We start from the raw sequence: 144,179 nt of genomic DNA on the forward strand, positions 1-144,179 counted from the left end.
ACTTTTCACCCAATTGGATTTGTGGGTTTTCTTCACCTAATAAGGAGCTATCGGCGACCCCTTTTTGGCGAAAAAACAAACCACATATCCGAGAATATATAGCATGGAGAGAATAGGGACCAATAGGGTATGGGTTTTTTTTTGCGAAAAAACAAACCACAAATCCGAGAATATACAATATGGGGAGAATAGGGACCAATAGGGTATGGGTTTTTTTTTGCGAAAAAACAAACCACAAATTCGAGAATATACAACATGAGGAGAATAGGGATCAATAGGGTATGAGATTTCTTTTTTCACCCAAGAGTGGAAAAAAACCCATACCCTATTGGTTTCTATTCTCCCCATGTTGTATATTCTCAAATCTGTAGTTTATTTTTTCGCCAAAAAGGAGTCGCCAGCATCCCCTTCATGGGTGAAAAAACAACCATAAATCTAGTTTTGGCAAGGGAAGAGAAAGTAACAAAGTGATGGGAAAGGGATGAGAGTGAGAGAGAGAGAGAGAGAGAGAGAGAGAGAGAGAGAGAGAGAACATGAATAAAGCAATATTTGAAGGAGTGTGTTTTTTAAGCAATAAAGCAATATTTGAACTAGTTCTATTAAGCAATAAAGCAATATTTGAACTAGTTCTATTTCACTCCCCGATGGGGAACCCGCCGCGTTTTGTCCTCTAACTAGTGTGTATAAGCTTCTACTTTGTATGACTATCTCGTATTATGCTTCTAGGAGTATAAAGATCTACTATTTAGAAAAGTATATCTCTCTCTTTTGCTCGTAAAGTTAATTAAGTAAATATTTGTTAATTAGTTGAGAAAATGAGGGGAGAGAGAGAAAGGGTGATGAGAGAGAGGGCATGTGATGTGTGTAATTTCTTCTCACCAAAAAGGGGTTGTCGGTAGTCCCTTACTGGATGAATTTTTTTTTGGCAACCCATTCCTTGCAAGAGTAACTTTTTACCCAATTGGATTTGTGATGCCAGGAGGTATATTCCACGGTGGATTCTATGAGAAACTATTAATTTGTCGAGGCTCGTACACAAGGTGGATTCCCTGTGCGAGAAGTTGAGGAGGATGCCTTTCCTTTTCAAGCGTCAGATTAATTTAATGTACACGTGGGTGATTCCATAGCAGGCGATTTCATAAAATACATATTAAATTAATACACGTTTACGAGTTTAGAGTGCGCACTTGAATTAAATTAAGGTTAGGACAGAGTTTCAACATATTTAATTATTTTGTAGCTGAAGACTGCTAGGTATTCACTTTTGTTGGATTTTATTATTTTTTAACAATTATGAATGCTTCAGTTTAATGTGTGGAGCAGGGAGCGATGGCGTTGGGTAGCACTGGGCGATAGCGTGAATCCAAATGCCTAGAAATTTACTATTTTTGATGGGTGCATGCCTTATCACTGAAGACGTGGCATTAATATTTATTTAAATATGCTTGACAAAACATTTATTATATTGTATGCGTATACGCGCTCGATTACATATTTCATTATTTGATATTTGTATTTGGGCACAACTCGACTTTGGACGCCCAAACGACTTCCTTTATATTTGGGCAAACATAAACATAAAAGCAAAAGCATGCTATTTGTAAAGTTGGCTATTTTTTAGCTTGAAGATAAATAAATCTATAAATACATGCCTTGTGAAGCACTTACACAAGGCATGGAGGGAAGATTACACCCAATTTGTCTCTCTTGTCTTATGTCATGCAAATCTACTTTTGCTTTGTACTTGAAATTATGAAGATTTGTAGAGTTCTTTGTTCTTGGGAACCTTCATGCATTTACTACGCACACATATAGCATCCGATCTGTGCTCCAATGGTATCAGAACAGAGCTGAGATCAAGAGCTTCCAATCGCTTGCCATCTTGCACGAAGGCGAAGCTCCTAGAACGAATAGGCTCTACAAGCTAAACTAACAACAGAGGCATGTTCATGGCGGTGAAGAACCCCTTGTTGTACCCTCTAATCGCGAAGGACCATGCACAGGAGGCAGAGGACCACTCAGAAAGTTTCTTTCACAAGTCATTTTTTCTCATAGAGAAGCAAACAAGAGTTTATCAAGATTGATTTTATATAAGCTTGAGAATCTTAAAGGGAGCACAAGCTCTACAAAATTGACAAATCATGGCGGAAGTATATGCTTGTTGACGTCAATTCCCACAAACACATGACATCATCCTGTGCGGATCATTTTAATCAATTAAGCTTTTTAAAAGCTTAAGCTATTAAGCTTAATTCAAGCTTAAAGCTTAACCATTAACATTTTGTAAAGCGGGTGTTCACATCATGATACTCCCAAACTGGTTTTGAAGCTTCAATAAGCCCTTATTCCCACCTACAACTTGGATGAATGGATTTATGGCAAGTAGGCTATCACACGCACTCTATGAGAAGCCTATTTTGCTTGCAAGAAGACTGTTTTCAATTGCCATACTTGAGAAAAACAAGATCGTAAAAGCAAAAGCATATTAATAAACAGAGCAAGCAAGTTCGTGGTGGTCTTATTCACATGTGACTAGAGGACGAGCGACGGATCTTCAAACAAATCCAGGATGCCTGATCATAATATGGACGATTTTATGGGCGAATGTGATTTGCCAGAGCTGGCTATGGAACTGACATTGGATCTAATCATGATGCAACTTCAAGAAGAGCGAAGGGAATGTCAATACTTGCAAGCACAATGGACTGCACTTCAACAATCCATTGTCGAGCAAGACGGAGTGCAACTTGAAGATGTCATTCAATGTACTATTGATGCGACACTCGATGCACATGCTCTTAAGAAAGAGGCCAAGATAAGTAAAAGAAAATTTAAATTCCACACTTTTAATGGGCAACGTGATGGATAATATGTTCTTGCTTTTATTAATCTATTTTCATGAAGAGCAATATGCTGAAAAATATAAACTTAAATGTGTCACTAACTATCTAGTAGACATAACATCATTATGGTGGACTGTTGTCCACAAGAGTGTTGATTGTCCCTCTACTTGGAAAGCCTTTTAAAATATTTTTTTGCAGAATTTCCTTCTACCTCAATTCCATGAGAAAGCCATCAAACAATGGGATTTCTTGCAACAAAGAGATCATGAATCCATTGTGTAATACACTGACCATTTTTCGAGTGCCTTACTTCAACTTTGAATGCTTGAAGATATTCTTGAGGTGACCTTTCTTTAGCGCAGGATGCGGTGAATAAATTCGTGGACGAGAAAAGCGACTGCAACAATTTTCGGTTGATGGTAACTTTGGTACAAATCAATTTAATTCTAACTTCCAAAAAATCAATCAAAATCACTTTGCTTCTTCTTCTTTCCGTAAACCCTAGACTCATCGACATCTTACTTTACCATCAACTGCTAATTCAAACCCTAAGTCTTTCCTCCAACCAAATCCCAATATACCCAAACTTCTAGCCCTTACCAACAATGTCTCCAAAGCAAAGCCTATGGTTTGCTACAAGTGTCATTAGCCTAGATACTTAGCAGCTAACTGTTAGTTCAAGAAGTAAGCTATTCAAATCAATCGCTTGGGAGCAACTAATGACGAGGACTATGAAGATATACCAAACTTCACTGAAGATGATGATGATATTGGCAATGCTTCAGATACTTTGCCAAGTATGCCAAATCCTCATCTCTTATTAACGATGAAATGTTTTATACATGGTCAAGAAAAGATTATTTTGCATGATGATGGAAGCACACATGATTTTATTTCCGTAAAGTTGGTAAAAGAATTGATTTTATATACTGTTCCAACTCATTATCGCATAAAGGTTGCATTCTTAGGCACTAGATACAATGGTACATAAGAAGTGTATGATTTAGAGATTAAAATCGATGATTATGTTGAGCATAGAAATTTATTGTTATGCCTTTGCAAGCTAGCAATATTATTTTAAGAATGCCTTGGCGTCACAAATATAACCCTAGCATAGATTGTTTCACACATTCCATAAAAAATCATTTTAACGGAACCCAAATCACATTACATGGATTGCACACCTTTGATAAATTTCCCCTGCTTAGTCACACATAGGCTAAACGTGCATTAAGAAAAGGTTGTAAATCATATTTAGTATGGGTAAATGAAATTAAAGCTAAGAAAAATCAAATGTATCCTAGCCATGTACAATTTCTTTCACAATAATTTAAAGATTGCTTTACTCTGTTGATTTACCACTTGGTTTACCACATACACGTCTTGAAGACCATAAAATAGATTTAATTCTAGGTTCTAAACCACCATGTAAAGCACCTTATAGACATAATCAGATTAAACAAAAACAATTCCAAACACAAGTTGAGGAACTATTGAACCGAGGACTCATTAGGCTTAGTAATTTTCCTTTTGGTACCATGTTCTATTAGTTAAGAAGAAAATAATATCTATAGGATGTCCCTAGGATAGACGACCTCATGGATAAACTACAAGGGACCACTGTTTTTTAGCAAGATAGATCTCAAGTCTAGATATAATTAAGTACGCATGGATACATTTGACATTTTTAAGATTGCATTTAGAACTCGGTTTCGTCATTATGAATTTCTTGTTATACCTTTTGGTTTGACCAATGCACCACCTACATTCAGTCGTATGATGAATCGTATATTTTTAAACTATCAGAATTGTGTGATTGTTTTCTTTGATGATATATTGGTTTTCAACAAGAATAAGAATGAGCATTGTGAACATCTATTGTAGTTTTCAAATTGTTGAAAGAGAATCAATCATATGCTAGCCATGACAAGAGTGAATTTTTCCAAACCCATATTGAATAATTAGGTCACATTGTTTCTTCTGATGGTATTCGTGTTGATTCTAAAAAGATAGAGGCAATTTTGAATTGGCCAATCCCTAAAAATGTGCATGAGTTATGTTCTTTCTTAGGCCTTGCCAGCTTTTATAGAAAATTTGTGAGAAATTTTTCATTGCTTGCATTGCCTTTGACGAAATTATTAAAGAAATGTGTTGTATATCATTCGTATGACAACCAACAAAAGTCTTTTGATTTGTTGAAACATGCTTTAACATATGCACCGATTCTACAATTACTTGATTTTAGTCGACTATTATTTCTAGTAGTTCAGGAATAGGAGCTATCCTCATGCAAGATTTACATCCCATAGCCTATTCTAGTTGCAAACTTAAACCTTCTGAGTTGAAGTATTCCACTTATGATAAAGAATTGTTAGTTGTAGTTCAAGCCTTACGTCAATGGAAACACTATATGATGGGATCCGAATTTATGATTAAAAATGACCAGCAAAGTATCAAATATCTCCTTAGTCAGCCACAAATTTCTGACCGCTATATTAAATGGGTTGCTTTCATTCAAAGTTTTCATCTACTTATCCAATATCAGCCAGGAATAGAAAATGTTATTACCGATGCATTGAGTAGGAGACCAAGTATCCATAATATTTTAGTTCTATCCTTTGATTCATTTACTCCTATGAAGGATACCTATGACTATGGCCCCAATTTTCAAGCTTATTGGAACAAATTAGTTACTAATAACTGGATTCCAATTGATTCTTTGTCTTATTCTGATTAATTTATGTTTTATGAGAAAAGATTGTGTGTCACTGTTTAATTTAGATAATTTTTGTTGCATGAAATTCATTGTCCTCCATATCAAGGTCATAGAGGTATTATTTCCACTTTAAGAACATCGGTTAAAGTTTTTTACTGGCCACAAATGGAATCTGATGTTTTTAAATTTGTTTCTAAGTGTTTAATTTCCCAAAGAGTCAAGTGACATCATGGTAAGCAATATGGTTTGTTAATGCCTTTACCAATTCCCGACCATCCATGGAAACATATTTCAATGGATTTAAAAAAAAGATTGGCAAAATCATGCGCGTCACGACCGCAGTTGACAGGCTAAAAACTGCACTTTGAACTAGAAGAAAAAGAAGGAGTGAACTAGGAGATCTTGGAGCAGATGTCCTATAGTTTAACCCCCCCCTTCGAAGCCAACGGAGCCATCAGATGTGGATTCTGAGCAGGAGAGAGAAAGCTGTTGTCTGATACATGTTTTTGGTCTACGAGGGAGCTCTAGGAGGTCTAATGCTTAGAGATTGCTTCTGAGTAGTGCCAGACAAAGGATTTTAGGTTCTTTCATACATATTGATTCAATTCATTGTGCTTTGTCTTTGTCATGTTTACTTCTTGTCTATTCTTTTTCTTCTCTTCCATCTCCTATCTCTATTTCCTTGTATCTCCGATCCCTGGTGGATACGATCTTTCGATAGAAACCCCTCCGACAACGCGAGGCAACATGTGCGCATTGATTGTCGCCTTGTGAAAGTGACAAGTGTGGCAGAGGGGGAGATTTTGTTAGCTATTTCTCGTACAAACAGGTATGCAATGGACCATATTCATGAGATTCTAATATGCATGAGATCCTAATATAGAATGTACACAAGTTGGCACAAAAGGGGGTTTTCCATATCTCGTATCTAGACCTTGTTTGTGAAGCAATGATGCTAGGGAAGACTAACCACGCAACTATTTTTGACAAGCTAATTGATGAGGCAAAGGCATGGGTGCAAGTGCACAGAAAGCCGGCGCCCATTCGCGTGTGGTACAAGGCACCATTCATTGCACTGGCCCACATTATGTGGAAGGCAGGTAGTTCTTCAAGCTATCTTAACAATGTTTTTCTTGATGCATTTTTTCCTAATGCAATGATGTTGTCCCTAATTACCAAGTGTAGGAAGAGTATGATATGGCAGTGCAACTGATTGAACAGAAACGGACACAGCTCTACGACTTTGAGTTTAGAACCAAGTGGGGTGAGGCGTACTATAGTGTTAATGAAAATCTTGTCAAGAAAACTCGACGTTTGCTAAGAGTTGTAGACCCCAGCCTCAGAGAGAAGTGGTATCAATAAGTTGCTACCTCTTTGTACGTGCCATCTATATGTACCCATACTACATGGGTCCAAAGTAATAATGCTTTTGTTAATGCATAACTATCTCATGCTTGGAGTGGGGCTCCAGGAGGGGGAGTGTATTGAACAAGAAGACAATATACACATTGGCATCCTCAAAGCTAAACGAGGCAGATCATGTAAAGATATTGAAGGCCATGGAGAGTTCTAACAGGAAAATTCGAACGTTGATAGGCATGCCTGAACGTAGGTTATTCTTGTTCATCTAAACTATGTGAATCATAAGTTTGAAGAATTGGTATTAAATGACATATCTTTGATTCGAGCAGATGTAAATGCATCGTTTCGAAGGGTAAGACGAGACCTTTTGGACCATGTTGCAAGACGGCAGAAAGAGATTGCTTTTGAGTTGGAAGGACTATTATAACATTCAGATGGAACACAATTTGTTCTTTCAATACACCCAAGCGATAAAGAAAAAACATAGAGAGCAAATGTTTCACACTGTCTTTCATTATTTCAAGCCAGACGAAGATATAGAGTCATAGAAGTCAACGAAGTTGGTAGCATGGAGGCTTTTGTACAAGTAGTTCACAACATCCTTCTCTAGTAGCATATCCGTGGTGCTATCTTACCAATCCATTCAAGATTTGTAATGGTGACTTTGCAAGTTAGATTCATGTATGGGCAGATGGAGAGGAGGGCTATACAAACTTTGCCAGGACTGTGAGGACTGGGTAAACGTGTAGGAGGATCAGTGAATGCATGAGGATTACCAAATAGAGCAAGAGTGGGACAAGGAGGTATATCGAAGATGCCCTATTTTCCTCGACAATCCAAAAGGTGAATACCCCTTCAATGAGAAATGTCTGTAAAAAAAATACTCAAGGAAAAAACTAACACAAGAGACACAAGGATCTAGAGGTATGGTAAGTGAAATGAGTTGCATTCTTAGGAGTATAGTGCACTTTGTTGTCTCCTAATGAAGAGACTATGATGGGTTCACAGGAAACCGATACTAGTAGTGTGGTTAAAATAAAAAGAAAACGGAAGAGCAAGTGCACATCCAATATCACTGAAGAGAGGCAACCCTCGTGACCAATTAATTTGGTTTCTCCACACCTAAAAGGTTTTATGTTTTGAAGTACTATAACCAAGACATCTCTTGTGTCCCTCTAGTGAAAATATTTCCTTGAATATGAATCGTAACCACCAAACCATGTAGGCCCCTTCGTTGATACCATTGAAGAGCAGATTGCAATGGAAGGCATCATCGAAGAGGTCCGTGACATTGGCATGGATAGAAGGATGCAACAAGTTCTTCTAGATCTTGCGGTGGAGAGTGTTACTTACACACTGCTATAGAGAGATACACGACAATGATGAGAAACAATGAGGCATCACATGGAATTGACACACGTATTATAGAGCACCAAGATGGTAAGATTGCTTTTGTACAAAACTCATGATGTGAAGGCACGCAATTCTTGTTCATCACCAAAGTAACATCAACAATATTTTTTAACATGCAGAGGGTGGAAGAACTGAGTGTCTTGGATTTGAGGTCACATCGGATGTGGCATGTGCGCAGAGAGTTAAAGAAACAATGCTTGTGAATTCCACACATGCCATGATTGGATGATGTTAGAGCTTTAAATATTTTATCATTATATGATGTTAATAGTGATGTGTGTCCTTGTATAGGGAAGGAAAGAATGCAAGAACATGGACTAACCGTGCTAGGGGACATGGCAGCTATTGGTAAACAAGCGTGACTTGTGGTTTTTTTTCCCACAATACAATGACAATAAGAATGGTCTGTATTTTTGCAGAGGGGGATACAATTTTTGATTTTCAACCTATAATGCTAGAGGATGTGCTAGCCACAGACACTAGTGAACTAATATGTCTCAATAACTATCTACAATAACATTTTGAACGAAAAATATGTTGCTAATTATGAATTTATCATGGAGAGGGCCATATTGAAAGTCACGTGGAAGTCCATTTTCAAGACATCATTTCCCATAAATTTACAATGGTGCAATATGTTCCAATCGCACACGTAGGTAAACAAACGTGTAAGAAGAATATTATCTATTGTTAACATTCAGTAAGAAGAATATGTTATTAATTGAGGAGTCAATGTGTAGAGGTCCACAACATCGAAAGCCCCATGGAAGACCCCTTGCAAATTGATGCCTTCCATGGTGCTATGATGGCGAAGGTGGAGTGGCGTATTGTTCTTTGCGACCCATTCGAGATTGGACATGCATTGCAAAATGATAAGCCAAGTGAGGCATTCTCTCGATTGGTAGAGGCACTAGAGGAGGTCAACCAAAACAAGATGGTCGAGGTTGACGAATAAACCACAATTACAGCATGTGATATCATGGTGGTTTGTCTCCCTAAAGATAGTGCCATGCATGGATTGGGGGATGGAATTCTGTCATGGAACTCCCATATTGAGGTAGAGTCAGTTGATGCCATATATCTGGTTGATCATGTTCTCAAGGATGCAGGGATGTTACTTTTCCTTGCCACAATGGGCTATTTGGAGCTCATTATTGCAAACGTATACAAAAGAAGGGGACACCATTTTAAATTGCAATGTGGGATGTGGTGACTTTGCATTGGTAGCGCTAAATTCCAATAGACTGATCGCATGTCTGTATTGCTTCATCGAAGATGGAAGATATCTAAGAGTAAAGGTAACATGTTTACATAAACTTCTACGATATCTGATTGTAATGTGGTGTTCTTTTTCATCATATCAATATATGGGTGCTCACCCCTCAATGTGTGTGTATACAACTACCTCCCACAACCCGAAAATTAATCTTGTTTGATATGAATGGGGTGCTTCTACATAGGTGGCCAAAGCAAAAGGGATCATTACCAGTGAAGCCCCTAGAAGTGGACAGGTATTGGGTGATTTTGTAGCCAGGGCTCGCTATATTTTTGAAGGAAATATCTACATTGTTTGACATTGCCATTTGGAGCTCTATGAAGGAAGATAACTTAAGTGAGCTACTCCAATTGGTTAGAAGTGAATGCGTGAAGTCGTCAAAGAAAGCACCAACCTTTGTATTCTAATATGGACAAGGAAAGTGCAGAGCAACTCCCACAACAACTTTTGCCGGAAGGAGTTACACAAAGCCCCTTTTCATGAAATGTTTTGATGACATTGATTGGCTGCACTTCAGCCCACATACTTCATTCCAACAACAACACTATTTGTGGATGATAGCATGGAGAAGATGCATATGAACCCACCCAACACTTTTATATGCCCACCCCCGTTTGAGGGAAACCCCATGGACACTATCCTTCTAGAGCACATGCTTCCAAATAAGCTTGGGTTTTTTTATCAAATTTATTTTATTTGTAAAAATTAGATGTGTAAAACCTCCCATAGAGGTTCCTTTGGAATTTAAAAACTCAAAACTACCTTAAAACTGTTCCCACAAGAAAACCCTCACGAGAACAGCTTCGTATTTTTACACATGCAACGTAAGATGGATTTGCATTTATCTTTATTCTCATATCTTTTCAGATTGGGGATATTACCTAATTTTGTTTTACCTTTCAACTTTCATAGCATTTTAGTTTTTTCCATAGCATGTAAAAACCTTCTCTTGTCCTTCTCCTTCATGTGTTAGAAGCCTTCAACTTTTGTGAATAAAGCCCTTCAAGCCTTCCTTATGCTCCTCCTCCTCGTGCTGCACCATCGGTTCCATTATTTAGGCCCATTGTGTGCATTTTCTTGCATCATAATTCATTATTTCAATTCAATTAGAAATCGATTAGTTGTGATTAAAACTAAGAACTAATCAATATAGTTATTTTAAGTCGAGTAGAAATCAGACTAGTGATTTAAACTTAAAATTAATCGATTTAGTTCTAATTGATATATCATAATTCATTATTTCAATGCGATTAGAAATTGATTAGGAAATCATTGTTTGTAATTAATTGAATTGATTTTTAATCAAAACTAATCGATCAAATTAAAAATTAAAACTAACAACTAATCGATATAGTATAGTTAATCGATTCCTAATCTTATTGATATAGTAATCTAATTGATAATCCATATAGTTAGTTGTCATAGCATAAAGCTATCATAGTGTAGATTCAATAATTAATATGTAGTATGGGTATACTTAAATAATGAATATTAGTTAGTTAATGCTAGTATTAGTTAAGTAACATAGTGGTTGATTGTGTGTGTTATTTCTATTCATTATTATTTCCAATAACTTCTATTACTTATTATATTGATTAGTGTGTATACTCGATATTGTTTGTATTAATTATTAGTATTAAATATGTAAGTTAGTAATATTAGCTTGTAATTTGTAATTGCTTAGTTAGTTAGTAAGGATTTAGTTAGTAGGTGGTAAGCAGCTTAATTAGTGATTATTAGTTAATATATAGTTAGTATTAATTATTTAGTTATGTATGCATGTTGTGATGATTAGTTTTTAATTAATAATTAGTAAAATTAGTAATTAGTAAGTATTAGTTCAAAGTAACTAATTAGTTACAACTAATTAGTTATTAATTAATTAGTTACTAATTAGTTACAACTAACTAATTATTAATTATATATTTTAATTAATTAATTATTAGTAAGGTAGGCATTAATTAATAACTAGTAATTAGTTAGATACGTATAGTTAAATAGGTAGTTATGACTAGTGTTCTAGTTAATTAAGTGATTAGTTAGAGAGAGAGAGTGTGTGTAGTCAGTGTATATAGGTGTAAGTTATAGTTAATAATAAGTTGATTATAGTATTGTTATATATATATATATATATATATATATATATAGGGTAAATATAAAACTAATAATTATTATACTTAGAATTATACTAATTTGCTTATTAGGTTCTATCTCATTATTATAGGCTTTAGTTTAGCAAAGGTGACTACAATCTTCATACATACAATCTTTCACAAGGTTAGAATCTACATTTTCTCGTTTTACTCATTCTGAATAGTAAATGAAAAAAATAAAAAGCAAAGGAAAGTGTACATCTTCTCTAAAGGTAAGGAAATGGTACCTTCTCCCATAATTATAAGATAATGAAGAGACCTATGCTGCTCTTTGACATGCTATTTGTGTAACATACTCATGTGTTTTTTGTGTTATTGCTATGTTTTCACAAAGTTATAAGCTAATTCATAATTAAAAATATAGTGAAATGCGAAAACCACTCCATCTCTTACTTTAACCAAGCAAAATTTCGACTATTGATTTTATGGTTTGCAAGGTACACTTAATTAATATGGCATTCCAAGCTCATTTAACATTCGTCAATTGAATTTGTTACCTTCAATTGATTGTGAGAGCTTCTTAAACTACTCATACTTTTGAAAGAATGAAATTTATACAAAACTATTGTTTTCAAGTATAGAAAAGTAAAAGAAACTCTATGAAAATATATTTAAAACAATGTGGACACAAAATTCCATTACCTAAAAACTCTGCTGAACGTGTCAACCTAGTTAATGTTCTGAGTTGCTAAGGACGTGCCACATTAGCGATGTGAGGTTCGGTAGTAGGCTCGGGACGTGTAGAAGGAGAAGGAGAAGGAGAAGGGGGGGTGCTCTTTCCCTGCCTAAAAGGACGTCGTTTGTTCATTCTTAGGCGTTTCAGGGGTGCGTGGATGAGGAGGCCCATTAAGTGTCTCCGTCTTTACTATCACTGCTATCAAGGCGCAGTGGCACAAATAGTCAGAAGGAACCTGCGCTTGGCCGCACCTGCGTTGGTGGTGGATTCCATGGACAGGGAACCGCTTTTGAACCAGATATCGAGGAAGAGGCTTAAGCGAGAAGAAGAAGATGGACTCCCACAGAGCAACCCCACCAACACCTTGCACAGTATGGAGGAAGAGGCTCAGACGAGAAGGAGACGGACTCCCACAGAGCAAACCCAGCAGGACGAGCAGAAGAGTTCCCCTGGGATGCAGAGGTACCTGGTAACTGTTGAATACATCGGAACCCGCTACTCTGGATTTCAGAAACAGAAGGCCCCAAACTTTAAGACTGTCCAGGGTGTGTTGGAGGTGCTCCCTCTCTCTTGCCCCAGATTACTAGGTTTTCATTGTGCTCTCCTATATGGTAGTACAAGTTTAATGAAAAACTATTTTCCCATCCAATGGAAAAAGGAAGAGGTTGAAATGTGACCGGTTTAGGGAAAAAGTAGCTGGTTTTATAACTAAAATGTCAAAGAATTAGCCAGTTTTTTTCAAGAAAAACTTGAATTTCAATCGTTCTCTTGAAAATCTAGCCAGGAAAATTACACTACAGGACAGTTTTCCAATGAACACGTGTTCTATGACAGCCTTTGATCTCAGGGAACTGATCATCATGGCTAGCTCACCATATCACACTTGGCATTACTCTATTTAACATGACAGCCGAACTTTGGGGGACTGATCATCATAGCTTACAGCTTGTATCATACTTGGCATTAGCAATATTTTAAATGTCACAACTTTGTGAGCTTATTGGGAACTGATCATCATTACTTGCATTCCATATTATACTTGAGGGATCATAGATTGTACGACAGCTTCTTGAAAATTTTTGGAAACTGATTGTTAGAACTTGCATTCCATGTCACGTTGGCAACATTGTGAGAGTTTGTAATGAAAGAACACGAACATGGAGAGAGAAGGAAAGAGAGAGACTGAAATAAACACAACGAATGGAAGAAGAAGTCTGCATTGAATTGAATGGAATGTTGAATACACAAAGGGGATTGATCAATCCTTGCACGCAGCTCGAAGTATCAGTGAGGGCACTAGATCAGTCTAATGACATGAATGCACCGGATAATGGGAGTGCCATTGGATGATGGAGAGTGTGAAATCTGCAAGAAGAATAGCTATGAAGTGAGTTGGGATTGCTATGGTCTTGAAAAATTGACTAAATCATAGTCTCTAAAAAGAACAAGAAGCTGTGAATATGTGTTGACTACAGAGAAAGCTCAATGCAACCACAATCCTGGATCCATTCCCCATTCCTTATTTGCAGTTTCCCATTCCTTATTTGGATATTATCTTGGATAAAGTGGATGGCTACGAGATGCACTCTTACAACCAAGTTTTGTTAGAGTGCAGTGGTGCGGAAGCGTAGGACTGAGAGAGAGAGAACGCAGAGAGAGAAGGGAGAGAAAGAGACAGTGGACGATGAAGATCTGCTGTATAAAGAATGCTGAATACAAAGATATGCAGATATATACACGGGCGCAGTGCGCTGGACTGCGTGTCTCCACCTCGACGATGCAACCTACTGTCCACCTCGAAGTCCGCTGCAGTCTGCACTGTCTGCTGTCTGAAATCTGTGAACAGAGACAGAATCTGCGCGTCACCGGTCTGTAATCTGCGAGTAGAGAAGTGTATATCAGACTGCTGAAAGTGTCGGGTATAAATAGCCGAGATCTGTCAGAAAATAGGGCGCCAGAAATACCCTGTCGGGTGCATTAAATGCAGCTGACTGACTGCACAGGTCGGACTGCCACGTGGCAGTCCGACTGCACACCTGTCCGACTGCACTCTGCCTCCTGCCTGGCTGTGATCTCTAACACCCCCTCTCAGAGCCTGGGCAGGGTAGAAGCCTGAGGGATCTGGAATGTCGCCGAAGGAGAGCCTGAGGAAGCGTCTTCGTAAACAAATCTGCAAGATTGTCCTCTGTCTTGCAATACTCCACAGTGATGGTCTCATCCAGAAGCTTTTCTCGGATGAAGTGGTACTGGATCTCAATGTGCTTCGTCCGGGCATGAAAAACAGGGTTCCTTGCCAAGGCAATGCAACTCTCATTGTCACATCGCAGCAATGTAGGATGAGTCTGGGGGCACCCAAGCTCCTCCAATAATCGCCGAAGCCACACAACCTCGCATGTGGTGGAAGACGCGGCCCGATACTCCGCCTTAGTAGATGAAAGGGCTACCGTGGGTTGCTTCTTGCTACTCCATGAAATAACACCTGCACCCAAAGTAAAACAGTAACCTGTAGTAGACCGCCTGTGGTCCACGTCACCGGCCCAATCCGAGTCGCTCCGACCTGCAAGTATAAGATCTGACCCATCTGTCCCTGCGGGGTAATGAATCCCGAAATCAAACGTTCCCCTCAGATACCGAAGTATCCTCTGAGCAGCCTGTCAATGCACCGTCTTAGGTTCACTCATGAACCTTGCCAAGAGCCCAACAGCAAAACATAGATCAACCCTCGTGTTGAGAAGCCAAATCAAGGATCCAACCAACTGTCGATAGCGGGACGCATCCGCCAAAGGAGGAGCTGAATGAGAAGTGGCCTTCCAGTTCGGATCCATAGGAGTAAAGAGGGCCCGACAATCTTCCATCTCAAAAGACACCAAGAGCTCCTGTACATATCTCTGTTGAGAGATAAAGATCCCCCTCTGAGACTGATAAATCTCATGGCCCAAAAAGAAATGGAGTTGACCCAAATCCGTCATCTCGAACGTCCGATGTAAAGCTGACTTCGTCTCCTGGACCTGCTGTGCAGCATCATCTGTGACAATCAAATCATCAACATATAATACAAACAGCACACAACCATCCTCGGAAGTGTGAACATACAGCTGCGGATCGGCCTTGGACCGCCGATATCCCAACAGAGATTGGAGGAACGAATCAATCTTCTCGTTCCACGCACGCGGGGCCTGCTTGAGGCCATACAAGGCCTTCTTCAACCTGTAGACTTTCCCATCCGAAGAACCAAAGCCAGGAGGCTGCTCAACATAGATCTCCTCCTTCAAATCACCATTGAGAAAGGCCGACTTCACATCCAACTGATAAACAGGCCATCTCCTATGGCGAGCCAAAGCAAGAACAGCTCTAATGGTCGCCATACGAGCTGTGGGGACAAAAGTGTCATGACAGTCAATCCCTGGGTGCTGTGCAAAACCTTTAGCAACAAGGCGAGCCTTGTGCTTATCCAAAGTACCATCGGTTAGGTATTTGGTCTTGAAGACCCACTTGACTCCAATCACCTTCTTCTTCGGGGGGCGAGGCACGAGTGACCAAGTGCCATTCCTCTCAATAGCCTCCAGCTCGGCTTCCATAGCCTTCTTCCATGGTGCGGATTGTAAAGCCTCCTTCACGGAGGTGGGCTCTCGATCCTGCATAACACGGGTCATCAAACAATAGTTGGAGCAAACAAGCTTCGTAGAATGTGCCTGGTACCTCTGTGACCGCCGCGGACCATCCTGCGGTCCCCACTCCTCAGGACCCCCCTCGATCCCTGAATCACGGAATGTGTCACGGGGCCAGCGAGGACGAGGCCGAACCCCCCCGCGTCTTTCATCAGCAGAAGACTCTGGAATATCCACCGGCGGTAATTCCTCAGAGGTGTCCGGTGGAACAGTAGACTCTGTGTTAGAAACAGAATCATAATCAAAAGGCACGGGCTCCAGTGGAACTGTCGATGGAGCCCAACTCTCCCTTGGATCTCCAAGAACGGGATACTCCTCACCCGTTGAAGTAGCCGGAACCTCCACAAACCGCACATCACGGCTAGTGTACACATCCCGCTTGACAGGATCATACAATCGGTAGCCTTGGGACTGGGAGCTGTAGCCAACAAATACCTGTTTTCGGGAAGCTGCTTCAAATTTATCACGGTGAGCCTTGGGAATGTGAACATAGGCATCACACCCAAAGACCCGAAAGTAAGAAACATCTGGCTTCGTCCCAAAATAAGCCTCAAATGGGGTCATCCCTTCCACGGCCGAAGTAGGAGATCGATTTAGGATGTGGACTGTAGTAGCCACAGCCTCGGCCCACAGAACCTGAGGGGTCTGTCGGTGCTCCATCATGGTGCGCGCCATCTCGATCACACTGCGGTTCTTCCGTTCAAGAATACCATTCTCTTGAGGAGTATTGGTATTGGCAAACTCTTGGTGAATTCCTCTATCTGCACAAAATCGAGCAAACTCATTAGACACAAATTCACCTCCCTTGTCAGATCGCAAGGTCTTCAACTTCCGGCCTGATCGGTTCTCCTCAAAGAGAAGCCAATCCTTGAAGTGCGAGAAAGCTTCTGACTTTAATGCCAAAAAATAGGCCCATGTCATCCTGCTGTAGTCATCCACGATCAGCATGAAGTACAAGCTCCCACGCAGGGACTCATTCCTCATAGGGCCACATAGATCCGTAGATACTAGCTCCATTAGTGAAGTAGACCGCCGCGAAGCTGTGTGGGGAATGGCATCCCTATGCTGCTTCCCCCGTATGCAGGAGACACATGGCTGCTGGCTCACTACTATATCCGGCAACCCTCGAACAAGCTGTCCACGTGACGCCCTCCGAAGATAGTCATAGTTCAGGTGACCAAACCGAGCATGCCATAACTCTGACTGTGACTGAGAGGTAAGAAGAGGAGTAGAGAGGGCGGTGGAAGACTTCAGTTTGTAAATGCCGTTCTCCTCATATCCGGATGAGAGAACCTTCCTCGATCCACGATCAAGGACTCGCACTGTAGTACTGTCAAACTCCACCAAGAGACCAAGGGAGCAAATCTTATGAACTGAAAGGAGATGGTACCCTAATCCTGGTACATGCAAAACCTCTGAGGTATGGGTACCACCTCGTCCATCCGGAATGAGCTGCATCTTACCCCGACCTGCAACAGAAACTGAAGAGCTGTCTCCAATGAGAATCTGCCCACGCGAGGGTCGCAACTGGGCAACACCATCTGATGAAGGAGTCATGTGCCGTGAGGCACTACTATCAACAATCCACTCTCGAGCCTGGGGAGCCGTCATCGCAGCATCAGAAGCATTCGGTGAAGCGTCCTCAATGACAGCTAGATGAAGAAATGCAGTTGATGAGGGTGCAGCCACCGCTCCAGAATCCTTGGTGTCCTTCTTCTTGGTGTCCTTCGTGTCTTTGTCAGAGCAATCCTTCTTCCAATGGCCAGTCTTTCCACAAATATGGCATGTGGAGTCTTTGTCCTTGTCCTTCTTGGACTTGTTATCCCCCTTCTTCTTCTTTTGGTCCTTCCCCTTCTTCTGAGAGGCTTGACCTGTCAGCGCCTCCGACTTGGAAGCATTCTGTCCCTTTAACTGTTCCTCTTGGTCCAAGACCATAGGAACCAACTCTTCCCACCGAAGAGTAGACTCTCGCCTAGAAGCAATGAGGGCAGAGTAAAATGTACCGAATCGTGGCGGCAACTGGGACAATAGTGTGATCGCCATGTCTTTGGAGGAAATCGGCTTCCCCGCATTCTGAACCTGCATCTGTAGCTGCCTTAGCTTGTTAATGTGCTCCCGTAGTGAAGAAGACTTATTTACGGACAAGGTCCGCATCTGTACCTCCAAAGAAACCCGCTTCATTAGGGTCATCCGATTGTACATCTGATCAAGCTCCAGCCATATCTCCCGAGCCACCGTCAAGTGCTCGATGTGAGTGATCACGGCTGCAGTGCATGATAGAAAGAGAAAGGATCGAATCCTGGCATTCAGTTTGTCCCAATGAGACTGGGCCTTGGCCAACTCCGCACGAGCATTGGAAGAGAGTTTGGACTCATCTCTTACCGAGGGCCGGTCAATCTCCTCCTGTACCAACTCCGCCAAATCATAGGACTCAAGAATGGCCAACATCATGACGCGCCAAATGCGGTAGTTGTCGCCATCAAGCTTCTGATCTGTAGGAAGAGCCAGTAAGACAGGCACCTTCTGGTCCATAATCGCCTGGAACTCCAAGTCAATCTCTGTAGACATCTTCACCTGCAATGCCTTCACAAACACAAAAGCAGCCCCCTCTGACTGGGAAAACTCAGCCTGCTAAGGCTCTTCCGCGTCCTGATCCTTCTTCACCTGCCGGAGGCGATGAAAAAGCAAAACCTGCACTTGTAGGCTGAAAACTCAAACTTCCTCCGCGTCAAACAGCAATAAACAGCAGCAAATCCACCACCTGTACTCCTTTCTTGTGCGCCCACACTCGTTTCAGCCTTGTTCCAAGGCGCAGCCCTCCTGTCTGCCCTTAAACGCAAAAAATGCAAATTTGTGTCGCGATGGAAACTCCTCTTCAGGTTGATTCTGCACTCAGTCAGCCCTCAAACACTGCTCTGATACCATGTCAGAGTGCAGCGGTGCGGAAGCGTAGGACTGAGAGAGAGAGAACGCAGAGAGAGAAGGGAGAGAAAGAGACACTGGACGATGAAGATCTGCTGTATAAAGAATGCTGAATACAAAGATATGCAGATATATACACGGGTGCAGTGCGCTGGACTGCGTGTCTCCACCTTGACGATGCAACCTGCTGTCCACCTCGAAGTCCGCTGCAGTCTGCACTGTCTGCTGTCTGAAATCTGTGAACAGAGACAGAATCTGCGCGCCACCGGTCTGTAATCTGCGAGCAGAGAAGTGTATATCAGACTGCTGAAAGTGTCGGGTATAAATAGCCGAGATCTGTCAGAAAATAGGGCGCTAGAAATACCCTGTCAGCTGCATTAAATGCAGCCGACTGACTGTACAGGTCGGACTGCCTCGTGGCAGTCCGACTGTGCAGTCTGACTGCACACCTGTCCGACTGCACTCTGCCTCCTGCCTGGCTGTGATCTCTAACAAGTTTGACTTGCCCCAGAAGATTAGTCTAAAACAACTTGCATCATAGCATGGGGTGTGCATATCTGTACAATGATGTGGTTTGGTGTCTCAAGGACGCTTCAGTCTCTTTTCAAAGAGACATGTAGGAGATCTTTAGGCCTTATTTGATTGATTGTTTGAAAGTCTTTTTGGATGATTTTAGTGTCTTTGGAAAAGCAATGCTCCATTTGATGCATCTCTGGCTTTACTTCACATGTTGTTGTGAGCTAAGCTAAAGTTTAAATCCTCTAAAATGTGTGTTTGCTGTTAGAATGCACCATCCGCGCCACTGGGATTCTTGTGCCAAATTCGGTGGCATAGTCCTCATTTGCAATTTTTGGTACACTTGGTCGTCCCCTTTGATAAATTGGCACATGTGACTAAACCTATCTTTCAGTGGAATGAAGAGGAGGACTTAGCATTTTGTTGCCTTAGGTTGATCAAAGCACATTAGCAATTGCATGGAACCCAGTGTTCCATGCACGTACTAATCACATTGAGGTGCACTATTATTACATCTAGGAGAGACTACAAGAGAGAGCAGCTTGGCCTATATGCCAATACGACACCCTTGCAAATATTTTCACAAAGGCTTTGCCTCATGAGAAACTCAAAGCTTTTTGCACAACTTTGACTTACTTCCCTTTGTAGATTGATCTAGTCCATTGACCACAACACTTTTCTATACACAAGTGCCAACTCTTGTTTATGCATCACTCCTAAGAGAGATTTGTTACCCTATTTTGGTAGTGATATATGAACACACTTAGAGCTTGTAGGCAGTGTGCTTACGTAGGAAGATACCAATGGATGATTTTGTTTAGTATTTTATGCTAGTAGAAGATTAACATCCAATGTCGAAAGGAACTATTCACTCACGAAAAGAGAATGCCTTGGCATGATCTATTCAATCAAGATTATTTGCTCGAGCGTACTTTTGTTTTTTATCTAGATCATTCAGCTTTAGTCTATTTGGTTAAGCAACAAAATGTCATTGGGCAACTCGTTAGATGGATTCTTATGTTGCAAGAGTTTGAATACACAATAATACATCACCTTGGAACCCAACGTGTCATTGTTGACTTTCTATCTTGTCTTGATTCGGAAGAATCTCCAAGTGGTGTCGAAGATGGATTTCCGGATACACATTTGATTGCAACAACAACCGATGTATCAAAGCTTGAGCCACCAAACCCTCTGTGGTTATGGTGTGAATAAATGATGGCCTTCTAGGAGACCGGAGTGCCTCCACCCCATTTGGAGAAGGATCAATGAAAATGACTTGCTCTCCGGAGTGTGCGTTTTGAGGCCATCATGGGACAATTAACAATTGTATTATTGCACCCTCTATGGAGTGCTACAAAGAGTAGTACTTTCAATGGAGCAGTCCATCGTTCTAGAAGAAGCTCATAAAGGGATTTCTGGTGGCCACCTCGTTGTTGAAGCAACAATCTGCAAAATCTAGCAAGCTGGCTTGTGGTGGCCGACCATGCATTGTGATGTGTATAAGTGGATCTAACATTGTGATTCTTGCCAAAGGATTGGTCAGCTTGGCGCCAAAGACTGCTTACCACTCCAACCAATCATACCTTTGGAGTCCCTTCTAGAAATGGGACCTGGACTTTATTGGTTTGATCTCTCCAGCGGCTGCTTACACAAAAAACAAGTATATCTTGATCGCAATCGATTATGAAACCAGCTTTCCTTCTCGGATAGGGTGATAAATAACTTGATTTAACACTAATTACAGCTATTTGTAATTGATTATAAACTGAAATATTACCTTAACAATCTTGGACAATAGATACCCGGTTGGCCCCAAAACTGGTGCCCCTTTCGTTATTTCTTTAACTTTGATTGCTGATGGATAGTATACAAGTTGAGATTTCACAATCTCCTTTGTTGATTCAAAAACCCCTTGCTATACATACAATCAGCAAGCAATTTGGGCAATTGCCCCTTGATTTTCACCCAGGACTTGCATAAATGGAACCACCCACTAGCCAAATGCTACCCCAATTTTCAATGGATGGATTGGCATCTGAAATCCTTGTCGATTCCATGAATTTTTTGTGCTGATTTGAGTTTACGATGTCTTCTACTATTGACACGGTCCCAAGGTGATTGTTAGGCCCTAATTTTTGTAGAAATTTAGGGTTTATAGTTGAAACCCTCATATTGTCCACCAAATCTAGCTGAGATCTATTGAGAATGGTTGAGAAATGATGAGATCTTTCGAGAAATTATTGAAGAAGGTGAGAGAAAGCCAAGAGGAGAGAGATCTGATTTTCTTAATGAGGAAACCCTAAAATCTGGTTGCTACCTACTCCAGCTTACATTTAATGTAGTCACCTATTGCAAGACACCTTTAAAATGCTATCATCTGATCAGCAATGCTGTTGCTAGCCCCTTGAAGTTGTCCCCTACCTGCTGAGGCCCTCGGATGGCTGTCTTCTCTGGCAAATTGTTGTTCTGTGATCAGAAAATGGACAAGCAACTCCCTCCCTCTTTCTCTCAAGATGTAAACTAATTGAATGGCTAAGACCCAACCCCCAAAAACGTTTTCTTAGTTTGCATGGGCATTTTTGCCAAGTGGTCACATTCTAAATCCATTTTTTTTCATTATCCTTCCATTTAATTAAATTTCAGAATTAAATAATCTTGAAAAAAAATTTCAACTCTTTTGACCGCACCCAAAATTAAATGTGCCCATCTATAATTAAATCAGCTAGGCCATTTCAACGTGGAGTGGTCCCCAATCTTCGTTGATCCTTACACTAGTATTATTTAATTAATTAATGCTAGGCCCTAGTGTCACCATTGACACTTATGGACCAAACAATTGTCCTAAGGTCAAAATTGACACCAACTAACCCCCCAAGCCTAGCTCACATTTTGCCACAACTTTTACCTTTGACACCCATCGCATCCTCGGGGTCCTTGGTTTATTATTATGAAATAATTGCCATGTGCATCACATGTGCTAAATAATCTTGGACATTTGATTAATAACTCAATTAAATGTTATTGGCAAGATTAAAGCATCTCAAAATTTCACGTTCTCGTGATAGACCTTCCTCTTGAAAACCTTGCAATCGTCCTCGATTGTAGTGCATTGTGCCAAAGGAAGAGCATACTGTAGTGGAAGTTCCATAAGGCATCATAATCACAATATTAGCTACTGTTGTTCAACCATGCCAGATGCCCCAAGCCTTGCTGAAAAATTCCGGCCAGCATAAACATCAAATAATCATAGTAGCTAAGAAACACGTTTCTTTGAGTTTGAAACTTATGAAAGGTTTCTTAAAATACGAAACGTTTCTGAGAGTAAAAAACGTGGGTGTTTTTATTTTTTGGTAAAATTTTTTGGTGAGTTGGAACCCAAAACATGGTTTTTTTGACAAAAAACTATTGGGCAATGTTAAACATGATGATGATGATGTGTAATGACTCATGAGGGCTCAAGATTTTGGATGAGAGTGATTTTATTTAGTTATTGAACTTTATCAATCTAGTATCAATTCTTGTCTTGTGATTTGAATATTATACGACTTTAGTCTCATTTATGAGTTATTTATGATATATTACGATTCATTCTCTATTTTGACATTTTGTTAGTTTGTTTTGAAATGAGAATCATGATGTTGCAACTTGACTCAGTCCATATTATAGGTAGGCTATTTACATGATAATTTCAATTTTCTTTGTATGATTTTTATGAATCATAATGTTTGAGTTCTAAACCATAGTATAGATTGTCCAAAGACTAACTTTGACATAAGTGACGAGTGATCATGGATATGTAACGTATAATGTATTATTCTCAATTGACTCTATTATCACTCAAGCTCAATTAGCCATTCTTTGTTTAAGAGAGTTCCATAGAGGTTTAGAACCTCTTTCCCTAGTCAAAACTATTAAAAATCCCTATATAAAAAAACCCGCGTTTCTTATTTTACCCCCTCTTGAAAGAAACTTATGAAACACGTTTCTGACGTTTCGTTTCTAAACGTTTCTAACGTTTTTGGCTGCTATGCAAATAATATTGAGAAACAGTCGAGAACTGTTGCTAGAAACCAATTAGATGCCTCCATAACTCATGTTTCCCAATTGTTTTGACTCCACAACCATAGTAAAGTATATTTTCAGTATAAACCATGGCTGAAATTGCCAATGGAATTTACTAACATGTTGCTGTCCATAGAACCAGTCGTAAACCATTGAAAACTGAGCATAATTTGAGCACTTGCTGATCTGAGAATTGATCTCACAGACTATTGGAAATGTGACCTCAAACTGATCACGAACTAATGCAAAAACTGATCCAAAAGTGACCATAAATGGTTCTCAAATTGACCAAAAACTGAGCTGAAATTGATCAGAATTTGATCTCAAAACTGTGGCAAAAACTCATGCCCAATTGGTCATGAATTGATCCCAAATTGATGCAAAAATATAGTCTCGGAGCCGTGGTAGCAACTATACTCATTTGCATATATCTTACAGTGACTAATACATTGAGTAGTGACCTGATGGTAGACATACTTTCGGCACAGTACTTTGGATGCATGCTAAATACAAGCGAGATCCACTACATACGAGAGCTCTCCACAGCTGGAGGAGTGGAAGTTCTACGTGTCCCTTGAGCATCAAGTAATACTCCGGATCCTTGCTTTGCTAAATCTGACTGAGTCCGAATTGAAGTTGGCTCTAACTAAAAGGCATCTACGTAAAGTTATAACAACTGAGGATGGTTTACGAAGTTATTCTCTTCCATCCACTTTGCATTTATTGGTGAAACAATGTTGAAGCTTCGCCAAGTAGCATATGGAAAATTTACCTCTAACTTTACTTGCCTCAAATCTCCACTAGGCTGTAGGCCTTTATTCCGCTTAAGCATTGTGATGCTTTATATTTTCACATTGTGATGCTTTATATTCTCACATTGTTGCAATTCCAACTGAACTAATATGCAACACTGCATCTAGTTGACTAGCCCCTTGCGTGTAACTGACATGCTTGGAGCACCAAATGCATTAGGAAACATTCTTTCTTGCATACTTTGGAGCATTGCAACGTGACTTTGCATGGGAATTTGCATGCTAGCAACCATATGAATATACATTTTCCCATACATTGCATGTATTATTAGCTGTATTTTTCCTCATAACCAACACTATATGGAGCATTTGTATGACCAGCATTATTACCGTGAGCCCCATAAGCATTTGGGGGTGCTGATGTATCACCAAACATGCTTCTTTGTGCCCAAGCATCAAGCCAATGTTGCCATACATAGGGTTTTGCACATTTCGATCAATACCCGAATACATTGGGCCTTGCACATCATGCATTTTTTGTTGCATACCATAGGAATTGGTGCCATACATTCCTGTATGCGGTCCTTATCCAACCATAGCATAAAAAATTGTTCTACCACCAAAGTATGTTGGCTGCCCCATCATAACATGCATGCCCGGTTGTCCAAAATCCATTGGATTGGCACTTCCATGATGACCTTGCATTTGTATTCCTTGCCCTGTAGGTACCAAATATTTTACTTCATTAGCATCTTTGGGAGCTTAAAGTGAAGGCTTTGGCATTACCGTTGGTGCACCTTGTTGTCCCGAAGATGTGAAGATGACTTCTCATTCTTGCCCTTGCTGTCCTTCTTTGGAGTATTCAAAATCGGATAAATTGAGGATCCTTTGCCAATTTAGCAAAGAGATTTGCTGCTTTCCTCATCCGATTCTTGAATTGATAATCAAATTTCTCTTCACTTTGTTGGTCATTAGCATTATTATGCCTTGAAGGCCTTGCCTCTTGTCGAACAATAACATTTTCAGCTTGTTCATGCTGCATGCCTTGTCCAAGATTAGGCATTGCATTTTTACCAACACTTTGTGAATTTTCAGCATAGCGATAAAGAACATGTTTCTTTGCTTTCGAAACTTACGAAATGTTTCTTTGCATAAAAAACATGGGAAGGGGGGGACTCTGAAAAAAAATGTGAGTTAGTTTGTAAAAAAACAAAGGTTAGTGTTAGTCTATGGTCGATGGAAAAAAAAGTAAAAAGAATCAAAAGAAGCGTATCTTTCATCACTCATGACTTGTCGCGTGCACAGCTTGTCACGACTCACACCTCTCATCTCACTCGTCTGTCCCGATTCTACCTCGTCAACCGTCTACAGTCCCATGCCACGTCCGCATGTCCGCTTGTGTGCATGTTCACCTTGTCAATTGTCCGCTCCTGCCCCGCTGACCATCAACAGTCCCAACTCCCATGCCAACTTTGTAAGAGAGGGGGATTTAATAATGGGAAAATACTAGCTACATTGGCTGGTATATAAGGTGTTAGGGACTTTATTTTTGGGCATCAGATTATAATACAAGTCTCCTTTCATATTCTCTTCTCTCTCCAAGCTTTCATGGCTTCTTCCTCTCTTTCTGTCTTTCTCTTTGCTTTTCTAGTCTTTCTCTCTCCTCATCACTCTCTCTCTCTTTTTGCAGCCTGTCTCTTTCCTCTCTCTCTCTCTCCTGTCCTCTTCTTGACAAGTGGTATCAGAGCATCTGAGGTTCTTGATCCAGATAGCCACATTTCATTTAAGTTCTTCCTTTTCAATCACACAAATCCAATAACTTTAACTACATAAGTACAAACATGGCAGGGAGCATTGGAGTGACCAGTGGACATTCCTAAGAAGAAGACAGGTAGCATTGAAGACTTTTCAAAAGAAACTGAAGGCAAAAATGGAGGAAGGTACACCATAGAAAATGAAAGAGTTTACATTATGACTGCCATGTCGAAACACAGTTGTTTCATTGGACGATCCAGAATACGAATATGCTAAGCTTAGCAATTTCCAAGCACTCCTCTCCTGAGATGGTTGCATGCATTGGCCATAACCTCTACTCGCTCTTCATAAGAAAGAAGAAAACAAGAAGATAACGAAAAGGCACATCAAATTTTTTTTCCTCTTCCGTCAGATCCATCTCTGTTACAGGGCAACTTCTCAGAAGCTCGAATCTGACACATTGCTTTTGGTTACAGGTTTGTGTTCATCTACATTACCAAGCTTAGGCTGAGAACAAACTTTTCTACCTTTCTGCAAACATTAGATTTAATACTGCCTCTTTGGTTCTCTGTCAAGAAAAATTACTAAGGAAGCCATGGCGGCAAATGACACGAACGAAGCAAGGATCCAGCTTTGCAAGCAAGTTACACTCACAAAGGGTTCTAACATCTCCAGAACATTCAAAGACTGAACCTGTGAATGCTAACCAAGGAAAAAGGCAAGAAGAGGGAAAGGACAGATCAAAGCCAGAATTCCAGCAAGAGGGGGAAAACCATCATCGCTACCAACAACCCCACAATACACCCCCCTTTGGATTCTCCTACCTCCTGGCACTAGCTCCCTGAGCATTGGCAAGAAGAGCATGCTGTTGAGCAGATGACAGCTTCCTGACCGCAGTATCGGTTTCTATTGATACCTCTTTGAAGAATTGTTCATAAGTCAACTACAGGGTTGTCTACGTTCGACAGACGGGTCAACCCATCCGACCCGTCTTGTCCCGTCCACTGCGTTTGATCCTGTCCGTACCCGTTTGGTCCGTTTCTTGTGAGCTGTCCGACTGCGCTCCATCCCCCGTCCAACTGCACCTCGCTGTCACCCGTCCGGTCCGTTCCTTGCGGCCTGTCCAACTGCGCCCCGTCACTAGTGACCGTAACGCTTGGGCCTCACGGCCGATAAAGTTGTAAACGGTCACTTTTTTGACCATTTTAGAAATAGGCGGCCAGGGGCCAGACCCAATTTTCTTTTCTTTCTTACCTTTCTTTTCTTTTTTCTTTCTTGTGTTTCTTTTGTTTATTTTCTTTCTTACCTTTCTTTTTCTTTTCTTTCTTTTTTTCTTACGTTTCTTTTCTTTCTTTCTTTCTCACAAAGACTCAAGAGAAAAGATTAAAGATTAAAGATTCTCTCTCTCTCTCTCTCTCTCTCTCTCTCTCTCTCTCCCCCAAGCGCTAACCCTAAACTCCAAAGCACTCTCCCTTTCTATAAAATCTCCCCTCCCCCACCATCTCATTCATCCTTTCAAGTTCTCCGCCCCTCCTACTCCTTTCAAGCTCTCCATCCTTCCTACTCTCTCAAGCTCTCTCCTTGAGTCCTCCCTTAATCTCTCAACCCTTCCAAGTTTCAACCTCCTCCTCCTTTAAGCTATAGCCTCTCTCTACTCCTTCAAGCTCTCTTTCCGCTCCTTTCTTCAATCATCTCACCCTCCACCCGTGACCCTCTAGGCTCTCTCTATACATCATCAATGGCACCCCCTCTCCATGAGGCTTTTCGCTTGCATTGTGCCTACTTCGAACGAGTGAAGAAGAAATCCAACACTTGCAAGTGGCAATGCAAGTATTGCCCAAAGCTCCAAATCTCATCCGTCACTCGCCTTCTCATCCATCTTTGCGAATTAGGAGGGGAAGCCACACTATGCCTTGGTATTCCTGACGATGTCTATGAAGATTGTCTTCAGAAATACTTGCCATTGAAGCGACGCAAAGGCCTTTCAAGGGCAAGTGAGGAGGTGATCTCTCCTGATCATGAGGTCTCGGATGCGGAAGACGATCCCTCTCCAACTATCTCGGTTTCCTCCGTTGGAGGGGCCTCTTCTATCCCATCTAGAAAAAGCCATTCGAGTGGTGCACCTATGCCCAAGAGACAAGCCACTCTTGCCCAAGCAACGGGGCAAGTTTCTGGTTCTCTCTCTTTTCTCAAGGAGAGGCAAAGGCAAGCGGAAATAGAGATTGCATGCACCATAATTGAATGCAATCTCTCTTTCCATATTCTCAAAGTGGATCGATGGAAGCAGATGGTGAAAGCCATTGCTGCCATTGGTCCATGCGAGGGATGGTACGGTGTCACGTACAATGACATGCGTACCAAGAAACTCGATGAGGAGAGAGAGAGGATTGATAAGTCCCTTGAGCCCGTGCGTGCCTTTGGGCGAAGTATGGATGCTCTATCCTATCCGATGGATGGAGTGACCGCAAAAAAAGGGGGATCATCAACATCCTCGTCTCTTTGCCTACTTGGCACATACTTCCTATGAGCGGTGGATGCAGGCGCAAGGGGAAGGAGAACCACGAGCTCATTCATATATCGACACATACGACAAGCCACCATTGAGGTAATACTTCTAAATCCATTATTTTGTAATCTCTTCTTTTAACCTCCCAAATTTATTTTAATTCATTGTGTATAATCTTGTAGGTTGGGCCACAAAATGTGGCGCAAGTTGTCACGGACAACGCCTCGAATTGTGCGTCTATGGGGCGGAAACTTGAGGCCGAGTTTCCATCCATAGTATGGACACCATGCGCTACACATTGTCTAGATTTTCTTATGGAAGATATAGGTAAGTTGGAGTGGGTGGCGAGGATTGTCAACGATGCCTAACTCCAAGGTTCGAGTTCTTGCGATATATCGCTTATACTCGGACTTGGAGTTGAATAAGCCCTCAAAGACTTGGTTTGCAGCCATGTGGCTTCTCCTCGAGCATCTTTATGACGTTCCCAACAAGCTACAAAAAACAGTTGTGTCAGATGAGTTTAAGGAATGGCTTGAAGGGGAGTCCACGTTAAGCCAAGTGGAAGCAAGGGCCATTCAAAGGCTTTGCTTAAATGAGGAATTTTGGATGGATGTGAGGGGTATTATCATTGCCGTCACTCCGTACCAATGTTCTTGCCGATCGTGATGCCTTTCTTCCAAAGGCTTTGGCGGAAGAGCACCATGGTGCCTTCCTCCAGGAGCTCATTAATTATAGCGATCAAAGGGGCACCGCTTTCGCATCTACCATTTATTGGAAGCGGGAATCGTTGGTGAAGCCCTTTTTTTGGTGGGAGTCATTTGGCTAACAATTGTCTCATCTCCAAAGAGTGGCCTTATGCATTCTTGTACAGATTTGAAAATCTCTTTTCTTTTTTCATTTAATTCTAGTTACAACTTACAACTTGCAAACTAGTTTAAACTTACTTTTTCTTCATATGGTTTAGGATTGTTCGTCGGGTGCATGTGGGAGGAATTGGTCCGCCTATTTCCTCGTACACACCAAAATTCGTAGCAAGCTTAGCACACGACAATTGGAGCGACTAATTTATTGTCGCTCCAATTTACTTATGCTACGCAATATGCATGAGATGTCTATGGCACGACAGGTATCGTATATCTAATTTTTATACTTTTTAGTTCATAACTTTATTCATAGATTATGAAATATATTTAAAGAATTTTCACTTGTTGAATCTAAGTTTTTTATTCTTTAAATGTATAGATAAATGTGGATTCACTCAAGCTCTCCGCTAGTATACTTAAAAGTGTGACTCGCAAGAGAGACTTAGAGGAGGAGCAAATCTTTAAGGAGCTTTACTTGGAGCTTGAGGAGATAGACTGGCAGTCTCTCGCACTCGTGCATGGCGTGCCCGTGTTGTTATTCACCCTCGCGCCGGTAGCAATGGAACTTCTACTTCGGCATCCACATCGGCTGCTCATGATGCTTGTGGGACCCTTAGATGCTACACGAGGCATGGGAGTGGCTCGAGAAGTACTGCTAGTTCGGCCCAGGAGGACATACCTATCACTGCCTCTCACCTAGAGCTTAGAGAGCCCAAGTATGATGACGAGGGCAATGTCATTAATGAGGGTGATTTTGTTGAGGAGGGTGATGGCTCCTCAAGCGGTGACGAGGATGCTTCCACCTTCGATGCCGAGAGTGATATGAGCACCTAGAGTAATCATGTATCTTAATTCCGATTGAGCCATGGATGATGGCTTTTATCTCGATCCATTTTTGTACACTTTTTGTATGAGATTGCATATCTGGCTCATAATAAAGTTGTTGGTTTCATTATTCATGCTACATAGTACACTCTCGAGTCTTGTTTCAACTCTCTCTAAGTTTATGTTTTAACTTGTAAGTCCAAACATTAAGCATAGACTTATATGTATTTTTTATTTCATCGGATGTAGGTCCAAGATTTATTAGTCCGATTAGTACCGTACTACCATCGGATTGTACTAATCGGACGCCGTCGGACGTGACAACCATGGTCAACTATGATATGAATTTGGGCTTTATTTGGCATTAGGCTTGTACCAAGCTCAAGTCGGCAGAAGAATACGATCAAGATAACCATGAGTGCCTAAATAGTGAGAGTCTACATCAAACTCTTGATGTCTGAACTGGAAGAAGTTGCAGCCATTTTATCACAAACACAAGAGTAAATGCACTAATCTGTGGAAGCACAAGCTGAACCAGCAAAATACCGTGCTGTTTTTCCTCAACCAGAAATAAATCTCTGTTGTATATACATTAATCAGCCACTGCACGGGCAAAAGATGCAGAAATTTACCAAATGCTACGCAAATCCCCAAAATTTCAAGTCCAAAATTGCATGAATGTCAATCAATTTGACCCAGTTGAGTAAAGCTTTTGCCAATACATGAAAATCCCCAAATTTCTAGGATCCAATGTCAAGAAATTTTACCCAAAAAGGCAAAATTTCGACAAAATTTGCAAAATCCCTAATTTAATTGAGGTCACCGCACGCGATGTTTGCAATTTCTAACTCAAAAGTCACTGACAGACATGAATGATGCCAAATCTGGGAAAAGCCCCAAATTTTGTGGCCCGATTTGCACAGATTTTGAAACTGTGCCTCTGGTGTATGAACACTTGCCAAGGCAAGTGGTAATGAGGGGATTAGAGAAAATATTTGTTTTGAAAAAAAAACGAAGGAACTAACCTGGGGGGAGGGGGGGGGGGGGGGGGTTTTCGTTGACCCCCGTCGCGTCACGTCGCCCGTTATACGAAACGCTCGGAGAAGGTCGCCTGCACGTCATGTCTTTCAGTCGTCGCCAACACGTCGCGTCACGTCTGACTAACGCCTGTCCGTCGGAGCTGCCTGCCTGTTGCCCGTTACGTGATGTCTGACACTTGCCTTTTCGTTGGTTCTGTTGCCCGCTGATCGCTGCTACACACCTGCTGCCGCAAGCCCAGCAGTTGCTACACGCCTCAATCTTGAAAGTGTGCAGAGCCTTGCTCTGATACCAGTTGTTAGACTGACGGGACACAGCTTAGAGAGTTTGAGATTCAGCAGGAGCGTATGAGTGTGACGGCTGGAGAGAGTGAGAGCAGAGTGAAAGTTCGAGACGATAAGAGTTTGATGGAGATTAAATGGTTTGATGGTCATGGATTTGACCTTTGGAAAGACCGTATGCAGGGCATTTTGTTCTTGAAGGATTGTGAGGATGCTTTGCAGGAAGATAAACCCGCACTAATGTCTGATGTAGATTGGGCTAGAGTGAATAAAAAGGCTGTGGCTTATATAAAGATGGGTGTCACTGATGACATTCTGACAGACATTAAGGGTTTAGACACAGGTTATGCAATATGGGAGAAGCTGAAAACTACTTATGAGATCACCACACCTGTTAATCAGGTGCATTTAATGCGCAAGTTGGTGAATATGCGACTGGATGAGTCAAAGCCTGCAGCTGAGCACTTGAGTGCATTTACAGGGATTCTAAATCAGCTCAAAGATGCAAACTTGGACTTTGATGATATGTTGAGGGCGATCTTTTTGATCATGACACTGCCGGACTTGTGGGAAACCTTGGTGGTTTCACTCAGCAATAACCCCAATCTCTCATATGATGGGATGAGGGGTTCTATCTTGAATGAAGAAATTAGATGTATGTCTAGTGGAGAAGGCAACAACTCAGCTTATAATGTAAGAGGCAGGGCTGAAAAGAAAATGCATATGCAGGGCAGAGAAACAGGAGCAAGAGCAAAGGAAAGGATAAGAGTGACATCACTTGCTATCATTGTGGTCGGAAGGGCCACAAGAAACTTGATTGCAGGTACTACAAGAAGGAACAAGAGAGAAAGAAGAATGCAGGAGATAAAAAGAATAAGGAATAAAAGACAAATGCATTGGAGACATCCAAAGGCAAAGAAAAGGCCAATGTGGCCTGCAGTGTGGTCATAGAGGAGCTTTCAGATACAGTGGCTGATGTATTATGTGCAGTTGATTATGATGCCCTTGTATGTCACATGCAGGATATGCAGATTACCAAGGCTGATGTGATTGATGCACTCTTGTCAGTTGATGATGGTATCACTCAGACTTGGATTGTAAACTCCGGTGCCTCTTTCCATGTAACTCCTTGCTTGGAGTGTTTTGCTATGTTTAATGCAGGCAGTTATGGAAAGGTGTACCTTGGAAATAACCATGCCTGCAGCATTGGTGGGATTGGCACCGTACACTTGTCTTTAGACAATGGTCAAGAATTTGTGTTGAAAGATGTCAGATATGTGCCTGGCATTAAAAAGAGTTTACTATCTGTTGGTCAGCTTGACTTGCATGGCTACACCACACTGTTTGGTGGTGGTTTGTGGAAAGTAAAAAAGGGTTCCATGCTGATTGCAAAAGGAAGCAAGAAGGGCACATTGTATTGTTTGCGTTGTAAAGCCTTGAATGGCAAGTTTCTGTCAGAAGTGGAGCAGCGGTGGAAGCATAAACATGTGCTGAAATAAACTGCTGAAACACAAGACAAAAAGAGAAAAGAAAAGAACACGATACGGGTGAGAACTCAGATGTATGCACGGGAAATGGAATCCATATATCTGAACACGAGACAGTCGCATACAACAGTGAGTCACTGGCTGCGTGGGCACTGGCACTGGCTCCTCTCTCCACAGAGTCTGCAGATGGTGAAGATGAAGTGACTGATTGAGGTGGAGCCACTGAGTATAAATAGGCTGAAAAAGTGGGGAGCAATAATGCTGGTCGGACAGCATTTAATGCTGGCCGACTGGTGCATAAAATGCTCCACTGGCATAAAATGCCACACCAGAAAAATACCTAAAATACCTAATAAAAATGCCCAGCCCAGATCAAGCTCAAACTCACACATGAGCTGACAAATACTCTGCTAACACCCTCTCTCAGATCATGAGTGATCCGATACAATTCTTGCCACAGTGGTAACACTGGGCCTTCGACTTCTTCTTCCCGTCACCCCTCTCTGAAGTTACATAAGCCTCACCTCCATAATGTGCTAGAAGCCGTCCCTGTAATCTCAAGGATGCCTCATGCTCAAGAAGCATCGAGGTCATATGTAACTTATCATCAGTGGAAGTGCACGGAGGAGCCATATGGAGAGGATAAGAAGAGAAGTAGAGAAGAGATGGAATTTAGAGAGGAAACACAGCCAAAACACAAGCACAGACTGCAGAAAATGAGAGTTCACATGCAATATAACCCAAAATCTGATCAATAGAAGACAAAATCTGCTGCAGAAAGTTAAAAAATCAGTCAAAAACTGCCAAAAACAGCAAAAACGGCCTGAATTAACAGTCACCCAGCCACGAGAGACGCTGAATCAGCAAAACGCAGGCTGTAAACGGGAGAAAACAGGTAGAAAACTGTCGCCAGCAGCTGCAGATGAAAAACGCAGGCAGCAGAGGGTGCGTAGGCAGCAGAGGGTGCGGAGGCAGCAGAGGGTGCGGAGGCAGCAGGCGATGGCAAAACTGCAAAAAACGCAGGCTGAAAACAGCCCCAAAACAGGTCGCCTGGCTGCGACAGCAGTCGTCTGATCAGCAGGGGTACAAAACAGTCCTGAAATCAGCAAGAAAACACAGCAAAAACACAAATCCTGAAAACTGATACCATGTCAGAAGTGGAGCAGCGGTGGAAGCATAAACATGTGCTGAAATAAACTGCTGAAACACAAGACAAAAAGAGAAAAGAAAAGAACACGATACAGGTGAGAACTCAGATGTATGCACGGGAAATGGAATCCATATATCTGAACACGAGACAGTCGCATACAACAGTGAGTCACTGGCTGCGTGGGCACTGGCACTGGCTCCTCTCTCCACAGAGTCTGCAGATGGTGAAGATGAAGTGACTGACTGAGGAGGAGCCACTGAGTATAAATAGGCTGAAAAAGTGGGGAGCAATAATGCTGGTCGGACAGCATTTAATGCTGGCCGACTGGTGCATAAAATGCTCCACTGGCATAAAATGCCACACCAGAAAAATACCTAAAATACCTAATAAAAATGCCCAGCCCAGATCAAGCTCAGACTCACACATGAGCTGACAAATACTCTGCTAACAGTTTCTTGTAGTTGCTGAAATTTGCAGCCACTTGGAGTTATGGCATAAGAGATTAGGCCATATGAGCCAAAAAGGACTTGATGTTCTTATCTCTCTGAAGAGGGTTGATGGAAAAGGCTCAACTTGATTTTTGTAATGAGTGTCAGTTTGGAAAGCAAATAAAAAATTCCTTTTACTCTGGTGTCTCTCGTAAGTCCAATGTCTTGGACTTAGTGCATTCTGATGTATATAATATGCCCGTAAAATCATTGGGTGGTGCCGCATATTTTGTCTCTATTGTTCCAAGAAGATTTGGGTGTACTTGCTGAAAAAGAAAAGTGAAGTGTTTGCTGTTTTTAAAACTTTTCATGTATTTGTGACCACTCAGATAGATAGAAAGCTGAAATGCTTGAGAATTGATAATGGGGGTGAGTTCACATCGACTGAATTCAAGTCATTTTGTGACTTACATGGTATTAAGAGGAAGCTTACAGCCCCTTACAGTCCTTCTTCAAATGGGGTGGCTGAAAGATATAACAGGACTTTATGTGAAAGAGTGCGGTGCATGCTGTCCACTGTCAATCTCCCTTATGCATGATACTCCTACAGGTATCTTACGCTTGGAGAAAGCAAATAACTCCACTTTTTGGGATGATGTAAAGCGGATAGATGCTATGGTATCACCCATTGTACATTTATTGAGGGTTATGGATACTATGCAACCTTGCATTGGCAAGGTATATGAGGCTATGGATAGGCTGAATGAAAAGTTGCAGGAGTTGGCACCAAATGACGAGGCATATGAGGAAATACACCATTTAGTTGTGACGAGGTGGAACTCCTATAGCTCACCCATGCATGCAGCTGCATTTGTTGTGGATCCTGAGTTCCAGGGCAAGGGTCAGGAGAATGACAGTGAGGTTATGGATGCATGGAGACTTATATTGTCTCGTCTAGTGCCTGATCATGGCACTAGACGAAAGATCAGAGATCAACTTTCATGTTATAGGACCTTTCGGGGTTCTTTTGGTTGTGGGGATGCACAGGAGGATCGCTGCAAGATTGGGGCAGCTTTGTGGTGGGAGGACTATGGTTCGGATGGTCCTGAGTTGCAGCAACTAGCCATCCGTATTTTGAGTCAGTCAGTTAGCTTCTCTTGTTTGGAGCAATTGTGGAATACCTACGCTCACATTACTTCAAAGAAGAGGAACCGTCTTGGTGTGGAGAGGGCAAACGATCTAGTATTCGTTAGTGCTAATTTGAGGATGTTATGTAACAGTATGACAACAAAGCCTGATCCATTCACAGAGTGGGAGATGCAGCAAGAAGAGGAGACACATGCTGATGTTGAGGGAGATGCAGCAATTCATGGTACACATGATGATGAGGCTGGCACTTCAGGAGTGGCTAGAGCAGCCTCAGATCATGATTATGATCTTTGATTTAGCTTACTTATCATGAGTCTCATGATACATGACACATTTACATTATATATGATATTATGATCATTGATGACACTGTGACACTTGGGTTGTTAACAGTTGTGCCATGCCGATATTATATTTGTACTTGAGTCTTGCAGTCTTGCAGTTGCCCTTTGGGCTATTTTGGCATGCCGCATTTTGCTTTAGTCTAGAGATTAGACTTTATATTTGCAGTCTTTTTTGGGGCAATGAGCATGTTCTTTCAAAGATTAGACTTCAATTTCATATTTGTAATCTTTTAAGTTTTTTGGCAATGGTACCATAGGCATGTTCTTTTAGCTTAGACTTTTAAGCTTAGTTCATTGTTCATTGTTTTATCATTTATGATTTTTGGCATATGTATTATGGATTTTATTATTTATAATTGAATAGCTTACCTCTTGAGCCTTGTAAGTTGCAACTCAATTTCTAATGAGTAGTTTTAGAATAATGCATGATATCTTAAAGTTAAAACTTAAAATGATTTGTCCTTGTGGATTATATACCTTGGTTTTAAGTTTTAACACTCCAGAGTCCACATGGATTATGAGTGAAATATTAATTTTTTTTCATGAATTTTGATTTTTTAAATGCTGTTCCCGTTCCCACGTCCCCGTTCCCTAGGTTTGGCGTTCCCGTCTCCGTCCCCGTCCCCGTTCTCCGTTCCCGTTCCCCGTTTCATGTTTCTATGGTTTGACCCCTCCTTGCATTATGTGATGCTTATAGATGAGGGTGAGCCTCTTACATACAAAGAGGCCAAGTCATGTGAGTTTAGGAGTAAGTGGGAGCTAGCTATGCAGGAAGAGATTAAATCTCTATATGCAAATGATACGTGGGATCTTGTGTCATTACCAAAGGGAAGGAAGCTACTTTCAAACAAATGGGTGTACAAAGTCAAGACAGTTGATGGGAAACCCAAGTACAAGGCAAGGCTAGTTGCCAAAGGTTATGCACAAAAGAAAGGGATTGACTTCCAAGAGGTCTTCTCACCTGTTGTGAAGATGACCACTTTACGTGTGCTTTTTGCTCTTACTGCTGTTATGGATTTAGAGCTGTATCAAATGGATGTAAAAACAACTTTCTTGCATGGTGATATGGATGAGGAAATCTATATGAAACAGCCCGAGGGCTTTGTAGTTCCTGAAAAGAACAGATGGTGTGTAAGCTAAAACGCAACCTGTATGGGCTGAAGCAAGCACCACGGCAGTGGTACAAAAAGTTTGATACTTTTATGCTATCTCATGAGTTTACACGCAGCCATGCAAATCATTGCTTGTACATGAAAAAGGATACAGATGGTAGACCCATAATACTTGTTTTGTATGTGGATGATATGTTACTAGCTGGGAAAAGAAAGACTAGCTTGGATGCTCTCAAAAATCAGCTGAAATCAACTTTCTTCATGAAAGATTTGGGGAATGCAGAGCATATTTTGGGCATGAGGATTCATAGAGATAGAATGCAGAAATTGCTGTTTTTATCTCAAGAAAAGTACATTGGAAAGGTACTAGACAGATTTAACATGGTTGAAGCTAAGTCTTTTGGGGTACCCTTACCTCCTCATCTCAAGCTTAGCAAAGCCAATAGCCCGAAAGATGACGTGGAAGCAAATGCTATGAAGGGAGTTCCTTATGCATCAGCTTGTGGCTCTCTTATGTATGCTATGGTTGCTACTCGTCCAAACATTGCTCATGCAATGGGAGTTGTTAGCAGGTTTATGTCAAATCCTGGCAAAGCACATTGGGAGGTTGTCAAGTGTATTCTTCGATACCTTAAGGGTATACAAATAAAAAGTATTTGCTATGGGCAGGGTGCACTTAGTTTACAGGGTTATTGTGATGCAGACATGGCAGGTGACTTGGACACTCGTAGGTCCACCAGCGGGTATGTCTTTACAGTTGTTGGTGGGGCTGTTTCTTGGTGTTCCAGATTGCAAAATATTGTTGCATTGAGTACCATTGAAACTGAGCGCATATCAGCTATTGAAGCTTCTAGGGAAGCTATATGGTTGAGCAGACTTGCAGATGATCTCGGCATGTCTATGGGTACTGCAGTTTTGGGATGTGATAGCCAGAGTGCAGTGTATTTGGCTAAGAATGCCATGTATCATTCACGCACAATTATAGGGCGTTTTGGCCATTAGCCACCCTTAGATAGAAAGATGAACATTTAATCACATTTTGAAATACTTAAATAATACAAATTGCCTTTCAAAGTACATGTGTATCAAATTAATTTGGAATCATTGAGCCAATATGTCTTGGTAACAATTGATACACAAAAGGTTTGTTACAACGGCTTTGAGACCATATTTTTGCATCAGCTTGGGATCGGTTGGCATGAGCTTTTGTCTCAGTTTTAAGATCAATTTTCGATCACTTTCAACTTAGTTTTTGATCAGTTTGAGAACCGTTTATGGTCATTTTTGGGATTAGTTTTGCATCAATTTTTGCATTACTTACTGATCAGTTTTTGCAATTAGTTTTTCATTAGTTTGGTGTCACATTTGCAGTACTCTGAGACTATGAGAAATTATGGTTTAGGGTCATAACTATAGTAAAGTTTGGAGTCACATTTCACATTTGAACCAAATTTGTAAAAAAATTTAGAGGCTTTGCTGGAATTTGTCCTAATTTATCAAAGTTGAGGCAAATTTCATCATCTTTGTTGACATTCAGGAACATTAAGTCTTTTCAGCTGCAAATTCTTTTTTGACATCGTCACATGTGCTCAAAATTGTAAATTTTTTGAGGTTTTCCTTGCTTTTTCATATTGTTGTATCTTTAGATGTAGATTCAATAACTGTTGTTGTAACAAATTGAGTTATACACATCAAGCAATGACAACCCAAAACGACTTGCTAAACATGTTTGGGGACTCAGACAAATTGCATGGCACAAATTATCCAATGTGGGTATACAGGATGAGGCATGTTTTGCTTGCCAAGTAACTTTGGGCTTATGTATGTGTTATTGAGGTTAGGCTTGAAGGCCTTATTATATAAAATGTTATAAGCTCATCCATTCATGCTTGCACTAAGCATATTTAGGTGCATTACCATTTGTCAAAGAGAGACTCCATGATCAACTTGGTTTACATCTCTATATAGGACAACTTGGCAGGTGTGTTTACAAAAGCTCTCTCTAGAGAGAAATTTGGGGCCTTTCGCAAGGCCTAAGGCTTACTACCATTTGATGATTGATTTGCCGATTCCTTGTATGTGTTCATCCCATTTACTTAAGAGGGGAAACTTATTGTGTTCCTTAAAGTTCTGATGTGAATGCTCTCGTATTTACATGCACTTTTTACCTTCTAGCCAAAGCAGGTTTTTTCCCTCGTGAGAACACTTGTCAATGGGTGTGATATTTTAGTACCTTAGGGACTGTATTTTCATTATCATTCTCACATTAGTGGATGTGACCTTTCAACAACTCTCTCCTCTCATGCTATTCACTTGTTCGCTATGAGTGTGCGTGTGCTACTGAATCCTAGCATGACAATTTCTTGAGGGCAATTTAATCTAAAGTTGTACAAGTTTGAATTGTTGAATTTCGAAGTTTTTATTTATGAATTTGGAGAGAGAGAGAGAGAGAGAGAGAGAGAGAGAGAGAGAGAGAGAGAGAAGGGGGTTCCCACTACAAGTACAAAATTTGTATTACAAAAAGAACAAAGGGGGAGGGTGGAAGGAGGTTGATTAATTTTCATGCTATGTAGGAAGCATTTTTCAAGTTCATTGGGAAACGTATCGAAAGTGTAGCAGAGAGAGAGAGAGAGAGAGAGAGAGAGAGAGAGAGAGAGAGAAGGGGGTTCCCACTACTCATACAAAATTGTATTACAAAAAGAACAAAGACGGAGGGTGGAGGGAGGTTGATTAATTTTCGTGTTGTGTAGGAAGCATTTTTCAAGTTCATTGGGAAACGTGTTGAAAGTGCAGCCTCAAGCCGAACGGTCAGTGTCAAGTCCTACTTTTTTCATTGTACTTGTTGAATAATAACAAAGTAAGTTGACAGCTTTTCAGTAAACAGAAGTTTGCAATGCTTCAGAAGTTCAACTAGTTTGTTTTGAACTTGAAGTTGGTTCTTCAAAAGGATCCAATGTGATACTCTATTTTTATAGTGATGATGGTTTCATTTTTGGTGAAGAATTGCCAAGTTCTTGACATGATCTTCTGTACATTGTGAAGGATGGTGGAGTGCATGGACTACGAAATGTATGCCATGTTGATGTGGAACGCATAAGCAAAAGGCGGCCTGGGGAGATAGTAAGTTATCCTACTTTCCTGCTATGTGTCTGTCTGACACTTGGAAAACACAGCTTTACATAAATTTAGTTCAAATAGGCAGTTCGAGGTGGATCTTGTGCTTGATTTGAAGCCAAACTACTTGTCGGAAGACAGACTAAGCTACTGATGCCTGTGACAAGGGTTTTCAGTGGTAGATCTCTAACATCTAATACAGTAAAAAATAACTGAAATTTTGACAAGAACTGACATATCGTTTTAAAGCTTACATGTTCCTATTGAATCTGACAATTATTATCAATCAAATCCTTTCCCCCAGACAGAGAGAATCCAGATACTAAGAACTGTAAACCACTTGCATGCCATTTCCATGTGTTTTTCCCTTTGTTGCTCCTGTAAGGTATGAGCTAGATACTTAGGGCTGCTCCTCTAATGTTTTGGCTTCCATCTACTGGGCTGTCATGTGTTTTTCCCCTTTTTTGCTCCTGTAAGGTATGAGCTAGATACTTAGGACTGCTCCTCCTAATGTTTTGTCTTGCATCTACTGGACTGTCATCAGTAACACCTGTCCATAGGGTATAGGTTCGGTCTACCCCTGATTGTGTCTATTATTTCATAGAACTAACACTAACCAGTAATTGCAGATGTAGATTTTGGAATTTTAAATAGTAATACTCAGTAAAAGCCAAATTGCAATGTGAATGTTGACTTAGTAACTGCAACTATTGCACATTTTCATGTCTTAATATATGCAGATTGACAAGCATACCTGCATGTATGGTTACTCATGTAAGATGTTGGCTCTAGTAGAAGATGGCTCAGCTCTTGGATATTTATTCCAGATCGTTTTCCTTCTCACATTCTTTGACTTTGCAGCTGCCGCCTCATGAACCCGAGGTTGTAAAGCGTGCTGTGAACCATTTCTTGCAGGTAATTTTGTCTATGTTGTCGTTACTACAGTTCTCTCAATATCTTTGGTGTGAACCATGCCTATGGTATGGCAATTTTAGGATTTTCAGATTTTTCAATTGGTAGCTTTTTCATCAATCAAATGTATTGGTGGAACTTTGCTCCATGCCACTGTACAGGTCACATGCCTTTATGAGTCTCTCTGATTGCAAAGTACATGATAAGGAACCAAATGTAAGGAATAAGTGAAAAGGTACTCAAGATAGATTAGGCGTTTATCTGCAATACAATATACTGCATGCAAGTATTGAGACATTTGTTTTGAAGCATTGTCATTTTTGTGACTTAAGACCATTTTGTGGTTGGTAAGCATGCTCATTTGCCAGTAAATTATATGCCAACTTTTTGTAGTTGGCAAGAATCTTCATTTTATTGAAACTCATTTGGAAGCTTCATTGGTCTCATAGCCTACATGACCCCTTGATGCTCTCAGCTGACCATCACTTTGACGTTTTTAATTGCTCATAGTTATTTTTGTTTCTTATAAACTGGCATGCTATTAATGGTATGTACTACTTTGTTTCTTTTCAAAGGCTGTCGAGTCAGATGCATACCCCAAGCCACTTGACATGTGCCTTCCCAGGTATCATGCAATGTGTGCCATCATGACCAGAGAGAAACTTCCTGAAGCACTTCCAGAATTGGATTACTGCTTTGGTAGCTAGTTACACTTGGATTGGTTGCTTTCTTAATACCCTAGCAACATTGATTTGCTAGCATCTTTCTTGACACACCTCCAACTTAGTGGAAACCACAGATTATTTCCAAGTTATGAGCCTCTCATGCAAGATCTACCTGATATCTAGGGAACATGAATCTATTCACCCCTGGCATGACCCCTCGAGATGCTGTTCTCTACAAGCAGTTTTAATGTTAATCTCAGTCATGTGACATGTATGTGAAGGGACCAAACTACCATTGTCATGACATTCTAGTATTTCCAATGCAACATGTATATCAAGGGACCAATCTTTGTATCTTTGGTATGACACTCTACTATTAGAAGATATGGCATGAGTATCCATTAACACAATGATGGGTCTCTTTTGGAGCTGAGGGACAAGATTTGAAACTAGGCATTAAATAGAAGCCTGAAGAGCATGCAGAAATATGTACACAATGTCATACTGTTGAAGAGGAAAAGTCACTTGATGTAGAAACTTTTGGAGCAAGTTTCTAGATTTGGCTCTATCTTTGGTTGTCAAGGATTATTGTATGTGCTTGAACTAGGGGCAACAATTTATACCAGAAAGTTGAGATATGGGCATGTTTAAATGTGAGATAGGTTGAGGCTAGATGAAAGTGCCACATTGCTTAAGCATCCAAGCATTGGACTACTTGGCACACTCAAGTCTGAATTGAAGAGCCATCATTTACTTGTCAAAAGGAAGGCCTATTGGCCTCCAACAATGATCAAGTACCTTGTTTGACAAGGCATGTCTCCTGAAGAGGTGGGAATCTACTGGAGGGATACTTTTTTTTTGAGGGGTTAGAACCCCTTTTTACACACCTCTAGATTGTTTATGTTTCAAGTATATTCAAACCATGCAACGGTTCCTGATGTGGAGGATGTCTAGACTCATGCCTAGAGTCATTGGCCTTCTCTTGGGATGAAGCGGTCGCTAATTGAGCAACAAGAGTAATGAGCTGCTCCAAGCTCTGTTGAGTCTTCGAGTTTGAGAGAGCTATGCGCTCGATTGCTTCATCAAACTTGGACATCATTTGGCGGTGGTCGGTGACCATGATACCTGTTGCTGACTGTCCTGAGCGGCACCATGCGACAGGTTTCTAACTTCTAAGTCATAATTTGGTGAGATTGGTGACATGCTGGTTACACTCTTCTTCTGAAAAGTTTGGAATTGAAAAGTTTTCTTTCATAGTACAGCTTGAATATCCCTCTTTACCTCTCAGAGGAAATCACGTGTGTTTATGTCCAGCATATCATTTGCTACACGCGAACCAAGTGCTATGCTTGCCTATTATTTGGTAGGATTTTGAACACTTGCTCACTCAATCTTCTTTTGTGCCAAGTTAGTGGTGCCTTGGTTTATTTTCTTAGAAGTCAAGAGGAATGATTATTGCATATCACACATCACACCTGTTAAGACTGCTAATTCTCAACCAATAAGCATCTGCTGCAGCTTTTTGCATTGACATTTAGCTGATGATGTACATTTTGCATTCAGAGCATTTTGTTTTCTAATTCAAATTTCGACATTAGTCGCGAATTCAATATCTAGAATCAATGCTGGTATATTTTGGTTGAGTGCATCACATTGCTCTAGTTCTGCAAGGAGGTCACACCTTGTCCCTTTTGCTCTTGTTTTGTGTTATGCCAGGTCTTTTTAGAGTTGCACTTCTAGAAGTAGCCTATGCAGAAATGCCTTTCCAATACATACATATAGGGTTTGCACACTCATTCAGTGCCATACCTGGCATGCTAGTTCTCAGATGGCTCTTGGGCTACAAAGTAGATGTACTACTATAGAGATATACATCAATGCAATTTTTGAATCAAGAGCATGCATTGCAGCTGTCTGCCACTCACACAGGCTTTGCTGTTCATTAGCCTTGTGTTTACACTGAGATTCAGAACACTCAAATTGTGTTCAATATAGAAGGTTTCGGTTTTTATTCAAGCACTATTATTACATGATTTTTCATTATATATATCAAGGGATAACGTCAATTTCTTAATGTTTGCAGAAATTTGTAATGCCTTGTGCACGAATTTTCATTTGACTGTGACATACATGCTGTTTATTGCCTTTGTAGCCATCATTAGGATCCTTTTTCTTGTGTTTTGACTCTTTACTGAACTCATAGCAAAACTTCTGACAGAAAGATGGTGAATATGTGCAAGTAGTGGAGGTGCAGTGCGTCCCATCTGATTTTCATGCGCGTTTTGAAGCGAAGGAACGAATGTAGGTCTTCAGAATGGTATCACTTCTAGCGAATTGTCTCACATATAGTTGTAGTACGAATTTGTTTTCTATTTTATGGCTTCCATAAAACATTATGTTTTGTTTGTGTTGGGTTAGGTGTATTCTGCTAGCAGACTTGATTATTATTAACTGATTGAAATTGACTCCAATTCAAAGGGCACACAGCTTTTATGCTTTCTATTCCCCAATCCTAGCTACCCAACTAGCCCACATGAGGGAGTGCATGCCAAAAATTAAGGCAGCTAAGGAGGAGGACAATCTTGCCTTCTACAAAGGAGGGAGAGTGGTAGTTATGGAGAGGCGCACCAAATGACAGTGTGAGACCTATGGGACCAGCCTTGTAGTGGTAGTTTGGAATTGTAACAGACCCCTCTGACTAGATTTGGGAGCTTTTGAGAAGACATTTAGAGGGAGAGATATAGTGTTCTATTGAGAAACACATTAGGGACCACATAGTATACTTCCACGGGTGACAAGCTATGGGTGGGAGTTAGCTTGCAAGAAGAGACATGCATGGACCATAGTAACTGAGGGTTAGGAGAGTGGCAGTGTTATTTATGGAGGAACTATAGCAGATGAGCTAGGTAGTCCGTAGAGATAAGTAGGCTAGGTACATGTGGGTGAGAGTACGTGGTGAGGAGCACACCTTGTATGTCGCCATATGCTACTTTCCCCCTATGATGTCTTGGTATGCCTCACCCAAGGGGCAATCACTATGTGTGGCTTTGGATGAGGATATTTGGGAGTTCTTGAATGAGGGAGATGTTATCTTACTAGGAGACTTTGATGCCAGGATAGGGTACCGGTAGGTGCCTTTTTTTGATACATTTGAGGAGATGCTATAGGAGTAGGATGTGTCAGAGTTAAAGCTGGAGAGGACATCCCAAGATATGGGGGAAGTGATAGAATATGGGAGATACCTTGTGGAGATGGGCATAGCACACCGATCAGCCATCCTTAATGGCGTGACTAGATACCTCATATCTAGCGCCTTCACATGCTGTCCTCATCAACCATGATGCTAGTACAATAGGCTATGTACTCACTCCACCGACACTGTGTTAGAGTTGGACATTCCCTAGATAGGCAAGAGTGGTAGGAGCAACTAATTAGCGGGCGACAATTGCAGGAGTGCCACGTGGCAGCTGATGTGGCACAGTTGGCCAATTGCAGTAGTCGGCTGCATTTAATGCAGCCGACCTGCATTATTTTTCGCGTTTTTCTTGGCCTATTTATAGGCCATGATTTCAATAGTCTTCCTCAGTTGGTTTTCATAGATTTCAGGCTACAAATCGTGGAGACTGCTCTCCGTCCTGCATTATTTTTTGCGTTTTCCTTGGCCTAAATGCAGCCGACTTGCATTATTTTTTGCGTTTTTCTTGGCCTATTTATAGGCCCTGATTTCAACAGTCTTCCTCAGTTGGTTTTCATAGATTTTAGGCTACAGACCATGGAGACTGCTCTCTGTCTTGCATTATTTTTTGCGTTTTTCTTGGCCTATTTATAGGCTCTGATTTCAATAGTCTTCCTCAGTTGGTTTTCATATATATTAGGCTGCAGACTGTGGAGACTGCTCTCCAGGTTGATGGAGACTGAGATCTTCGAGGTGGAGACATATGTAGATATTCTCTCTGCACCCATGTATATTTTTGCATCCTTATATAACATTCCTCATTGTAGATTTTTTGCGTTTCACTATCTCTTTCTCTCTCTCTCTCTCGTCTGTTTCTATTCACTCTTTGTCTTGGTCATTCACTTCCGCATTGCTTCACTCTGACATGGCATTAGAGCATTGAAGGACTGACCTTTGGTGGACCCATCTAAAGAGGAGATTTTAGTGTGACACAAGGCTGCGTTTTCAGTGTTCAAGTGCAAGCGGGAGGGCTGCGCATTAGAATAAGGCTGAGGCGAGCGTGGGCGTGCGAGAAAAGAGAAGATTTGCTGAAGCTGCTACTGGTTTTTGCTGGTTAGAGAAGGAAGAAGGTTGTGTTTTGGGCCTTCAAGTGCAGATTTTACCTTTTCATCGCCTCCAGTGGGTGAAGAAGGGGTGGGATGAGCGAACAAGAGCCCTAGCAGGTTGTCTTTTCCTAGTTAGAGGGGGTCGCTCTTTGTGTTTTGTGCAGGCATTGTAGATGAAGATGTCTTTTGAGGCCGAGACAGAGTTTCAAGCGATCATGGATCGAAAGATGTGTATCCTACCGGCTCTTCCATTAGATCAAAAGCTTGATGGCAAGAATTACCGCATCTGGCGGGCCATGATGCTTGCCATTTTGGGGTCCTATGATTTAGCGGAGCTTGTTACAGAGGCTATTCATTGTCCTTCTTCGCGAGACAAGTCCAAACTCTCTTCCAGCGATGATAAGGTAGAGTTGGCAAAGGCTCAGGAACATTGCGATAAACTCAATGCTCACATTCACTTGTTTTTATTTCTCTCATGTACTCCAATACATTGAGTATTTGATGGTAGCTCGGGACATATGGCTAGAGCTTGATTAAATGTACAATTGGATGACCGTTATGAATTGAGTTTCTTTGGAAGTGTAGATGTGGACCATGAGTATCAACAATTCATCTTCTATGCAGGAGCATATCAACAAGCTGAGGTAGCTCTTTAGATGTAGGTTTAAAACGTAGGGAAGGTGATCACTTCTGAAGACATGGCGATAACTCTTCTTTCACAGTTACTGCCCCGTTTTAGTGGTTTCTATTCCCCCTTGATTGCTTTAGGGCGGTCTGAGACTCTTCGGTGGGAAGAGTTGGTTCTTATGGACTTGGACCAAGAGGAGTAATTGAAAGGTATCAATGCTTCAAAATCTGAGGCCTTGCTTGGTCAGTCCTCTCAGAAGAAGGGGAAGGACCAAAAGAAGGATGACAAATCTAAGAAGGACAAAGAAAAGGAGTCTACTTGTCACATTTGTGGCAACATAGGTCACTTGAAGAAGGATTGTCTTGACAAGGAGAAAAACGAGAGCGAAAAGGAGAAGAAATCTTCAAAGGATTTTGGAGCGGTGGCTGCGTCCTCACCAGCTGCTTTCCTCCACTTGGAGGTGGTTGAGGATTCGAGCTTGATGGCTTTTGATGGTGCGTTGATGGCCCCATTCACTCGAGAGTGGATTGTTGACAGTGGTGCCTCCTGGCACACAACTCCTCCTTTCACAGGTGTTGCTCATTTGCTGCCTTCGCATGGCCAGATTCTCATTAGTGACAGTTCTTCTATTCCTATACAGGGACACGGAAACATGCATCTTATTCCAGATGGACGTGGTGGTGCCCATACATCCAAGATACTTTATGTGCTGGCCTTGGGGTATCATCTACTTTTGGTACACAAGATTTGTCCCCTCGGCCTTTTTGTCGAATTTGACGAGGATTATTTTCAGATTCTCGATCGTGGATTGAGACAGGTTCTTTCTTCAGGTTATGAGGAGAATGGAGTCTACAAGTTGTAGTCTTCTTGTGCCTTGACTTCTCTTCTTTTTACCTCCCAAACTTAGTCCCGAGCTTTGACATGCTCGGTTTGGCCACCTCAATTATGATTACCTTCGGTAGGCGTCAAAGGGATAGCTTGTTCGAGGTTTGCCGGATATTGTGGTGAGCCAACAACCTTGTGTATCTTGCATCTGTGGGAAGCAGACTCGTGATATTGTTCCCAGCAAGGCTTTGAGGTGGTCTTTAACACCCTTGGAGCTTGTTTCTACCAATCTTTGTGGATTGATGAGGACAGAGTCCCTTTGAGGGAGCTTGTATTTCATGCTAATTGTGGATGATTATAGCAGGATGACATGGGCTCATTTCTTGAAGCTGAAGTCTAAGTCTTTCTTCAACTTTAAGGATTGGTTGCTCTTTGAGGAGAACCGATCAAGTTGGAAGCTGAAGACCTTACAATCAGATAAGGGCGGATAATTTGTTTCTAATGAGCTTGCTCGTTTTTGTGCAGATGGTGGTATTCACTAGGAGTTTCCCAATACAAACACCCCTCAAGAGAATGGCATCTTGGAGTGGAAGAATCGTAGTAGTGTGATCGAGATGGCATGTACCATGATGGAGCATCGTCAGACACCTCAGTGTCTATGGGTTGAGGTTGTGGCTACCGTAGTTCATATCCTTAATCTTGCCCCTTACTTCCGTCGTTGTTGGCATGACTCCATATGAGGCGTACTTTGGGTCTAAGCCAGATGTTTCTTATTTTAGGGTTTTTGGGTGTGATGCCTATGTTCACATCCTAAAGACATTGTAACAAATTTGAAGCGGCTTCCAAAACATAGATGTTTGTAGACTATAGCTTGCAGTCTCAAGGCTACTGATTGTATGTATGATCTTGTTAAGTGGAATGTCTACATGAGCCGTGAAGTTCAGTTCCTGGAAGTTCCAGCCTTAGAGGGGGGTGAGGGACACCGTGTTCTTGGAGATCCTAGTGACAGCTGGGCGCCAACGACTGTTTCTCTAGAGCATGTGCCTCTCAAGGACTCTTCTTCGGATGAGGAGCTTAGTTCTTAGCTATCAGATTCACCGATTGCTCCCCTGCCATTGCTGGACCTTCCAAAAACTTTAGCAGATGGAGCGCGACGAGGCGAGATCTAGCCTCCTCCTCATTGGGCTCGTGACACTCTTCGCAATGCAGAGATTGAGGGGATCCGCGAGGAGTGGCTGCTGTAGGATGGCTTGCAGTATTCTTGGCGGAACCAAGTACACCATACTGAGCTTGTTTACACTAATTATTGTTTGATGACTTGTGTTGTGTAAGATCGGGAGCCCACTTCCGTGAACGAGGCTTTACAACATGATCATTGGCGGAAAGCAATGGAGTAGGAGGTGGAGTCGATTGAGAGGAATGGCACTTGGTTTCTTGTGCTGAAGCCTCATCGTAAGAAGATCATTGGAGTCAAATGGGTCTCCAAGACCAAGTACCGCAGTGATGGCACATTGGACAACCACAAGGCCTGCCTTGTTTCTAAAGGTTTTGCACAACGCCCATGCATTGATTTCCATGATACTTTTGCCCCTACAGCTCGGATGGCTACCATTCGCATAGTTCTTGCCTTGGCTAGCCATAGGAGATGGCCGGTCTATCCAGCTGGATGTGAAGTCTGCCTTCTTGAATGGGGAGTTGAAGGAGGAGATATATGTTGAGTAGCCTCTCGGTTTTGGTTCTTTTGATGGTAAGGTGTACAGGTTGTGGAAGGTCCTCTATGGCCTTAAGCAAGCTCCCCGTGCTTGGAATGAGAAGATTGACTCGTTCCTCTAGGGGAAATTAGGATATTGGTGTTCCAAAGCCGACCCCCAGTTGTATGTACACACCTCAGGTGGAGGCCGTGTGTTTGTCCTTTATGTGGACGACTTGATTGTGACAGGTGACCATACTTAGATAGTCGAGCAGACGAAGGCAACACTTCACGAGAAGTTTGAGATGACAGATATGGGATTTCTTCACTTCTTTCTAGGTCATGAGTTCTATCAGACTCCAAAGGGAATCTTTATTTCCCAGTAGTGGTATGTACAGGAGCTCTTGGCTACGTGTGAGATGGAGGGATGCAAGTCTCTTACGACTCCTATGGGCCCAATTGGAAGGCTACAACTCAATTTGATTCTCCTTTGGCGGATGCTACCCGTTATAGGTAGTTGGTTGGCTCCTTGATCTGGCTTCTTAATATGTGTGTTGACTTATGTTATGTTGTAGGTGTGCTGGTTGGGTCCATGAGTGAACCCAAGATGGTGCACTGGCAGGTTGCTCAGAGGATTTTGTCGCCCTATAGGAGACTCCTGATCTTGGGATCTATTATCCCGCTGGTACAGATGCTATGGACTTGGTACTTATAGGATGGAGTGGTTCAAATTGGGCTAGTGATGTGGATCATCGTAGGTCCATGACAGGTTATTGTTTTACCTTGGGTGTTGGTGTTGTTTTCTGGAGTAGCAAAGAGCAACCCATGGTTGCCCTCTCTTTGATTGAAGCGGAGTATTGGGCAGCATCTTCTACATGTGAGACAGTGTGGCTTTGTAGGCTTCTGAAGGAGCTTGGCTGCCTGCCAACAGGTCCTACTATTCCATAGTGCGACAATGAGAGTTGCATTGCCTTGGCCATGAATCGTGTGTTTCATGCTCAGATGAAGCATATTAAGATCCAATACCATTTCATTTGGGAGAAGGATTTGGATGAGACCATTTCCCTGGTCTATTGCAAGACAGAGGACAATCTTGCGGACTTGTTTACCAAGGCACTTCCCCAGGCTTTACTTCGAGAGCACTCCAAATCCCTTAGCCTTTTGTCGTGTGTGTAGGAGTGCCATGTGGCAGCTGATGTGGCACAGTCAGCCAGTCGTAGTAGTTGGACAGCAGTCGGCTGCATTTAATGCAGCCGACCTGCATTATTTTTTGTGTTTTTCCTGGCCTATTTACAGGCCTTGATTTCAGCAGTCTTTCTTAGTTGGTTTTCACAGATTTCAGGCTGCAGAGTGTGGAGACTACTCATGGGGCTGACGGAGACTGAGATCTTCGAGGTGGAGACATACGCAGATATTTTCTTTGCACCCGTGTATATTTCTGCATCCTTATACAGCATTCCTCATTGCAGATTTTCTGTGTTTCACCATCTCTCTCTCTCTCTCTCTCTATATATATATATATATATATATATATGTTCACTCTTTGTCTTGGGCATTTGCTTCCACATTGCTTCACTCTGACATGCTGATATCTCATATCTAGAACCTCTTAGTATCACCACGCTCCTCGGAGTTGCAGTAGATCATGCCTACCTCTCACTCACCATCGACCTCCAATTTGCTAATATGTAGACCCATCATGCAACTCAATGACAGTCAAGGTTCTTCTTCTCCAAAGAGAGAGAGAGGAGTTTTATGAGTTGGAGATCCTTAGATTGTTACATGACATAGACCTTGATGTTCCATTATAAGAGTTGACTCATCAATTCAATGAGGCTCTACATATCGTCGTAGGTATAGCCTTTCCACACATAGGACACATAGAGAGCCTCCATCGAGGTGACACCTTAGAATAGTTGGTGTGATGATGAGTGCTATGAGACTAGAGCGCGATTGCACAGAGAGAGCGCTCAGGTCAAGTACTCACCGGCTGACACAAATACTCTTAAGATGCCTCACACAGCGGAAGAAAAGAGCATTCTTGGTCCAATTGGAGTGAGACCCATATCAACTGTTTCTCCAGTATTCTAGAGAGGCTTCGAGGCTTTTTAGAGAGCATTGCCCTACCACACCTATTATGTCCACTACTACATGGGAGGAGTATGCAACTAGTCTTTATACTGCAGAGTGGCAACCACCTCTTCTTGATCCACTTGAGCCTTGTTTAGAGAAGACCATTTTCTTTTACAAAGAGAGGGTCCGAGAGGTCATTGATAGATTTAGTAGAGAAAAGGCACTGGATCATGATGGTTAGTAGTCAAGCACCTAATTCATGTGTAAGTCTCCCAGAGAGCTGAAACACAAATACTATTGTGCCTATCCTCAAGTTAGGGGACTCTACTTTACCTAGTAACTATCAGACTATTATGGTTGGGCATACATTGGCCAAGTTATATGCTTCCATCCTTGAGCATGAGTTGAGCCGATGGGCAGAGATGTGGGGACTTAGAGCGCAAGGACATGTTGATTTTAGGAGCTTCTCCACATTGGATCATATCCTCACACTTAGAGCGATCATAGAAGGGAAGGGTCCATGGCCGATCCAGGCGATAGTTGGCAGTCTCCTTCGACGGCATCAGATGACCTTTTGCACACTGCGTTTGCCCTCCTTGGCCTACAAGCGACAACTAGTTGTGCTATTCTTCCTCGAGGCAGCCCTTCTACTCCTATGTTTGCAGCCTTTTTCTATCGCCCTCATCATTAGGCATCATCCTTTGCAATCATCTCTATTCCTTGACACTTTGTTGACCAATGTTTTGTGTTTCCCACACTCCGCACTTCAACTGGTGGTCATAGCACTTGGGATCCATCTTCGATGGACATCACTCTTTGACACTACATTGCTTTGTCCTTGGGCATTCTGTATACTCTTACATTCATTTACAGCACTTATTTACTTAAGAGTTTCTCCTCTTGGTGTTTGGGTTTTGAGTGTGTGCATTTTTTGTTTTGCGTTTAGGGTTTGAGTTTTACTTGTCTTTGTCTAAGTCTTTGTGTTTTAGTCTTGGGTCGTACATGTTGTGTTTCGCCAGTGCAAACCGTAGCGTATCTTCACTATTCCCTCGTACTCTTCATCCCTTTCAGAAAAGGACGATCCTGATGATGTGGTTGTGGATTTCTTGGACCCTAAGGGTTTTAGAGGGGGATTCCCAAGATCGTGAGGAGCTTCTTCATCAACAGTCTACGTCAACAGACTTCATCAGCATTGGCACTCTTCCTGTCACCCGAGGATCCACATTCTCTTTGGCCTTCAGCCACATCTAGGATCTAGAAGGGGTGTTAGCAGTCATGTTTTTCATGCATTGTCATCTCCTGCCTATGAGCGTTAGTTTGAGTCAGATGGAGACATTAGGAGCTCTAACATGTCTGTCATATATTTTGACGGAGGAGACTGCTCATTCTAGAGTTTGCATTTCTTCTTTCAGTCAATTTAGGAGTGTTTGTCAGTCAGTTTCCAGCCTGTGCTGCCATGTCAGACAGTATCCAGTCTACCAAGGAGTTTGCACTTGCATCAGCTGCCACGTGAGCATTCTTGCACATTTTTTAATGTGCTGCCAACTGCATTAAATGCTGTCATCCAGGCTGGCACAGGTTGGCCAGCAGCTGGGCAGCCAATTTGGCTGATTCCAGCTATTTATAGCTGGCCTCTGGTTGGGGCAGATCACATTCTTCTCTCTTCCTTGGTGGGGGCAGTGGACAGGCAGCTGCAGCTGAGAACAGGAGTGGTGGCAGCAGCTGAGACAGCTAGAGAACATGATAGCAGCAAGTAGCACCAGTCACAAGAGAAGGGGCACAAGAGGAGGTAGAATGCTGGAACATTTACAAAAAAAAGAATGCTGAAGTGAAGGGAGGGGAGGCTGGTGGAGAGGGGGAGGATGGGGGGCAAGCAGCTGGAAGAGAGGACACGGGGTCTTTTTTTCCTTTTTTGGGAGGGTGGTGGTGTTTGTGGCTGGTATCACGGTGTGGAAGGGAAATAAGCTGGCAACACAATGCTGATGAGCAGGTAGGGAGCAGCTCATTGCGTGGATTCTACAGATTTGATTAGAACTAGATACATGCTTGACTACTTCATGATCTGAAGTATCATCAGTTATGTAGTGATTGTCCAAATGTTTGTATACTTTATATCTTCTATGGGTCTTTGTGCTTTCTTTTCTTGTTAAGATTGTGAGGCTTATATCGTTTAACTGCAGTTATCACTACCGAATTGTTGTATGCAAAGATACTCTCCCACTTTTTGAACGGGATCGAGCTTGGCATGTGCAAGAGGATTTGAATATTGAGGCTATGCAGGTTTGTCTCACAGTACTTTTATATTGGAGTTGTGTATTTTAGCATACTTTTCTAATTGTGCTTCTGGGGATTATCCAGCAAGCATGCAAGCAGTTGGCTGGTCATCATGACTTCAGCTCGTTTCGTGCATCTGGCTGTCAGGTTTGCACTTATGGTCCAAGGTTCTGTTATAATCTATGTAACATAGAGTTTCCTAAAAGAAGGATTACATGCAGGCAAAATCACCGGTCAAAACACTGGACTATATTTGGGTCTGTGAGATGCCTTCTTGGCCATTCTTCCCATCCTCAAGTGAATCATGCGATTTTCAAGGTGATGCAGATGAGTTGCAATCCAATGTCCAGACTAAACAGGATGAAAAAGAAGGAACTAGACAAGGCAAGTTGCCAAAAGCAAAATCCCACTTGTATGTTGTAACTGCAAGAGCCCGTTCTTTCCTATATCATCAGGTATTAATCAACTCTCACCTGTGTTTAGTTTTGCATATATGTATTGACATCCGCTCTGTGTTTTGAAGCTTTTAAGTATGTATGATGCACTTTCTTGTCATGTCTGCTTGTGGGATTATGTATGTTTGTGTGTGTACTGAGTGCTCTAGTATATTTGCTGGACTTTCTCACTATCTGATAGACTCCCTCTCTTTGTCTAGAGTTTGAAGTATTTTCAGACTCAGTTTGCCTTGTGCATCTTGTTTTTGTTGGTAATGTTGTTAAATCTTGAGGATTTTTCTAAGTTATAATAATCTACACAACTAGGTTGACACGTTCAGGTAAGTAAAGGAGTACGAAGTTCCATATGCAATTCTTTCATGTTTGTTATGTTGCAGTTTTATTGATGGTGTTTAGACATTTGACATGTTTGAAAGCGAACTATGTTTGTGGATAAGATTTGGCATTTTTAAAATACATAGAGAATCTCAAAAAGAGAGTATGTATAATTATGTAGTTCAAGTCAATGATCATGAGTATGAACATTCACTTTTTTTTTTGCTATGTTAAATGAATTTTCTTCTCTTCAAAAAATAATACTTTTTACATCTTGCTAGGTCTCCGTATAGGTTGTTGTACCTTGTTACGGTTGCATTTTTCTTATGGATGGTGGCTTGCTCAAAATTCCTAGCCTTATCTCTGCTATCAACTATTGCTTCTATGTTAACCTCGAAGTTATCCTCGAGGGATGGAATGTTTCTGTCTTTCTTCATTTTCTTGACGGGATTTCTTCGGTGTTGTTGGATTCTTTTCTCGATGTCGGTCATCTATCCTACATAGTCCTTGCCATTTTTCTTACATCTTATGATGTAGATGAAGTACTTGCTTTTGTGTCTTTGCGTTGGTGCTTTTGGACTGGCTCATGGGTTTTGGCTGCATACGGTGCTGAATGATATGGAAGTGCTTGAGATGTTAAATCCGTAGTCAAGCAGCTCAATTGGGTATGTTTTGATGCCGTTTGTTCTTGTGTCTAGAAGCACTTGGGCCATGCTTATTTGTAGTGGATTGTCAACTGAGTCTTCATACTCAAGCTCGAGTTTGTCGAGTATGTCTTTGAGAAATCCTACATGTTGAGTGCATATGAGTTAGCGTTGTTGTTTCAAGTAAAAATGAAGGTTGAAAAGTTTGTAGGATGTTGTGTACCAGTTGTGAGCTTGTCATATGATGCAAGACACAATTCGTTGTTGACAATTTGAGTGATGTGGCCATCAATTTTTGGAGATGGTTGTACGTTGCAAAGCCGTTGACATATGTTGACGGATTTTGCACAGCGACATTTTCCATTCTCATCTGGTTTGTCATTATGTACCTGTGATTGTGTGTATTTGTAGGATAGTTTTTGATCTGGTGCTAGGTGTTTCTATGGTTTTGAATGTATAGCTGAAATATCTACATGCGTAGATCAATGTGGTTAGGTGAAATAATATATTTGTATTTTTATACATACTAGGTATCATTTAGATTGTGCATACCTCATTCAGAGGATGCCTTGACAAGTATTATATATCTGTAAAGGTGAAAATGAGAAAAGCACATTAGTATGTTAATAGATCTATTAGTAGGAGAAGAAAACTAGAAAAACAGATTAGTATATCAATAAACAACGTTTGAAAGAAGATTACTTTATTACTTACTACAAGTGTATAAGATTGTTGTGTGATGGAATGTGTTGTGTTTAATCTTTGTTTGTTTTTTGTTGATTTTTGTTGTTTCTTTACTTGAGTCATGATGTAAGGAAAGGTTTGGGAGCGAAGGTAGATGGATCTAGAAGGCCAACGATACACAAATTTCTTCTTGCATAATACACAAATTTCTTATTTCGATTACGCAGGAGAGTATTACGTAGACTAATTCGGGCATGAACACGCTTCTAATGTGTAGAAGTGCTTTTTGGTTCACTGTGGCTCCTTGCGAGTTGTGACCAATGATCGCATATGCAAGTGTCAAAGGAAATGTGGATTTATGGTACCACTTGCTATTTTGTGCCTTGCATTGGTGCTTGTTGCGCCACAGGGTGAGTTGTTGGTTCATTGAATGGATCATGACTTGGATTCGTAATATCATTTTCTTGTTTGATATGTCGATACAATTGATCTTACACATCGCACCGTTTGGTGCATCTATGGTGAGGTCAATGTTCTCAGTTATCATTGCAATTGCCCCAACTGCTATCTTGTCTATCTCGTGGAAGTTCTTGTCATGTAGCCAAGTTTTCTTGTTGGCTTGTCGTTTACATTTGTCTGAACTTTGGCGGTTTAAATTTGTTTGTCTGTGCAATATTTGTGTAGAATCTACTTGTTATAGTTGCGATTATCTTCTTTGTGTATGCATATGGTTGTTGTTTTTTGGTGATGAAATTTAGGACGTGCTTCTCGTCAATCATACACTGATGTAAGCATTCATGCCTGATCACTTGTAGAAACTATAAGAATGGTAGGTCGTGTATGTAGCGAACTGAGGTTTGGAGAGTGTGTTGGTTTCCATGTGCCCAGTACGATGAGGAAGTGATATGACATTGTTCACAAAACTCGGTTTGATGGTTGCAGATAGGCGGTAACTGTGCAAGATCGCCAAATAGTGTCACGAGCTTATCGTTGAATGGATTGAGCAGCGAGCCTTGGTAGATGCTCACTATCTAGCACACTATTATATTGAACGTTGTCCTTGTTAACATGGATATCTCATTGATGATGATTGCGTCAGCTTCGCTTATTGCAATGTAGCGTTCGTCTGTCTCTTGCAACTATACTCGATATTGCTGTGCACGTACCGGTATCTTGAACTAGTAGTGGATCATGGTGAACAAGCTACATAGTCTAGTTGCAGTTGCTCTTGTGCTTGTTGTCAGCAGTACGCTCTTATTCCTGGCAATGAGGTTGTAATTAATGCAATGCTACTTTTGTAGTCAAAAGTTGCTGGAGGTACTGTGAATGTAGTTGGGTTGTCTTTGATGAAAGGGATCTTTTGAATGATCATGTTCATCAGTTGGTGTGTTCGGTGTGAGGCGAGCTAGTTTCTTTGCATGTAGTCCGTGATAAACATTTCGAGGTCTTCCTCATTGGCTACGAGACCATGGATTTGGCACTCGATATAGTATGATTGTGTCAAGTTCTCGGCGCTTATTAGTTCTGTCCTTGACCTAAATCTTGTTCGTTGCAATAATGTGTTAAAGAAGAAACCTTCAGTTTGGTGTCTTGGGTGAAAATCAGTGAACTGTACTAGTCTCGTATGTGCTCCACGGTATTGCTATAAGCATTCTCAAGAGTGTGTTTGTAATCAGATGCAGTGGTGGTTTTGGTGATGCTATAGTTTTTGTGGTAGTCATAGAATGTTACATGCTCTAAGCTTGATGGCCAGGCACAATAAAGGTCTATAGGGTGCATGATGATATTCCATGTCCTTGTGAGCTTTTGTTGTCGTATTTGTGTGGGAAAGTTTTCGATATACTCGACAGACTTGCTTTGTGTTACTGTTGGGATCTGCATGCAATTTAACATAGCTTCAATGGGTGACACTGGCTTGCCTAATATTGCGGCGGAAATTAATTTGTGTTTGTTTGAGTCCAAGTCTTGCAATCCTAGTCTCTTGGCATCTTCTTTTTGGATGTTTAACTTTCCGATCGGCTCCGCCTTCATTGCAAACTTGAGCACATAGTATGAGATGGAAGATTTTGTTACTCATTGAATATTCATGTGAGCTCCCCAAAGGAGCAGTAGCATTGGGTGATATGGCACAACATTTCATTGCTCATCTCTTAGACAGTAGTAGATGTATTGTTGAGCTTCGGAGCCTCTATTGGTTTTGGATTGTCACATGAGACGTACGAAAATTTGTACTTGCATTTATTGTGGTCGTTACTTTTGCTTATGTAGCAGGCATGAGGGCACCTATGAATTTGCTTTGCCATGACGAGGGCTCTTGTCGAATCGCATTGATCATCGTTGGATGGAATATACATGCATATCGCATTTGTCGTATTTGCAATGTCTGTATCATGTAACCATAGGATCACATGTGCATTCAAGAAGCCCCTATGTTGGATCTCATACCTAATGACATGGTATTGGATGCGCCCAATGCAAGCAACTATGTCAAGAATACGGGTTGAAGAAAGGGTGGAACCTGGTGTGGAACAGGATGGTGCACTTAATGGGGTAGTCTTTTCATGAAAATTCAGGATTAAACTCCTTTGCAATGCATTCCAACTTGTTGATCTTGTCCCATCTTGTACTGATGACCTTGTCTGTAGTGAATGTAAGGAAGAAATGAGAGGTATCCCATATGTCGACCATTGTGATAAGGTCTTTCAAGTTATGTCAGTGCCAAGATGGGGATCTCATATTGAAGCGGGAATACTGTAGCGGAGGATGTGCCTAACAACCTCCTCATTAGAATTGTGTTTGTTTGCATGCCTATAATTGTCGATATCCCTTTGTAGACAAGTGATGCTTGTGTTGTTCACAATTAAGACAGCTTGTTTTAGCTGGTATAGAATCAATAAGGTGTACACAAAGAATAGGGTTGATGTCCACATCTTGATGTATTCACTAAGATAGATGTTGCCATCATAGGTGCCATGGCCAAGTGGAATAGGAATGGAAACATTGCATTTTCCAAGGTAATATCTAGGCAAGGGAAGCTTCTTGCAAGCAATCCATCTATCCTAAATGTTGCTATGTTTTCTACGAGATGGTTATTATTCTATTATATGATGCATGTGAACTCGTGTTGATCGACTCTTTGGAATGCTTGTCGTTGGCTTGGCTCAACTATACAGTTGAGCAAACCGTAACCTATTTCTTTTGTGGCATGTTGAAAGTGAATACATCCACAAAATTAGATGTAGTCAAGTCAATTCTAGTAAATGGTTGCAATAGCAATCTATCATTCCAAGAGACTAAAGGGTTGTTGAGAATAGATCGACGGTCTCTAGGGTTCCATTCGCAATTGCTCTTGTCGTTTTGGAGACCGAGATGAATGTATCAATGATGCTCAATAGTTGAAGTTGTAACGGCTTTGCATTGAGAATTCGTTGTGTAGTTTGGTAAGAGTGAGACCAAGTATTTGTTTATATCTTTGTTCGCAAGACATGGTCGACATTTCACTATCATCATATTGACTCCGTATTGTTGGTATGCAAGGATGAGAGGCTGTTGTTACTTGTATTTCTTCTGTAGATGGATTGTTCTTTTGCGAGATGACAACATGATGTTGCATTGTGACTGTACCATAGGATGTGCACATTGTTAGTCTTCCAATGATGCTTTCACATTTCGTTGCCCAAGATGATTCAATTTGTTTATATGGTACTAAGTTGTAGCAAAGGGTTTTAATGATATTTTTCTATAAGCCATAGCTTTACTTTTTCTACAAGTCTTGAAGGATGCCCTATGACTTTGTTTTTGCATGGCGTCCATTGATATTGATGAGAACAATACATTTTATCATTCGACTACACTGCACTTGTTCATAAAAATAATATGCTATACTTCGTAATTACTTTTTTTTTAATAATAATCTTAGCGCTCGTCTTTTACATGTGAGAATGATGGTTTTCAATTTTTTTGCTTAATAGTACTTCAAATAAATAAATCAAATCAATAAACATTAACAATACTTCAAAAATTAAAAAACATGCTATATTGTATATTGAAGAGATGTCACAGGTCTCTTCGTATTTTAATAATTATGGGAGAAGGTGCTATTTCCCTGTCCATTCAAAATATCCCATTTGTTGAAGATATATGTTTTCGTTTTTTTTCAGTACGTTTGTAAGATCGTAACGTTTTCGTTTTTTCTATACGCCAAAATATCATTTTTTTTTCCTTTCGTTTACTACTAATTAACTATTAACTACTGCAAATACTACATAAGTCTATCTATCTAATATTGCTAATAAAGTAATACTAATATCATAGTTGTCAGGTACGATAAAATACGATACTAATTGGTACCTTATGATTTTATAAGGTATGGTATGATATTAGTACGAAAAAAACTAAGATGATTTTTTAGATAACAAAAACCATAAATCATTAAATGATAGATCATAGAATACATATTTAAAGTGGAAATAGCCATTTCATTACAGAATAAGATGAATACATGAGGATGACCATCGTGGTCGCATGGGCTATGCAAAATGTACGATACAACTACAGTCTAGTATATCTGATATTAAAAAAAAGAGAAACCTATGTGACATGTCATATGAATGATGAATCTATGATGGGGCATCACTATCAACATCATCATCATCATCATCATCAAAACCATCTGAGTGCTCATCAAGAGAGTTTGAAGATGACTCCTCGGCATCCGATGATGAGACAGACTTATACTCATCCTCATTGATGAGGTTACCATCATCATCAAATGATGGCTCCCTAGGTGGCAGCTGTGCAGGCAAGGGTGGGATGTCATCATGAGGCACAGGATGTGAGCTACTAGAGCCCTGCCTTATATATGCCTGCAAGCCACTCGAACCACCCCTCCTCGATGATGGAGGGCGTTGAATGACCATGCCCCTGCTACCACCTACTCAAACTCCTCGCCCACAAGCATGCCGACTGTGAGTATCAAGAAGATCTACTGCTATAAGCTCTCTATAGAGCTCTGCAAAAATCATCTCCTCCTCGTCCACCTTTTTATGTACACTCGGAAGAGTATCGCCCGTCAACTTGAATGTATCAACATTCACCTACACAATAATCAATGTAGTGATGCACGTAAGATTGATCATGATTCATTGTAAATACTAAATGCTAGTGTCTAAATTGTAAAGTATAAAGTTCAAACTTCAAAGTTCAAAGTTTCAAAGTTAAAACAACAAATTTTAAATGTTATGGTTAAGTGTTTAAACTTTACCTGCTTTGGACTACCCATGCTCATTATAACCCTCATCATGCATAAGTTAGTGCGGCAATAGACTAGCCGCTCTAACTGTCGTGTGCTAAGCCAATTGCGAATCTTTGTGTGAATGAGAGAATAGGCACTCTAGTTTCTCTCACATGCACCCGAAGAGCAATCTTGGGCAAGGACCCTCATGGCTAAGGGCTAAAGGGTCTCCAGTGCGTATCCAAAGTTTTGCCACCAAAATAAAGGCTTTACAAGTGACTCTTTCCTCCAACAAGTGGAAGAAGCAAAAGCCACATGCCCTCTCTGATCTGCATAGCATCCTAGCTCCTCTAGCATTGCATTGTGGTCATCAACAAGGACCACACGAGTCAAATAAGCAAGTTGGTTTGAACGGAACTCTCTATCATCCATGACTGTCGATGACTTATAGGCTGGATGTACCAATGCGGCAAAACGATGGATGGGCTTATGCATCCACGCCTATCTCCTCTCTGCTATCTCTAAAACATGTGTACGTTGTGTCTCTATGATCACTGTACAAGCACGTGCCTCTGCCAATGCCGCTCTAAAGAAGTGAACGAGAAGGCCCATGGTGGACCCCTTGCAATCACTCATACATAACACCCTATAAAAGGGAGTCACGACAATGACAACGGCACAGACTTTTTGCCAAAACTGCTCATTAAGGCACAAGCGCTGCATGGCTTTGGCCTCCTCTGCCTCATACTCATCTCACTCATTCCATAGAGTGGACGCCACTGTCTGGTGCAAGGTGGACCGCACCTCATAAAGGCGCTCCAACAATAATCACATGTAAGCAAAGCGAGTTGAAGAAGGCTTCTTCAACTCAAGTGTGCTATGCTCACGATACATCACAAGCACCTTTACCTTTACCGTGAAGAATGTAACAATTGATGTAGCTTTGCGGACCACCCTCTTCACCCACTTGAGCTTCCCAATGTCCTCCATGAGCAAGCCCAAACAATGACTTACACATGGAGTTCACACAATGGTAGGGAACTCGGCCTCAAGCAAATGGCCCATGCGTCGACAATTCAATGCATTGTCGGTAACAACTTGCACTACATTTGAGGAGCCCACCTACTACCACAATTTACAAATTACAAGTTATGTATAAATCAAATTTCAATTATGAATCATGATATTATGATTTATCATAATGAAAGAAAGTGAAACAAATTTAAAATGCAAATTGCAATGTATACCTCAATGATAGCTTGTCGAATGTGACGGTAGATGAATGCGCCCGTCGTTTTTCTCCCCCTTGTCGAAATCTACGGCCCGCAAAAAGTAAGTGCCGAGTGCACATGAGACGAGTATGTTGATGATGCCCCGTTTCTTACTATCACTCCATCCATAGGTGAGAATGGAGCAACCATATTTTATCCATGCGGCTCGAATAGGATCAAGGGCTCTATCAATCCTCTCCTTCTCTTCATTAATATTTATCGTCCTCATGTCGTTGTATGTGACACCGGTCCATCCTTCACATGGACCCACATTGGCAATGGCTTTTACCATCTTCTTCCATTGCTCTTCCTTTAGAACATTGAATGTAAGATTGCACTCAATCACCGTGTGTGCAATTTCAATGTCCGCAAGTCATTGCCTTTCTCTAAGAAAGGCAACCGATCCACACACATGACCGGGTGCTTGAGAGAGACACGATTGTCTCTCCGGCACCACATGAGCCTCCACTCTTTGTCTTTTACCGGAGCCGGATGTGGATGTGGAGCCCCCACCACCAATGATAGAGGCCTCTCCCGCATCGGTTGAAGATACACCCACATTGGATGCTTCCTCGTTAGTAGGCATAGGAGTTGGTGCCGATAAGCCACTTCCTCCTCCTCTTGTGAATCCCCCTCTCATCTTGGTGAGAATCTTCTCGCAATGTTTGGAGGGATCTCCTTGCATGGAGCAACTTGCCCCCCCCCGGTCTTGGAAAGATGTTGGAGAAGCCGAGTTGCACCACTTGTATAGCACTTCCCACAATACTTGCATGTCGAATGGTGGGAGTTGGACTTCTTTGTGTCCCTCTCCACATGGATTACATGCAAATTGAAGGCCTCGTGCTTCTCACGAGTCATGGTGCCAATGACGATTTAAGAGGCCCGAGAGAGAGAGAGAGAGAGAGAGAGAGAGAGATGCTTGAGTCTCGACTCTTGAAAGTTGAAAGGGAGGGAGACTCGAGAGCCCCGAGGGTTGAAGTAAAGTTGTGGGGTAAAGTTGAAAGAGCAAGAGTGAGAGAGAGGGAATGGGAGATGAGAATGGCAAATGCTTTGATAGGGTACGGGATAGAGGGAATGGGAGATGAGATTTGACTCTTTGAGAATGGCAAATGCTTCGATAGGGTGCGGGAAAGAGGAAGATGAGAATGGTAACTTGCAAGTGCTTGTTGAATGGGTGTGGAAGCATGGAGGAGAGGAGCACCTTTTGTAGATGAGAGAGGGGTCAAAGTTCAAAGTTCAAACAGTCAAAGTCTAAAGAGAGAAGGAATCCAAAGTCTAAAGAGAGGGCTGCAAGCTGGAGCCTGGAAGAAATCCAAAGAGGAGCATTAAGTTTTGCATGGATGATGGCTGGAATTTGGAAAAGGGTGGTGGGGTTAGGTATCCAAGGCTTCCCACCCCCCCCAAAAAGCGCAAAGTGCAGCCTGCAGGAAAAGTGTGAAACGCGGGACGCGGGGGCGTAGGAATTTACGCGGAAAAAGCACGCGGGCCAGGTGGCCAAAATAGGCCAGTTTTATCATACGAAATCGTACCGTACGGACTGTTTCGTACCACGTACGGAGGCAACTATGACTAATACTACATAAGTCTATACTAACTAATATATTTATTAACTATAATAATCTAATCTAATCGTTAAAACTAATGGTTTAAAATAAGATGACGAAATCTAGTCTAATCATTTAAACTAGTCATTTAAAGTGAGACAAAAATAATTATATGAAGGACGAATAGTAATTAATCATGTTGACTAATTGTCATAAACTAATAGTGCATGTGTTAGTGCACTTGTATGCCACTGCAAGTGTTAGTGCATGTGAAAGTGATAATGACAATGACAATGTCCATGTCAATGCTAGTGCAAGTGCACACATGCAATCTTCTTGAGGTTCAACCCCCCTCCCTCTTTCTTTGCTAGATGACCACTTCCTCGAAAGCAGTCTGAGTCCCATGATTCATGAAAGAAAGCCATAAAGCATTACCTTGCAGGGGGTAGTATAGATTGATTGCAGTCCTTTCTATCATCAGCAGCTCCATGCTGTTATCAATGGTCCTTCGCCTCTTGTGCAGTGGTTTTGCTCTTTTGCAGCGGCTCCTTGTCCTTCTCAACAGTTTCTTATCCTCTCATTGGGCGTGTCACAAGGCTCTCTACTTGTAGCGCAAGGGCTGCAGGGTAAGGGTCTGGAGAAGGGTTCAGTGAGAATGTAGAGAAGGATGATGATGGGGATTTGAGTGGTAGTAGAGGTGATAGAGGATATTGGGGTGCATGGGGAGAAGGCTGTTGGGATGCACAAATTGAAGATGACTATGATGTTGACAATCATGGCATCGTTGTTGCTGTAAACAACATGGCCTCTTAAGCAGCAGGATGTGAAAGACAATAAGCGACCAGACAATTATGGGGAAGAAGTTAATGATTTCGCCACTGCTATTGATGATTATGGCAGTGATATTGAAGAGATCATTGTCTCCTCTACTGATTGCAATGATGGCAGTGGCGATGCAGCCTACTTTGATGATAACGATGATGATGGTGTGTCAAGTGGCTTGTTTCAGGGCAATCTGATTTAGGTGCAACATGGGGAGCAATTTTTGGAGGATGAAGCATTGTCGACTTGGTGATTAACAGCTAATGATTCTGAAGACGCTGTGTCCACTATTGTACGAGCAGCCACCAATGTGCTATTCGTTGTTATTTGCTGCAGTTGACGATGCTTCTGCTGATCACCGAGATGCTGATTATGCACTGTAGAGTTTGCTACTTCAGCAGTCGATGATATTGATTATGATCACGATGGAGGTTTACTGCTCTGACAGAAGTAGAGACAAAGGCGAGGATGGTGTTGTCTTTTAGCCGGTGGCTGTCTGTGGCAATCCATGTGGCCACCGACTGTCTCCCGCACACAATTCTCTTCCCATAGCAGCCCAATATGATAAGTAGCACGATGGCTGTCTTGCCCACAGGAAAACCCACATGACCAGCAAAGCTTCCTTTGTGTAGGCATTGATTATGATAACGATGACAAAGGCGATCTTGCCTCCTGCCTACTATCATGACCACCAAGACGTTGTGGATGATCAAGTCTACAAGTTACAACCCCACGAGCGCAGAGGAGATAAAGATGATGCAACAGCCCAGGATCGGCAAATAATAATAATCCGAGCATGACCAAGATGAGCTTCCTGCACGCTAGCTGTTGCTGCTGCTTCTCCACGTAATCCATCATCATCCTCATCATCGTCCTTGCCATCCTCACGCCTTCCTTCCGTGTAAAATGGAAAAAAGAACAGCTTTTTTTTTTTGCTTTCGATGTGCTTTCTTTTCCCACATCTGATGTCAAGAGTCCTAAAAAGAGGGGTTGAAGGAGGAAAACGATAAAGAAAATATGGTATTAAGCCGAACGTGTAAAAAGGTGTGTTCATGCTCTCCCTATGGCATGCACTAGCCTGCCTTTAAATGATCATTCATTTTCTATCTGCAGATGTTTCTTATGACATTGTCTGCGTTCACATGGGGCCAAATTTTTTGTGTTTGCATCAGGAATACCATCTTTATCTTATTCCTCTCTCTGTCATGTGCTTATGCTTTTGAACCACGAGCTTAAGGTTATAAATCCGTCTCAAGGAAGCACCACTCCATCTACACAAATCCAAGAACCCATTTTACTTCTAAAGCCTTCTTTGTAATGGTTTCTGTGGAATTTTTGATTCAGCAAACTGGTCCTTAAAACAATGTTGAAACCATAGTTATCATACAGACAAACCTGTGAAACCTGGGATTAAAACTTTCCACAGTATTTGATTTCTTTTCGCTTTTAGTGTCTAGTGAAATTTTTGCAATTTCTGGCTGAAGATGTCTCAAGTAGTAAGAGGATGTACGATTGTGGTGTGTTATTGGGCTGATAAGTTTCATTAATCAAACAATCTTGCTTTGACCTGTGTCAGCAGGTACGGCTGATGGTGGGCCTTTTAAAAGCAGTTGGTGCTGGGGAGCTTACAGTCACTGATGGTAAGTATCTCTTTCATGAGTGATCAATGTTTCAAGAATCTTTTAAAATCACTCTTATCAACAATCTACTGTTGCTAAAACCAGTGCATCATTAAGATGTTGTGAAGAATGCTGAAGTAATGGTTTTGGTCTTCCAGTGCGGCGTATCATGGAAGCCCGCACAGTAACACAAATGCCAGAAATGGCTCCTGCTTGTGGTCTCTACCTTGCAGATGTGAAATATGATCTTAACAGCAGCTCCTCCACAGGAAATAGTGATGAATAAGTTTGTGGTGAAGCTTCTGACAGGCCTGCAACAAGAACTGAGAGTATCTAAAACCACAGGGATTGGATTACCGTTAGAATCCTCCTTCCTGTCTCCTTGTCCTTTTAACCATCGGTACACCCGTTTGGCTTGGCCATATGCATCCCAAGAGACTGGTGAGATGAATCGGCTGCTTTCTCGAAACTAAAAGGAGAGGCCCACTTGTTGAGTTCAACTAGCTTTGAGAAGATGAGGAGTGCTAAGAAGACAAATGTGATATGTCGAGCCTAAGCCCATTCCTTCAGCTAATCAGCATGCCAATGTTCAGGCTGAAATCAAACATCGGGTGGAAGCTCCAGAAACCATGGAAGTGGCTCTCATGTCGTTAGATAGATAGCCTCATCGGATCTATTTTCTGAGTTTTTCAGTGATTAAGCTTTTTCAGCTCATACTAATGATTGCAGTCCTAGTATGGATAGCTTGTCCATCTGTACAAGTAAACAGTTTACTTCACCTGAAGCTAAACTGGGAACTAAGGAAGTCAACTATCAAGGCAGACTAGGAGTTTGAAAGAAGCTCAATTAAACACATATTCGCATGATTTCACAAAGCATCATTCACAAGTATAACTCATGGAGAACAGTAACACTTGCTTTATGCTAAAGTAGGATTAGTACAAATAAAATCTAGTAAGGAATATGAAGCAATCATGGCCACCTTGAACATAACATTAATCTTGAGACGATGAGTGACCATAGAGATGTAAATAGTAGCTGAATGGAAATCAATAGCTAAATTCATATATGCAGCAACATATGCATTTGTAGTTAAAGCCCCCATAAGAATAATGTTTTAAAAAATGTGGTCTATTGCCTCTCAAGCTCATGAACTTCTGTAAGGACCACGGTCGAGGTTGCATCTTCCTCTATGCCTGCATGTTTTTGCATTATGTGGGAGTGGGAGCGGTTATGAACGGTACGAGAAATAAATGTACTAGTAAAGCTAGCAATAGCTTGTGGAGCACAAAGCACAATGAGTAAGGTAAGAGTAAAGCATGATCAGATCAAAGTCCTTGATGTACTTAGTGGAGATGTGTTCTGTTGAGAAGATTTTGCACACTGCATATAGACGAGGCTACACAGCTTGAGACTACATCTAGACTAGGCTAAATTGCGTGAGACTGTTAAGTTTTGCTTGGTAGACAGAATACAAAGAGACCAAGAAGATTGGTCAAGGAGAAACTAACTAGAACTAAGTCTCTCTCTCTCTCTCTCTCTCTCTCTCTCTCTCTCTCTCTCTCTCACATGTTGAGCATCGAATCAATATATACTTGTATGAATGAACAAGTAAGTGGAAGTAACTAATCTAGAACTACGTATACTTTTGGTAATACATGCTTACTTTGGATACCTTGGTGCTATGTTTTCCACTTTGGATACGTTGGTTAAGTAAAATTTTCATTTTGGATACCATGATGTAAAGTTTCTCAATAGAATGGAATTTTTTCACACTTTTAAAAACTAGGCTCAAAGCTACGAGGTAGTGTTCATGGAAAACATTAGACATCTAACTCAAATATTTGGGGAGATTTAATGGAAACTTTTCGCACTTTTAAAAACAAGGCTCAAAGCTACGAGGTAGTGTTCATGGAAAACATTATTGGTAGTAGATAGAAAGACATCTAACTCAAATATTTGGGGAGATTTTTTAATGAAACTGTGTGTATTTACCATTTATATAACTAAAATTTTTCAAGGCTTCAATGTTTTAAACCTTCTTCTTTAAAGATTTGAAGGTTTTTTTAACATTTCTGCAATTAGCTTTACATTGAACTTCAGTTTTTCATAAACACTATTCCAGGACCTTGGTATAAAGCTTTGAGTGTTGTGCATAATATGGTATGTAGCATGCCTTGGTGTAACATCTTCCGCTTTGGATGCCCTAGTGTTGTAATTTTTCACTTGAGATACTACGTTGGGAAAGGTCTCTCAATTCTTGAGATACTCCTAAGCTCTCATTCTTCCACCCGCTCACACTCATAACATTGGCGCCAAGTTCCAAGTCACAGCTTGAAGGAAGGCTTAGGGCATCATCATCTCCCGTGCTGGGTGACAGGGGCCGATATGCCTATGGTCCTGGCCTACATACAACAAAAAAGCTAGCAGCCCCATCATAGATTACCCGGGTCCACATGGCCAACAAGCTTCCTACGACTCGCCATACTTGCAAAAAGGCCACCGCTCATAATGCATGATGCGCTAGCGGCCTCCCCAAATTGCACGCACGACTGTAATAGCAGATCACGATAAGGAATACGCTATCTGTACACGGACGAATAATGCCCAAATCAGCACCACATGGCACCCACAGGCATCATGCAGCAATGCCGCGTGTTGGATAACACGATCATGATCATCAACATTTATTTATTCATTTAATTGACAACGCTAATTGGGTCATTTGTTTAGGTTCTAAGGTGTAATGGTTCAATTGGTTACTAACTAATTGGGTTTCATGGCAGTTGAAGAATAACGCTTTTGCTATTTTTTTCTGTATTTACTATCGATAAGGAATTTTTTTTGCAGCAAAAGGAGGAGCCAATAGCAAAAGCATTCATGAACCATTGTATTTTGCAAAGTTGCCTTACGAGGCTTTTACTTCAGAATAATTGCTAGTGTATATCATACTATGCTTCAAAACACATACGTCTTGGCCTCTATGTCCATTTCCTTCATTAAAATGCTAGTTGTCTCTCTAATAATATGCATAAAATTACAATGCCTATAAGTGTGTTTTCACACTAATTACACATTATATTTAGGGGTAAAAAAAACGAATGCACCTCAAAAGGTATGACCCCTTTCATAAAGTTAGAAGGCATCGTAACCCACAAGGTTATCAAAGCTACAACCCCTCCCATCAAAGCTATCACCCTTCTCTTCCACTCCAAGCCACCTATCCCTTGTCTTGTGCACTAAAGATCCTATACTATAGATTACCAAATTCACTTTGACATAGGAGTGGATTGTATAATTACACTGCTATTTATGATCTCTCGCTTGAGTGTGGAACTTCTAAAGCACGTCTTCCTAGTAGCCATGGCGACAAACCAAGTGTGGCTTATGACACTTGCAATGTGGAATGTGTGTTTTAGTTCTTACTAATTGCATCCTATTTAGTTTTGAAGGCACCAAGTCGTCCCCTTCTCTTTACATTTTGAAGTGTTACCTATTTTATAGTGGTTGCTCTTGTACAACTTGGACTTGTAAATTTGTAAAAGAATATCATATTGACCTTATATGCTAGGTGAAAATGGATCACTTCACCCTTATCAACTCTAAGTTGGCCCTTTAAGAGCTTAAAGCTTTGATTGAAAATTGGGACATTTTGGTCAATGAAGCTAAAAGGAATTTGGGCAACGGGTTGGATCCCTCTAAGGCCATCTTGAGTAACCTATTCCATCATGTTGGAGTTGCCTTCATGAAGAGAATCCTAGGCCTCGACATGTTTTGGATATTGAAACTCCATCCCCCCATTAACGGGATAGAAAGGAAGAGGAGGCTAAATTTTTTACGCCACTTACAAATACCCCAAGTTCTTTAAGAAATAGGACCAAGGGTCCTATGTGGATGCATTAATTCCATATGGGATATTTGAAATGTGCAAGGTAGTAACCACAAGGCATGGTAATATGTTGTCTTCACCTTGATAGCACCCATTCCCATGGAGATGTGACTTTTCCTTTTGTCGGAGAGGATGCTATGGAAAAGCAAAAAGTGAATTTTCCACCCTTTCACTTAGCACTTCTCTTACGAAAACCATGAACTTGAATGGGCCCACCATAATGTTGATCTTTGAAACAAGTAGGTGCTCTTCTCCACATGGGGTATGTGCTTTAGTCAAGGTCGCCATACTCAATGATGGCAAGCAAGAGGTACATCACTGTATGGGGTATTCAACTCTATGTCCCTTGGTCAAGTGTTGCTATGATATAGCCGCACATTATTTCAAATGTAGGAACATCATAATCCTCTAGTTTGATCATGTACTATGGTACATGTTACAAAACATTGATATAGTCTCCTCAACAAAGACACTATGCAAATCAACAGTGCAATTCTTTAAATGGGTTGCAAACAAGGCCCGTGAAGATATTAAAGCTTTACTAGTATTCATTTATTATAGGGAAATGGTCATTGCGGTAACAAAGAACCTCATGATCTCCAAAGATGGATCTAATCTCTTGGGCAGCAAGAAAGGCGATGCAATCAAGCTCATTGAGAAGAGCTTCAATCCACGAAGTCCTATATCAAATGGCAATAATAGCACCCCTTTTGCCCAAGGAATTTCAACTGTGTTGAATTCCATTCAAGCTTAAAGCAAGCTTACTTCACATAATTTAAAGAGGAAAGGTGTACTTATGGAATATTGTTGTTCCACTCTCAAGAAATTATTGTTCTAATGATGCAAATGCCTATTTCTCAAGCACATGGATTCTTAAAAGTTGTATGATAAGGCTTGCCCTCTCCTTCCCCACCTATGATCCATCTTACTTTTTCTAATGCCCTACTTGAGAAAATTTCACAAAGAAAATGCATTGTAGAGTTCTTTTTTCTAATCAGACTACCTCTCCCCACTCAAGTATTAAAGGGGGTGGTTTTTTGTTGGAGATTCCTCCTCTTTTTTAGGCTCAATTCTACAAACCTTGTGAGATGTATATCACTCTCCAACATTCATGTAAGTGTGAGCAATATTCCAAAAAAAATTGCAATTACAAGCATGTTGGTACCACTGATTTGGATATTATAATGAATGATATCTTGAAGAAAAAATTAGCTAAGGGATTAGACCACATCCCATCTAAGCCTGATGATATACTTGAGCCTAAGGAGTCCTTGATCCAAGGATCTAAGTAACCCATCTTTTTTTCGTAGGAAACTATTATTGCAATTAGCTAATGAAAGATTCAATGGGGATGACTTTGTAGAGATTGAAATTGACATTGACTACTTGGAAGCACGTATCCCTAAAATGATAAAAGAGAATGGTACAACTTCGACCTACTCAATGAAGCTTCCATTCCTAATGGAAATCTATAAGGCACATGAGTTGTACTTTAGATGGATCACCAGTGATTCAACTAATGCATACAATTATATGTATTTAGAATGCATACTAAAACTACCTCAATACTAGATGCTTGCAAAGGCATGATGATGAACCTTAGATCACAACTTAACACAATAAAGTCTATCTTCTCTTGGGCATCTACATCCAATCTTTTGGGATCATAGATTCAACACTATAAACTTTCATCAACATATTAGCCATGATTTTTAGTAGTCGTTTGATTGGTATCATTAAGTGTAATGAAAACATACCACATTATGGAGCTAACAGCCTTATTGAAGTCATCAAGGAGATTACGAATCTTGCCTACACTCATTCTCAAGCTAACTACTTAGCATAACCCATAGCAGTAATTAGGTTGAGTGGATGAATATTTGTAAAAATGGGTGTTCTATTCTTACACTAGAGGAATGTCTTGCACTCAATACATGAGTAATTGAAAATACCCTTATTACCCTATATTTGGGCATACCAAAAGAGAATGTTTTAGTATTCCCAAGGGCTTTATTTGCCACTGCTACTATGCAACTTATATCTTTCTTCTTTGAGAATATTCTTGCAAAAAAGATTGCACCTGCAAATTGATTTGATAGCTCTAGCCACTTCATGCACACATTCCACTTCTAGAATTATCTACTTCTTATCAATCTATGTAATTCTACCATCTTCTTTAACCAAAAGAATCCCACCATATTTACAATATACCCCAACATATCACTAGTGTTAGACTTCTTGAGCAATACCTTCTACTACGTAAATACATGTCACTTTATATTGCTAGCCACAAACCATTAGCTCTATTTGCCTACAATCATTTCAAACACAAATTCCTATCTATCTTCTTGAATCAAATCAAATATATTTCTTGAACTTTTTCTATTAGTTGTGAGAATTATAACATCAACATTCAAGCATTTGATAAAAGAGATAAAACCCCATTCAAATGCAATCAATATATCCACGAAAGTAGCAACCCACCTTCTTCTTGGTTCCATAAGGTTACTCTCTTGCAACTTGGACCAATTCTTTACTCTAATGCCAATGCCTACAACACAACACTGTAAACTTCGACTTCTAGTGTCATGGGGATGTGTATTTTTAATGCTTTGGGTAGCGTTTGGCTTAGGATTAATCTAATGTGCACAAGTGATGTGCAAGTTGGATAAGTCATAAATACAAGCTACACATCCTAAGTTTGTAGTAAATGTCAACAAATGTAAACATTGTAATACATTATATTGGTCAAGTGTCTGATGTCAATTTTGGTCTCGGACATTTAATTGGTTAATAAATATCAATACTGACATTAGAAACTAGACATTAAGTAATCAATTAATCCCAATTCAAGTATCAATTAATATTCATAAGACCAATCGAGAGTCAAAATGGCCTATCCAATTTAATTATGGACAGACTTTGAATTTTCTAGGCAAGGACAAAGGGATCAACTTATTTTTTAAATTTATTAATTTTAAAAATTAAATAAATGGCTCAAAAATTCACTCATAAGGTTGTGACTTGGCAAAACCTTCACATACAAGTGGGGGAAATACTATTAGGAGCTTGTTGAGCTTCATTCCTCCATTTTGGTGCTATGTTGTACATATCTATTTTGGGAGTTGTTCCAACCATCAATGAGTGTATTGAATGTAGAAAAAACCTGATCAAGGGTTCCTTGGGGCAAGGGATAACAACTGATTTGACTCTTCTAAGGTCTAACACTACTATGTGTTGAGCTCCTATGAGGGTACAAAATATCAACCATTCACAACAATGCAGCGATGATTTTTAGCCATTTTTTGTGACATAATTTTAAACTTTCTCTCCCTTTAGCTTTCTCTCGCATCTAGAGTCATCCACTCAGTAATTTTTAGCCATTTTAGTAGACATCACCTATTAAAGCAAGACAACAAGGAGATTAGTTATTGCAAACCCCAATTTATAGCAAAAATTAGGGTTTGTCAGCCACCTCAGGTCCCATACCAATAAATTGTAGGCGTGTTACTTGAAATCAACAATTGTAATTCGAGGATAGAGGCTAGCCAATCCCTAGTATGTTATTCATTTTGATTGGGTCAATAGGAGGCCAAATCCCCATCAGATCAAGGGGCAAATCAAGGTTGAAGGCTTGTTGATCATTTTTTATAGCAAGTAGCATTGGATTTTGAAAGAGAGTGAAGATGTCTTAGTGTATTTCTCCCAATTGCAATACAAGTTAAAGAAGTGTGGCAAGGGGTGCCAATTTTGGGGGCCAATTTGGAGTCTAGAATCCAAGATCAATGAGTGACATTTATAATTTCAATTTATGTGAATTTATTGCTTATAGTAATTAGTTCTTAATTAGGCCATCTACCTTTCTTTCAAACAAGGAAGGCTAGTTTCATTTGGTTTAGAGATTCTCGAGTTATGGTTTTCAAAAATCGTAGCTTTGGAGGTTGGTCATTAGTTCTTGAGTGTTAACCTATCTTTATTGAAGCTTAACCTTCTTCAACTAAATCCATTCTTAAGCTAATAAGCTTTCGATGTGTACATAGGGACCGCACCCAGGATGGGTGGTGTTCCCTTAAGTACCACCACCTGTCCACAATCCACTCAAAGGGGGAATGATTGGCGGGTATGCATTGAGCATTGAGTGAATACATACTTGTTCATACAAGCTGAAGTCACAAATGTAAAACCCTAGATACCGATGGTAATACTATGCACTTTTGATACCTTGGGCACTTGATATAACATTTCCTACTTTGGACACCTTGGTTTGGTAATTTTTTATTTTGGATACCATGGTGTAAAGTTTCTCATTATGGTGGAATTTTTTCTCACTTTTAATACCTAAGTGTAAAGCTTTGAGGGCCTTAGTAAATCTTGGGTGGGGCATGCATAATAATTCTCTCTTTTGGTACCTAGGATGCCTTAGTGCACTATCTTCCACTTTGGATACCATAGTGTTGTAATTCTTCCTTGGATACATTAGAAAAGGTTTCTCAATATAGAGAAAAGACAATTGAGTCAATTAAAATGAAACTCTCTCATTTTGTATTTAGCCAAGAAGCATGCAAGACGACCACAACGGCCCAGAAAGAAGCGTGTAGAAGTGCTAGGTGGCTTGGTTTAATAGAGAAATAGAAGACTTGCTATTATGATACCATATTGACTCGTGAAGTATTTTGGAGTAATTTGATGAGAAATATAATATCTTGCCCATGTAGTATTAGCAAAAGGTGAAATGACAATACTTATTTTTCATTGCCTAGAGAATAGTCCCAACTTTATAAAAAGCCACATCTATTTGTGTAAGACCCTGCTTGTCCACTCTTCTTCTTTTATTTTCCTACTGACACTCCTCAAGCACTTGATGTGCAATGATGAATTGTGATGAAGAGCAATATTTTTCTTCTCCAACTCCCCCTAAGCTATCATTCTTCCACACGTTACTGCTATAACAATCACACAAACCTAATACCAAGTTTAATTAAAGAAAAAGCATTGAGAATGAAATACTTACAATTCGATCTATGCAATGGAAGACTTAAAGCTCTAGGTTCCAAATATCAAATGTCTATGCATAAATGCATGTTGTACTAAAAACTCTTTTATGTTATTCTTGTGTGCTCCAAGTATAAAATCTTTGATCCTACCCTTCCAAACAAAGATGAAAGAGTTTTCACATCTTTGAATTTTCCAACATTTTGCTCATTGCATGGTAATCTAGCTACCTTTGCTAATAATGATAGAAATCCATCTTCCATCTATTTGGAATGAATTAAACACAAATATGGATATGATTTCAAAGCTTGGGCACTTTGTTAAATGTCAAATTTTTGTATCCATGGCAAAGAGAGGGGAGAGAGAGAGAAACAAGCTACCTGTAAGGGAAAGAAAGAGATGAGAACAACAAAACTAGGGAGGGAAAAAAGACGAACACTAAGCTTTTCAATAATTTGAATTCAACCCATGTACTTGACTTGACTTATCACCCAGCTTGACCACAAAGTGAACATGATTAATACTCTATGTTCACCCTTTAAGAACCCTAAGGAAACACTTTAAAATGGTAAGACTCATTCACATATCTGACCTATCACTTGTAGGATCCATGCTTACAATTGAAAGTGAGGACATTCCCTAGGTCGCCCTATTCGACTCCAATGGTGTTGACTACCTTGTGGCCCACTATTTGATCATATCCCTTAATAGGATGCTTTACACTACTCCAATACCTTGCATGGGCACTCTTGTTGCATGGTTTGATTAGAGAAGAAATTTACAAATGCAAGAGAAAAGCACAACTCACAGAGAATGGTATAACTTTTAATTATTATTCTTATATTATGCATATGCATAATGGCCAATGGGGAGCAATACCCATGCTTCCTATGCCTGATTTTACAAGCCTTGAGTGGTCTTTACCAAATCTTGCCACTAATAAGAGCTACAAATGTAAAATATATTTTATGATACAAAGAACATTAAAACCTAACATCTCAAGTAAGTTAAGCAAGATTACTTTGTTTATGCCTATTCATGTGTTTATTGATTTATTTTCTAATGCTAAGATAAGAATATCAAATGCCATGCTATCAATCAAGAGGCTAACGTATGAGCATGTCTTCTAATTTGTCAATGAGAGGTGGGATACAAAGATAGAAGTCAAGATAACTTGTAAGATAGATCGAGACACTGTTTTCCTTACAAATACATGCTTACTACTTAAAATTTCGTTATTAGCTTTTATTACAATAGATGGCATTATATTGGTGGTAGTCTCGTTGCTTTGGATCAAAATCTTGAGGATTTTAGCAAAGATCCTATAGTGGATCTTGATGTTTGGCTCAATGAGAACATTATTACAATACTAAATGTTAGATCATCATGTACACTAAAACAAGTGAGGTTGGATTTACAATATGAAGATACTAAATTACCATATGCATTTCCATTTCAACTTAACAACAAATGGATAAGTTTGTACATCAAGTTTTGTGTTTGTGGTGTGTGTGTGTGTGTGTGTGTGAATAATTTCACTTCTTGAATAGTAAACATCTATGCTAGTTTTTTAACAGATATCAAAGAGAAGAGAAAAATAATAGTGCAAGGATATAAAAGAAAAATTCTATTTACTTTCAATATAAATACAAGTTCATATATTACATCAAATTTATATTTTCTTTCTTCATAATATATATACGTGAGATTTTACAAGATAATCTACAAAAGCTATTTCTTTTTGTGAGGAACATCCTTTTTAGGAGTTCTTTTGTCCTTCTTTGGTGCTATGGTTGCCTTAAGTATTTAGAGCCCCTCCTTCTCTACTTCCACACTCTCTACCCCCTCCTCTACCTCCTCCTTATTTATGCCCTCCCTTATCTCCTTGTTCTTGATATATGCAAAAAGTGACAGGTATGTACTTGAAAACCTTTGCTTGTACATACCAAACATACTCACTATTGTAACAATCATTAAAAAACTATCACACATTTGAAAGAAAAAAATATCAGTTTAGTATTATTTTGCAATGCATTATCTTTTAAGTGAAACAATATCTTAAAGTTAAACATCTTTCATATTACCTTTATAAATTTGTCATCATCAAGATAAATAAACTTGATCAATCTCTTGGCATTTACAATTACCCTCCAACCACAAATCATCTTGATGGAACCTCTACAAATAACAACACAAAATAAAATTATGCAACTTATTTATGGTAGTTTATGAAATCAAGTATATTGACGTATTTTGATTTAAAATTTATAACAACTTGTCTATATTCCATTTTTACAAGTGGATCAAAAGGTATGAGGCTTTTTTGTAGCACTTTAATCAATCTTTTTATCAAAAGATAATAAAATTTAGAGTACTTATAACAAATAAAAGTTTAAATGAACAAGTATCCTTAGGATTATTCAACTTACATCTTAGTATTTTTATGTATTCCTTTCAAGTATTAATAAACAAACATTACTTATCTACACAATCTATGGCAATAGGCTCCAATGAGATTTGAAAATAATCATAAGCAAGTAATTCGGTATAATAATATCTTTTGAAACTTAAAAAAACTAATAAATTGTTTGCGTTTACTCTTCCTTCTTGATGTCTTGTGTGAGTATTTTGTTCTTGCTTGATAATGTGTTTTGGCAGTGGTTTTAGGGTTGTTTGTAGTAATTATAGCAGCCTGCTTTGACAGTTTGAGCACTTGTTTGCCTTCATTATGGCTAGTGGCTTAAGTGATAGTGCTATCTTTAATATTAACAAGTTGGATGGCACCAACTACAGCTACTAGAAGACCCAAATCTAGCAAGTTTTAGTGCAAAAAATGTGGGTTAGGCCTTTGAAACATAAGGGTGTCAAGAAAACCTATTGATCCAGAGGATTGGGCTGAATTAGATTAGCTATGTAAGTCCACCATCATATTATCCCTCTATAAGCACATGTTTTATAATGTTGTCTCTAATGGGCATGTTGCATGGGAATTATAGGAAAAGATTCACAATCTCTATGACAAAGAGAGACCTACTTTTTAAATGTATTGATTGAAGTAACTCATGGATCTTACTTCTATGTCAACTCACTTAAATGAGTTTCATTCCATTATCAGTCATTTGTCTTCATGGGGGCTTGAATTCAAAGACACTCTTCTTTCCTTATTCCTCTTAGTTACATTATTTGAATCATGGGATACCTTACGTACTACTATGTGTGCCAACATATCTACCGATGGGTAACAGTTGTTGTAGGATGTAGAGGGTACTCTCTGACTAAAGAGATTAACAAAAAGAATATTAATGCTTCTCGCACCTCTCATGCTTTGACAGTTAGAGGTAATAATGATAGAAGCAATAATGACCGCCATGGGAGAGACTCTCAATAGTCTCGCTCTCAGTCACTGGACAATCTCACAATAAGTCCCATGGCCATAAGTGTTCATTGACTTGTCATTATTATGGGAAAGCTAGGCATATTCGATCAGAGTGCCATAAGATGCATGAGGACAAGAACAAAGAAAATGACAAGGATAAAGTACAGGATAAAAATGATGATCACAACAGCATAGTCCCTAGCAAGTCCAGTGTTAAGATTAAAGAGATTAATATTGTGCAAACTAATTATGATGATGATTTCATACTTGCAATGCCTTCTCTTGATACTTCACAAATGGCTGATGCTTTGTCAAGATATAATTAGTGTTGGCTGATAGATTCTAGGGCTTCCTTTCATGTGACCTCTCATAGAGAGTGGTTTCACTCCTATCGTAGTTTGACTGGATCTATCCATTTGGGTAATGACTTGGCACTCAAGATAGTTGGTATTGATGATATCCAGCTATAGTTTGGTTCAGGTTGCATGTTTACTTTTCATGATGTACGTCACGTATCGGTTCGCCTTATATCTACTAGCACTTTGGATGATGCAAGTTATGTGGTTTCTTTTGGTGATTCCTCATGGAAGTTCACTCGTGGGAATCTTGTCATTACATGTAGTGCTAAGTCCAACACTCTCTATCACTTGCTTGTATCTGTGTCAATTGATCATATTTTGGCACTGAATGTAGTTCCACATGTATCTCTCTGGAATCATCACCTTGGGTACATGTCCTTAAAAGGAATGAAAATGCTTGCTCGTTTGCAATATCTTCCACCCCTTGACTATAAGTGCTTTGAGTCTTATGATCATTGTCTATATGGTAGGCAAACACGTAATACGCGTAAAAAGTTTGGTATGACCTACATGGGTGAGTCTTTGGCTCTTATTCATTCAGTTGTATGTAGTCCCATGCCCTATAAGTTGTTAGGTGGTATGAAGTATTTCATTACTTTCATTGATGACCATACGCATGAGCATATCCTATTAAGCAGAAATCGAAAGTATTGGCTATATTTCAACATTGCCTTGCTTTGGTTGAGAACCAATTTGGGTATAGGATGAAATACCTAAGGTCAAATAATGGGGGTGAGTATGTCTCTAAAGCCTTTGAGTAGTTTTGTGATGAGAGGGGTGTTAAGTGTGACTTGACTGCCCAATACACCCCACCCCAAAATGGTATGGCTGAGCGCATAAATATGATAATTTAGGAGCAAATTCACAATATGCTTAGCCAAGTAGGCTTACCACAATACTTTTGGGCTAAGGTAGTTACTACTATTATACACTTGATAAATCGGTTCCCCTACACTGCTCTTAATTATCATGTTGGAAAGGACCTATGGTCTAGAAAACCTCCCTCATATGCTCATTTGCATGTCTTTGGTTGTGAGGCTTTTTGCCATGTTCATAAGGACAAGCGCAATTAGCTAGATCCTAAGTCTAGAAAATGCATCTTTCTTGGTTATGGGGATGCACATGAGATGGGCTATCACCTATGGGATCCGTAGGCTCAAAAGGTTATATATACCCATTATATTATTTTTCATGAGGAGAAAATGCATAAGCAGCCTGAGCCCATTGTTGAGGTACACAGGGTGGTATTTCAAGAGGAGTCTCTTGCTACTATACAACTAGCTAGTTAGCTTGTAGCATCAGCAGACTGATGCCCTTATGGTCCAAGTCCCTAAGGCTCCACAAGATGTACAAACCCCAAGCCAAGTTTACTAGAGATAAATGATAGCCTACCCAGTTTGAGCTCTCTACAGATTATATTATGGTGACAGATAGTAGTAAGTGTATTATTCATGATGAGGCCATGTGCAGAGGTGATAGTCATTCTTGGGAGAGGGCCATGCAATCAAAGTATGACTCACTTTGTAGAAAAATCATACGTGGAATTTGATTATTTTACCTAGTGGAAAGCATGCTTTGCCATGCAAGTGAGTGTACAAGTTGAAAAGTATCCCTAGACACCCCAAGCCAGCATATAAGACCAGATTAGTTGCTAAGGGCTTCAAGCATGAACATGGTGTAGACTTTGATGAAGTCTTTTCTTTTATTCTAAAGATGACTACCCTATGCTTAGTATTGGCTTTAGTTGCTCATCTTGACTTAGATCTCTCTCAAATGGATGTCAAGACAGCTTTTCTTCATGAAAACTTGCACAATGAGATTTACATGGAGCAGCCTAAGGGCTTCATAGACCCTGGCAGTAAACACCTAGTGCCGATTGCAAAAGAGTCTTTATGACCTTAAGCAAGCACCTAGGAAATGGTATCAAAAGTTTAATGCCTTTATGCATTCATAGGGATATTCTCATAGTGATATGAATCCATGTTTATACAGAAGAAGACTCTTGATGGTAGCCTTATCATTTTGATCCTCCATGTGGATGATATATTGATTATTGGGAGTACTCATGATGAGTTGAATGCCTTGAAAGGTTAGCTCAAGAAGAGCTTTGAGATGAAGGACATGGGATAGGCCTTACATATTCTTGGAATCCATGTTTATATAGAAGAAGGCTCCTGATGGTAGTCTTATGATTTTGATCCTCTATGTGGATGATATATTGATTATTGGGAGTGCTCATGATGAGTTGGATGCCTTGAAAGGTTAGCTCAAGAAGAGCTTTGAGATGAAGGACATGGGATAGACCTTACATATTCTTGGAATCCGCAATCTCTCTAAGGGACTCCTCTACTTGTCACATAGAAGGAGTACATCCTGAAGGTCCTTGAGTGATTTCATCTACAAGATGCTAAGTCTATTGGCTATCCTTTACCTTCTCACATGAAGGTTAGTCAAGCCAATTGTCTGTAGTCTAATGAGCAAAAGGCTAAGATGACCAAGATCCCTTATGCATTCGTAGTGGGCAATTTGATGTATACCATGATAGCTATTCATCCTAACATAGCATTTGTAGTGGGAGTTGTGGCATGCTATATGGATACACTTGGCAAATGGCATCGAGATGCCGTCAAGGGTATTATGAGGTACCTGAAGGACACAATAGCTATGTGCATCTATTATGGTGGCCAAGATACATGAGTCATGGGATACACTAAATCTGATTATGCAGGACATGTAGACAATAGGAAGTCCACCTCTGGATATATTTTCACTTTTACTAAAGGTGTTGTTTCTTGGATATCCAAGGTATTGTTTTCACTTTTGATGTTTCTTGGACATACAGACAATAGTAAGTCCATCTCTGGCTATGTTTTCACTTTTGTTAGAGGTGTTTCTTGGATGTCCAAGATGTAGAAATGTATGGCCCTATCTACTACATGTGCAAAGTATATTGCAACCCACTAAGGCTTACAAGGAGGCCCTCTGGCTAGGCCGTCAAACCTTGGCATTAGTTATGTGCTCCCGACACTGCATTTAGATTCTATGAGTGTTATTGTGTTATTCAATTGGCCAAGAATCCAATCTTCCATGCAAACATGAAGCACATTGAGGTGCAATACCACTTTATTCGAGAGGTCATTGAGGACAAGTCCATTGAGCTTGTTAAGATCTCCACTAACTAAAATCCTGTAGATATACTCACTAAAAGTCTCTCCGCGGAGCGCTTTGCCTTTCTTAAGAAGTTGATGGGCATTGGATGAGATGGTGTCTTTTCTCATCTTGTTATATGTATGTACATTTGTACTTTGTCACTTTTTTCTTGTTCTCTCCTCACTAAGGACACATTTGCCTTTAAGTCCAAGGTTGTTGGGGGTAAAGGTGCATGTACCTAGCCGATCATGTATTAGTTACATTGATAGTATCTACACACCTGTACACTGTAAGTGGCGGGCACCCATCACTGTCACTTTATTCTTTATTTTTTCAGCGACATTTGAATAAAGGGAAGACTGGTTACACGTTGTGACTGTTTCACATTCTCTCTCTCTCTCTCTCTCTCTCTCTCTCTCTCTCTCTCTCTCTCTCTCTCTCTCTCTCTCTCTCTCTCTCTCTCTCTCTCTCTCTCTCTCTCTCTCTCTCTCTCTCTCTCTCTCTCTCTCTCTCTCTCTGTGCATCGTATGCTTGTGCGCAGAGACATTGGGAGTTACATAATCATCCTTGTGATTGTGTGGTCAAATACCACTTTCGCCAGTTTTGCAGATTTGCCCTTGTGAGGCTGAAGCTGTGTTCTTTGCAGTGACAAAATTTTTTGCAGTGTTCTGTAATGGCGTCTGATTCTCTTTCACAGATTGTCACTGAAAAGCTTGACAAGAACAACTTCCAAGCATGGAAGTTCAGAATGATGAATTTTCTTATGGAAAAAGGATATTGAGAATTTGTTGCAGGAAATGAAGAAGAACCAGTTCTTCCTGATGTTCCCAATCAACAGCAAATGCAGGCATTTAAAGCATGGCATGAGAGAGCCAGGAAAGCTATGTACTGGCTGTCTATCAGCATTTCAGACTCTATGATTGTGCATATTCAGGATGCAAGTACGCCAAGGGAGGCATGGGATACTTTGTCAAAAATATATAGCACAAATACGCAAGCCAGGAAAATGCAGCTCAAGCAAGAGTTGCATAATGTGCAAAGAGAAAATATGAGCATCAATGACTACCACATGAAGGTGAAGAAGATTGCAGATGCACTTGCTTCCATTGGGTCGCCAGTGGAAGATGATGATTTAGTTTCTGTGACCTTGAATGGTCTAGGAAAGGATTATGCACAGTTCCGAACATCCATTTCCGTCCGTGAAAGATTTCCTGATTTTGAGGAGTTGATTGCTCTTCTAATTTCTGAGGAGCAGAGAAATGGTGGTACATCTTCTTCAAGAGGAACTTCAAAATAAGTTGTCTTCTACTCAAATGCTGGAAGAGGTAGAGGCAGAGGTAGAGGAGGCCGATCTGGAGGCCGTGGTAGAAATCAGAATATGCAGCAAACTCAAGAAAATCAATCCTATGGAGGAGGACGTGGTAACTCTAGAGGCAGGGGGAGCCAAAGAGGTCGTGGTGGATGGCAAAGAGGCCAAAATGCAAACAGCAATGTTGAATGCTACTACTGTGGTAAAATGGGTCATATGGCTAAAGACTGCTATAAAAAGCAGAATGACATCATGAATGAAAAATTGCAACAAGGGAATTATGCATCTTCTAATAGACAGGGTGATGACAGAAATGAGCATTTGTTTATGGTGCAGCACATGAACAATTCTGTGACAAGTGTAGAAGAAAGCAACGATGTATGATATGTTGACTCAATTGCATCAAACCACATGACAGGTCATGCAGAATGGATGGAGGATGCAAGAAAAATGGAAAAACCAGGATTTGTGAAGACTGGTGATGATACTGCACATCCTATTGTGCAGATTGGAAAATTTCCTTTGTCTATGCAAGATGGGAAAAAGAAATACATGTCCGATGTATTTCATGTCCCGAATATCACCAAGAATCTGGTTTCTATTGGTCAAATGGTTGAGCAGGGCTTGCAGGTCAAATTTAATACTCATGGATGCTTTGTTGAGGATATGAAAAATAAAGGTCGCTTAATAGCAAAAGGAAAGAAGAAGGGCAGAATGTTTACGTTGGATGCAGACATGCCTGAATTGAGTGCAGCAATGTTTGCACATGGGACCGATGTAGTTGCACATATTGATATATGGCATAAACGCATTGGTCATGTTAATGTACAGCGACTTAAATCAATGCAGGCCCAAAATATTGTTGCAGGATTGCCTAAATTCAAGGTTACAGAAATGCATAAGGTATGTGAAGCCTGTCAATTTGGAAAACATGCAAGGAAACCATTTCCTAGACATGTTCAAGAGAGTAAGAAGCCATTGGAATTAATCCACTCTGATGTGTGGACTACTAAAGCTGCATCTCTTGGAGGCTGTCATTATTTTGTCACTTTTATTGATGATTATAGCAGAAAAGTTTGGGTGTATTTTATGAAAAAGAAAAGTGAAGTTTTTGGGCATTTCAAAACTCTTAAAGCTATGGTTGAAAAAGAAACAGGCCTGCAAATAAAATGTCTAAGGTCAGATGGAGGGGGAGAGTACCTCTCAAATGAGTTTGCAAGGTTCTTGCAGGAGCATGGCATAAAACAGCAATATTTATGTAGTCATACCCCACAACAAAATGGAATTGCAAAAAGAAAAAACAGGCATATTGGAGAGGTATCTCGTGCCATGCTCAATGAAAAAGACCTACCAGATTTTTATTGGGCTGAGACAATTGCTACAACAGTCTACATAATGAACAGGACTCCCACTGCAGCAATACATGGCATGACTCCAGAGGAGAGGTATACTGGTAGAAAACCAGATATTTCTCATTTGAAAATTTTTGGTTGCATTTCCTATGTTCATGTGCCAGATGAGTTGAGATCCAAGTTAGATCCAAAAGCTGAGAAGTGCATCTTTATTGGTTACTCTCTGCAGCAGAAAGGATATAGATGCTATAACCCTTCTACTTGTAAGTTTACAGTGAGCAGAGATGTTGTTTTTGATGAGATGAGTAGCTGGTATAAACCAGTAAATGTGATTGATAATGTAGATGCACAAAATGGTAATGCTGCACAGAATTCACAGCAGCAGTCACAAGATATTAGTGGACCTGGAGCGTCCTCTAGCAGTGGTTCACATTCTTCGCCATGGACAGGCAGATTGAGATCAGGAGAATCGTCTCAAAGCAATGCAGATAGTGGTATGCACGTATCACAAAAAGGAAAAGAGAAGGCAGATCAGCCCATGTTTGATGTGAATGCAGGTCACTCTTATGTGGATGGTGAATCGAGTGGCTCAGAATAGAGCATTGATGATGAGTTGGGTATTCCTTCTATTGTTATACCTAGAGTAAGGAAGACCAGGGATGTTTTGAGAGCACCTGGGAGTGAACCTACTTTGCGTAGGTCTACCAGAGCTAGGTATCCTGTGGATAGGCTGAAATATGATGGATTTACAGCCATTTACTATGCATATATGGTCAAAGTGATACAGGAACCAGAACCCACTTCTTTTGAGCAAGCCATGGGAAAAGAAAAATGGGAGAAAGCCATGGATGAAGAAATGGATGCCTTAGAAGCAAATGCTACATGGAAATTGGTACCTTTGCCTAAAGGTAAGAATGCAATTGGTTGTAAGTGGGTTTATAAGGTGAAGCACAATGCAGATGGTTCTGTGAACAGATACAAGGCAAGATTAGTAGTCAAGGGGTATGCACAAACATATGGCATCGATTATGAAGAAACATTCAGTCCGGTTGCAAGGATGGCAACCGTAAGAGCAGTCATTGCTATGGCTGCATCAAAGGAATGGTCTTTACATCAAATGGATGTAAAGAATGCCTTCTTGCATGGTGATTTGCAAGAAGAGGTATATATGGAGCAGCCACCAGGTTATGTGCATGCTGTTCATCCTGAGTTTGTTTGCAGGTTGAAGAAAGCATTGTATGGCTTGAAGTAAGCACCTAGAGCATGGTTTAACAAGATAGGACAGTATCTTGTCACTATTGGCTTTCAGATTTTCAAGGCAAATTTCTCACTTTATGTAAGAAAAACAGAGAAAGGTATTATGCTACTTGTCATTTATGTTGATGATTTGATTATGACAGGTGACAGTGATAAAGATATCCTTCATGTGAAAATGCTATTGAAGCAGAAGTTTGAGATGAAGGATTTGGGAGAGCTGCGTTATTTCTTGGGCATTGAGGTGATTAAATCACCAAGTGGGATATGGCTCTTGCAAAGGCAGTATGGATTGGATATGCTATCTAAATATGGGATGACATGCTGTAAGCCTATTTCAGTTCCTTTGGAGCAGAATGTGAAGCTGAGCGCAGATGCAGGTGAGCTTTTGGAAGACCCTACTATGTACAGACGCATAGTAGGAAGTTTGATTTATATGACTATTACCAGGCCAGATTTGAGCTATGCTGTTGGATTGGTAAGTCAGTTTATGCAGGCTCCAAGGAAACCGCATTTGGATGCGGCTAGACGCATACTCAGGTATGTGAAGTCCACATTGCAGTATGGACTACTTTATGAGACTGGGGTTCAAATACAGTTGTATGGATACACTGATGCTGATTGGGCTGGTAGTATTTCTGATAGACGATCTACCAGTGGATATGTGTTCTCTTTTGGGAGTGCTGCACTCACTTGGAGCAGCAAGAAACAGCCTAAAGTTACCTTGTCGAGCACAGAGGTTGAGTATAGGGGCGCAGCAATGGCTGCATGTGAGGTAGCTTGGTTGCATAAGCTACTTTATGATATGCATCAGCCTACAGATGGGCCAGTTGTCATTTATTGTGACAACATGAGTAGTATACACTTGGCAAATAACCCAGTCTATCATGCTAGAACAAAGCACATTGAGGTGCATCACTATGTGCGGGAGAGGGTTTTACTAGGTCTTATTGATCTAGTTTATGTCAGCACAGAGGATCAGGTAGCTGACATATTTACGAAGGCATTGGGCGCAGAGAAGCTGCGCAAGTTCAGAGACTTGCTTGGTGTGCAGGAATTGGGATTGAGCTTGAGAGGGAGTGTTGAGATATCGAGCTCCACTCGTGATATGCTAGGGTGACCGTTGTGCATTTATGTCACCGACTTGTCAGTTGTTGCAGATGCGGTTGGTACATCGCCCATGAATAATAGCTAGATGACAGCTATCCTTATCTACTCTAGTTCGTGGCTCAGTTAGTATGTCACCTTAGTTAGTTGAGTTTGGTTTGAGACCCATATATAGGGTTCTTCTATTTCTTTTGTACTAGAGTTCTTTTGGCTTACACAACTAAGAAGAGGAAAATTGTTTTCAGCCTCTACCCTTGTGTGTATTCCCCCATTGTGCAAGCAAGAAAGCTACAAGTGAGACTCCTTCCTTCTTTCCCACAATCTTGACATGTCATAATGAGTCCCACTATCTCATTGTAATAAGCTCAAGCTCAACTACAAACCAAATGCTCTATATAGTACATATGGCAGACAAACATGTAACTCTCATAAAAAGTTTGGCTCTATGCATGGGATCAGTCAATCATTAGGTAATGCTAAATGCTTTGTGGTCCCATGCTTTGTCAGTCATTAAGTAATGCTAAATGCTTTGTGACATTCATTGACGATTATTGGGATAAACTTTGGGCCTATCCTATCAAGCAAAAATTAGAGGTGTTAGCTATATTTTAGCACTTTCTCGCTATGCTTGAGAACTAGTATGTGCATAGGTTGAGATGCCTACAATCTAACAATGGGGGTAAATATGTCTCTAAGGCATTTGAGCATTTTTGTGATAAGAGGGGTATTAAATGTCAGTTGACTTTCCTGTACATCCCACCCCAAAATGGTATTGTAGAGTGCACAAATAGAACTATTTAGAAAAAGAGTCCATAGTATGCTTAGTCATGTAGGCTTACCATAGTGCTTTTGGATTGAGGCAATTACTATTGCATTTCATTTGATTAATAGATCCCCATGCACTACTTGTGGTGGTAGAGTCGTAGAGAATGTATTATCTGGTAAACCCCCCTCATATCCACATGCATGTATTCAGATATGAGGCTTTCTCCCATATTTCCAAAGACAAATGCAATAAACCAAATCTGAAGTCCATCAAATGCATCTTTCTTGGATATGGTGATGCAAGTGAGATGGGCTATCATCTTTGGGATCCACACACTTGAAAGATTATCTGCAACCACGATATCGTATTCTATGAGAAAAAGATGCACATGAGACCAAAACATGTAGTTGAGATACACGAGTTGATCTTTTATGAGGAGCCTCAGGTTACAATATAGCCAGCCCCAATTACACAACGTGCTCTACAGCTATTGATGATATAGTAACCCAAGTTCCACCTATTGTGTAGAATCGTGATGTTGGACAAAGAGGATAGGCCATACAAGTCCCACATCCAATCTTGAGATGCTCCACTAGAGCCTCACATTATCCTTATCATTTTGAGCCCTCTATACATTATGTCATTGTGGCAAATGCTCATAAGTCTAGTTCTTATGAAGAGGCTATGTATAGATGTGATAGTCACTCTTGGGAGAGGGCCATGTAGACTGAGTATGATTCACTATAGAAAAACGGTACGTTCAAAATTTTATGATAGTAATTTCCATGAACTACATGTATCTTAGATTAAGGCCACCTACTTCATTGACTCCAAGCCCTCCATCACCATAAGCAAAGATCGATACAGTGACACCTTCAAAAGTAGAGTCCACAAATTTGGAGGATAAGTAAGTCACTTTAAAGGAGTCGATTGAGGGGAGGGGAAAAAAGACAGAAGAGATCTCAAAATCTAGTAATACAATAGTTAAATAGGTTTTGCTCAAGTATTTCAATTACTAATCCAAGCAAGTCTAGCACTCTTCACTTTGATTTCCTCATACCCATCTCATTGTCCTATTTGGAGAATGGGACAAGTATTCTATAGTCAACCACAATCTACCACGAACTATCTTCAACGACAAAGTTTGGTTCCTTTACCTAATGGGAAATATACATTGCCACACAAGTGGATTACATGTTAAAGAGTACCCCTACTCATTCTAAGCCAACCTATAAGGCCAGATTGGTTGGTAAGGGTTTTAAGCAGGAGAAGAGAGTCGATTTTGATGAGATATTCTCTCTTATGGTCAATATGACTACCCTATGCTTGATCTTGACTAGTATTGGCCTTGGTTGTGTAGATAGATGTAGACTTGTACCAGATTGGATGTGAAAATGTCTTTTCTTCATGGGGACTTGCATGAAGATACTCTCTTTAAGTCTTTAAAAAATATTAAGTTCTTGGTTTGTATATTTTTCAATATTTTTTAAATGTAATGCTTAATGTATTATCGTTTTTTGTTAAATTTGGAGTATTAATAAGTAGGACCATAACAATTTAATATATATTTTATATAAATATTTGTGTATCAAAGTAAACGTATCTTTGGATTAAATTAATTTGTATATATATATTTTATCGATTGTTTTAAAAATATAATATCTTCTTTTAAAGAAGCTCTAATTGTTAATATGTAATCTCCTTTATTGTATTCTATAAGTTGTAACCATCATTTAATACTTATTTCAATGTTTATACTTAATGTTTTTAGTTTTTGTATAAGTTTTGATATTTTGATATATAGGACATATTAGGGATTTATTTCTAATCGAAAAAATTTGTAGTATTATAGTTTTTAATAGGTAAACTTGAAAAGTTAAACATACATTTATTTATCTTTTTGAAGTTATAAGTGTGTGTGTGTGTGTTTGTGTGTGTGTGGCATTAATAAAAGTGACAAAAATAATAGATATAATGGCTATTCATGATGAGAAGCACATTTTTTGTCAAAACAAGTATTATAAGATTAAAAGCAATATAATTTTTTTAAATCATAGTTAAATTTTTCATTCATTCAATACTTTGAAAAAACTACATTTTTGAATGAAATAAATTGTTTTCTCTCTATTTATTATAAAATACTTTATTTGACGAAATTTAAAGTGTGGATATGGTATGCAAATGACAAAAATGGAGATATTATGAGAAAGAGAGAGAAGCAAAGAGAAATAAAAATAATGGCAAAAAAAGTAAAATATTTGATTTTATAAAATCTAAGTTACTAGAATTTGATTGAAAAAAGATAGATATGTAGAGAGAGAGAGAGAGAGAGAGATTCATTATCTGATAATTCTAATATACAAATTTATCTATAGATTTTAAAGTCAAAATTTTATCATTAAATAAGTTTATATTTTTCATAAATGTAATAAATTTATCTTATATTATAATTACTTTGAGTGTGTGTGTGTGTGTGTGTGTGTGTGTGTGTGATCACATTATGATTAAAAATAACTTATTATGTTATAAGAAATTATCATTTGATTATTTCATTTATTTTATTTATTATATTATATCATAGAAAACCAATTTCTTATTGTACTTTTTCCCATTTTTGAAACTATATTCTATAATACTATGAATTTTGACTTAAATATAAGACAATTGCTCAAAAAATTAGATGTATGAAATAACATTAAAGATGTATTATAGTTAGAAAAACTACTTAAATTTGAAATTTGTGTGTGTGTGCACACGTGCATGCATGTATATATAAGTATATGTATATTCTACTAAATCAATATATAAAAGTTTCAAAAACTATTTCAAATTATGTAAAACTATGATTGGTTTAAAAATACATGTATCTTTGATTTTTTAATTATAATTCATGAATTAAAATTAAAAAGCATATACATTGATACTATTTTTCTTAAAGAATAGTTCAATCCATTTACTTTTTTAAAAGGAATTTATTTATCATAAATGGAGTCAAAATATGCTTTGATGCAAAAAAGGAGTGTTATGCATGCTATGAGATAGATAATAAGATCTAATTTAAATAAGCATAATAGTGATGAAATGTTGAAAGTAATTAGCAATAATGTGGGATATATAATTTTGAAGAATCTATATTTTTAAAAAATGTTAAAAAGAATCAAGTGAGAAAAATGTGAAGAAATATTATCTATATTTATCTCACAAATTCAAATGATTAGGCAATCATTGAAAAGCATTATTGGAAAAACACAAAAGCATATACAAATCTTAGTAGTGGTGTTTCAAAAAATGTGGATGTCTCAAAAAAGTAGTGGGATGATATACAAAATAATTACAGATGTAGATTCAAAAGAGTAAGAGTATTATAACTTCAATTTGATGTTATCAGGAAAAAATAAAAGGAAACAAATTATACTTTTTATAAGAATGAGCTTGATTGTGATATTTCATCAATGAGATATAAAACATGGTTCGCACCAAAAAATTTGGATCCTACATGTAGGAATGCATTTTCAAAAGAGTCAAATATTTATGCTTTAGGATGGATAATATTACAAATAGCAAATTTTGGGAGAAATGTATGCATGCTTATTTTTATACAAGTTTAAGTAATCACGAGGATACTACAATAATGAAAAGGTTCAAAATGTTAGTAGAAGATGAGATATTTGTTTCAAATATTAGTAGTCATTGTGTACTTACAAAATTTAAACAAAAACTTAAAGTATGGAAAACCAAGCTATCTCTTGTTATATGATCAGCATAAAAAATAGGACCTTATTTGAAAAAATATATATAACAAAATGTAAAAGTGATATTATACCAAAAATATTAGAAATGACTTTTGGTACTCGATTATGTATATTCAATACAAATAATGTTATAATATTAGAAAGAAAATTCAAAATTTATAATTTGTGGTACTTGGTTATATGTATCAAAAAAATGTAAGGTTAATTCTTACTTGAAAATAATTTCATTTGAGCCTTCTTTCTATATATCAAATAAAAATAGAACGTTATTTATCAAATTTTCAATTAAGAACGTGATTATATACATTGAATGAAAATGTTGATATAACATTAGAACTTGATTGTATATATTGAACGAAAATATCACTACAATGTTAGTAATAAAATTGATTGTTTTTATTTATGGTATTTGAATCTATATATAAAATATAATGTATGATTGATATTAGAAACTAACTTTTACTTATAAAATATTTATTATCAAATCTATTTTCGCTTTTTTTAGCTCCTCTATGAGCTCATTCATAGTTATCTTTAGTTGTTGAAGGACCTCTTCCATGTCCTTTTGTCCCTACATGAGGCTTGAAAAGTCTATCCCCAAGGTCATTTCTTCCTCTATCTTCTTCAACTGAAGCTTCTCAATCTGCCCTAATGGGGGTTAATGTGTGCCTTCTTCTTCTTTTCTTAGCTCCACCTCCCTCTTTGCTTCTAATTCTCTCTTCAGGTCATTCAACTGCCTCTGATATATAGTCACTTGTTTTGTCTTTTTGAGCTAATAGGCAACGAATGCCTCTTTTTTAATTTCAAGTTTTGCTATGGGGGCCTTTCTTTCCTCTTTCATCTTCTCTAGCTGTCCTTGAAGCTCTCATCATATTGAGCTGCCAGTGGCAAGTTTATATATTATGCTATATTTGGAACTTTTAAAAAATAAATTAATAATATTTTAAATTTTAAATTTGTATATATAAGTAACAAATAATTTTAATATATAATAATATACTAATATATTTAATAGTAAATTTTAAATATATTTACAAATATAGTTTTTCAAAATTAAATGAGTTTTATTGATTGAAATATTTTAAAAATTAATTATATGTTTAAAAATCATATGAAAAGCCAAAAGTTTCAAGATATTAAAATGTGAATTCAAGCATATAAATGTATGTTTTTCATATAGTATATTTTTTATATCTTTAAAATATTTAATGCACTAGGAATGAATATTCTTTGAATTTTTTTTAATAGACAAAGTATCATACTAGATCTTACTAGAGAATATGTGTGCACAAAAAAAGTAATGTGCTTGATTATATTATTGATGACACATAGTAAGATGTATTTCATTAAAGAAAATATAAATGATATATATCAAACATATCCTATACAAATAGAGGAAATCAAAGGAAATACTAATATTGACAATTGTATTATAATAAATAGCAAGAATCATGTGACTTTTGTTGTTTTGAATGATAGTATTTTAAACTTATCTTATGTGAGGCCTAAAATTTAGAATATGTATTTGTTAGGGAGAGTTTTAGCAAAGTACAGTACATATGCAATCCCGATTCCAGTAGATTATCCAAAACAAGTGAAATTTGATCTCATGGATGTGCATGGAGAGGGTTCGATTACATTTTTAACCATGGAGCTTCACATCAAAGATTTTGTAGACATAATAAATTTAGACTACTTTATAAAATCTTTGATTTTGGAGTTTACCCTTTTAAAAACCAAAGAGATGGAGGAACAAGTGGATACAATTTATCTTTCAAACCTTTCACAAAAATAGAACATGTTATTAGATTTAATAATTTTTCATTGTTTTATTCTTCTAGTAGTATTAGAAACTTTAGGAATAGTACAACACAATGTTTTTTTATAATGAAAATAAAATATGCCCAACAACAACACTTGCTGTCATGATATTATATTGACAAAAAAGAATAAGTACTTATAGCTTGATCAATGTTGCTAATGGGAGTGAGCCAAAAAATTGTATAATGGTAAATTATATATAGACTAATGTTTTATAGTACTATGTTATTAAACATTTTAAATATTTTTAAACTTAGAACATTTAATATGTAGGCATACTTTTGAAATCCAAGAGAATATGGTTTTCAAAAACTATAGAAATCCTTCACAAAGTTAAATGAAGCATGTGACATATTTCAAAATGTGAGAGCATATAAATATTCATCTTCTAATGTTATCTTTGAGTATTTAGGATGGTACTTATCATACTAGTAGTTAGTCCATAGACCTTGGCTCATCTAAAAAAGGTCAAAACTAATATCAAATTAACAACATTGCTCCAAAAAATATTAGTTTAATTTTAATTGATATCTTATTAAAATAGTACCACTTTAATTATTACTTCAAATTTATTAAAATATGATATTGATTTGAATGCTTTTGATGTTTTAGAGGTCACTAGAATCTTCAAGTTTATTGAGGTTGATGGTATGATCTATGAAAAAGTTTATTTCATTTGTGAAGTGATCAGTACTTGGAAGAAAAACATCTCATAACATGTCTATAATGCAATCAAAGAATGACATTAATTTTATGAATGAAGCTAAAAGGAATTATCGAAAATAAAGACAATGCCAAAAACACCATGATTGTTGGAGTGCTTGTAAATGAACTTCTTGGTTTTAATATAGCGGAGCTTAAAAGACAAATCTATTTAAAACAAGATAGAAATTGTACATGTTTTATGTGTTTGGTGCATTTGAAATCATAGATGAAAAATTCACAATGTTTTGCAAACAAGAATAGTCTTTCCAAAAAAAAAAACCAAAAAGCCTTATTCAAACATAGTACTATTGAACCTATTGTTGCATAAATAAAATACATGTTTGTATGTATCATAGCCTTGGATTTTGAATATAAATGGGATAGTAAACATGTATACACAATACTATTGAACCTGTTATATATCTATAAAACACATATTTGTACATGTACTTGTGGTTTTCAAATAGGCATGAAGTAAAAAACATCTTATATAAATATATAGCAATTTAAAAAGTTTATAGTTTGAACTTGTCTTTTTTTTTTAAAAGGGATATACATCTTGTTCTCTACTTATCAAATTATTTTTAGTTTTCTAACATGGGATTTAATTGTATGTCATCTTGTTCTCTACTTATAATGTCATTAAGTTTTCGAAAAACTCTTATATCACATTTCTTTTAAGAATTTAGATTAAAACAATGAAAATGCCACTAATCACATTAAACAAATAACATTTTTTTCTTTAAAATGATAAAGAAAAAAACTTATATTCACAATTGTATGTTGAAAAATACTTACAAAGCCACTTGATCTTATATTAGCTAGTATAAATCTATAATTTATATAAATAATAATAATACTAAAAATAAAAATATATATATTGCATATTCTAAAAGGTATAAAAAATATTCAACTATGATTGACTTATTTTATGCTAGGAAAAATATATATTATATTATTATTAAATAAGCATTTAAAATAAGAAATAATTAAACATTAATTTCTAAAATAAATCCTAAAAGTATTATTTATTAAATATTATTAGAAAATCAACATACATATACAATGATATATACATATATATCATAATTATATTGAATACATGTATATATACATTAAGTCAAATAAAAAATGATAATAATATGTATTTAAAAAATTAAAATATATAAAAATAAAATTTAAATAAGTTCAAAAGTGCATCAGCAACCAAACTTGTGAAAAGTTATCAAAAACAATTTTTAGATACAAGTACTACAACAAATTTGTATTTCATTTAAATGAATGATATTTTTAAATTTACAATGTACGAGTTGTGACTTTAAAATAAATATGATTAAAATTACTCATATATTTTTAAAATAGTACGTTATAACAAAAAATTTGATAAAAATATATAACATTTTATATATATAATATGTGGTTATGTATTTATATAATAGAAAATATCAAAGTTTTTATACCTATATAATGTAACTTAAACAATATACTTTAAATAGTAGAAAATTTGAATCAAATTGGAGAAATATTATTAGCATTAGGAAAAGGGTTGATGGAGATTCTCAACTTGGTTTTAATTAATAATATTGTATTCAACCATCTATAATTAATGTATTATCAAATATAAAAATACAAAAATCCTTATCAAGATTTCTAGAAGACAAATCAAGTTCATTAATAAGATTTAAATGAAAAATAGAATGCAAAAATACTTATATCTTAGGCAAAGTTCAAGTGACATAAATAATGCATGCTTTAAAATATATTTTAGCTAAAATTTTATATAAATAGAATAAAATAAGTATTAATATTGATTAATTAGTATATTTTTTAATATTAAAATTTAAATATAGAAAATAGTTTAACTTTAAATAATAATAATAATAACAATAATAGTATTTAAGTAGATAAAGATATCACTAATATTAAAAGAGATAGTTTATTCCATAATCTTTTAACATCCAAAGAACTTAAAGATCATAAAACTAAATGCCAATTTGTAGCACCATGTAAAGATGATACTCTATATTTATTAAGAGATTTAGATTGTGAAGAATTACAATTTTCAACTCTTCTTTATATGAGCAAATATTTAAATCTGAAGTAATATACATATATCATGAACAAGCTACATGGAAAATCTTACATTATGAATAACAATTTGGACAACATGTACTGAATCTTTTCTTTGAAAGCATTAGACAGTATTTGATTTGATATGGGTAAGAATGTGTAAAGGTACCTTGAAAGTGATAAACAACTCATGACTAAATATATTCAAACTAATACAAATACTAAAAAACATTAAAATCAAATATCACATTTAGATATTTTGGAAAACTTTAGACATTAGTAGACTATACAATGTCATTAAAGAACAAAGTTTTCTCCGTGATTAGACAATTAGGGTAACCAACTTTTTTTGTTACTTGTTCGTGTACTAAATGGCTTTGGAAACCTTTAATTCATTGCTTAATTGAACAAAACAAATACTTTTCTACGATCGTATCCTTCAATAAGTATAAGATATTTTAATCACAGATTTTGATATTTTTAAAGCCTAGTTAAAAATTAAACAATATTTAGACAATTACAATACTTTATTTTTTGTAACATAATTTCAAAACAAAGGTAGTTAGCATAATCATGGATTATTATGGATTAAAGAAGCACCAATATAGAATGAACAAAATTATAAAGATATATGTAACTTGATACACACACACACACACGTACACACACACACACACACACATTTTAGATATACAATAAGTGAGTTCTAAAACAATGAGCTAGTTATATAATTTCAAGTTTACCATTATCTTAAACAAGTAGAAATTTTATTTTTACAAAGACATCTCCCCATGAACAATGAACATATATTTTAAATGTGGCACACAAGGGCCTTTGCATTCACAAGGAGTGCATGGAGAAATTCACTATGTTAAGGTAGACACAAACATGAATACATTTGTGGAAGTTGAAGACTTCAATTTCAATGATGAGTATCAAAATGATAGCCTTGTGTGGAACGATGACACTGCAAAGGATGTGGCAAGAACCACCCAACCATGCTTAAGAAAGTAAGGTGGTTGTGCTACAAAAAACAATGGCAATAACAACCCAATGGTGACACTACAAAGGATGTGAAAACAGCAACCCAACCATGCTCAAGAAAGTAAGGTGGTTGTGCCACCTTACTTTCCACCGATAAAAATGGCAAAAATACATGGCAAAAAAAGAAGCAAACTAATGGCATATCGCAAAGGCAAAAACTTGTAGATGATAGCCCCCCCCCCCCCCCCCCCCCCCCCGCGCATACCAAGATCATTGGTCCATTGCTAATGCCAAGACAACAACAAGATGGCAACGGCATAAGGAAAAAATGCTTTTCCATCCTTGGACAAGAGATGGCAGTGCAAGGTAGAAAAAGTTAACAAAAGCCCATTGTAATGTCAGGACAAACGGGAAAACACATTTCCCAAACATAAGAAGATAAGAGATTGGGACCATGCAATCCCATCGGGTAAAAATACCTATGCTCTAATGGATGAGAAGGAGCACAAGGATGGGGGGTTCCCAAAAAACTTTGACAAGAGGCTCTACAACATTCTAGATAATAGATTTGGGATTAATGTGATGGTTGATACCAAGCCTATGATAATGATATTTTTGCAATAATGCTTGGTATTTTTAAAAATAATTACAATAATTTTTGTTGATTATACTTATATAGAGATGAACTAAATACTAGATTTTGATGCTTGCAGAGAATTTGAGCTCCTTAACTCTAGCAATACTAAAATTGACTAACCTTGCATCACCAAGAGGAGGTAGTAGCAACATACTAGTAATTGGTTCAAGTGGCACACTAGGGGTTATGATTAGGCCAGATAGTCCCAACTCTATAGGAAAGGGGGTGGGGGGGGGGGGGGGGGGGTAAGTCTTAAACAAATGTGACTAGCATTAAACAAAAGTTTCAGGACATTAGTAAAAACTTCATAAGCACCATGAAACGAGTACAAAAGGAGAGAGCAGAGTAACAATAAAAGCAACTTGATGAAACATTCTCACTACAAGCAAGACAAGCTGGTGAAATGCTCTCCATACAATTATGGCAAGTGCAAGCAATAGAGAACTAGGTCAAAGCCTTGCACAACTCTAGTAAAGCAATCCTTGACTTCCTTTGCTCATATCTTGCTCACCAAGGACATCCGCCTCCATAGTTTGTTAAAGGGAATTCCTAGTGTTGTCACTCCCTTCTAATTCTTGGTAGTCCATCTTTATCATGTTGTGAGTACCATCATTGTTGTTAGAAATTATATTATCTCACTTACCTTATTATCTTATGGTCATTATGTCAAGTGCAATGGATAAAATGTGACTACACAAAGTGCAAGTATATTGTGACAACACTAACCTTATGCAAGTAGATAGGTACATTGTAATACACTGCAAGTATATAGGCACAATGTGGAAGTGACACAGTGCAATTGCAATGTGCAAGTGGAGCAATACATATCAACAATAGTGACCCTAACCTCCTACAAGTAGACAAAGTGCTTGAGAGCACACAATAAAAATAGATAAAAGTAACCCTAACATTCTAGAAGTAACATAGATGCATTATAACAAAGTACAAGTAGATAGAAGTAACCCTAACCTTCTAGAAGTAGGCAAAGGGCAAGTAGATAGATACATTCTACAAGTGTACTTTAACTTTGTGAACTGCAAATAGATGGAGGCATTGTATGACCAAGACATGGGTAAAGTGATGTATTTTGTCTACCCTAAACCTTGTGCAAGTACACATATAGATTCTTCAAAACAAAGTGCAAGTACATAGATATATTTTGTCAACACCAACCATTTGCAAGTTTGGACATAGTTACATTGTAACATTCAACAAGTAGATAATTGCATTTAAAAAATAGTAACCTTCTCCATGTACACACATGCATTACGATAAAGCACAAGTAGATGGATGACATTTGATTCTACATGTAAGAAAGAAATAGAAAATATAGCCTTAAAAAAGTAAATCTAAAGGTTCACATGTGAGTCCCATGAATTTCATCAAGAAACATTGTGACTCTCTCTACATTAATAGCATTCAAACCATCTAGCCTCTCTAGGATTTGTTCATTTTAGATTGCTAAATCTCCATCCACCCCATTGTCAACTTGCATGCCATGGCCTATGGTCATATTGTATAGCATACAACACATGGCAATGACCTTAGGAACCTTGCAAACATCAATATTTTTAATCACCCCATCCAAGATTCACCAAGCATTCTTAAGGCAACCAAAAGCTCATTGGACCATCATCTGAGATTATGAAAGACAAAAATTACAGCGAGATTGTGATGGTTAGCAATGTTCTTAGAATGGAATCAAGAACCATGGGAGGTGACCAAAGCCTTTGTCTCCTATTATGTACTCTCATATACTATAACCTAGATTGGAGAAGTAAGGGCCATTGAGTTGTCGATTATCTTGAGCCAATCGAAAGAGGGAGCTATTTTGCAAAACTCTTTTGTTAGTGTGGCAGTTGCCCTTCATATCATACCACTTTGTGTTGGGGGTAAAGGCGCCTCCGCCGTGCCGCCCTGTGTATTACTACACTGACAGTACCCGCCACTGCACACTGCAGGTGGCGGGCGCCCGTCACGTCACTTTATTCTTTATTCTTTTAGTGACAGTTTGAATAAAGGAAGGCCCCGTCACACATTGTGACTGTTGGAGTTCCCATTTCTTGTCTCTCTCTTTCTTGCTCTTGCCCTCCCGCCATAGCTCGTGTGCAAGCTTCGATCCTTCTCACCTTTCAACTGGTATCAGAGCTTGGCATTCTCTTGCTTGAGCTTGACTCGGTGCTTCCTGACCTTCGCATCAACTCGCTTCACGCATTGGGTCTCCATCCCGGCAGCCATATCCGATCTCCCCGAGCTCTCGTCACTCCCCGGCTTCCCGAGCTCCTTCCCAGCCTATTGAGGCACCTTCAAGGCATTGATACTGAGGTATTTGATCATTCTTTCAGGGTTTTATTTCAGTCTACAGGTTGCAAACAGCAAGGGCAGCCATGGCTTCAAACCCTTGAAGCTTATTCCCCTCATATTGTGCCTTACACCTATCAAGGCTCAAAGAGGCTTGTCATAGGCCTTTGATAGGCCCTTCTTGAGTCCCCCCATTACCCCCTTTTCAGCCCATGTGGAGCAGCAGCAAGTTCAGCACCAACAGGGCAGATTGCATCATTTTTTTCCAGGCTGTGAGCACTCATCTACTTCAGCTCCACACTTGGCCATTGCTTCTTGCTCTCTACCTTGATCAAGAGGGCTATAGACTTCATGTTTGATGTCATTCAAGCTTTGGGCATTGGTCTTGATCATTCGGGGCTGATCTCTTCAGATTTGGGACTGTCATAAACTGCCACAACTGGCTGAAAACAGGGCAGCACCATTGGCATTAGCATTTGTTGCTTATACTCCATTCCGGTTGTGCTATTTGATGCCCGTATGCGGTCTACATGATGCCTAGTGCCTTGGGAATGTATGCACATGATTATGCCATGATTTTGGCCTGAAATATTGGCTGATTTGGGACTATTATTTACTGTTATACAGTGCTGGAAACAGGGCAGCCACACTTGGCATTGGCATTTGATGCTTATACTCTACTCCGGTTACCTTATTCGATGCCCGTATGCGGTCTACTTCCTACCCGGATGTATTGGGGATGTATGCATTTGGTTTGACCATGATTTTGGCTTGAATTCGGAGCTGAAATCTACTATTTAGAACAATAAATACATGCTGGAATAACAGTGGGCTGAAGATACTTTACAGGCTTTGGCACTTACCTACCGATACCGGATGTATGCTTTGAGCTTTGGCATGATGTCTCTGACATTTGGGGACGGCTTGGAGCATATGTATGAGATTATGGGATGCTTTTGAGCTTCGCATTAGTTTCATCTTCACTAGCATTTGGACCGACTTGGCATGCTCGTGGACCGCCTATGCCTCATGTCTCTGCTTGACAGTTAGGCTTTTGCATTACATGCTTTGGTTCGTGACATATGCTATTTGGTTCGTGTATGCCATACCGACATTTGGAGCTTGGATTTGGATGTATTTGAGCATTCTCGGCTTACTTGATCACTGATCTTGGTTGCTATTTGGATGTCATTGAGTTGACCAAGAGCTTATTTGGGCTTATGTATTGCTTCATGGTTAATACGACCGGTGCTTCATGTATGTCATGCTCTCTTGGATGCGCTTGATGCATTGACAGGGTCACTTATCACTGGTGCTTTCTCTTGGGTTGTTTGAGCTTCTGAGCTTGCTTTGTACGCCTTTTGTGCCAGTGGGAGCATTTTACATGCTTGCTTGACCTTTGACAGTTGCATGCTATTGGAGCACTTACATGTATTTGGAGCAGTTTATGTCTTGAGCAGCTATATACGCATTTTGACTTTGGGATCATACTCTGATCTTTATGGATATGCATTGATGTACTCTTGGTTCACATGATGCTTATGAGTTGAGTCTCATATTTGGATCTCTCTTTGAGCAGACACCTATTTGTGTCAGGTTTTGGCAGTTACAGGAACACTTTGCCTAGAGTGTCTCGGGGTGTGCCTTTCACTGGCAGATGTTATTTTGACATGCTTCGGTGTTGAGCTCATGTTCTTTTCACTGTCATTGGCCTTGCTTATGTCCGTTTCATGCCGGCTTTGGACCTAGCATTGTTTGCTTGACATTGGATCCTATTTTGGGACAGTTTGCTCTCTAGACTGCATACCTGCAATTTATTATAGCAAGCAGTTATTGGTGGACTGAGGTGTACTTTTCATGCTGAAATATCCTGATTTGGTGTACCGCACCTAGTACTAAGTGGGCAGCAACTTTTGGCACACTCTGCTCGCCCTTTGGACCCCGTTTTGGTCATTTTTGGGCAGTTTTTGCAGTAAAACAGCAAGCAGTTTTGGACTGTTTGGGCATTTCCAGCCTGCATAATGGCGTCATCGTCGCATGATAGTGCCATCTTTAACATTACAAAGTTGGATGGTACCAACTACTCTTACTGGAAGAGTCAAATTTGGCAGGTCTTGGTGCAGAAATCTCAGATTAAGCCACTTCGGTTGAGTGGGGAGCAGCCTGAAACTATGGACAATGACGACTGGCTTGAACTTGATGAGCTATGCAAGTCCACGATTGTATTGTCTCTCACTGAACAGGTACATTATAATGTATTTGAGGAAGCACAGAGTGCATGGGATCTATGGAATAAGATCAAGAATCTTTATGATAAGAAAAGTCCGGCGAGTCAGATGTACTGGTTGAAGCAGCTTATGGATCTGCGCATGAAGGATAATGCAACTATGTCTGCTCACTTGAGCCAGTTCCATGCTATACTGAAGAACCTGACTTTGCATGATATCACCTTTGGAGAGGAAGTAACTCCTCTTTTCTTGCTTGGGACTCTGAATGAGTCATGGGATGTTTTCCGTACTGCTCTTTGTGCCTCTATTGCTACTCTAAAATTGGCAGATGTTGAGAGTGCTCTTCTTCACGAAGAGGTGAATCACAAAAACTTGGATGCCTCTCGTGGTAGTCATGCTTTGACAGTTAGAGGCAGGAATGACAGGTATGACAATGGTAATGGCCAAGGCCGTGACTCGCAGAAGGGTCGGTCTAAATCTCGTGGCAAGTCGCGTAGTAAGTCGCGTGGGCGCAATGCAAATGTCACTTGTCATCATTGTGGGAAAAAGGGCTATGCATGTTTTGACTCGTGTGATCATTGTCTTTATGGTAAGCAGAATAGGTCTACGCATAAGAAATCGGGTAGGCCACGCATGAGTGAGCCCTTGGCATTGGTGCATTCCGATGTTTGTGGGCCTATGCCTTGCATGTCTATGGGTGGCGCGAAGTACTTCGTTACCTTCATTGATGATTTTTCTAGGAAAGTGTGGGCTTATCCCATAAAGCAGAAGTCCGATGTCTTGGCAGTCTTTCAGTGTTGGCTTGCTCTTGTTGAGAACCAGACTGGGTATAGGCTGAAATGCCTTAGGACTAACAATGGGGGAGAATATGTCTCACGTGCTTTTGAGCAGTTTTGTGATGACAGGGGTATTAAGCGTCAGTTGACCGCCCCTTACACCCCCGCCCAGAATGGTTTGGCTGAGCGCATGAACAGGACTATTCAGGAGCGTGTCTGCTCTATGCTTAGCCATGCAGGCCTACCACAGAGCTTTTGGGCTGAGGCAGTTAGTACGGCAGTACATGTCATAAACCGATCGCCTTCTAGTGGATTGGATTTCCAGGTTGTAGAGGAAGTTTGGGTTGGTAAGCCACCCTCTTATGCGCATCTCCGTGTCTTTGAATGTGAGGCATTCTGCCATGTGCCCAAGGACAAGAGGAGTAAGTTGGATCCAAAGAGCATTAAATGTATCTTTCTTGGTTATGGTGATTCAGGAGAGATGGGCTATCGCCTATGGGATCCGCATGCGCGGAAAATAGTACGCAGCCATGATGTAGTCTTCCATGAAGACAAGATGCACAGGCAGCCTAAGAAGGTGGTTGAGATCCGTAGAGTGATCTTTCAGGAGGAGCCTATAGCTCCTGCACAGCCAGTTGGATAGCCTACAGCTGCAGCAGATGCTCATGATCATGGTGTTGGACAGGCAGCAAAGCCTGCGGTGAGACGGTCTGCTAGAGACAGACGTCCACCTGACAGATTTCAGCCCTCTATGCATTATGTTTTGGTTACAGATGCAGGAGAGCCTTTCACTTATGATGAGGCTATGCGCAGGGGTGACAGTCACTCCTGGGAGAGGGCTATGCAGTCTGAGATAGACTCCCTGCATAAGAATGAAACTTGGGATTTTGTTGCCTTGCCTAAGGGCAAGAAGGCTTTGCCATCCAAGTGGGTGTACAAGTTGAAAAGTACCCCTGGACACCCCAAGCCGGCATACAAGGCTAGATTGGTAGCAAAGGGTTTTAAGCAGGAACATGGTGTGGACTTTGATGAGGTCTTCTCTTCTGTGGTTAAGATGACCACCCTGCGCTTAGTCTTGGCTTTGGTTGCACAGCTTGACTTAGATCTATATCAGATGGATGTCAAGACGGCTTTTCTACATGGGGACTTGCATGATGAGATCTATATGGATCAGCCTAAGGGCTTTGCAGAACCTAGCAGGGAGCACCTAGTGTGCAAGTTGAAGAATAGCTTGTATGGCTTGAAGCAGGCACCTAGGGAATGGTATCATAAGTTTGATGCTTTTATGCAGTCACAGGGCTATAGCAGGAGTGTTATGGATCCGTGTCTTTACACGAAGAAAGCGTGTGATGGCAGTTTGCTTATCTTGGTATTCTATGTTGATGATATGCTGATAGCAAGGAAAGCTCATGATGAGCTAGATGCTCTTAAATCTCAGCTGAAGAAGAGCTTTGAGATGAAGGATTTGGGACAGGCCTCACATATACTTGGGATGCGCATTAAGCGCGATAGGCATCAGGGGCTTTTGTATCTCTCACAGCGGGAGTACATTCATAAAGTCCTTGAGCGCTTCCGCATGCAGGACGTAAAGCCTATTGGCTGTCCATTACCTTCTTATGTGAAGGTATCACAGGCCGATTGTCCGCAAACAGATGAGCAGAGGGCCGAGATGGCCAAGATCCCTTATGCTTCAGCCATGGGCAGTTTCATGTATGCCATGATAGCCACTCATCCAGATATTGCGCATGCAGTTGGTGTTGTGGCACGCTATATGGCTACACCTGGCAGCAGACATTGTGATGCCATGAAGGGTATCATGAGGTACCTGAAGGGCATAGCAGATATGTGTATTTGCTATGGCAGCCAGGATACAGGGGTCATGGGGTACACTGACTCCGATTATGCAGGACATGCAGATAGTAGGAAGTCCACTTGTAGCTATGTATTCATCTATGCTGGAGGGGCTGTCTCTTGGATGTCCAGGGTTCAGAAGTGTACAGCTTTGTCTACCACTGAGGCCGAGTATGTTGCAGCCACTGAGGCTTGCAAGGAGGCCATATGGTTAGGCCGTCTAGTTGCTGACCTTGGGATTGATGCTACACCTACACTGCATTCAGATTCTATGAGTGCCATTCAGTTGGCTAAGAATTCGGTCTTCCATGCGAAGATGAAACACATTGAGGTGAGGTATCACTTCATATGTGGTGTCGTGGAGGACAGGTCTGTTGACCTTGTCAAGATCTCCACTAATGAGAATCCTGCAGATCTGCTCATGAAGAGCCTCACTACTGAGCGCTTTGCCTTCCTCAAGAGGTTGATGGGCATTGGATGAGATGTCACCTTTCCTCATCCCTTGTACCTATCTCACTAGGGCAGATTCGCCTTTAAGTGGGAGGTTGTTGGGGGTAAAGGCGCCTCCGCCGTGCCGCCCCATGTATTACTACACTAACAGTACCCGCCACTCCACACTGCAGGTGGCGGGCGCCCGTCACGTCACTTTATTCTTTATTCTTTTAGTGACAGTTTGAATAAAGGAAGGCCCGGTCACACATTGTGACTGTTGGAGTTCCCATTTCTTGTCTCTCTCTTTCTTGCTCTTGCTCTCCCGCCATAGCTCGTGTGCAAGCTTCGATCCTTCTCACCTTTCACTTTGTAGCTAATTCTTTAGCTAGTCTTTCCATTTTCATATCTATGCAATCAATTGCACCCATGCAAATTGGAAACCCTTTGAATTTCTCCATTCCATCCTTCGTGAAGAAGGGCAATGACAATCTTTCTTTCAACTATGAAGACATGGCCTTTCATTGTTATAGAGACTTAGGAATCATGCCTTATTTGAGTAAAAAAGCAAGTATATGGACGAGGTGTGCGAATAAAGTCAAAGGAATGTGAAAGAAGGATTGGAATGGCATGCAATCCTCCAATCCTCAAACATCATAGTTTGGCCACCAATGGATGGAACATGATTTTATGTACCACATTTTGAAGTGAACTTCATCCCAAGGCACATGTGCATTAGAGGAAAGAAGGTGGCAATAATGAGCCATGTTTTTTAACAACATGACATGTTCCTCAAAGTAAATGATCCCTAGGTCATCCCAAAAATGTTGCTAGCATCCAATACATTACAAATCAATTGTGTCAACTAGACTATGATGTGGAGAGAGAAATGCTCATGTAGTGAAGGATGATAATCGACTATGACAATGACTAGCAGAGGATCCTAGATATGTCTCTTCTTGATGAACCTACATGAATGAGCCAAAGAATCACTATGGGTATTGTAAGTAAAACAAAATTGAGGCCATTAATTAGTAAATTGTAAGGAGAAGTAATGAACAAGGCACACATGACTATGTAGTGTGGCAAATGTAAAACCTTAGCATTGCAATGCCTAATGCAATACATTTTGTGTGATAATTGAAAGATGGAGCAAGAGTGGAAGCACGAGTAAAAGCAAGAGAGAAGCAAGAGCTATGGAGGTTCAAACAAAAGAGAGCAAGGCAATGTGTGGAAACTCCAAAAGCCGCAATATGTGACTTGCCTTTCCTTATTCTATTGTCATGTAAAGAATAAATAATAAAGTGACAGTGAGACACGTGGTCGTTATGTGTAGGCTATAAGTACAAGTAAATATAGGCAACTAGAAATAGGTGACCTTTAACCCCCAATAGCCTCCCACTTAAACACGAATGTGCTTGCATATGGAGAAAATAAGAAAAAAGTGATAAAGTACAAAGTGTACATAGAAGTATAACAAGATGAGAAATAGGCATCATCTCATCCTACACCATTGCTCTTTTTAAGGAAGGCATAATGTTCCACTAGGAGACTTTTAGTGAGCAAATATATAGGATTCTTGTCAATCAAGAAATTGAAAAGATCTATCTACTTATCATCAACCATCTCTCTAATGAAGTGATAACGAACCTCAATGTGCTTGGTCTTTGCATGAAAGATCGGATTACATGCCCGCTGAATGGCACTCATGGAGTGTGAGTAATAGTCATACCAAAGTTTCAAACGGCCTAACCATAGGACCTCCTTGCAAGCTTTAGTGGCTGCAATGTACTCAGCCCTAGTAGTGGACAAGGCTGTGCATTTCTGCATGCTGGATGTCCAAAAAACAACACCTTCAACAAAGGTGAAGACATAACCAAATGTGGACTTACACTATCTACGAGTCCTGCATAATTAGAGTCTGTGTAGCCCCCAGGACTTTAATATCCTAGCTACCATGACAAATACACACATATGTAGTGCCCATAAGGTATCTCATAGTATCCTTCATGACGTCCCAATGCCACTTGCTAGGTGTTGCCATATAATGAGCCATAACTCCCACTACAAATGCTATATTAGGTCTAGTGGCTATTGTGGAATGTATTAAGGTATCCCCATCACATATACATGCAAGATCTTAGCCATCTCGGCCCTCTCATTATCTAACTAGGGACAATCTGCCTGATTGACCTTTGTATGAGAAGGTAATGGGCAGTCAATAGGCTTACCACCTTGAATATGGAATTGCTCAAGGACTTGATGAATATACTCCTTCTATAATAGCTTGTAGAGAAGTCATTTAGAGCAATTGCATGTAATGCGCATATCAAGTATGTGCAAGATACACCCCATGTCCTTTATCTTAAAGCTCTTCTTAAGGTGAGTCTTCAAAGCATCCAACTCATCACAAGAACTCCCAACAATTAGCATATCCTCAACATATAGCACTAAAATGATAAGGCTACCATCATGGGCCTTCTTTGTGTAAAGACACGAATCCATATCACTATGAGAGTAACCTTGTAAGTGTATTAAGGCATCAAACTCATGATATCTTTATCTAGGTATCTGCTTAAGTCCATAATCCTTAACTTGCACACTAGGTGTTCCCTACCCTTTTTCTCAATGTGTATAAGCTGCTACACAAGATTTAGGCATTATCTCAAACAAGTAGAAATTTCATTTTTATAAAGACATCTCCCCACAAACAACGAACATATATTTTAAAATGTAGAAAAGATCTATAACTGTTACCACCCGAATCTACAACAATAATATATTCATATATTATATATAAGTACATTGAACCTCTTTAAATCAAGAAACTTTAAAAGAATTAACTGAAAAATACGAATAAATCAAACTACTTGTACTTGATGAAATCTCCTTGATTAAAAAATAAACTTTGATTGTGCTAATTATAGAATTAGATCTATTAAGCATGAGTATAAAAAAAATTTCGAAGGTACTAACATATTGATATGTGATAATTTAATAGCACATGTTAAAGGAAAATTGATATTTGAATAGATTGACTGATATATTCAATGTAAATTTTTGGATAAATAAAATAAAATATGATAGATTAACTAAAATCATTTCCTTAAAAAAGTCATATCATTTATTAATATTTTAAATCAAATAAGAATAAATACATATACATAAGATGATATTACAACTTTAAATAGTAAACATGTTTATAAAAACCATTTTGATATTCACGCATCTACATTATTTTTAATTAACCTTGCTACATACAAATATAATAAAAAAATTTACAACTCATTAGAAACATAAGAATTCATTTTGGAACGTGAAGTTATTTTACCTTCTAATATACCTCAAAATATTACTATGAAAGACACTAACAAAAAAATACTTGCTTTATTTAAAGTTGTTTTCTAAAAAAGGAAATATTGATTGAGATATCCTCCACAAACATTAATATAGATAATGAACTTATCAATGGGATAGATATAAATTTCAAATTTATGACTACTTATAAAAATATAAAAGCAATGTGGATTCAATTTAATAATAATAAAGTTGCAAGATTAAATAGATTTTAAAAAAAGTTCATATAATGATAAAATAGATAAAAATTGAACTTCGATATTTTAATTTCATAAAACAAGTATAATCAATAATAACCCTTAATATATGTTTACTAGAACAATAATAGAAAATGATATTGGGATACCATTATTTTCTAAAAACATAACTATGCTATTTTTTGAGATTTATATCAGCGTAATATAAATTTAATATACATAATTATAGAAACAACAAAGAATCACATCTAGGAAAATAATAATTTTGTATAGATTTATTAAACATTATCTTTCAAAAGATCTTAACATCCATGTTATCTTATTAAGAGATTTATATAATATGTTGGTTATATAAATAATAATCTAATGCTAAATAAAATAATAAATAAATATAACATAATGAATCATTTACATTGACAAACAACTAGATATTTGACACAAATAGATAATCTATGGACAAGTATACATGAATGTTATATTGAAATATGTTCAATTCCAACATATTTGTCAATTCAATCAATAATTTATGCAATTATTTAACATTTAAAATATCCTCATTTTTATATTCTTTTAACTTTAAATTTTAAAATATTGCCTAAATAGATAATAATTTTTATGATATAATTCTTATAATTTAAATATTATTTTATCATAAATAATAATATTAAATATTAAAACTTAAAAATATTTAAAGATAATATTGTAAAAACAAATTTATCCATCTAAATTATAAAACTCAAAAAATAAAAACAAAAAAATCATTGAATCCTATTATCATAAAAAATTTAATCTTGAAATTTTTAATAATATTAATAAGTTAATTAACTTGTATTAATTTGAAAGAAAATTCAATTATTTAAAATACACAAACTCTTTTATTAAAAACCCCACTATTAAAGCAAGCTACCACAAAAGATACAAAAATAGAAAATATACACAACACTATTTTAATACAAGTATTTTAAAAATATATATTACTTTTTGAAAATAATAATAATTTAATGTATTAATTTGTAGATGAAAATATAAGATAAACAAATAATACAATAGCAAACATGTGTTGATTTAAATAAGAATTTGATTACAAAATATTAAAAAGCAATAAAATTTTACAATAGCTTTTTATCGAGTTGGACTACTAAAAAATGTTACTTTTAGAAAAAATTTATACAATAATATTATAATACAAGTATCTAAAAAATATATAACTTTTGAGAATCAAAACAAACAACAAAAAATAATGATGGAAGATCTAGTATTTATTGAAGAACTAGGAGTTCCACAAGAAGAGAGCACAACACGTGCAAGAAGATCACCACCAAAGTCAATCTTCACATGAAGTAGATCAATCTGTCCTACAAGTACCATTTCCCTAATGAAATGGTAATGAATCTCTATGTGTTTTGATCTCTATGTGGATGCTTGCTGCGTAGATAATCTATTGTTCATTCAATCGGCAACTCATTGGAAGCTTATAGATAATGTTATGTTTATGACTTTCACCACTAAAATGTTTAAAAGTTTGTACTATTATTATGATAGCACAATGGAGATCTTAAAGAGGATGAATGCCAAAGACTTGAAAACCAACTTTCTTCCTCTCTGCAATAATATAAAATCAAAATTTAGTGACCTAGATAAATAAGAAGTAAAAAGATTGATTACTAACAAAAACATCTTAATACAAGTAGAAATACTAAGATACACTCTATTTGTTTTTATAAACACCATGTACATTTTAAAGAAAACCACGTAAGTGAAAAACAGATGATAACAAACTTTGTAGAACATTACAAATATAATGTGATGGTTAATAAAGAATCATTGAATCTCTTAGCTGATTTCTAATTTCATAAATAAAGAAAGTAAATATATATCCTATAGCCACACACACACACTCTCTCTCTCTCTATCCTATAGCCACACACACACACACACTCTCTCTCTCTCTATCCTATAGCCACACACACACACACACACACACACACACACACACACATCTCTCTCTCTCTCTCTCTCTCTCTCTCTCTCTCTCTCTCTCTCTCTCTCTCTCTCTCTCTCTCTCTCTCTCTCTCTCTCTCTCTCTCTCTCTCTCTCTCTCTAAGAGTAAGGAATTATGATTGATCATACAACACAATCAAATTTGATTGCAAAACAAAGTGCAACAAAATAAGAGTAAGGAATTATGATTATAATGAATGTATTTACTTACCCTCTATGCAACTTTTGCTATGTGATCATGAAAATCATCTCTTAGAACATGTTATATGTTGCTTACAAGTCTGACATTTTAGGATATAGTTTTGAGTACAATTGCATGTAAAATATGGACTAGCCATCATTGTCCCTTATCATTAGATGGTTATAATTAGATACACTCTTCATCTTACTCAAATGAGAAATGTAGTAGCTCTCTTTAAAAGCGCAATATGGCTCCCTCATCTTTTGCAAATAAGAAATGTAGTAGCTCTCTCTAAAGGTGTGATATAACTCATGTGCTTTGCATTACGTAGTTCAAACATATTGAATACTATAATTGACCTTGTTCTTGCTGATTTGATGCAACAAAACTATATAAAAATAGTATTTTTCTATACTCTAAAAATCTTTCAACTATGTTTCTTTTTAAGCATGATGCAACTAAACTTGTATTGGACAAACTATTTTATGTTCAATCACATATATACCATAACTTTTAATTGTAAGGCAGTTAATTGACAGACTTGCACTATAATTTAGAACTTTGTTGTAGTTTCAATACCTATGCATATATGTTCTATAGTACATTATCGGGTTTTTGTATTATAGTAGAGTATTTCAAATCTCCATTTATAGGTAAATGAACAATGTAAACATGCAAAGCACCATGTTTATGATGAATAATGAATTTACAAAGTTAAAAACTCTTCATCATATTAACAAGTGATGAAATCGCATAGTAATTATGTATACAACATCGGTGTAAAACACGTGTTTTTCCAATCAATTTATCATCATCAGCAAAAAACACCTGTTATTTGACCATTTTATTAAATTGCATGGTTAAAAAATATGTAACATTATTAGTTTACTAATTTGAAATCCAAAATTTGATAGGGATATAATATTTCTAAAAACACAATTTGGTTAATATAAAGCCAAGGCCGTATTCAACACGAGTCGGTTTTCTAACTTTGTTGATCTTTAATTCGAAGGCCTCGGTAGAACATAGCACTAACAGAGAGGAAGAACTCGCGTCTGTTCGTATCTCTCGCGCGCCATGGCTGTCCTCAGGTGGAGCCTTTTGACCGCTCCTCCGGTGATTTTGGGAGGCGCCTTCTGCGCCGTCATGGTGGTGTCGTACTACTTGGAGATGGTTCGTAACTCCTTCTTTTCCACAGTTTTCCGTTTAAAGTTCGTTAACCATATCGGCCTGATGGCTGCGAGGAATACTTCATAGTTTCGCCGAGTCTATCTTTTAAAGACGCTTCTTGAGAAATGGAACACACAATGTGTCGTCGGAATGAATTTGCCATTTCGAGCACAATCCCTTTATGATCTGTCTTGTTCATCATTCGGATGCCGTTTGTGTTATTTTTCTAGCAGAGTTATTATTAGGCTTTGTTCTATGATGCAGCTAGGTCTGCGAATCTAGGACTCTCAGGCAGCTCGGTTATGTATCTCGGCGGTCAAAGATTCTAGAAAACTGTCTCAAGCTTTAAGATGGATATTTAGTCATGATTGTTGTTTCCAGATTCAATTGACTTTGACACGTGGTGCATGATCGATGATGTGACAGCTTGGTTTGAACAACCATGACAAGTAGTTGGATGAAGCGGATATTGAAAAAGTGGTATTGGCTGAATATGGAGACCTTTTGATGGGCCAAAGCTATTAGGAGATGATTGAAGCTTACCAGTGGCACAGAAAAGTGCTATCCCTTGGTTTGTCATGCTGATTGCAACCCTGTTTGCATAGAGATAGGTAGAGAAGCAAAGTCGATATGCCGTTGGCTGATCTGTGTACAATCTTGAAGAATTGTATACTTTTGTCACTTAGACTGGCTAATTGTGCACATAGGAAGAAGCTAGCAGACCATGTTTAGAGTATGTACAGTTGTGGTAATGCAGTACTTGTTGACCTTGCAAGGGCTTATTTGTGTATTTATTTGTAAGAATGTTTCAACTTAGTAAATTGCTGGCTATATTCACACGGACTCCATTTTGTCTTTCTCCTTGCTTTTCTTTAGCATGTTGCCACACCGACAGTTTAGGCATTTCATCTTCTCAATGGGAAGGAAGCACTTGTGATTGGCTGATATGGATTTATGTATCATTTTCTATTGAATGACCTAGATTTTTTGTGTAGGTGCAATGAGTGATCTTCATAACTATTCAAAGGCCAGAGTGGCAGGTTGTCAATAAACATTTATGGTATTAATTTGGATGTTTTAAAAACTCATTATTGATTTATGTTTGCTTGTGATTAGATGAGGATTACTATCCCCGCCAAGCTCAAGTTGTCACAAGCAAACATAAATAAGTATCGAGCTTTGAAAACGCACCAACTAGCACCAGAAATATTGAGGAACAACCTACCACTCTTAACATTTGAATAGTTATGAAGAATCACGTTATTGCACATATGTTAAAAATTTGGGCGGTTAAGTAGAGAATGACATATAAATCCATGTTGGCCATTACATGCGTTTATGCAATGCCCAAACCGTTGCTGTGGTGACATGCTAGAGATGGAGGCAAGGAAATAGATAAAATGGAACGATGACGAGGAATCAGAGTATACAAATTAAACCCCTTGTGAGTTAGGAATGACAAAAGCCACTCAAGTTGCATAGGGGATAAGTGTTAAAAATTTGTAAAGTATTTGTTTCTTGGCCTTGCACATACAAAAATAATAAGAGTACCTTGTAGAGTAGCCTCCTCTTGAGAGAATGTAGGAATCAAATCAAAGTTTGTTATGATATAAGGATACCAAATGTGGCAAATTGGGACAAAAGTGATCAAGATGATTGACTCTAGCTCTGCACAGCAAAAGTTGCAAGTAGGAAAGGTGATTTTTGTAAGGAAGTGGTCTTCAAATGGGCAACACTTAAGGAAGATGAGGGTGTGGCTGCAAGAATGTGCTGAAAATGCCTATATGGAGTATCCTTAATAGTATGCAGATATGTGTAGATATTAGGGTTGATGAGGAACTCCTTGTTGCCTTCAATGGTTTCTTGATACCAAGTGAGAAAGGAAGGTACAAATGTGCAAGAGAGAGAGAATGACAAAAGGCTAGTAGTCACAACCTATTACTCTAGCAAAACAAGATATGCCAAAATGATTGAGCGAGGAGCTCTATATGTATGAACTAATAATCCAAGACTCTAGACAATTGTCGCTTAGAGATGAAGGAAATATAGGCACCCCATCTCACTGTGTCTAGAGATGCAAATAACTCCACTACCTATCCAAATAAGACTATTATGATGTGTATGATAATAAGATATCAATACAACAAAATATGGCTAGTGTGCGAAATAGTGTGTATCACCATTTAGTGATGAAACAATCTCCAACAATAAGACTATAGTTTTTACTCATATACATAGTCTATCTCATTCAAGCTAGCCCTCCAGCTTATTAGGACCTTACATCCTCATTAGGGATTGCGTGTGGGTGTGTCGAAGAAGTTCACCCTTGGAGAGTATTGGTTTGCTCTTTGGAATGGTTAATTTCCAGAACTCTTTTGCAAGGGAGAGATGGATATTAAGAAATCCAAATCTATCATTTAAGTGATTTGTATTGTGTTCTTTCTTTTCTTTTCTTTTCTCTTTTGTCTTGTGTTCAATAGTTTATTTCAGCACATGTTTATGATTCCATTGCTGCACCACTTTTGACATGGTATCAGATTTTAGGTTCTATTGTAAACGCCCCGAATAACGTAGTATGCTTAACAATTATGATATTCGCTTGTTTTTGAGATTTAATATAAAAGAGAATGAACACTTAAAGCTGAAAATGAAAATTACTCACAAAATTACAGCCATGAAAATGTAAAAGTAATGGAGACAAGATTGAGGGTTGAAGATGGGCAACCCTCCCCGAAGGAATGTATTTCTGCTCAACCCAAGTCCCTTAGGGAAGAGCTCAGTTACAATCAACCTGAGAGTGAGGAGAAGTAATTCTCACTCTCACAAGATCATGCAAAGATGTACAAACACACATGCATTATCTATTATGCAATGATAAGAACTGATTTCTTTACAGTTATGAGAGAAGAAAGAGAGGAAATCAGCCTTTCTCCATCGTTGAACAGTAGTACATGGATAGGGCTTGCTTCTTGTTGCTAAAATGGAAGAAAAAGCTTGAGAAGGAGGTGCTGTAATGAATTTACGGGCTTGCTGTCCTGTAAATCAGCAGTGATAGAAGAGGGAATATGAAGGAATTTGATAATGGAGAAGTGGGGGATGATGATGGGGATGGATGGGGCCAATTTCTGGCTATCTGTGGGTGTTGTACATGAGTTTACAGCAAAGAAAAATGATGCTGAATGAAGAAAAACGAGCTCTTATTTATAGGAGAGGGAAGAGCTAGTACAAAAGGGGAAAGTGGAGTAGCACAAGACAAGTGTCCAGCCACATGTCATGAGATGTGACAAGTAGTGGGACACTTGGAAACTTGTGTGACAAGTGTCTTGACACTTGTCTCTTCTCTATGGCATTCCTTTTTGGGCTGAATACTGTCAAGAATAGAAACAATCAAATTTAGTAAGCACAGTTAGAGTACATAACTTACTATTTTTAGAATGACATCCCTATTTTTTAGGACTAGCATTTTTAGGCTAATTCGAGGCTCCTAAAATTTAGGGATCTCTTAAAATTTAGGGACCCCCCAATATGGGTGTCATATGAAAGCTTTTTTCGTGTACATCGCAAAAACAGTATTAGAATCTTCATGTGACTTTCCTATGCAAAGAAATGTGCATTTCAAGCTTTCAGTCCACACATGCACATTATACAAGCATTTCATGATCATGCCATCTTGTTGATTGTAACTGTCTGTTTTGGGAGATCTAGCCCACACTTCAAGGCATCAATCTTTTTTGTGTGCGAGTCTAACCCTAATATGCGTGAGTTCTGGTCACAGGTGCCCAATCGGGCCATATAGGTGGAAGTGTGAACTATCTTTTCTCTAACCCACCGCGTGGGTCCACCATAACCTGTGACCACTCATCAGTGGCTAGCTCCAATGCACTTTTCTTTATATCTAATTAGTGCAAAGGAAATAAATTTAATAAATCATTATATAGACAAATTAATGAAAAATGATACAAATTCTGTTTCTATAGAGTTGTGACATCTATGCTCTTGCTGTATTTTCTTTGCTGATTTCAGGACTGTTTTGACCATTGCTAGTTTGGCGACTGTTGCTCCAACCAAGCGACCTGTTTTACCTGCGTTTTTGTTGACTTCAATATCTGCACTGCTTGTGTTAGTCCCTCTACTACTTGCATATCAATTCCAGCCTGCGTTTTGGTGTTTTTGCATCTCCTCTTGGCTGGGCGACTACATTTTCAGGCCATTTTTACTGTTTCAGGCAGTTTTTGGCTGATTGTTTGACTTTTTGCAGCAATTTTCTTCTTGTTTTGGTCAGATTTTGGTGAATACTACATGTGAGCTCTCATTTTTTGCATTCTGTGCTTGTGGTTTGTTGGCTGTGTTCTCTCTCCAAATACCTTCTTTTCTCTACTTCTCTTCTAAATCCTATATAAATGGCTCCTCCATGCACGTCCATTGATGATAAGTTACATGGATCTGATTGGAGTGCTGTGATGAAGGCTTGGTTTATATAGACGTGGCTATAGAGAAGGATTTCATCAGGTTTTAGTGAGGCTCTTGCCGCTTCAAAGAGGGGTTCGAAAACGAAGAAGTCAAAGGCCCAGGGGTACCATTGTAGCAAGAAAGGTCATTTACGGAAGGATTGCAAAGAGTTAGCAGTTTCCAAGAAGAACAAGGAGCAGAAGACGAAGTGGGATGCGGACTTCTTTGATGAGTTATTATTTGCTTCGAAGTTCGACTCAGATGCTCCGGCCAAGGTGAAGTCCAAGGCGCCAAAGGGATTCTCTTCTTCGGATCGTGGGAAGGGCTTGGTGGCCCCTTCCTCAAATTCTTTCTAGTAGTGGTGTTGAGGTCATCCCTCACGACTCTCTAGTGCTAGAGGGAGTGTGAGAGGGTGGTGAGATGGAGCAGCCGTGCCTCACCTATATTTCTATACAGATGCACAGGATTTAAAGAGGGACGTCCCTAACGTATCGATTGAAGTCTGTCAGGTTCAAATCTTGGAGCTAGGATTGACATCCAGGTCCACGATGGGCTGGTTATTTGACAGAGAGCGGGTGGCTTTTGTTTGGAGCGCACATGAGGGACACTTTGACAATCTGGCTAAGGGAGAGGGATCCATGGTCATTTATGCGTTGTGGCATTGGTGACAGGATGGTCACGTGTGCTACTTTAGAGGCATTGTTGACAGACATTGATAGCTGCCTTGGTGGTGGCTTGATCATCCATTGCCCGGGTATGCATGGTTCTACTTGGTGGTTCTATGTTGTATGGACTATGATGAGTCATTTATCATCGTATCATTTTATTGTATTAGATCACCCATGATCTAAGAGAGGGTGTTAGCAGAGTATGTCAGCTCATGTGTGAGTTTGAGTATGTATTGTGGGCTTGGCACATTATGTAGATATTTTAGGCATTTTTATAGTGTAGCATTTTATGCTTTATAGCATTTATTGCTGCTAGTTGGCATGCTGGCCGACCTAACATATTTTATGGCGTTGTTCATGCCTATATATTCTGGGCTCCTCCTTAGTTAGTCAGTTCACGACCTGGATGTCTTGTGAAGAGGCAGCGAGTGACTCACTGTTGTATGCGACAATCTCGTGTTTGATATATGGATTTCATTTCCCGAGGATACATTTGAGTTCTCATTTGTATTGTGTTCTTTTCTTTTCTTTTCTCTCGTCTTGTGTTCAGTAGTTTATTTCAACACATGTTTATGTTTCCATTGCTGTACCACTTTTGACAAAAAGAACCTATACTAGCTACTCTTATTAGAACTCTGATTGCATTCTTTGTCCATCTTACGCTTTATATTCTACTAGTTGAAAGGAACAAAAAAGAGAGATATTAGTCACTTAATAAATATGTATAGAGAAAAAATATTATTGACACTATGTATGATTTATCCTAAATTGATATTCATCTAAGGTATTGTTTTTGGATAGAAAGCAAAGCAGAATATTTAAAGCCACTTACGTCAACCTTTTTAGAAAAGATAACTATTATGAATAAATGATATGTCTCGAATATATCCTTGTTATATGTGCAGGGAGGTACTTTGAATGGATCTTTTTCTATCTTTGATTTCTTGGAAAAATGATATGAAAAACCCTAGCAAAGGGAATTGCCTTTTCTTGCATCTTTTCATTTTTTTTAAATTTTTTTTAAAAAGACTCCTATAGTGACGTTTAGTTTGTCCATTAGTATGTTATGACACTAACAAAGTGAATGCCCATGATTACTTGCAAAATGCAAGAATAATAAAGATGGTAAGAGAATGCTGGAGAAGTTAGATAGGTGAATGCTTACCTTTAGCTACTGCACCTTTCAAGTACACTCATCATAACCTAGGAGAAACAAATAAGGAATTTAAAATAAAAGCCTAAAGGTATTGCAAGAATTGTACCTTTTAAGTTGTAGATACTGAAATTTACGCGTCACTTGTTGTCTTTCTTTGTATTGCCCTTTGCAAGTCGTCATGGACACTTCCGTTGTTAGTGTTATGATATATATTTGATAAACTAAAGATTGATTAAAAAAAGTATAATCCCCCTTTTTGTGGCTTTTCCACATTAGCTTTCTAAGAAATCAAAGAGGGAGAGATCCATTTAGAGTATTCCCTAATGCATCTAACATGGACATATTTGAGATACGTCATTTGACAATTGTCTTCTGTGTAAAAAATGGATATAAGCAGTTCTAGGTTGTTTGCTTTATTCTGTATCCAAAGTCAATGCCTTGGCTCTTAGGTGAATGGAAATTTAGGATGAATTGCATATAGTAGAATAACACATTTTTTCTTTATGTTTATCTACTAAGCGATCAACAACTCTCCCTTTGCCCCTTTTAACCAATAGAAGATGAAGCGTGTGTTGGAAAAAGAACATAGTTAGACACTTTTTTGAGTAGCTAGTGTAGTTTTTTTTGAGTATATTATGCCATCCGGATTAGCATGGAAATCCACTCTTGGCCACTGTACGAATCCTTTGGTAATGAGCCGTGCCTTGTGCTTATTTAGAGTGCTATCGTTATGATTCTTGGTCTTAAAGATCCACTTGACTCCAATTACCTTCCTATGAGCGGGCTGTGGCACAAGATCCCAAAGTGCTAGTGCCATTCTGCTCAATAGTATCCAACTCTTGCTCCATAGCCTTCTTTCAATGTTGTGATGGCAAGCCTCCTTCACAGAGATAGGCTCCCTATCTTGTATGACAGGATACATCAAACAATAGTTAGTACAAACAAGTTGGTGGAGTTTGCATGGTTTCTTTGAGATTGTTGTGGGCCATTTGGTAGTTGCCACTCCTCAGAAACTCCCTCAATCCCTGCGTCATGGAGTGTATCATGTGCCCAACGCGAAGGCTCATACTCCTCTCACTACTCTGCCTTTGCTGAAGTCTTTGGAATATTCACTGGTATCGACTCAACGTGTGAAATGTAACCTTATCTTCTTTTCCATTAAGAGTGGAGCCTCAATAGGCATAGGCTCCAAAGACACTGGCTCAGGTGCCCAAGTGTTACTTGAATCTCCAAGTATAGGATACTCAGTACCCCCCTTTGTAGTTGGAAACTCCATGAATTGAACATTGTGATTCGTATTTATCTTCCATGCAATAGGATCATAAAGCTTGTATCCTTGGGATTGCGAGGTGTAAACCATAAACATTTATATTTTGAAAGCTGGCTCAAATTTGTCTCTCTATTTCTTCAGAATGTGAACAAAGGCATCATATCCAAATATATTGAAATATAATACATCCGGCTTTTGACCAAAGTAAGCCGCAAAAGGTGTCATACCAACCATGGTTGAGTTATGTGATAGATTAAGGATGTGGACAGTGGTGGCCACTTCTTCAGCCCATAGACATTGAGATGTTTGGCGATGCTCCATCATAGTCCATACCATCTCGATTACATTGCAAATCTTTTGCTTCAACATGTCATTCTTTTGAGCTGTATTCATATTGGCAAACTCTCGTTGAATACCATGACCTGCATAAAACTTGGCTAGCTCCTTGGAGACAAACTCCCCTCATTTGTCAGAATGTAGAGTCTTAAGTTTCTTTGCAAACTTGTTCTCCTCAAAGATCAATGAATCCTCAAAGTGTCAGACTACTTCAGACTTCAACTCCAAAAAGTACGCCTATGTCATCCTGCTAAAATCATCAACAATTAGCATAAATTATAAATTTCTCTTAAGGAACTCCGTTTTCATCACTCGATATAAGTCCATTGAAATAAGCTCCAAGGTGGAAATCTCATCTCTATGCTGCTTGTCATGAAGGCAAGACACACATGGCGAGTGGTTGATCCCAATCTTTGACAATTTACACATAAGTTGACTACGAGCAGCGTTCCTAAGGTACTTGTAGTTGAGGTAGCCAAACTGAGCATGCCATAGGTTAGTCTCAATCTATGAAGAGAGAAGAAGAGAAGTAAAGGCTGATGAAGTTCGCATCTGGTAGACTCCATTCTCCTCATGATCTGCATAAAAACCTATCGAGAATCTCCATCAAGAAATGGAAAAGAGTCCTTATCAAACTCAACCATAGGACCAAGAGCACAAATCTTGCTCACTAAAAGACGATGATATCCTAAACCTAACACATATAGAACCTTTGATGTGTGAGTACCACATTGCCCATTCGGAACTAGTTGTATATCACCTTTGCCTTTGATAGGGACGGAATAACTATCAACAATGAGAATTTGCCCATACATCGGATGCATATGGACAATACTATCTGTAGATGGAGTCATGTGGTGGGAAGTGCCACTATCCACAATCCACTTTGGAGGTTGTGGGGCCATAATCATTGCATTAGAGACCGTCAGAGAAGCATTCTCAATCACCTCTAAATGGAGAAAGGTTGTAACTAACCTTTTGTATATGAGTCGCAACTAAGATATATTGACTCAATGATTCAAATTAATTTGATGCCATAAAAACATGAAACGGGGAACGGGAATGAGGAACGGGGACGTGGGAATAGGAACGGCATTAAAAAAATTAAAATTTATGAAAAAAATTTAATATTTTACTCATAATCCATGTGGACTCTAGAGTGTTAAAACCCAGGCATATAATCCACAAGGACAAATCATTTTAAGTTTTAACTTTAAGATATCATGCATCATTCTAAAACTACTAATTATAAATTGAATTGCAACTTACAAGGCTCAAGAGGTAAGCTATTCAATTATTAAATGCATAATACATATGCCATAAATGATAAAACAATGAACAATGAACTAAACTTTAAAGTCTAAGCTGAAAGGACATGCTTATGGTCCTATTTTCAAAAAACTTAAAAGATTACAAATATGAAGTCTAATCTTTGAAAGAACATGCTCATTATCCCAAAAAAGACTACAAATATAAAGTCTAATCTCTAGGCTGAAGCAAAATGCGGCATGCCAAATTAGCCCAAAGGACGACTGCAAGAGTGCAAGTACAAATATAATATCGTCATTGCACAACAATCCAAGTGCCACATTGTCATCAATGATCATAATATCATATACAATGTACATGTGTCAGGTATCATGAGACTCATGATAAGTAAACTAAATCAAAGGTTATCATCATGATCTGAGGCTGCTCTAGCTACTCTTGAAGTGCCAGCCTCATCATCATGTGTACCATGAATTGCTGCATCTCCCTCAACATCAGCATGTGTCTCCTCCTCTTGCTGCATCTTCCACTCTGTAAATGGATCGGGCTTTGTTGTCATACTCTTACATAACATGCTCAAATTAGCACTAACGAATACTAGATCGTTTGCCCTCTCCACACCAAGACGGTTCATCTTCTTTGAAGCAATGTGAGCGTATGTACACCACAATTGCTCCAAACAAGAGGAGCTAACGGACTGACTTAAAATACGGATGGTTAGTTGTTGCAACTCAAGACCATGCGAACCATAGTCCTCCCACCACAAAGCTGCCTCAATCTTACAGTGATCCTCCTGTGCATCTCCACAACCAAAAGAACCTGGAAAGGTCCTATGACATGAAAGCTGATCTTTGATCTTTCATCTAGTGCCATGAGCAGGCACTAGATGAGACAATATAAGTTTTCATGCGTCCATAACCTTAGTGTCATTCTCCTGACCCTTGCCTGGAACTCTGGATCCACAACAAATGCAGCTGCATGCATGGGTGAGCTATAGGAGTTCCACCTCGTGACAACTAAATGGTGTATCTCCTCATACACCTCATCATTTGGTGCCAACTCGTGTAACTTTTCATTGAGGCTATCCATAGCCTCATATATCTTGCCAATGCAAGGTTGCATAGCATTCATAATCCTCAATAAATGCCCAATAGGTGATACCATAGCATCTATCCGCTTTACATTATCCCAAAAAGTGGAGTTATTTGCTTTTTCCAAGCATAAGATACATGTAGGAGTATCTGCCAATGTTGATGAGGTGGACTCATTATTAAGAAATAACTGCCTTAAGGCACCATTGTATTCTCTTAATCTGCCTAGCATCAAGAAGTTAAAGGCAAATTTGGTATCGGAGTATTTTAAAAGTGTCTTCTTCGATTGCAAAGAGAAGTGATGGCGAAGAAAGTGGTGATTCAAAACAAAGCTAACCATTTGAGCTCCTTGCTATATGACAGGTGTAATCTACGATAGGCTACTAATATCCTTTCGTAGGTTGTTCAAGCAATGAGCCATACAATATGAAACTGTGATATGCGGATAATATCCTAGGATAATAGCACTTGCTGCCCTATTTGCGGGCTCTCCATTTGCAACAAATCCCACAACATGCTCTGGGCCAATAAGCTTAATACTTGTAAGCCACTCTATTGCAAGTACATTTTCTGACTTTCTTGTCTCCGATGCATTATGTGAAGATATGAAATACATTTCCCTACGAGAATAAGCAACCATACCATGAATGGATTGCTTGCGTGTATCACTCCAACCATCAACAATCAAGAAAACTCCATTTTTAGTCCACATGCTCTTTCTAGTCATTGCTACTTGCTGAGAAATAGACAAATGATGTATGCTCCAGGAAGAGCCGTATTGAATTCCATATGCACAGTGAGGAGAGTGGAACAACCAAACTTCTATATAGCATTGTACTTGACTATCTCTTTCATATGGAATGAATACAATGACAAAATGCTTTGTACTTTTAGTTAAGTGTCTTGACTTTGTCAGTTCTACACAAGATTGTGTTTATGAGTCCAAGCTGCCATCTTGGAACCTAATTCACTTGTGTAACAGTTTGTCTCTACTTGTCTATGTCATCATGAGTTTGGTCCTTATCTTCCACCCACCATAGCATCTTCCGTGCTCTAGATCCTCGATTTCAACACTGCTTGCTCAACAAGGTGCTTTTCCTTGTTGAGTAAAGTGGTGCGTAAGGTCTTTGATGATGGAGGTACATACGAAGGGCCATACTCACCAATCTTCTTGCACATCAATTTAAAATACTTTGACTTGGCTGCACGAAATTGAATGTGGTCATGATAAAAAAATATGCCACCGATATATCCATCTCTTTCTTCTTGGGATCCCAACTAGCATCAAGTGTGCTTTGTCTACGCGCAACATGTCGTGCTGTTGATGCCATGGCCGATGCAATGCCTGCAATAGGTGTGGAGGTAGCACTTCCTGATACTGACTCTGCTTTAGACACAACTGATGGGGATGGTATTACAAAAGTTGCAGGGTTAATTGCAACATGTTGTGGTCTAGATGCAAGATAAGCTTGTTGACCTGCTACATGGTCATGAAGCTCCCTTTGTTTCTCCAAGGTCACATTTGGACAAAACTGTATCTCTAAATTTGACTCATGTAGGAGATGAGCTAGGGCCTAATTATGCATAAAACAGAACAAGCGGCAATTGGTATTCCATATTCTCATATTTAAGAAACTTTGAAAAATTAAAATTAATAAAAATTCGAAATACAAATGCTCTACCAGTTCGCTTGTATGGGCAAAGCTTGCAAGTCCATGGTCGAGATCCTCCACCACTTAATGGACGGTCAGCATTTACTTCTTTCCACCATGACCAATCATCGGACCTTCTTTCTCGACTACCGGCCCAATGAGCGGGGTGGGAAGATGAAGCCATTTCAGGCTGAAAATTAAAATAAAAATGGCTTGAGAGAAGTGATAACTCGAGTCTTGAGAGAAGGGAGAAGGCTCAAGAGTCAAGACTCGAGTCAAAAGAGAAGAGAAAAGGAGAGAAGGGAGAAGGAAGAAGAGAAGAGGAGAAGAATTGAGAACTTGCAACTTGAAGAAGAAGGAAGACTCAAGAGAAGAGAAGGAAGAAGAAGGAAGAAGGAAGAAGAGAAGGAAGAAGGAAGAAGAAAGGAAAAGAAGGAAGAAGAAAGAAGAGAGGTTGAAGGCGAGGCGGGAGGAGATGGGAGCGGGGGGGATTGGCTGTTGGCAAGCGCGTGCAGACTGGTCACGAGGGGCAGAAACAAGATCGGGTGGGAGCAGCAGGCAGGAAACGCACGGTAGACGATTGGGCGTAGAGTTGCAGACGATCGCGGGCGAGAGTAGTGGCCGGCCGAAGGTAAGTGGGTGCCACGTGGCATTCCTTGTCTCGTTTTAGACAAGGAATATTCCATTTACTTGCAACGTGTCCCATGATGGCTTTGTGTCAGGGACGGCGATTTCATGTGTCGGGGGGCCTTTCCGGCTATTTCATGTTTCTATGTTTGATGCTCATGTATTTGAAAGGTGATTTGTATTATTTGAGTGTTTCAAAATATGAATAAATATTCATCTTTCTATTTAAGGGTGACCAATGGCGAGAATTCCCTATAGTTATACTTGGTTTGCCATTGACAAGATGCCCAAGAGAAATTAAAAGTTTAGTCGGGCGGCTAGATTGACCAGAAAGCTAAGATGACTAAAACTTTTACAGTGAGATAGTTATATTGACTAGAAGCCCATATAATGAGTGGGTTTAGAAAATGAAACCAGATGCTCATGATCAAAGAAATAAACCATGAACTGGTGAATCTATATAATGAAGCTGTCTAGAATCTAAATTTGGTGACTCCTAAAATTTAGGAGGTTATTATTTTTGGAATTTTCTGAAATGGTAATTTTGTTCACATCAAAGGTTGAGGAATTTTGTAAGGAATAATTTTGTCTTTAGCAATTATCTCAAATTCTTAACTATTTGAGAGATCTTTAGAGTTGAAAAGTTTAGAAGCTTTTTTTTTTTCCTAGAAAAAGTGATATCTGGCATCTAGAATAGGACATGTTATTTTAATGAGATAAGTGTTCAAGTGTTCTTACACTTGTCATTTTCAGCAAACACTTGCCATTGTAGGCTCTACTTTTCACTTTTGAGTATCCAAGCCTTGCATCTATATATTGGAAGTCTCTCTTTTCATTGGAAATAAGCTCTCATGTTGAAGTTTTAGCCACATACTTTGTACTCTCTTATCTCTCTCTCATCCAAGAAGCATCCAAGCACCAAAGGAGAAAATCAGCTTGCTGCTTTGAGTTTGCAGAAATTAGGGTTTCAAAACCCTAATTTTCAGAATTGTAGCAAATCAATTCTTTTATATATGGTTTAGGCACTCGGTGGCGTGTGGTTTGTTTTAATAAAATTTTGTTAACCGGCCAATTTCCCTCTCTTAACGTGGCGTCGACTCTCTCTCTCTCTCTCTCTCTATCTTCTAATTTTCATGGTGATAATTGATTGAGTTGGTTAAGTTCAAAGTATTGTCATTTTTATGTTCTTCTCGAATCCTCGCACTTACACATTGGTATTAGAGAAAGGACTTATTCTTTGCAAGAACTTTTACGAGTGGCAAGATCTTTGGGCCCAACTTTCTCACCATGTCAAGAGGCGAAGAGGAGAATTTTGGTAAACAAGTAGATGGTTGCCAACGCTTTGTATTTGTATGCTTCTATGATTATGAGAAGATACGAAGATACAAGGAGCTGGAAGGCGATCCAAAAATTCAAGCTTTAATGGAGAGAATGGCTAAAGCACGGCTGAAGTGAAGGCCTTTGAAGATTTCCTTACCGTGAAGGCTCTTGAGACAAATGGTATAATATCTGCGAAGGCCTACCTCAACATGAAAGGTATCAATGTTATTGATGTAACTAAGTCTATGAAAGGTAACACATCACCTATCATTCGAGGATCCACCCAAGTCATGACTTCAAAGTCTCAGTCTACACAAGGTGCCTCCTCTTGTGCCAAGAATCCCATCCACCCAAGCGGTGACTTCACAGTCTCATTATACACAAGGTGCCTCCTCTTGTCCCAAGAATCCCTCCATGGAGAAGGGCAAGGAGAAAGTCAAAGAATCGGCTATTTCCATGGTAGCTGAATTTCCAAAGATGCTTTTAGCAAAGGAAAATGATGCTAAAAGAGACTTCAAGCTTGGAGAGAAGAGCATCAAGTTTGACGTTTTCTATGGTAAGAGAGGTTCTTAGAAAACCGTCTTTTACTAAAAAATTTGATGTTGCTTTTAGTGGTGAAGACCATTGAAAAAATTAAAGATTAGGATGGTTAAAATGCATTTGAAGGATGCCACTTTAAATTGGTGGCTCAAATTTGTTCAAGAGGGAAAGAAACCAAAGTCTTAGAAAGAGTTTAAGGAGATGTTCAACAAGAAGTTTATGCCTTCATCCTTTGAAGCGATGTGCAACAATAATGGGATGAGTTGAAGCAAAGCCATGGAGACAATGTTGAAACATATATCAATAGGTTTGCAGTTGTTTCTCTTAAATTGGCATCTCTTAATAAAGTTCATTCTAATATGGAGATGAGAAAGTTTATCTATGGATTACATCCAACGGTACGGTGAGCTTGGTTAGCAAGATTTTCAACTCATGTGTGAGTTTGTGCATGCTAGTTGGGCTGGGCACATTTGTTAGTATTTTAGGCATTTTTATTGTGGTGATTTCATGTGATTTTTGGCATTTTATGCTAGTTGACTGACCAGCTGTTGGTTATGGCCTATTTTGGGCCTATTGATTGTTGGGCTTCTTCTTCTCCTTCCACTCAGTCATCATCATTCTTCAGGTGGAGTTGGGCTGGGCACATTTGTTAGTATTTTAGGCATTTTTATTGTGGTCATTTCATGTGATTTTTGGCATTTTATGCTAGTTGGCTGACCAGCTGTTGGTTATGGCCTATTTTGGGCCTATTGATTGTTGGGCTTCTTCTTCTCCTCTTCAGGTGGACTTTTTGTTGGAGAGAGGAATCAGTGCCAATGCCCATGCAGCCAATGACTCATTGTTGTACGTGTTTGTGTCGTGTTTGGTATAAGGATTCCATTTCCTGTGCACATCTCTGAGTTTTCTTCTTTTGCAATGTTCTTCAGTTTTCTTTTTTTCTGTCTTGTGTTCAATAGTTTATTTCAGCACTTGTCTATACTTCCTTCGTTGCACCATTTTTGACATGGTATCATATTGCAAGATCTAGGTTCATGCTGCTGGTTTTTTTGTTGCTTATTGATCTTTTCTCCTTTGCTGATCAAGAGACTTACTGCTGGTTGTTTTCAATGTGTGTGTACTCAGCTGCTGCCTACATTTTCACATCACCTCCTTTCATTTTCAGCCTGTGATTGGATTAGAGTCTGCACTTGACAGTTTGCTGGATTAAATGCTCACCTAGCTTGTGTTTTTGGTTTTCTCACCGTAATTGTGGCTGGGCGATTATTTTTACGGACTAGTTTTTCCTCATTTTGTAGCAGTCGCCTTTTCTTTCTGATTAGATTTTTGGTTACACTACATGTGAACTCTCATTTTGTGATGTATTTGCTGTTGGTTTAGTTGTCTTCTCTCTTTGTATACCTTCTATTCTTATCCTCTGCATATGGCTCCTCCATGTACTTCTATAGATGATAAGTTACATGGACTTGACTATCTTACATGGACTTTTGTGATGAAAGCGTGGTTTGTCCAAAAGCGGATTTGATACATTGTTTGTGGAGCTATTTTTTGTCCTCTACGTCTTTTTTCACTTCTTGAATATTTTGATGAGGACAACCATGAGGAAGCCGTGCTTACATGAGATATAGATGATGTATGTGCCTATTTTGCTCTTCTTCGATGTATTTCTAAAGAAGTCCTACCGGCAGTTACCTTCTGTTGAACATGTCTAGAAATATGGTTGAAGCTTCAGCTGTTGTATAAGGCACCTTTCACCATGTGCGCAATGACCCCTTTATGGACAACCTTAGCAACAGATGAAGTTTGAGTCTGTGACTAACTACGACACATGCAGTCTGTTCTTTTAGAGGCATATCTCGTGGAAACAATACTCTACAAGCTCCCTCTGGAGTTTGAGGGAGTGGCAAATGCTTTGAGGGCACATACATCGTCTATACCTGTGAACTTCACACATATGTCCTTGATGTTACTGGAGCATGAGGCATCTTTGCATTTATAGGGAGTCTTCTGTCTCATTGTGGAGGTTCTAGTGAGGCCGTTACAGCTTCAGAGAGAGGTGACAGGAAAAAGTCGAAGGGCAAGTGTTATCACTATGGTAAGAAGGGATACTTGCGGAGAAATTGGAAGGAGTTAGCAGCCTCATGAAAGGAGCAAAAGAAGTGGGATGCGGGCTCCTCCAATGAGTCATCCTCTTCTTTAAACTTTGACTCTGATTCTTTGTCAAAGGCATAGACATGATCCACTTTTTCAAGTTGAGGGAAGGACTTGACTGTGCCTTTCTTTCTGCTTTCTAGTCCGAGTGATGTGGTCATCCGTCACAACTCTCTAGTCCTAGAGAGGGAGTGTGAGAGAGTGGTGAGCCTCATATATACAGGTTTACATGTGCACAGGTTCCAGAGGGATATTTTTGATGTATCGACTGAAGTTTGACAAGTTTAAATCTTGGAGCTGGGGTTGGTATCCAGGCTCATGATGGGCTAGTATTTGACAGAGAGTGGGATAAGCTCCTAGTCCGGTGCTCACATAAGGAGACACTTTGGCAGTCTTGGCCCTAAGGCAGGGAATCCATGGTAACCTATGTTCAGAGGCATTTTTGATAGGATGGTTTTGAATGCTATTGTGAGTCATTGATGATGGACATAGAGACATGCTATGGTTCTTCTCTATTTTCAAGAGTTGGTATGATCGATATTGATCTTAGGATCATCCATTGCTTGGGTATCCATGGTTCTGCTCTTGTGGTTCTATGTTGTATAGATTGTAATGAGTCATTATCATTGTATCATTGTAGTGTATCGGATCACGCATAGTTTGAGAGAGGGTGTTAGCAGGATTGCTAGCTCATGTGTGAGTAGTGCATGCCAATTAGGCTGGGCATATATATTAGTATTTTAGGCATTTTTATCGTGGTCATTTTCATGTGCCAGTCAGTCAGCCTTTAATGCTGGCTGTTCAGTTGTTGGTTATGGCCTATTTTGGCTCTATTTATTGTTGGGCTCCTCCTCCTCTTTCCACTTAGTCATCATCATTCTTCAGGTGGACTTTCGTTGGAGAGAGGAGCTAGTGCTAGTGCCCATGCAGCCATTGGCTCACTGTTGTAAACGATTGCCTCGTATTCGGTATATGGATTCCATTTCTCGAGCACATTTCTAAGTTCTCTTTTTTTGTAGTGCTCTTCAATTAAAGCTCGGATTGTTGAAGCTCTATGGCTACCAAAGAAGCTGTTTGGAACACTAGAAATGTCACGTGTTGCTTTTCAAGGAGGTTTGAAGTTACTACCGTTCTCGGGAAACTATAAATTGAGATAGGAGATTATGTAGACCATGAGAGTTTTGTCATGGGAGATCTTGGTCATTGTGGTGTTGTATTAGAAATACCTTGGCATAGAAGAATAGATCCAACCATTGATTGGAATCAAAATAAGTTTAGAATGTCTTTAAGGGTAAAAATGTATCTTTTGATGTGGGACTAAAAGGAAACTCTATTTCCATCTTATTCCATGTATAAATTTGTAAAGCAATAAAAAAGTCTATTTTCCCATACTTGATTTTTGCAAACATTCTAATAAAAAGTCTAGAATTGAAGATTCCATCTCAGATATAAACAAGGAGCAATTGAGTTTCTTAAATGAGTTGCATACTTTACCTGACGAGTTACCACTAGAGAGGCTAGAAGATAACCACATTGATCTCATTTTTGGGAGCTCACTTCCATACAAGCCACCCTATCGTGTGAGTTCAATACAACAAGAGTAGATCATAAAAAAAGTGAACGAGGTCTTGGAAAAGGGTCTAATAAGACCCAGTTCCTCACCTTTTTACTCTGCAATCCTCTTAGTGCAGAAGAAAGATGGACCTTGGTGTATGAGTGTAGACTGTAGAGCTCTCAACAAAAGTATAATTCAAAATAGGTTTCCCATTCTAAAGAATTGATGATATCTTGGATAGATTGGATGGATTCAAAGTATTCACCCGGATTGACTTGAAGAGCAGCTACCATATATAAGAATTGCTCCTAAAGAGATTCATAAAACAATATCTAAGCAAACTTTTGGTTTGTATGAGTTTCTTGTGCTACCATTTGGTCTCAATAACGCTCTTGTAACCTTTAATAGAATGATGGAAAGAATCTTTAGAGCACATCAAAAGTTTATAGCCACTTTTTTTGATGATATTTTGGTTTATTCAAAAGATAAATAAGAGCATAAGTAACACTTAAAATAGTGTTTCAAAAACTTTGCAGACACAAACTTATTGTTAATAGCAAAAAGAGTGAAATTTTCCTAGAAGAGATTCACTACTTCGGCCATATTGTATCCAAAGATGGAATTCCGATAGATCCATAAAAAGTCAATGCTATTTTAGAATGGCTAGAATTGTGACTTGTGTTCATGAAGTTCGAAGGTTCTTGGGATTATGCTCTTATTATAGAAATTCATTAAATGGTTTGTAGTAGTTGTTGAACCATTGTATGATTTAACCAAGCAAATAGTGGCATTTTGGTGGATTAAACTAGAGAAGAAAGCTTTTAAAGCTCTAAAGTTCTATATAAGCAAAGGGCGTGTTTTGATTGCATCTAATTTGTCAAAACCTTCCTTTGTGGAATATGATGCTTCAAGAGACTGCATTGGTGCAGTCTTAAACTAGGAAGGGCATGCAGTTGCTTATGCAAGTAGAAGGTTGCAAAGTGCAGAAAAAAATGCTACTATCTATGAACACTATCTTTTAGGTAGAGAATTTCTTATCAAGACGGACCATGATAGTCTAAGACATTTTTTCAAAGAAGCATATTTGATGGGCCAATTATTTAGCTCATTTTAACTTTCAAATATTGCATATTCTTGGAAAGCAAAACAAGATAGTTGATGCCCTGTCAAAAAGACCTCGGATTCATGTAGTATCCATGATTCATCATATAGATTTCACTATTAGTATGAGGGACATGTATACTTTTGATGAAGATTTTAAAATCATTTGGGAGAGTTTACAAGTTTGTAAAATGATAAACTCTTATGTTATCAAAGATGGATTTCTTTTGATGGAGAATAAGTTATGCATTACCAAAGATTTCAAGTCTAAAGTAATGGAATAATATCATGCGGCTCCTTATATGGCTCATCGTGGTATCTTGGCAATAAATTAAGGCACTTGAAATGTATTTCTTTTGGCAAAGTCTTTGACAAATTACTGAACAATTTGTCAAAGAATGTCTTTTGTGCCTAAAGATTAAGTTTGATCGCTAAAAGCTTGCAGGGCTTGGGAAACAATTTACCAATTTCTAGCCAATCTTGAAAAAACATTGCTATGGATTTTATTTTTAGCTTGCTAAAATCAGCCAACGGCAATGATGACATATTGACTATTATTGATAGCTTTGGCAAACATGCATATTTCATTCTAGTTAAGAAGACTATCAAGTCTCAACATTTAGCTAGAATATTTATTGAACAAATCTTTAAGCATAATAGATTACCACAATACATCGTAAGTGATAGAGATCCACGAACTACTAGTCTATTTTGGCGAGCTCTTTTTGAAAATTTAGATATAACTCTTACTTTTTCTTCTTTTTATTATCCTCAAATAGATGGTCAAAGTGAGATAGCCAATCTCACAATATTGAATATGTTGAAGTGCTATTGTCATGAAGCCAATCAACAATGGAAAAAAGTATTTATCTTTGGTAGAATATACTTACAATAACACAATTTGTACTTCTACAAGTGAAGTACCATTTGAAATTATATATGAAAAACCACTTTTACTACTTATTCTCAAAACAAAGGAGATATTTTATGTCAATGAGTTCATGTATGATATGGATACAACTTCTATCTAAGTAGACGAGCTATTTAAAGATCTTAAGAAAAACAAAAGAAAAAGCAATAGATAAGTTTTGAAGATACTTAATTTTATAAGAAGAAGATCGAGTGTGATTGAAATTTGACAAAGCTTATCTAAGAAGCTCTAATAAGCCTTCGTTGCAAGTCACTGAGATCGCAACAAGAAATTATGGGTCATTTCAAGTCACAGAAAAGATTAATGTTTTTTGTTATAGGTTATAACTTTCAGAGCATTGGAGAATCCGCAATGCTTTTCATATCCATCTTTTGAAACCTTATAAAGGGTCTCCATGATTGAAACATGTAATAGAGGATCCACTTGAAGTCGATGAACATAAGGCGATATTTCAACTAGAGCAAATAGTTTTTCATATGATTAAGAAACGAGGAAGAAACGTTTCTAGAAAATTCCTTCTAAAGTTTAAGAATTACTCTCATTTAGATTCTAAATGGATGCCAAAAGAGTATTTTAAAGACTATGTAACTATACTTGTAGCTTATGAATAAGCTGTAAGATTCGAAATACTTCAAGCAATGTCTTGAGGATAAGATGGATTTCAAGAGAGGGTTGGAAGTATCCTTTTGTATATCAATTGCTACCAAGGCATATTGGCACAATGATTTAAATTAATTTAATGCTCATGTATTTTGAAAGGTGATTTGCATTATTTGAGTGCTTCATAATATGATTAAATGTTCATATTTCTATTTAAGGGTGGTCAATGATCTCACAATTTTCATCTATATACAAGCTTTGTTGCCTGTCACCGTTGACATGCCATTGTGCGTGCCCCCCGCTATCTCCCTCGTCTCTCTCGTTAGTCAACGTTGATCAGCCACCGCGCCCCCCGTGACCCATCCGTTTCGTCTGCCTGTCCCTTCTGCGGTGCACTATATCTCTCCCTCCGCCAGACATTAGCACCATTGAGTTGCCTCCCCTCAGTGTTGCCCCACGGTCGCCACCCACCCATCCCCCCCCCCCCCCCCCGGCGTGTTGTTTTTCCCCACCCTGTGGCTTCTATCTGCCGCTCCAGGCCCGCCATCCTCTGCATTTTCTCATTCTGATGCCCTAGCTCCCCCCACTCCTATGCTGTCCCCTGTCTCCTTCACCCTGCAGCTCCAAGCTCCTCACCCGTGCAGCTCCAGCTTGACGATATCATTTGTGGCTCCTGGTGCCTTCATTATCATTAGAAAACAGAATCCCCACCCCTCCGATTGCTCCCTCCATTTGCAACAACACTTCCCTCCCCTCCGACAACTCAGTAGTGTGTTGGCATATTCTTAGTAGGGATGTGTCAGAAGTGGTGCAGCAATGGAAGCGTAAAGAATATGCTGAAATAAATGCTGAAACACAAGACAGAAGAAAGAATGAACACAGTAGACAGATGAGAACTCAGATGTATGCTCGGGAAATGGAATCAATATCGAACACGAGACAGCAGCATACAACGGTGAGTCACTAGCTGTGTGGGCTCCTCAGCACCGGCTCCTCTCTCCCAGAAGGATCTCCAATGATGGCTGAAGTACCACAGACTGTGGAGGAGGAGCCCTATAAATAGCCACAAAAGTGGGGAGCATAAAATGCAGGTCGGCCAGCATTTAATGCTGGTCGGCCAGCAATAAATGCTAAAAATACATCATAAATGGCCACAAAAATGTGCCATAAAATACTGCATAAAATGCTACATAAAATGCCCAGCCTTTGCACACAGACTCACACCATGAGCTGACTAATATCTGCTAACACCCTCTCTCAGATCATGGGTGATCGGATACAATGAAATAGTACAATGATGGAGAATCATAAACTACACAACAAAGAAACACCAGAAGGACCATGGATGTCCAAGCGGTGAGTGGCCAGCCCACCACCAAGATGCCTCGGAGAGTATCTGATGTCGATGTCGATCGTACCAACAACACCTGAAAATAGAGAAGACTCATAGCAGCTCTCTGTGTAATGTCACCTATGTCACTCAGGACATACAAAGCGAATCTGCCAAACATGTCTCTGAACATGTGACCATGGAGTTCCCGCCTTTGGCCAAACCACCAAAGTGTCCCCTCATGTGAGCTCCAGACGAAAGCCTCTCGCTCTCTGTCAAGAAGAACAGCTCATCATGAACCCAGAAATCAACTCCAGTCTCTAGGATTTCACTGCTAGATACCGTCGATGCGTCAGGGACGTCCCTCTCTGGAACTTGTGCACCTGTATCAAAATATAGATGAGGCACTGCAGTCCCACCAACACCCGCTCACACTCCCTCTCTGGCACCGAGGAGTCGTGAGGGATGACCGCATCACCACCACTAGAAAGCAGCCGAGGAAGGGGCCACCAAGCCCTTCCCGCGATCCGAAGAAGAGGATCCCTTCCGCGCCTTGGACTTCCCCTTGGTCGGAAGATCGGAGTCGGAGTCTGATGAAGGAGAGGACTCATCGGTAGAGTCAGCATCCCGCTTCGTCTTCTGCTTCTTCTTCCTGGAAGCCGCTAACTTCTTGCAGTCCTTCCGCAAATGTTCCTTCTTGCCACAGTGGTAACACTGGGCCTTCGACTTCTTCTTCCCGTCACCCCTCTCTAAAGCTACATAAGCCTCACCTCCATAATGTGCCGGAAGCCGCCCCTTTAATCTCAAGGATGCCTCATGCTCAAGAAGCATCGAGGTCATATGTGTAAAACTGACAGGAGTCGATGATGTCTGCGCCTGCAAAGCATTGGCCACTCCATCAAACTCCGGGGGGAGCTTGTAGAGGACCGTCCCGACAAGATGCACCTCGGGAAGAGCAGATTGCATGTGCCGAAGCTGGTCCTGTACCTGCGTAACACGAAGAAGAAAAGACTGAATAGTATCTTTCGGCTCAAACTTCATCTGCTGGAGCTGGCCATAAAGTGTGACGGCCCGCATGGTGGAAGGTGCCTCGTACATCTGCTGCAACTTCTGCCATACTTCAGGAGATGTCCTATGGGAGGTAACCGCCGGTAAGACTGCTTTAGAAATACACCGAAGCAACGCCGAGTAAGCACGGGCATCGTCCGAGTCCCATGTGAGCACCGCTTCCTCATGGTTGTCCTCATCAAAGTCTTCAGGAAGAGGAAAAGGACGGAGAGGTCGAGCAAGAGCTCCACAGACGATGTACCATAGCCGCTTCTGCACAAACCAAGCTTTCATGACAGCACTCCATGTGAGATAATCATGTCCATGTAACTTATCTTCACTTGAGGTGCACGGAGGGGCCATCTGGAGGAGGTAGAAAAGAGAAGTAGAAGAAAAGAAGGTCGTTTGGAGAGTGAGCACAGCCAAAACGCAACCAAAAACACCAAAAATAGTGAGTTCACATGCAATATAACCCAAAGGCTGACCAAAATAAGCCAAAAGCTGCTGCACAAAGTGAAAAAATCAGGTTAAAACTGTCAAAAACAGCAAAAACGGCCTGAATAATCAGAAAAACAGGCAAAAATAATGTTGTAAACAGCAAAACACAGGCTGCAAACTGAAGAAACAGGGGCTAAAGACTGTTGCCAGCAGTTGGATGAAGGAAACACGGGCAGCAAAGAGTGGAACAGCAGTAAACGCAAATCTGTCCAGAAAAACGCAAAACGCAAAACGCAAATGCTGAAACACTGTCGCCAGCAGCAAATCAGCAGTCGCCAGTAGGAAGGACAGCCGCTTGATCAGCAAGAAGGGTGTAAATCCTGAAAACAGCAAGAAAACACAGCACAAATAGGTTGCAGCCTGAAATCTGATACCATGTCAGAAGTGGTGCAGCAATGGAAGCGTAAAGAATATGCTGAAATAAATGCTGAAACACAAGACAGAAGAAAGAATGAACACAGTAGACAGATGAGAACTCAGATGTATGCTCGGGAAATGGAATCCATATCGAACACGAGACAACAGCATACAACGGTGAGTCACTGGCTGCGTGGGCTCCTCAGCACCGGCTCCTCTCTCCCAGAAGGATCTCCAATGATGGCTGAAGTACCACAGACTGTGGAGGAGGAGCCCTATAAATAGCCACAAAAGTGGGGAGCATAAAATGCAGGTCGGCCAGCAATAAATGCTAAAAATACATCATAAATGGCCACAAAAATGTGCCATAAAATACTGCATAAAATGCTACATAAAATGCCCAGCCTCTGCACACAGACTCACACCATGAGCTGACTAATATCTGCTAACAGGATGCGCAATGGAAACCTCTGGTCAGACACCGACACATTCTGCGAGAGCCCCCTGGTCAAACACCTTGTGTGTCGTCCTCTCTGAGGAACAACTCTTAGCAGTTTGTGCCACAGAGTTGGAGCTAAAAGAAACAACGATCTTCGGTCAAGGTCGTAGGACACTTCCCATCTAGGGCCTAGCTTTGGGATTGGCTTCACTCCACACTGCGTATTGGCATTGCGCAGATCGTGGAGGTGATTCTCATGGGGCAAAGGATCTTCATGGTACGACTCACCTCGGTAGATACAGCCCGTGAGCTAGTGGCTAGTTCACCCTATGCTTCCACAAAGGGGGTCATCTACTTAGTTCGCTAGTACAGGGGCTTCACAGTGGAGGCATTCGTGCTCCACAACAGGTTCATCAGACATCTGATCACCCTACTCTTCCCTGGACTGGTAGTAGAGTATTGCTAGCTAGTGGAGGACTTTGGACGGCTCTTCGGCACTGTCCTTCCCGCCTCCTTCACGGACGCAGTGACAGCAAGAGGAGTCCCGAAGGTACGGGTGGCAATGAAAGAGACAAAGGATATACCACAGTTTCTGGAGATTGAGGTAGGTGGACACTCCTTTAGGTAGCAAGTTAGTGATTGGGTAGCTAGGGCAGTGCCTGCGTTGCCATGAGTTTGGGCATCAAGCAGCAGACTGTACGCGGTTCGGAGCCAAGGTCCTTCGCCAATAGGTCCACATGTGGACGCGGACAACTTCACATGGGTCCAAAGACGACATTGAGGGAGACGGCAGGGGGGGTCGCAATCAGCCCCTCAGACACAGTCATGACAGCAGGGAGCAAAAGGGTGAGTGTCCCCCTCGACAGAACACCACGTGACTCTCCCCTCCTCGCCCCTCTCGGCAGCAGGACCACATGCCTACGCATCCACCCCCCACGGAGGCGTCACAGGCCACCTCCCTCGAGGACCCACATCCCCCAACCCTCCCCTATTTCGCACCTCAGCAGCCTTGTGGCCACGGAAGGGAGATGATGTGTAGGGAGTTCTTCCAGGTGTAACAGCCTCGCATCTCAAGAGAGTAGATGTGCAGCCTTCAGGGTCAGTATGGAAGGACTCATTCTAGTCCAGACGAGGTGATGGAGATTGCCATTGACTACTACAGATGCCTCTTCCAGCAAGAGACAGCCTCAATAAGAGGACAATGATGTAGACAACAGGTTTGGGATCACATCCCGTCCCTCGTCATAGAGGAGATGGGACGTCCCTCCTAGCCCCCTTCACAGAGAAGGAATTGGAGGAGGCTTTCAATACACAGGATTGGCAGGAATGCCTGGGAGAGGATGGCCTCTCTAAGGTTTTCTTTACTATCTTCTGGAGGGTGGTGAAGGACCCCTTATTGCTGACTTTCCAGGAGATTTTCACTTCAGGACAGATGCCAAGGAGTTTCTTGGCAGGTCTTATTAATCTTCTCCCCAAAGGGAGAGACCAGTTGGAGCTGTCCCAGTGGAGATTGATCACCTTATTGTCAATGGCTTATAAGGCACTGGCAAAGATGATTGGTAGGCGACTCTGCCTTGTGCTTCCAGAAATCATTCACGACACATAGACAGGCTTTGTCTAGGATAGGAGCATCCTAGACAATGTCTTCACTTTCTTTGAGGCGACAGAGTGGGTCCAGCACAGTGGTCAGGGACTGGCTGTAGTACTCGTGGACTTCCAGAAATCCAATGATAGGGTGGACTAGGACTTCTTAGAGGGTACCATGGTGAGGTTGGACTTCTCCCAGGCTTGGATCCACAAGGTCTCTACACTTTACAGATTGGCTACTAGCAGGGTTCTCATAGGTGGCAGGTGAGGGGAGGAGTTTCGGTTGGAGAGATCGGTTCGGCAGGGCTGCCCCTTGGCCCCATACATGTTTTTACTCTTTGCAGAGGCGATGTCTCACTTCCTCAGGTCATGTGTGAGCGGGTTACGAGACCTTCGACTTCCAGTGAGAGAGGAGACGGAGCTGTTAGATTTAGAGTATGCAGATGATACAACACTCTACATAGAGGACGATGAGTTGATGTTGGAGAGAGTGAGATTGGCTCTCGAGGTGTTCTGTACTGCAGCGGGAGGGAAAATCAATTGGCGAAAGTCGGTTGGTTTCCTTACAGACTCGGATTCTAGCACGGAGTGGGGCATCCCCTTGGGATTTAGATGGGTGTGCAGAGGACAAACCATCCTTTACCTAGGGTTCCAAGTGGGACTCGACATCACTCTCGCTCAGCAGTTTCTTCCAGTCCTTGACTCTATTTGGAGGAAGTTGACCTACTGGAGTACTGCTGGCCTTTCCTTGGCAAGTCGAGCCCTGGTGGTTAACCAGGTCCTTCTAGCGACGGCTTGGTACATCTCCTCGTGTTGGTGCTTCTCTTCATCCTATATAGTTCAGCTTCGCCGCCTAGTGTGGAATTTTTTTGGGGCTGGGTCAGACGGTTCTAGGGATTCGTGAGCCAAGGTGACGTGGGCAACCATCATCCGACGTCGATTAGAGGGAGGGCTGGGGATCATAGACCCAGAGTATTAGAGTGTGGGATGGGTTATAGGTTGCGAGAAGGAGATAGACTGCTAGCCGGTGATTTAGAACCCCCAGGTTAGAGATTGGGATGGGTTATAGATTGGCGAGCGTCCCCACATCCAATGGGATGGTTGGGAGGCTGGCCCAGCCCCGTACCATCAGGACATGGTGGGAGGTATATGGTGGACATGGTGGGAGGTATATGGGATGGTGGATGAGGAGGTGTTGCAGCGAGCATTAGGCTGCTAGAGAGGAGTTGAGTTGAGGAGAAGGGAGATAGATGCAACAATATCTCAAGAGTGACTTGATCCCCCGATGCGAGAGCCGGTAGAGCCCGGGGAGGCATGGGCCACTAGGTTTTCACTAGCAGGTATCCCCCTACAGGTGGTAGGTAGAGTGGGCAGTGCACCGCATGGTACTTTCTTTACGTGCAGGGGGGGCGTTTGACCCTTGACAGAGGGCAGCAGGATGAGGGGATGACTGCTCTTTCATGGAGGAGGATTCCAGTGGTTGGCCTTTCGGAGAAGACATAGCGGCTGGATCCCTATGTCTTCTGGGAGGAGCTCAGGGAGTGGCGTCTCTGGATTTGGGAGGGCAAGCCACTTGATGAGTTGGAGTGGGATTCGGGAGAGTGGCTATGGCCAACCACTGCGGTCGTCAAGAAACCACTGAGGTTCTTGGAGTACACAGCAAAGATCGACAGACACGTACTGATGCAGGAGGACATGGATTGGGCATCGTTGCGTAGTAGGTACTGGGGGGGAGCATAGTATCACGGAGGCTTTTCGATAGACCTTTTGGCGCCGCCTATGAGATAGTGGGAGGCCAAGGAGAGTATCGTATTTCTTATGGCTAGTGGCACATGGAGGCTTGGTAGTGAGAAGTTGGTTAGCCCAAATGCAAGAGGGTGGTTGTAAATGCCGCACACAACCACCTCTGGAGTCCCTAAAGTATTGCCTTTGGTCGTGTGAGGTGGTGCAGCTTATGTGGAGAGGAGTATGCCGCATCCTCCGCTGTATAGCACCCAACCTTGGATGTATCTCATGGGAAGCTTTTTGTTGGCATGTAGTCAGCCAGGGCCATCACCTTTTGTATGAGGCTGGGATGCGGGACATGATATTCATTATTGAGGTAGGGTCGTGCGCAGTGGTCGATTTGGAGGCTCTACCCATCCGCCAAGTACTGGAGTCCACAACATACCGCTTTGAGATATGGGAGATCATAAGGAGTATTACTGGATGGCATATCTGGAAGGCATGGTGTGAGGAGGTTTTTGGCAGGGAGAGACTTTCAGTACAGGCAACTTTAGTAGAGCTCTAGACCTTCATCATCTACTCTCCACGGTCGATGGGACCAGGTGCAGGGTGAGTCTCGAGCTCGGTTTTCATTTCATGTGCACTTGGGGTGGTTGGACCTATTTTTCGTGATGCAAGCAGGCAGCCCCAGATGGCGATACACCCCCCCTCCATGGCTTCTTGCCCCCATCCCCCCTAGACCACCCTGAGGGGCTTGTATACTTGATATATCTGTGACTCTGCATCAGCTCTAGCTAGTCTGTTGAGCATGAGCACTTCCTTGTATTCAGGTTTTTTCTGAAGTAATATAATTAGCCACACTTTATTTGCAAAAAAAAGGGGGTGGCCAATGGCGAGAATGCCCTATAATTATACTTGGATTTTCATTGACAAGAAAAGAAATTAAAAGTTTAGTTGGGTGGCCAGATTGACCAGAAAGCTAATATGACTAAGACTTTTACACTCAGATAGTTACATTGACTAGAAGCCTATATAATGAGTGGGGCTTAGAAAATGAAACTAGATACTCATGATTAAAGAAACAAACCATAAACTGGTGAATCTATATAATGAAGCTCTCTAGAATCTAAATTTAGTGACTCCTAAAATTTAGGAGGTTACTCTTTTTGGAAGTTTCTCAAATGGAAATTTTGTTCGCATCAAAGGTCGAGGAATTTTGCAAGAAACAATTTTGTATTCAGCAATTATCTCAAATTCTTAACCATTTGAGAGATTTTTAGAGTTGAAAGGTTTAGAAGCTTCTTTTTCTAGAAAAAGTGATATCCAACATCTAGAATAGGACATGTTATTTTAATGAGACAAGTGTCCCTATACTTGTCATTTTCAGCAAGCACTTGTCATTTGTGGCCTCTATTTTTTACTTTTGAGTATCTAAGCCTTGCATCTATATATTTGAGGTCTCTCACTTCATTTGGAGTAAGCTCTCATGCTGAAGTTTTAGCCATATGCTTTGTACTCTCCTCTCTCTCACATCTAAGAAGCACTTTCTACTTAGCTTGATTTAATCTAAGCACCAAAGGAGAAAATCAACTTGTTGTTTAGAGTTTGTAGAAATTAGGGTTTCAAAACCCTAATTTTCAAAATTGTAGCAAATCAATCCTTTTGTATATGTTTTAGGCACTTGGTGGCCTGTGATATGTTTTAATAAATTCGTGTTAAAAGAGAGGGGCCGATTTCCCTCTCAACGTGGTGTCGATTCTCTAACTCTCTCTATCTATCTATCTTCTAATTTTCACTGTGATGATTGATTGAGTTGGTTAAGTTCAAAGTATTGTCATTCTCACATTCTTTCGCGTGCTTACAAAGGTGGCCGATGGAGTAGCCACTATTTTTTAGTCCTTCATAGTATTTTTCTTCTTCGTATCCTTTTTGTCCTTGTTGAGGCAATCCTTCTTTTGATGACTTGTTTGGTCACAAATGTGACAGGTATACTACTTGGATTTATCTTGCTTGGTCTTTTCCTCCTCCTTCTTCTTCTTGTTATTCTTTCCCATCTATTGGGGAGAATGCCCTGTCAGGGTCTCTGACTTCGGAGTCTTTTGACCTTTGAGTTATTGCTCTTGATCCAAGACCATCAGAACCAACTCTTCCCACTTAAGGGTGTCTGTTTGCCTTGAAGCAATCAAGGCGGAGTAGAATGTACTAAATCAGGGCAGTAACTGTGAAAGAAGAGTTATCACCATATCCTTGGAGGTAATTGCCTTTCCAAGGTTCTAGATCAGCATTTGCAATTGTTGAAGCTTATTGATATGCTCCCACATGGAAGCAAACTTGAACGGATTCAACATCCGCATTTGTATCTCCAAAGACATTTGCTTCATCATGTTTACTGATTGTACAATTGATCTAATTCTAGCCATATCTCCTGAGCAACAATCCAATGCTTGAGTAATTATGGTTGGAGTGCAAGAAAGAAATAGGAATGATTGGATCGTTACCTTCGTCAACTCAGCTTTCTCATTAGTAGAAAGCTTGGATGCATCACGGGTTGTAGGATGGTTTTTGACCTTGATTATGAGCTCCGCCTAATCATAGGACTTCAAGATGGCAAGCATCATTATCGGCTAGATGCGATAATTCTCTCCATCGAGCTTTTGATATTGAGGAAGAGTAGGTAACATGGGGACCTTACAATCCATAATAGCTTGAAACTCCATGTTGAGCTTGGAAGACATTCTCAAGTGAATAACCTGCACAAAAACAAGGGCAGCCCATTCTGACTCTGAAAATGCAGCCTATTGGGCTTCCTCCACTCATCCTGAACTTGTTTCAATTGCCAGAGGTGATGAAAACGCAAAATCTGCAGCAAAAGGCTAAAAACGTAGCCTTTTCTTCTTCACGAAGCAAACAGCTGCAAAAAACAACTACTTTGCTCCTTTCCCGCGTTTCAGCTGTTTGTCTCAGCCTGATGTCGATGTGCAGCCCGCCCACTCATTCTCAAATGTTGAAAACACACAATTTTGTCGTGCTGAAATCTCCCTTTTAGGTTTGCCTAGGTCCTAGGATCAATCAGCCCTTCAATGCTGCTTTGATACTGTGTTAGAGTGCAGCAAATGCAGAAGCGTATGACTGGACTGAAAGAAAATGAACACAAGAGAAGGAGAGAGAAAGCATAGTAGAACACAGAAATCTGCAGTGAATGAATGCTGAAATGAAGAAGGCAGATATGTACAATGGGTTGTTGAGTGTCTCTCTGCTGGACGATCGCTCTCTCAAAACAAGTGAGAATGATGAGAGGTTGGCCGGCTTATAAATAGGCAATGAAATGATCAGGTCAGCTAGTTAAAACTGGCTGGCTGTGGCATACTGAAATTGCAGCAATAAAATAATAAATAAAATGCTGTGCAATAAATGTCTATGCCATGTGGCATCTTACATAGTATATGTGGCCTGCCTGACTGCCTGGAAATGGTGGAAACCAACTGATGACTGCATGGAACTGTTTGATCTATCATCTATATCTAGGAAATGCTTAATCATGCTCAAGAGTGCTAACTGTACAACCATACCCTGCCTGTGCCTTTCCAGGGGATGACTAAATCTCTAACAGAACTATCTATGGTGGAGAGAGATGAGGTCCGTTTCTTGAGACTAAACTCAAGACCCTCCACTCTCTAGGTGTTGACTGGTTGTGCCCAGTCCCCAAAGAGTCATTAAAAAAAAAAAGGCCAGGGGAGGAGAAAGTTTACTGACTTGAAGATGTCTGAGAGAAAAAGGGTGAGACTTCTTTTCTACCACTCCATTGCCTCTTTTTCTAATTGCGCACTCTATTTTGGATGGGTTGTATTATCCATGCACCTGATTGCTCCTCCATTTTGGCATTGAGAGAAACCACACGGGCTTGAATTATGGGCATCATGTGTATTATGCTCCCTGCCAATGGGTTTTGCCCCTGTTTCCTGGGTTTTATAAAAATCTGTTTTTTTTTTTTTTTTTTTTTTTTGGGAGGAGGGCTTTTCTCTTATACCAAATTAAGATAGCAGCAAATCTAACTCACAGGTGGAAAAGAGAGAAGAAACTGAGCTGTGAAATGACCTGCAAGGGGTGAAGGAGATTAATT

At 39.6% G+C, this 144,179-nt stretch overlaps 2 protein-coding genes and 1 pseudogene across 3 annotated transcripts; 2 read left to right on the top strand and 1 right to left on the bottom strand.

Moving 5' to 3' along the window:
• The first annotated feature begins 12,479 nt into the window (after positions 1-12,479).
• LOC148016974 (Pseudouridine synthase family protein) lies at positions 12,480-67,215 on the top strand. 2 transcript variants are annotated; one of them, XM_087662482.1, is made up of 10 exons: positions 12,480-12,995; positions 40,051-40,107; positions 40,343-40,420; positions 41,276-41,329; positions 44,210-44,292; positions 53,669-53,768; positions 53,847-53,909; positions 53,984-54,217; positions 66,310-66,370; positions 66,508-67,215. In XM_087662482.1, the coding sequence occupies exons 1-10, from the start codon at positions 12,597-12,599 to the stop codon at positions 66,633-66,635; spliced, it is 1,257 nt and encodes a 418-aa protein (XP_087518608.1). In that variant the 5' UTR covers positions 12,480-12,596; the 3' UTR covers positions 66,636-67,215. The 2 variants fall into 2 exon arrangements, with proteins under 2 accessions (XP_087518608.1, XP_087518609.1); XM_087662483.1 differs by having other exon boundaries at positions 44,235-44,308.
• On the top strand, positions 27,833-28,830 carry LOC148016975 (uncharacterized). The gene has a single exon (XM_087662346.1). It carries the CDS (start codon positions 27,856-27,858, stop codon positions 28,642-28,644), a length of 789 nt encoding a protein of 262 aa, XP_087518472.1. The 5' UTR covers positions 27,833-27,855; the 3' UTR covers positions 28,645-28,830.
• LOC148016976 (uncharacterized) lies at positions 60,798-62,158 on the bottom strand (annotated as a pseudogene).
• Positions 67,216-144,179: the final 76,964 nt, after the last annotated feature.

This window comes from Lygodium microphyllum, chromosome 22 (assembly GCF_053477565.2).
Source record: "Lygodium microphyllum isolate KBCC chromosome 22, Lygodium_microphyllum_v1.1.10, whole genome shotgun sequence".
Taxonomy (NCBI): Eukaryota; Viridiplantae; Streptophyta; class Polypodiopsida; order Schizaeales; family Lygodiaceae; genus Lygodium; species Lygodium microphyllum.

What these genes read in the sequence shown, in the direction of transcription:
- LOC148016974 (XM_087662482.1), top strand. Translation starts at nt 12,597, where the DNA reads ATGAGGAGGCCCATTAAGTGTCTCCGTCTTTACTATCACTGCTATCAA. An exon ending in AAAGGCGGCCTGGGGAGATA is followed by an intron (nt 40,421 to 41,275) that starts GTAAGTTATCCT and finishes TTGACTTTGCAG; the next exon opens with CTGCCGCCTCATGAACCCGA. An exon ending in TGAATATTGAGGCTATGCAG is followed by an intron (nt 53,769 to 53,846) that starts GTTTGTCTCACA and finishes GGGATTATCCAG; the next exon opens with CAAGCATGCAAGCAGTTGGC.
- LOC148016975 (XM_087662346.1), top strand. Translation starts at nt 27,856, where the DNA reads ATGGCACCCCCTCTCCATGAGGCTTTTCGCTTGCATTGTGCCTACTTC.